Source organism: Anastrepha obliqua, chromosome 3 (assembly GCF_027943255.1).
Source record: "Anastrepha obliqua isolate idAnaObli1 chromosome 3, idAnaObli1_1.0, whole genome shotgun sequence".
Lineage (NCBI taxonomy): Eukaryota > Metazoa > Arthropoda > Insecta > Diptera > Tephritidae > Anastrepha > Anastrepha obliqua.
This window is the reverse complement of record NC_072894.1, coordinates 95,317,557-95,441,381: the sequence shown is the minus strand read 5'-3', so window position 1 is coordinate 95,441,381 and position 123,825 is coordinate 95,317,557. Positions and strand designations below refer to the sequence as shown.

Here is a 123,825-nt window from a genome sequence, read left to right as displayed (position 1 = left end):
CACACAATCATAGATATGAATGTCGAAATATTTTTTTTTTATTAGTTTTCGATTTCTTACTCAAGTAATTTTGTATGTACATTTATTATGTATGTGTGTATTTCCTTTCCTATATTGAACGGTTGTCAAAAACTGTAATGAAGATTGCTGAGGATCCGTACGAAACTAAGCCAAAAATCAAGCTGTAGACTTTACGCTTACATTATAAACTTCTAAGCATTTTTTGGTCTAACTTTGACAATTAAATTTATACAGAAAATATTATTTGGTTTAGTTTAAATATAGTGCTGTATGCTCCGATTCATTTGATAACTTTTGTCGATGTTAAAAGCAAACTCGAAATTTAACTTGACCAAGAAAAATTTTAAAATGTCTTTTTTTGTCCCTTTATTATTGTTTCTATTTACAATTACTTTGTTTGTAGCTGCCATAGCCTTTGCCTTTCGACTATATGGAATATTTTCGTTAAGGGTCGCATTTTTGCTGATTGGACTCATTTAGATTTATTATTATATTTATAGGAAAAAGTAGTCAAAAACTGGACTGATCGAACGAACGGAGTTACAGAGCCACGGCGGACCTATACTGGATATCAAATTCAAAAATAAATGCCAAGAAATTATCTACCAGGTTATAGTAAAAAAATTCATTCCAACAATATTTCTGTTCTATATTATCATTTAACGTTCTCAAGCTTTTTAAAAAATACCCTAAATATGTATACAATATACATACTATATACTCTATATACAAATGTGTGCTGGATAATGGTTATTTCAGCGTTCAAACAGAATTTAAAAATGAAAGAAAAAAGTGATCAAAAACATGCGAGCAGTCTAAACAGTCTCAGGTATTTGGTTTACTTGTGCTATTAAATTCGCTGCCAAATATTTGCCTGGTATTCAGTCGGCAATATCTGTCCACTTCCAGCACTGAGGTGCCTAGTGGCTTTTTCTATGCGTATATTTGATTGTTTGGTTACGTTCAATCTTCAACTGATGTTGTTTGTGATTCTTGTCTTAGTCGTTCTAAAAATAAACCACAGTAAGCCATCACCCAATCAGTTCCTACCGATGCGATCACTGCCTTCAGATATTTGATGTATTCTCATACACTCGGCTTGGCAAATACATATATACTATACATGCGTATGTTTAATGTACATATATACATATGTGTATGTATACAGAACATTGAAATGAATGTGCATAGTAGTTAAAGTTAGTTTCATGTATGAATGGAAAAGCGAAAGTAAATAAGACGATTTCGTGACCATGCGTGCTCTTATTGGGCGGAACTTCGACTAGAATGGTGTCAGTACCACGCATTATTTCAAAAGGGGATAAGAGGTTATCGGGTGGCAAACATTAGAACCACTGATAAGGGTTCATTGTACGGTCTTACGCATTAAAACATTTAAATATTAATATGCTTTTGGCGTCTACAATAGTTTTTCAGAAGCTCTAAAAACTAAAAGAAAAAAAAAAATATGTAAAACTAGGCGAATCTACTACTTACGGGTATTTATGTTTTATGTTATGCAGGAAATTTTTTTAAAGATGGAAACTTGAACAAAGCAGTGTTCTGCGATAGTCTTCGTATAAAAAAAAACCCTTTACAAGTATTAGATATGAGTTATGTTCACATAAGCATGGTAGCAATGGCCATTTTATTGTTGCTGTTTTGATGAGGAGGGACTTTGATCTCAAATATTAAATTTAGCAATCCACCATCTCATATATTTATTGAAAAAGTGAAGGTTTTCCTTGACCCAACGAGTTGCTAGAAACTACTGGCGCCCTTAGGGCCCGTTTACACATAACTCTGTCATTGCGTTGCCGTTGGCGCCACTTCGACAGCTGATTATCGATACGAGGATTTATATGAGAACGTTCACATAGCCAGAGTTGTGCAACGCTAATGCCAAAGCAAAACGCAAAGATGATGTAGAAAAATAATCAGATGTAGAAAATATATATAAAATTATTCCAAAAATTTGGAACCCGAATTACATAAATTTAAACTAATTTAGTAAATGCAGTTATTATTATGAATGATATATTTTATTATTATAAATAATAGTAAATAGTAATTTAAAAGGTGATGATGAGCATCACCCGACGATTGGCATAAGATGGGGTACGCAGAGCATAGAAAGTAAAAATTAAATCCCTCAATTCCTCTTTAAACCATTAAGGGCTGACCAAAATGAATCAAATATCTATTAGGTTGGGGAATAAGTTCGTAACGTTTTTACCGAAGATTTTTATTTGAACAAAAACAATAAACCTTTCGACCAATTTGATAATGCCGTTCTGCCAAAAATCACCTGGTCTGGTGTCAAAGAAGTTATTGAGCCAGTTTTTAAGGACCTCTTTTTTATTGAAGGTAACGCCCTTCATATGGTTTGACAGGGACCGAGGAATACGGCGGATGCTGAAGAACTTTCCATTCGAGCTCTTGGAGTGCGGATTTGCCGACTTGTGCAACATAAAGCCTGGCATTGTCGTGAAGGAGCATGGTTTAACCATGTCGATCAGGTCTTTTCAGGCCTCATTCACGCGGTGTAACTGGGCAATGTAGAACTCCTTGTTGACCGTGGCATTCTCTTCGAGCATTTCCCAGTGCACTATGCCCTTCCAGTCCCGCCAGACACATATTATGATCTTCTTTAGATGAAGATCCGGCTTGACTCCTGGTTTTGGCGTATCTCCTGGAGCCTCCCACTCCTTTCTTTGCTTCATATTGATGTACAGGTACCATTTCTCATCTCCCGTGACCATTTGGTACCAAAAGCGTTTTTAGGACCTCGTGATGCTCGTTTCCATGACAGTCGGTTCTACGTTACCGAAACGACCCGCATTTATATCCGGCCAAAGGTTTGTCACTTCAGTATGTAAGTATGGGGAATGTTCATGCTGTTACAACAACAACAACCTCGTGATGCTCGATGTCGGGCGAGGTGCTGAGAAACAATATGAAGGCTACTTTCTTTGCTTTTTTCGTTGAGCTCGTGAGACAAGCTTCCAATTTTTCGATAAATCCCATTGAGTAAAGATGATTGAGGGTCGTTTTATGATCGCTGTTCATTTTTTCCGCCAATTCACGACTGGTTTGGCGACCGTTCTTCTTCAAAAGCGATTTGAGACGTCATAGTTGCCATTTTTTAACTTTGCACACCATTTTCGTGCTGTAGACTCGCCTATGACACCTTCTCCAAATATAAATAACTCAAAAATATAATTAACATAGTTTTGTAGAGGACAGAGTTCTTTCGCATGAATACTTACCCTTTGCCAAACTGCCAACAAATCGTTGTAAAATAAAAAAAAAAAATTATATGAACTTATTCCCCAACCCAATACTTTGACTTATACTCGTAATTTTGAGACCTTCAAAATTGTCGAAGATTTGGCTACCAGAAGCAAAATTTTTTAGTAACTTTAGCGCTGCGTCATAGGGAGCTTGACAGCAACTTACGCTCTTCTATTCAGCCGTTGTTCCTACGGCAGTGAAGTAATACGCTTTGATTTTTTCGTACATCAGCAATACATTCTTCCGAATTCGCTGTGTATTCAGGCCTCAAGAATAAACAAACAAAAGTAAGGTTAACTACTTGTTTGTGAAGAGGAATAGCGTCTACTCAGCAAGAAGAGTCCCGGTCACGTAACCTAGTAACGTTACCGCCACGCGTGACAGTTATACGGTCACCGAACATTCCTCATTACAATCACTTTGTTAAGAGCGTTGGGAAAATCGAGAAAAAAAATTTTGTGTACGGGTGATTTTCTATCACCTTCATACATATGGATTCGCTTCAGTGCCAGTTACATATATCTGTCCTTACCACACTCATGGTTTTTAGACCTTTATAAATGTAGCGACAAACAAAAATAAATTTTAGTGCACCACCAGGGGCATAGCGCGATAGCCGAGCGGTCGAAATCGCGCAAAATAAAGCAACTGTTTCGGAAGACGCCATCGTCTCTATTCAATTCACCTTTCAGTTTTTGCTGACCAAACCGCTGTCATCTCATTTATTGCGTTAACGAATCACTCATTAATCACTCATGGTACTTAATTCATGCAGTGGCTAAATAAGGATGGCTTTTAATTTTGTGCATGAATTGTAAAAAAAATATTTGAATTTAGCGGAAGACTGTTAACATATGTATCATAATTGGCAAAAGCTGGTTTTATTAAAAATACTACTTTGAAAAACTTCTCACAAAATGGTAATTTTTTCTTCTAGTTTTCCTACCGAGGCACTTAGGTTGTTCACAATAGCTTAGTATGGATACAAACTTCAGCGGAAAGCAACCACGGAAATTTACCTCAGTTATCGTGACTGTCACAAAAAAGTGGATTGTGTCTTTGCAACGTTGTGGCACCCTGTGCTCTGGTGAAACGAAATGCAGGCCAAGCCCAAAAACACCAAGTTATATATTTAGCCTTGCTAACTAACAGCATTTTTCATGTGACCCTGACGTCATCCGTTTATTTTTTATATTATATTATGAAGTGTGAAGCTTTGTTATCAATTTTCAATTTTATTCCGACATTCTTTCTTCTTCCGTAGTTATACGAAATTACATTAAATCTGTATATCTATGACAGGCATGTAGACATACATTCCACCGTATGGCATTGCAATAATGTATGGCATTGAAGTAATCGAGCATGACGAAGGTACTTCTAGCGTAGGAAGGCACTTTGACATTTTCTATAGAAAGTATTCGTTTTTACAATTCTTCAATAATTTATTTGTTTTCAATGTTAATTTTAATGACTTTCACTTCTGGGTCGGAAGTTGGTGGTGCTGATTTTGTAACAGTCATAACCACGCTCTCTTTGAGAGGAGCGTCTGCTGTGACTGATGTAGCTGATGGTGGCAACTCCTTTTCGGGGTCTGTTTGAGCGATACACTCATCACTGCCTGTTGTACTGATTGTTATAGTTGGTATATTATCGGACCAAACGGAAGTTTGTGAGTCCTGACGTGTGGCTTGTGAACGCTCAATGGGCTTGCGGCGTTGTGTTACTTTGAGCGGAGGGTAACTTATGGGGCCGGGTTTATCCAGCTCTTCCGGATCGGCTGAAGTGATACATTTTGCAGTAGCTTGATCCTCTAATGGATAATTTGGTTCTGTATTTTTCGATAATACAGTGATTGTAGGGAATTGCGGTTCGGTTGATGTTTCAATCTCAGGTGATGGTGGTATCTCGATTGCGACTGCATCAACATTATTATTGTTTATTGGAGGAAGAATATTTGAAAATTCTGCCGTGGTGGGTATCGCACCTTCATCAGGCGATTGTTCGTCATCATTCCACTTCGTGTTTACTGTGTCGCGGACAAGTGCAAAGAGTGTACCGATTTTCTTGCGGCCTTGACGCGAGAGATTCAAAAGCTTTTCTGGATTAACAAATGTAGGAGTTGTTAGACCATCATATATCCGGTGGGAGGCTGGAGGCGTTGCACTTCGTGGAGGATCTGTAGTGTGTTTCCAGATTTTGCCATTATTCGTGGTCTCAACAGATTCCTCATCAAATTTGAAGATATGCGCTTCTGTTGGCGTCTTGGCTGTCTTTTGTTTTGGGCGACGGAATTTAAATGTACCACCGCGTAAGCTGAATGTGCGATGCTTTGGTGGTGGCAGATCGCGTTCAGTGTTAGTTTTCGGTTTCTTCTCATCTATTATTTCAAAGTTACTATTTTTCGCTTCATCGTTGGGTGATTGGTCTTGAGCCGTTGCTTGGCTACTTGAGATGGTGGCAGCGTAGGGAGTGTTTTGAACTTTCGCGGGCTGATTTTCTTCATGTCTTTTACGCAGCAAACTTTGTCTGCGTTCATTTACTACGCGAGAATTGGTATCCGGATCGTTGTCAGTATCTATCTGATGTCCTGGCATGTTATCACTTTTGGTTTGATCCTTTTGGTTTAGAGTGGTTTTGCTTTTGCTATCAGTATTGCATTTGTTTTTACCATTGCTCTTGTCGTTTGTATAGTCCGTTTGAAGTGTTGCATCCCCGTTTTTATCCTTATTGAAATATTTGCTTTTCATCCTTCCGCTACCTCTTTCTTTGCCTCTATCTTCTTTTTTCTCATGATCGCCTTCATTTTCTTTGGTCTTAACTGTCTCCAATTTTGCATCATTGATTTTTCCATTTTTTATATCACTACCTTTCGTTTTGTCCTCAATAGTTTCATGTCGACCTTCCTTTTCCTTGTTTTTCTCTTTTTCTTTATCCTTCTTGCCGTGTTTCTCACTTTTACTTCTTCCTTTCACCGAAAGAGAGGCACGTTGCTCCCGCTCTCTCTCGGTTTTGGCCATTTGTACTATGTCTACAAGCGAAGGTTTGCGTGTGCGCCTGATTTGTTGTAATTTCGTTAACCCCAAATTTTTGTCTCTTCCATCCTCGTCGTGTGGCAGTGAGTCGTGGTGTTCAGTGTCCGTATCGTCATCTTCGCGGCCATGCCGATTAACGGAATCATCATCTGATGTGGCAGATCCCTTGCGTAGGGCTTCCTTCATGATGCGAGAAATCAATTCTATAACAATCAGCGCATGAAAATATTAAAACTCTCATAAAGAACTATACAATTCAAATTTCAAGGACTTACCTTTCCTGGCTTGGTTTTTGTATTCCTCACTATCGAAATCTGGCGGAGGTGTTGTTGTGATTGGCGATGAAGCCTCAAGTACTTTACGCCATCGACTGCTTAATGCCGCTGCACTATTCTCAGACGGCTTTGTTTCAGGTACCTTAAATATTTTCTTGCGTTCTTCCTCGCGCTCTTTTTGCAGCTGTGTTCTCAAATCTTGGTTAGCCTCTCGTAACGCACCCGTCAATGATACCAGATAATAGATGATCAGTATTAGTAGCAGTAGCAGTGGTATCACAGTGCTCGCCGAAGTCAAATAACTCATAGGTCTATGTAGCTCCCTGTTTGGTAGGATAGATTCAAGCTTAAAGTGAGTACAAAATAAATAATGTTACTTTCACTCACTTGGGCAGTGCCTCCCTCGTCGCATTAGTAACGAATTCTGAGATTCGATTGTAGTTAGAGAATGGGCCACAGTGCCATGAAGGGCGCAACCACACAATTGCATAACTTACCGGTAGCACACAGAGAAAGAGCATCGTTAGCAGCAGTGCGAGATAGAAATTGTTGGACTTGGAAGCTCTGTTCGAAAAAGTAATAGCATTGGTTCGAAGTTCAATTATAGTTTTCTGCTTAACACTCACTTAAACACAACCTCATGTGGCACGTTGCACGTAAGGACTATCCACGAGCGAAAATACATCAATATCATCAATTTGACTAGGCTGACCAGTACCAAACCGGGTGAAAAAAATATACCCATCCATACTTGTCCTTGATTGATAATCAAATTTAAAATATTCTCGGCGATTTTGAAGTCGCCATACTGCATATTGTGGAAATGTGTTGATATAAAAGCAAAAAGTTTCATGTTTGTAATTGTGATTCGGTACATTGGTGGTCGGTGGTCGATGGTCGTTGGACTCTTACCTGAGGAAATGTTTTCTCCATATCCCAGCACCAGTGTTGATTGAGGTAACGCACAAACAGAGCGCGCAGAAAGTCAACACATAGAGGAGCAAAAAGCGACAATAGCTGTACAAAATATTATAAAAGTATTATTAAATTAATTTGTTAAGTGGGCTCTTTTCAGAAAATATTATAAAAACGTTTGAAATCGCTGAAAGGTTCGGAATGAAATCTGACAAGTTCTTTCGCCTGTGTGGCTGCTACGGGGCGTTACTAATACTATATGTCTACCATCCCCTACAGGCGGCGCATTTAAAAATGCCAGATTATTTTCTTATTTATCATGCCGGCAATTTGCAGTGCCGGCTTTTTGGAGGACGACATTGGAATTTGATTTAACAGGAACTCTATATGGGTTTAGGTGAGATAAATAAATAAATAAATAATTGGCGCGTATACTTCTGTTAGGTGTTTGGCCGAGCTCTGGCTCCAATTTGTGACGTCCGTCTTGATGTTGTTCCACCAATGGAGGGGCGTACAGTTTTAAGCCGACTCCGAACGGTAAATGGTTTCCTATGAGGAGCTTTTTCATGGCAGAAATACACTCGGATGCTTGCCATTGTTTGCCGAAGGGCGCCCGCTATTAGAAAAAATCTTTCTTCATTTTTGGTGTTTCATGTACGGTGATTCGAATCTACGTTCTTCGAATGGTCGCCACGGACTAAACCATTCGGCTATGGCGGCCGTTGAAAGGAGATTAGTTTAGTAAAAGGTGTACTACAACAGCCTAAGTGTACTACTGGATGCAGGACTTCCACTTCAATCTAATCTCAACTATCAACCGATTCAAAAGTTGACCGACTTCATTACGTTTCATCGAAATATAGCAAACTGTAATTCGGTTTAAAAGGTTATTTTGCGCTGATTTAGGTTGCAACAATACTTGGAGCTTTCTCTTGCGACCAGCCTTACGCAAATAGTTGGAAATGATTTTCCCGCTAGCCTCCAGTTTCTGTGCAATGGATCTCTCATGCCAGTTCGACTTCATGGTTTTCATTTACTTATACATATTTTAAAACCAACACCATGGGCAGGTATTCGTATATAAAAAACAAACCTTTTAGTTTGTGGCTTAGAACCCACAATTCCATTCATATTAAATTTTCGTATATTTTCAATTTTATTTTTACTTAACTTATTGTATAATAAAGAATTTAATTCCTCAACACTTACTGGTAGACCGCGTTTTGTAAAGTTCTGTAACACTTCACTTCTGAACAAGTCCTTAACTTTTTACCTTATAATCAGGACACGAGGAAAATTTAAGTAGCTAATTATGCGAAAAAGCTGCAATCCTCCTTGGTGTGTGCTCATATGCGTAAGCATATATAAGTGTGTATATGCACTTGAGTGAGCTGATGGATGGTATGTTTTAACAAAGTTTCAACTGCATACGAGTACTTATTTCACACCACAGTGCAGTTTCTTTCAACACAACGGGGACCTATGTAGGTATGCGTGAATCCATACTTGCAAACTCATATCTGTGTGCGTGAATAATTGCAGTCAAGCCAGCGGTGCGTAGCATAAATGTAGAGTAAGTACTTTTAAGAGTTCAGAACACGTAGCCTAACTACGAGTAGTTGTTCGAAATATGATAATACAAAGAGCAAAATTAATTCAATATTTACCCGGAATGAGACACTCACTTGCCTGGAAATATATTTTCTAGGTCTTTATGACAAAACTATTCTACTAAATATAATTTATTTTGAGATGATTTCATTGAAGGGTTACTCTGGCCTTACAAGTGGGATTCTATTTGACATTTCTGACAGGTGTAAAAAAAAAACAAGTTGAATCGATGTTTCCTCAGAGAAATCTAAGCAATAAATATTACAGAATTCAAATAAATTATGCAGAAATATAGTAAACTGGGCAACAAATTACTCGGCCGATGCCATTCACATTCTTATCAAATGTGAATAACTAATTTACGAGTACTTTATTTTATTTCATTTTATTTTAATTATTTAGATTTAAGTACGTTTCGAAGTGAAAAATTGTCTTTTTAATTTCTTAAAGTAAATTTTGTAAATACAAAAATGCATGAAATAAAGCTTCTGTCATTTTAAGAAACGCAAAGCGATTGCACTTTAAATATTGGAGCCCTCACTACTATCTAAAGATTTATGACGTAATTGAAAAACGTGAATGCGCATGGAAAATTTAAGTATTTATATTCCCTGAAATGCTTAATGACTATTTCACTAGCGCCTACAAATGCAACAAAAATACTGCAGTCTAAAATTTTTATTAGTAGGTACTTTTTGTTTAGAAGATGAGTTTAAATTTGATGAGGTATCGGAATCAGAAGTTTTGACATCTGTCATGGGTATCGAGTCGAATCTCATTGGACATTTCTGAAACTTGTGATGCCGCAAGGTGCTACAACTTCATGTTTTCCAACAGAGTGGAAAACGGCTATCATCATTCCTGTCCTCGCAAGGAGCAATGCTACGAGCTCTAGTGATTATAGACCTGTAAGCATTTTACCAGCCTTTTGAAAGGTGTGCGAGTCGCTGATGGTATGGTAAAATTTTATAATTTATTCAGGATAATAATTTATTGCCCCTCTGAAGTTTGGGCTTAGACCTTAACATTGCTGCTCTACGGCTACGATGAAAATACTTAACGACATAAGAATACAGATTGACAATAGCGACGACCTATCTCTTCTTTGCCTTCTGCATTATTCTAAGGCATTCGATTCGGTAAACCTTGAACTTTGTTGATAAGAGATTCTTTTATTTTTAAAAACACTTTTATGGATTTTCTGATAGCTTTGTCTAGCTACATTTCAGTAAGTACTCAAAAGGTATTGTGCCAGGTTTGCTCCTCCAGGTCTTGTTTTGTTGGCTCCGGTGTTTCGCAAGGTTCGGCCTATGTTCCGCTTTTCTTAAGCCTTTTTGTGATTTGATATATTCTCAATTGTATTTGTCCAACGTGATCACCATTTGGAATTCACTGAGAGGTCGTTGGTTCGAATCTCGGTGAAAGCAAAATGAATAAAAACATTTTTCTAATAGCGGTCGCGCCTCGGCAGGCAATGGCAAACCTCCGAGTGTATTTCTGCCATGAAAAAGCTCCTCATAAAAATATCTGCCGTTCAGAGTCGGCTTGAAACTGTAGGTCCCTCCATTTGTGGAACAACACCAAGACGCACACCACAAATAGGAGGAGGAGCTCGGCCACACACCTAACAGAAGTGTACGCGCCAATTATTTATTTTTTTTATTTTTATTTGTCCAACAGAACTGGACTAGTTGAGGATTTGTTTTTCAAAATTAATAGTGACCTATATGTAATTTCCCAATGGGCCGACAATAATTGTTTTAGCTTAAATGCTTTCAGTTCTTTTGTTGAACAATTCTCCCGTCTTATTTTTACAGCTACATATAATTTTTAATACGCATTATCTTCTGGAATGTTTATAGATGATTGGAGATTTTTCTGAATTAGCTCAAGCCATCCACAAGGGTGGACCTCAATTAAGAATGATGTTTGTAATTATATGTAGATAAAAAAAGTAAGAGAAACTGGGTTGCTTATTGACAAACCGACGCGTGACCGACCAAAAACCGTGCGTGCACCCGAAAATATTGTTGCTGTGGCCGAGAGTGTTCGTGAATTACCGTCACCGTCGTTCTCAACAATTGGACATTTCGGAGACATCATTGAGACGAATTTTGCGTAAAGACCTTGGTATGACGCCGTATGGGATGGTGTATGGCTAGCCGAGGCAGCCATGTGAATAAAGTTGTGTTCTATCATTAACCGGAAGGATTGTATTTCAAAATGAAAAAAAAAGTTTGGAAAAATATTAAGTAGTTTCTTTTTTATAGCAAATAAGAGTAGGATAGCGGAGGAGGAGGCTCCGAGATGATTCCACTTCATCCTACAGACAGCTTTTGCAGCAAGGACTCGAAGCAATACCAAGTCACACCACAGGGATACTCAAAGTTCCTTAAATTCTACTACAAAAGTCTGACGATAGAAATTATATTTCAAGTCGTTTCATATATAATATAATATTTTTGATAAATTATTTGCACTTAGCCCAAAGTTTGAAAATTTGAACAATCCGTAAAAAAATTGGGTCAATCCATTTGAGGAACTCGGCCAATTATATATATATATATATATATATATATAACCCGTGATCAGTAAAAAATGCCCACCAAACACTTTACACAATATGCAAGGAGCTTGTGTAGAGTGCGTACCCGTCATCAAGTACGCAAACAATTACTTTGTGGAAGATTTTGCGAAAGAAATTCGTTTACATCTCAACAATGTTTAATTGGAGTCATTGATGTCTAAAGTTAACCAATCATCATTTTCGGTCTCAATTCAATTACTGAACAATTGGCAATTGAATTTAAATGCTGATATTTGCATTTCATGAAATACCCTCAAAGAAATTATCTATGTGTTTATTAATGAAAGTGCTCGGTGTTACTAAGTCGTTGATTTGCGTGAAAAACCCGTGGAGCTTTACATCGAACTTGCCTCAGGTTGGATACCTCAGACCCTCCTGTGGTTATCCTAAGATCGAATCGTGGTAAATAAGATAAAACTATCTACAGTTGAAAAGCAATATTTTGCTGGCAAATTTTTGTTTGAAAATAAGAGCTTCATAATTCACGATATTCATAACACACATTTCATAAAAGCAGTAGCTATTGATAAAAGGAAGTAGCTCTTGGTTTATTGGATTGATGCATACCCAAATAATGGAACATTGGTAGCAGAGAAAAGTTGCTAAAATATACTAAATACTTAAAAAAATATTCTTCCACCTACTTACCCCATCTGAAACGATAACCTTTGCGAGCTCCTGACCCAGGGACGTTTCCCAGCACATGCTAGTCAAATTGCGCTGTACCTCCTGTATATCCGACTTCACCCTATTCAATTTCACTTCATAAGTCTCCATCGGTGTCAATGTGGTTGTGGTCGGTATAGTGGTTATATCTATCTCAGTGCTACTGTAATTTTCGTCCGGATATGGATCGCAAATGGTGCGAATACAAGTTTCGAAATTTTCATCATCGATTTCATTAGCGTCATAATTGACGGTGTCTGAGGATTCGTCGAGTATGTCATCTTCGGCTATGAAATACGGTGTGCTGCTATATGGAAGCTCTGTATTAGTTGTTGTTGTTGCTGTTGTTGTCGTTGCGTCTGTCATTTTGGTGGGTGGTAACCTTGTGGTCGGCGGCTCAACGGTTGATGTTGAACTTGTGAAATAAGCCAACACTTCATCCAGTAATTTTGTATTGACATGTAACGCCGGTAATGATTCATTTTGTGGTGACTGTAATACTTCATCTTGTTCTTGTGAATTAATTAAAATCGGGATTGCATTACCGAAGTCGTCGATTGGCGTAGATGTTGACGGTGCTGCTATAGTAGTCGTCGTTGCGCTGCTGTCGGTGTAGTCTTCATTTTCTCCGCTGCTTTGTCCGCGCTGTTCATTGCGTCGTCGACTGTATCTTCCTCGCACCGATCTTTGTGTCGTCTCATCCGCACTTGACAGTACAGCTTGTCTAGGTTTGCGGCTCAATGTTCTGGTACGGCGCACATTTTCAGTCGCTCCGCTTAAACTGCTACGCGTCGTCTCTGTGGCGCTAACCATCTCCTCCAACGAATCACTCAGCTCGAGTGGCATGCCCACAAAATAATCCATATAATCGAAGAAACTATCACTACCTGGCGCGGAGGTAGTAGTTGACGTGGACTGTGGCGTAGTAGATGATTCTGTAGTCTCCGTTTGTGCGTTGGTGTTTCCGCTTGTGTCAGTGTAATCCACTTTTGTGGACAATGTTGTTTCTGGTGGTTGAGTCGAAGCTGTTGTTGTATCGATTTCTGTTGTAGATGGTATTGTGCTGGCTAGAGTAGTTAACATGGGTGGCCAAGTGCTTGGCTCATTGGTTGTGTGTGGCATCATCGTGGAGGTGGTTAGATTGATAAGCAACAGTGTGGTTGCGGTTGCGAAATTTCGAATGTTGATACGTGTTGGTTTTGAGCATTTCACTGTGATATTACGGCATTTCAGACGTGTTGCCCAGCCGTAAAGTGTGGTTATGGCAGCTGTGGTGGTAGTTAGTAGACTGCTGCTAGTTGCATTGAAATTGGTGAGCGCCAGGCCCATCGCCGTGTTATTATTGCCGCTATTTTTTAGGCCCTCAATTAATTGAGTTAACTCATTCATTTCATTTGTTGAGTTGTCGTAACGCTCCTTGAGCATCTGCAAGGGTCCTTCCTTGCTGTTTATATTGTAGATGAAGGAGAACATCAGCGAATACAAGTTGAGCATGTTGAGTATCATAATGCTGACATGGGGAGAAAAAATTTGCGAAAAAATAATTTTATTGAAATTTATTTAATTTAAATCGTATTTGACCTCCAGTTGCTTTACTTTTCTGAACATTCAATTTGAAATAGAAACTTTCTAGCTAATTCACACATGCTAAAGGAAATATACCTACATTTTATATTAGATAATACACGTAGGTAATGTGGACCATTGTACCTAAGGCCAAGAGATAGGATTTAATGGGTGGGTAGTGCAGGTGGGGTAGGGATTCATTACTGCTCAGCAAACTTCCCACATTTTTTATGAATCTCGAGGGAAAAAGAATGTAGCTCGCCTTAATGTACATTGACAATGTACCACTGGAGTCGTAGAGAAAGAAGGACAGCAGTAGCGAAAATGTCCTGTACTATCTTCATTCTCCAAACAAGAGGTATACAGTGGCTCGTCGATGATGCCTATGGTGGACTATATGCCGTCCAATAATTAGTCGTATCAGAGCTCGTGGCTATCTCCTTCTCGGTCTGATAAGACCTTTTGACCTACCTTGAAAGCTTTGATGTGCCCGATATATATATATATATATATATATCGTTGCGGTCATATATAATTTGCGCTCATTTGCATGTTTGACCCAGCTCTTCCTCCTTTGGAGCTAAACTAACGACGCACTTTCTTCCAAAATAGATTCCGCTTATCCGTTGCATTAAGTGCAAAAACATAGGCCAGTGCTTTGACTACCTTTTAAACAACTGCCTGAGTCCTGGCTCTGATCGACGTACCATAATCCATAAACTTGACTGCATGTCAACACATCGCATGCGCTGCCTCCTCTTGAATCGCTAAATCCAGAGGTAGGAAATAAAACCAAGCATTAAGAGTCGATTGGGACGGGAGTCGAAAACCCCATTTAGCTCAGTTTCGCTTTGGATTTGACTAATCGCAATGTTGCTTTGATGTGGAATTAAAAAAATATTTTAAAACGAGTAAAGAAGTGCTAAATTCTGTACGGACCGAAATTTTTAATTAATCTTGATTTGGGCCAGCTCCTAGTTTTTGGAATCAAGCAAACTCACAGACAATGAAAGTTGGAGCTGGCAAAATCAGACAGATGGATGGAGAGCAATGACAATACGTGCACTAAGCTTGGACGGATTTTATTATATTAGTTGTTTATCGAGATGGTCTATTTTTTAAATTTTGTTTAAAATGTTTAGAAAATATAATTAGCATCAATACATTTTTGTAATAAATAAATGCAAAAAATGGATTTTCTATAATATAATAATAGGACTATGTTTAAGTTCGTGCGGTTTTACAACAGATGGCGTAACTTGATTATTATTCCATCGATCCACATTTCCAAACATTCATTGGAGAGCTACTGTCGTAAGGCACAAACGTCAGTATAAGTTTTTTATTTGAAGCGTAAACAACAATATTTTTACCACACTTGAAAATGTCGAATTTCGTGCCAAATAATGTGTTTTTGCGGGGAATTTTTTAATATGAAGAAAAAAGCAGCCGAAAGTCGTCGTATCTTGGTGGAAGTTTATGGTGAGCATGCTCTAGCTGAGCGAACGTGCCAGAAGTGGTTTGCACGCTTTAAAAGTGGTGATTTTGGCTTGGAAGACGAAGAACGCGAGGGTGCGCCGCCAAAGTTCATGGATACCGAATTGGAGGAATTGCTCGATCAAGATCCGGTTCAAACGCAAGAAGAGGTTGCAAAAACTTTGGGAGTTGATCAATCAACCATTTCCAAACGTTTAAAAGCCATGGGAATGTTCCGAAAGGTAGGCCATTGGGTGCCGTATGAATTGAAGCCAAGAGACGTTGAACGCCGTTTTATGGCATGCGAACAACTGCTTCAACGGCACAAAAGAAAGGGTTTTTTGCATCGAATTGTGACTGGCGATGAAAAGTGGGTCCATTACGACAATCCAAAACGTCGGGCAACGTATGGATACCCTGGCCATGCTTCAACATCGACGTCGGCGCAGAATATTCATGGCCTGAAGGTTATGCTGTGTATCTGGTGGGACCAGCTGGGTGTTGTGTATTATGAGCTACTGAAACCGAATGAAACGATTACGGGGGATGTCTACCGACGACAATTGATGCGTTTGAGCCGAGCACTGCGAGAAAAACGGCCGCAATACGCCGATAGACACGACAAAGTTATTTTGCAACATGACAATGCTCGGCCACATGTTGCACAAGTGGTCAAAACATACTTAGAAACGCTCAAATGGGATGTCCTACCCCACCCGCCGTATAGTCCAGACCTTGCGCCATCCGATTACTATCTCTTCCGATCGATGCAACATGGCCTGGCTGACCAGCACTTCCGTAATTACGATGAAGTCAAAAAATGGATCGATTCGTGGATTGCGGCAAAACCGACCGAATTTTTCACAAAGGGAATCCGTGAATTGCCAGAAAGATGGGAAAAAGTAGTAGTAAGCGATGGACAATACTTTGAATATTAAATTTGTAACCATTTTACGTCAATAAAGTTTCAAATTTCGAAAAAAAACCGCACGAACTTAAACATAGTCCTAGTTTTCCTATAAAGCGTGAGCATTCGATCCCGGACCATACCGAATGATAGCCTCACTCAAACCCATTTGGCCGAAGTTTGAGGATACTCTATATGATTTATATTTATTTATGGGATTGAGAAACAAGTTTGGAGTGAAAAATATGAGGATTTTTTTTATTTCTGTTTTATTAACGATTTTTATTAATTTTTGCGCCATCTTTTACGTCGGGATGTAAACGCTGAATAACTTTGTCATTTAACAACCGATCGACTTCAACATACATTTCAACAATGGATCGCTTTACAACGAAACAACGAGCTGAAATAGTGACGTTATACATCGAAAATAGTCGTTCTATTGTTCTAACTCAACGCGCATATCGCAAAAAGTATCGTGGCAAATAGGCACCGTCTGACAATACTATTCGTCATTTGGTGTCGAATTTTTTTGAATACGGGACAGTAGGAGATCGTCAACATGCCGTTTATCAACGACCAACACGTTCCAATGAACTTGTTGAAGCAGTGAGGGAAAACGTTGGCCAGGAGCCATCAGTGTCGTATCGTCGTCGCGCTCAGCATTTTGGCGTCAGCGAAACCACAATGCGACGCATTTTAAAGGATGATATAAATTTGTTTCCGTATAAAGTGCGATTGACACAAAGAATATTGCCGACAAACCATTGACGTCTCTTGGAATACACCCAAACAGTCGCTCGAATGGTTGCCACTAAACCCAAATTTTGAATTTTTGAATTTTTGAATAAAAAAATTGCCGCATTTGGGGAACTGAGAATCCACACGAGATCCATAAAACGCCATTGCATGATCGGAAAGTAACTGTTTGGGCCGGCATTTGCGCCAAAACCATCATTGGTCCAAATTTGTTACCGGGAAAACGTAACGGTCGATGGAAACCGATATCGATGGATGCTGGCTCATTATGTCTGCCCGTAAATGCATGAGAAAGGTTTAGACAGTTAGTGGTTTCAACAAGGCGGTGCGCTATGCCACACTGCGAAGGCAACAATTGAATTTCTGCAACGAAAATTCCCGGAACGTCCAGTGTCAAAAAGAGGCGATATCGACTGGCCCCCCAGATCACCTGACTTAACCCCCCCTGGACTTCATTTTGTGAGGTTCTCTGAAAAGTAAGGTTTACGCCAACGATCCCCAGACTATTGACTAGCTTAAGGCAAACATTCGTGCCGAAATCGACGCTATAAAACCCGAAATGCTTGATAAGGTGATGATAAACGCAGAAAAAAGATCGCAGCTTGTGTTTGTTAATTAAGGTGACCACTTGATTGATATTGTATTCAAAAAATAGTTTTAATAAATTGTAAATAATCAAACCAAATTAAAATACCTCACTTATACAAATCAGTTTTTTTTTCAAAGTTATTCAATGTTATTTATAATTATTTGGAATAAATTGCATTTTGTTTTAAATTTATTCATAATATGCGAGCTAGCAATACAAATGGCTTAACTTTGCCTCTGTTACATAAGTTCAATGGAAGTCAAATATCGAGAGCTTCTACTTATGAAATGTTTAGTCCGAAAAAATAAGGAGGAGCCTAATGTAAATATATGTGTGCATAAGAAGGAACAGTTATCTTACCGTGCCAATTGCAAGCGTAACTGTTGTCGCGGATGCCAATTTTCGAATAATCCCAGTGCGTCAAATATCATTGGCATAAAAAACGCCAAAAGCGTGATGGTGATGTTAACCGCATTGCGACTCAGCAAATTGCCATTACGCGCCAGTTGCTCCGAGCTGTGTGCGGAAAGCGTAAAAAAATTATTTTGGAGAATAATAAAAGCATAGCAAAGCATTGAAATTTTCAATTTGGAATAAATATCGAACGCATGATGCACAATAAAACGCATTGTGATAAAGTTCAGCGGTTAACTGTACTAACTTATTAACCAATTTCACAACAGTGTATGCCGAGGCAGCTAAAAGACCCATCACCACCACATTCACCAATATACGTTGCAGTATTATGCGCCAACTGAGGAATGAAAGCAGAGAGTTTCCATTAAGTGAAATAGAATAAAATGTTATAAATACCACATATTTTAAAATGCTATAAAATGCATTTGTCTCACTTGCGATTATCCTTCTTCTTTTCGGCCTCTTCGAGTAGTACCTCTTTGAAACCAACTACTACGGATGCGATTCTGTTGTGCGCGGTTTCTGCGTGGCCTATTTTTATAGTTGTTAGAAAATTTTGATAATATAAATTGTGAGTTTTTGAATAAGTTTATAAAGTCGATTTTTATGATTGAAAATGGAGAAGTTAAAACTGCATAAGATTTTCTTATCCTTCAACTTACCAATCATGAAATCCCAACCAGTGAAAAGTTTCCAAGTGAAAGTGCATTCATCGTCTTTTAAGGAGAGTTTGGAATTTCTTGAGTTCTCGGCCATTCTAAGAATTAAAAAATTTCGAGTTTTCAAAACATTTGTTACACTCGTGAAAATTAGATTAGTCAAAAGGAAGATGAAATCATTTCCACCAGTAGATACTTTTGTGTCTCGACACACATTTGATAGTTTTTTATTTCGTTATTTGGTTCGTACTGCATAAACTCTTCTGAAAATCTTTCCAAGATGAAAATGTGTCGGACATTTTTTAACAGTGTAAAGGATTCCATCAGGACAAATACATTTAGGACATTTTTAGGTTTTAGGATTGCATACTTGCAGCATAAGGCATTGAAGCAAGACATAGTTATCTGGACAACCAGGACATATGCATGTATATGTTTACTATATCCACCGGAGATAAAAATATACTATATTGGAAACAAATAAAAAAGTAGGATTTCGCAAGACTCCGTTGAACATTTATTGAAGAATTATGAGAGCATCGTATTTGATTAGGTTATCGCAGGACCGTTGTTTGGAATTCTGTATTTGGCAACGAACCTAAATCGGGTGTTTTTTACCTGCATTAGAACTTTCGATATCGATAACTATGGTTTGCCAGCTGAGAATGGCAAAGTGAGTTGACATATGCGGTTGGAGTAAACTTCTTAAGGACTGTACCGAAAACAAACTGCGCACATTGTTTAGGTAATAAAGTAACGAATTTTTTTTCCGTAAAAACTTTTTTGTTGATAGCAATAAGTAAATAATATAAATTTTTTAGATAATGAATTAAAAAAATATTCTATTAATTTCTGCTGAACCTTTTGCTTTATCCCTCTCATCACGTTCTGCAAACATCGGTTTGTGCCATACCGCAAAGATGAAGCCAGTTTTCTTTAAACTATTTCAGGTTACCAGCAGCTTGGCCTTATTTCTTATGATTTTGTTTCACAATAGCCCAATATCTCCCGATTGACCCAAATTATTTAGTATATGACGGGCTCTCCTCTTTTGCTACATAACTGAAGTTGTAATATTTCGAAAAAGTCAAAGTGGAATAGATGTACTGCACATTAGCTAAATCGGGCCAAAATATTGTTGACTGTTGCTGTCAACTGCGGCTTCTGTAGTTCTCGTGATGTAAAATGGGCAAGTTTTAAGATGTATTTAGAAATAGCTTGCCATTTTTCCCCTCGTTCACTTCACTCGCAAGCATAGGGTCTCGTCAAGGCCATCGTACACGGTTCTGGTTTGTTATTTTTGCGCCGTCCCATGAGATGTCGGCATCTGCCAGCTCACGCCTGATCGACCTTCTCCAAGTATTTTTTGGCCGACCGCGGCCCCTGCTCTTTTGCGGGTTTCGGGTTGCAGACCAGTGTCATTCTTGCGATGCTATCTAATGGTTTTTTAGCGTGTGACCTATCCATCACCGCTCTCTGCTTTTGATTTGCCATAGGTAGGGTTCCTAATGCGTTGATTTCCACAGCGCGTCGTTGCTGATGGTGTTCGGCTAGAATATTCTGAAGATGATGCGAAGACAAATAGCTTACTATAGGGATATATTTTTTCACTTTTATGCATGCTACTGATTCGTCCTCTGTATCACTTTTCTCTTTTATATAACACTATGGATCTGGTAATGTTCTAGAGTGCATTTTGACGTAAGTTCTATCATCAAACACAATGCACTCAAGGGATCTCGAGGTAATCAATCATAACATTTTCGCACTGACTTTTTAACGTTTGGCCTGTTGCCAGTAGGACTTTTTTTCTGTGCGTAAGTGTGCACAATTTTCCTTAATACTTTCATTTCGATTTGTGTTATTTTTATTTTTTTGCAAATTTTATTAATTTCAGCGGGAATAAGCAGTTAAAGTAAAGATAAGAAAATGTGCGCTCACGTATCTGCTTATTTGTTTTCTTGCATCGTGCTTTCTCGTTTTTTTGCCTTTGGCAATGCTATGCAATATTGCTTTTGTACCTCTATTCTTTTGATTATGTTTTGCTTCCCAACATTATTAGGACAACATTTTTTCAAAAAATTCCGACTGCTGATTTGTTTTTGTGTTGTTACAAGCTTGTACATTTCACCGCATTAAAAATCAGTAGGTAGGTAAGTAGGTAGAATTTGGCAGCGGGTTTTTAAACCGGCTCACTTAGATCATTGCTGATCCATTGTGATACCACAGTAGCAGTGCAACTGCTACTTCTCTTTAAACCAATTTGTTTTAAGAACAAACCCATTGATCTGGTCTCCAAGATTGTCAGTATAATTTAAGAACGATTAGTCAAAGTATCTAAACCTTTTGACATACCACCACATTAATGACTATAGTTTTAGTCTAACATACGCTACAATGTTTAGGAAGACGAGTCGAAAAGTTTACTTTTGGTTTCCTACAGTAGACGCCAAACTTTATCGTCAAGCTTTGAGCTTTCGCTGATAATTTGTTGAAAACAGGTGGTAGGCTTACAACGACAAGTGGGAAGAATAAGATGTCATCTAATATATGAGTTTGAATTTATTTTACCTGTCAAAATCAATACATCTAAAGGGTGTTTTTTTTAGAGGTTAGGTTTTCAAGTTGGCACTACTTTTTTCGTAGATGGTATTTTTGACAGCTGTCACTTGATTTATGCTCAGTTTGGTTTGCCATTTCATAATGAATAGACTTACACCTGAACAACGTATGCAAATCGTGCAAATTTATTACGAAAACAATGGTTCGGTTCGCGCAACGCATCGCGCGCTGCGTCCAATATTCGGTCGACATAATCGTCCATCAGAGTCACTAATTCGATTAACCATGGATCGGTTTCGCACCACGTTTGCTCTAGTGGATAATACGCATCCTCAGAGACGTCGTACAGTGCGCACCGAAGACGCTGGAGATGTGTCCATCCACTTTATGGAAGATTTTGCGGTAGGATCTTGGTTTACGGGCTTACAAAATCCAACTCGTGCAAGAATTGAAGCCGAACGACCATCAAGCGCGTCGCACGTTCGGTGAATGGGCCCAAGACGAGATGGCCACCGATCCCGATTTTCACAAGAAAATTTTGTTCAGCGATGAAGCTCACTTTTGGTTGAATGGGTATGTCAATAAGCAAAATTGTCGCATTTGGAGTGAACATAATCCACAAGCCATTGCTGAGACGCCGTTACATCCTCAAAAAGTCACTGTTTGGTGTACTCTATGGGCAGAGGGAATCATTGGTCCATATTTTTTAAAAAATGAAGCCGGCCATAATGTTACAGTCAATGGAGAGCGCTATAGAGCCATGATTAATGACTTTTTCGTGCCTGAATTGGACGATGTTGATGTGGACGACCTTTGGTTCCAACAAGACGGCGCTACGTGCCATACAGCCAACGCAACAATCGATTTATTGAAGGAAACTTTTGGTGAGCGCATTATCTCGCGCCGTGGACCTGTGGCGTGGCCTCCAAGATCGTGCGATATAACACCGCTGGACTATTTCTTGTGGGGCTATGTGAAGTCGCTTGTCTACGCAGATAAGCCCGAGACGATTGACGTCTTGGAAGAGAATATTCGGTGCGTTATTGCTGACATACGGCCCCAATTGCTGCAAAAAGTGATCGAAAATTGGGACTCTCGGCTGGAATTTATTCGAGCCAGCCGCGGAGGCCACTTGCCCGAAATCATTTTTAAAACATAATGGCAAACCCTTATCTTTATAATAAAGCTAAATTCTTGGCCATAACATTAAAAACATCTTGAAAACCTAACCTCTAAAAAAACACCCTTTACTTTGCAAAAAATAGGTCAAATGAATGCTTGATAGAAGAAGTTCTTTGCAGAATATGGGGTAATTCCAGTTTTTTTTGAAATTTTATTTTCTTTCTTTACCTTAAAATTTTTTGTTATAATAGGCGAAGAGGGCCACCAAATCTTTATTCTTAGATAATTACACCACTGCTAAATTAATTGGCCCATGAAGCTTAGCCAGAATCACTGTACAGATCCATAAGTAAAAAAAATTCTCAGCTGGTCGTCAAAAAATACCCACAGCTGAGATCACCTGATTCTAAAATGCTCTTTGTGCATAAATAATTAATAAATTTGATAGAAAATCGTTTAAAAAAGTCTAAGAAATATCGTACAAATTTAGATACTTCTCTGTAAAAAAATTTTAGTATAGCTAAGGAATATAATAGGACTATGAATAAGTTCGTGCGGTTTTACAACAGATGGCGTAACTTGATTATTATTCCATCGATCCACATTTCCAAACATTCATTGGAGAGCTACTGTCGTAAGGCACAAACGTCAGTATAAGTTTTTTATTTGAAGCGTAAACAACAATATTTTTACCACACTTGAAAATGTCGAGTTTCGTGCCAAATAATGTGTTTTTGCGGGGAATTTTTTAATATGAAGAAAAAAGCAGCCGAAAGTCATCGTATCTTGGTGGAAGTTTATGGTGAGCATGCTCTAGCTGAGCGAACGTGCCAGAAGTGGTTTGCACGCTTTAAAAGTGGTGATTTTGGCCGCGCCACCAAAGTTCATGGATACCGAATTGGAGGAATTGCTCGATCAAGATCCGACTCAAACGCAAGAAGAGGTTGCAAAAACTTTGGGAGTTGATCAATCAACCATTTCCAAACGTTTAAAAGCCATGGGAATGATCCGAAAGGTAGGCCATTGGGTGCCGTATGAATTGAAGCCAAGAGACGTTGAACGCCGTTTTATGGCATGCGAACAACTGCTTCAACGGCACAAAAGAAAGGGTTTTTTGCATCGAATTGTGACTGGCGATGAAAAGTGGGTCCATTACGACAATCCAAAACGTCGGGCAACGTATGGATACCCTGGCCATGCTTCAACATCGACGTCGGCGCAGAATATTCATGGCCTGAAGGTTATGCTGTGTATCTGGTGGGACCAGCTGGGTGTTGTGTATTATGAGCTACTGAAACCGAATGAAACGATTACGGGGGATGTCTACCGACGACAATTGATGCGTTTGAGCCGAGCACTGCGAGAAAACCGGCCGCAATACGCCGATAGACACGACAAAGTTATTTTGCAACATGACAATGCTCGGCCACATGTTGCACAAGTGGTCAAAACATACTTAGAAACGCTCAAATGGGATGTCTTACCCCACCCGCCGTATAGTCCAGACCTTGCGCCATCCGATTACTATCTCTTCCGATCGATGCAACATGGCCTGGCTGACCAGCACTTCCGTAATTACGATGAAGTCAAAAAATGGATCGATTCGTGGATTGCGGCAAAACCGACCGAATTTTTCACAAAGGGAATCCGTGAATTGCCAGAAAGATGGGAAAAAGTAGTAGCAAGCGATGGACAATACTATGAATATTAAATTTGTAACCATTTTACGTCAATAAAGTTTCAAATTTCGAAAAAAACCGCACGAACTTATTCATAGTCCTATTAAAGGCTGATCAATTTAGAGGAATCGGATTTTAAATCGAAATAAAATAGCGAAAATTCAAATTGATTGGGCAATCTTTATTGTTTTTGTGTAGAACCATTAATGACATTTATTTTTTAATGATATTCCCTTTCAAATGTTGGCCGCAACTGCGCTGTAATTCGGTCATCCGTAAACACCAATTTTGAATGACTCTCTGGAGGAATTTGTTCGGTATCTCGTGAATAACTTTAGTATTTTTGAAGCTGGTTTATCTACAATTTTTCAATGAAACTGGTTCATCCACAAATCATAAGACTTGTCATACCCCTACAAATAAAAATCCAAAGGCGTGATATTACACGATTTTGGTGGCCAATCGGCTGCTCCGAGACGAGAGAAAAATTTTCTCACCGAAACGACGGGGCAGTAAATCAATTGTTTCAGGGGCTGTATGGCAAGTAGCGCCATCTTGTTGAAATCAAATGTTGTGAAGCTCACGGCCTTCAATTTCCGGTATCATATAGTCGTTTACCTTGGTGCGATAGCGTAGATAGTACACTAAGTACACTTAGTGTACTTTTTTTAATAATCCGTGAAATAAATTTAATAATTTATTTTGAAAGTTTCCTTTGAATTACAGATTGCGAAGAAGAAAATAATATTTAATTAAAATTAAAATATTTGTTTGGGGGAAAAAAACTACTATTTTTACGTACAATTTTTGTGCAAATAGTTGAACACTGTTTTATGGTCGATCTTTAGCTTCTGGGCGATGCTATGGCCACTAACGTGCCGGCCAACTTCGATTATTTCTGTGATTTTATCGACATTATCAACATTTTCTTTAACATCAAAAATGTTTGAATGGAATCGACGCAATCAAAATTGTACGTAATTATCAGCACCATAAACAGCATTTACAATTTTAGCGGCCTGGTTTGTATTTTCGTCTTTATCAAAGACAAACTGTAAAATCTATTGAATTTTCTCTTTGCTGACTTCCATTGTCAACATCCAGTAACTCAGAACGGAATAGAACAGACAAAAAACTGCAAAAGGCTTTCTTCACTGTGAAATGCCACCTTGACAACGAGCATAAGCTTTAAATTATTTGATCCATACTTTACGAGATATCGATCACTACAGCCATCTACCGAGAAAAAAAATGAATTGATTTTTTCCTAAATTTAATATTTAAGAAATATTTCGAAACTAGATTTTTAAATATTAAAATAGTTTTTATGATTCCAGATATGGTTTACACCAAAATATCTCAGAGCGCCTATAAAATGAGAACTGTAAACTTTGAGGGGCATAAAATTAAAGAAATTACAATAAAACATATGCCTTCTTATTTTTCATAATCTATAAAAATAATATTGGGTGTTTTTTTAAGAGTTTGACAACCTAAAATGATAGTTGAAAGCAGAAATAATATTTGAATGAATTTTTTTATTATAATCTAATGATATCCGGCATATGTCCGCCGCGGACTATGAGTTACTTGGCCAATTCGATCAGTCCAAGATTTCATTACTTTTTCTAATAAAGTTGGGGCGTCTTGTTGGAACCAAATGTCATCGTTGCTTAGCTGATTAATTTTTAGAAACAAAAATTCAGTCAGCATGGCTCGATAGCGCTCGCCATTCACAGTAACGGCAGCTCCTTCCTCTTTTCGAAAGAAATAAGGGCCGATGATGCCGCCAGTGCTGTACGATCTTCCCGAACAGATTTATTTTATTCAATTCGGGAGCGTTAAACGAACTCCACAAAATTTACTGAACAGAAATACCAACACAGTTTGTCATTCTCAGCTGTCAAACCATATATATCGACATCGTTAGTTCACCTCGGGAATTAAAAATTTTTTGCATATTGTTCCACTGTGTTTTTGCCATCCGGGTGCAATAAACCCAAGAGCAATTTACGCTGGTTACTAAATGTAGATGTAGCAAGATTTCCCAATCAATTGTGTTGATAATGTCATGAAGGACAAAATAACAAGAAAAGAACAAAATGATATACATATATTTTGAGGAAAATATATGCGAATCCACATACAACATGCCTGTGAATAAGCAGTACACCTATTTAGAGGCACTTAGTTATTCCTTTTGTATTATACTGCTAAATATATTCATAGGTACTGAATTTCCATACAGCTCACAAATGTTTAATAAATAAAATTTCTGGTAGCAAAATGGCAACGCACATACACACATATATACATAAGAGCAAGTTCTTCTGTTTCCCATCATGACCAACGACACTTAATGCCGAGCACGTAATATCTACCTAGCCGAAGGGAGCCCTTGTGTGATCTTGAAATGACATCAATTTATGTGCAAATTCTGAATGCGTTAGAGATGTAAGTCCGGAGTAGCTGTTGAAGGAGCTAGTAAATTGTTCAATAGTAAAAATTTTATTGTAGACCGCATGCAGTAAAATGTGCCTTGAGTGTTGCTGTCGTGGTACAAAATAAACACAATTCTAGTGGACGTTTAAAGTTCAGTTAATACGCAGCTATTTTATCGTTGGATTACAAGATTATCTGTGCATGGTGAGGCTATTCGAATATTTTATATACATATGTACGAGTACACGCTTGCATGCGGGTATAACCAGCTCTATTTATGTGCCAAATACATATTTAGATAGATATAGGGCCCTTCAAAAGACGATGCCTAAATTTATATTCTCTCAGATTTCAATGTTTTTTTTTTTTTCAAAATACGGTTCTTAAAAAATATATGTGAAAATTACGTTATTTCCGTTATGTCCGTCATGACCACGTCTACAAGTAAAATCCACTAAAAAGTCCATTCGTGATTGCCTAATTGTTGAGAGCGTTGAGATATCGATGTTGAAGGATATTCAGCAATAGTTTGCGCTACAGTAACAATATTCTCAACAGATGTCCAGTTCCTTTTTTTATCCAGTATCCGAAACCAGTTTCTTGAAACCTTTTCACCAAACTTTGAATTGTTGACTCATTCGGACGATTATTTCCACCAAATAAATCACGAATTTTGCAATATGTTGTTCTTAAAGATCGACTATTTTTCTAATAAGTTTCAGTAACTTTAATGCGTTGTTCTGTCGTGAAAGATTGCATAAGTACATCGCCTAGTTGACAAATGTCAGAGATGACATAAAAAAATGTACCGCCTAGGTATTAGTAACTTTTGAAAGATCCTTTATTATATACAACCTCTTATTGTGGTAATGTCTCACGCGTGACTATTTTTGTTCTTGTTCTCGTTCAGCTACTTAGCTGGTATATGGAGCAAATCTGAAAGTTTTGAGTACAAGTCGTAATCAGATAGCCTTAATCCCAAGGGTGGATTTTTTGTTTGTATGTCGAGAGCGATGATTGCAGCATTGAATGTGGCACAAATGTAACATAATTCAATTATGCGCCTTAATTGACATCTCCTGCGCTATTGCCTTATTATATTTAATAAATAAAGCTGGTTAAATTTGTCATAACTCTAATGTGAATACGTGTGTAGCCACATACTTAGGGAATACTTGTATGTACATATGTGCCCTTGGTGTTGCGTTTGTTTGTCCATGAACACATCATTATCCTCAAGTGGTCATCAGCAACCAAGACAAACCAGTTTTTTTAAGAATTTCTCATCCACTTGAGCGCCACCACAGGGCATTACAGCTTGGGTATGAAGGGAGACTGTTTCGTTTGGCGCTGTTGCTTCATCTAGTTGCCCCTGGACTTGTTTTATTAACATTTCATTTCGTCTGCCATCATACTACTGTGGGCAAAAAGTAAGGTGAATTTATTTGTCAAACTTCGCGGGATTAAAATTTCGCTGTAGTTATTTTTTCATGAGTTGGCAGCACTGTTAATAACATCTGGGCCAACTTTTATGTGAATGTCAGTAATATATATCAGTAATATATTTACGCTTGTGTTTACCAAACGACCAAGAGTGCATTTTTCGATTTTTACAATGTCTGATTTGATTGAGCAGAGAAGTGCCATCAAATTTTGTTTTCGGAATGAAATTTCGGCTGCGGAAACGTTTAGCATGTTGCAGAAGGCATTTGGTGATTCGACAATGTCGCAGAAAAATGTTTATAAGTGGTACAAAGACTTCAAAGAGGGTCGAGAACGTGTTGATGACTTGGAGCGCTCCGGACGACTACCGACGTCAACAGATGACCAACACGTCAATAAAGTGAAGAAGTTAGTGCTGTTAACTGCTAAAGACCTTACTGATATGATCGGAATATCAGAAGGATCTGTGAAAACCATTTTGAAAGACCATTTGGGCCTACGAAAAGTCAAATCTCGTTTGGTACCGAAAACTCTCAATTTCTTGGAAAAAAGTCGTCGCGTTGATGTGTGTGAAACAATGCTTTCAGACTATCAGGACAAGCTCAAATGCATCATAACGGGAGATGAGACTTGGATTTATGCTTACGACCCTGAAACAACCGACCAATCAAGCGAATATCGTGCTAAAGGCGAGGCCAGACCGAAAAGAGCACGTCAAAGTCGTTCAAAAATAAAGGTCATGATGACAGTTTTTTTCGATTTTCGTGGTGTGGTGCACTATAAATTCCTTCCACCTGGCCAAACTGTTAATAAGGAATATTATTTGAGCGTTATGCGTCGTTTACGTGAAGCAATTCGTCTAAAAAAACCAGAATTGTGGGCCAACAACTCTTGGTTTTTGCATCACGATAATGCACCGTCTCACTCTGCACTCGTTCTTCGTGACCATTTCGTCAAAAACTCCACGCATATCGTTCCGCAACCACCGTATTCGCCTAATTTGACTCCGTGTGACTTCTGTCTATTCCCAAAACTCAAGAGACCACTCCGGGAACGCGTTTCGAGTCGATTGAGGAGATAAAAGCTGAATCGAAGAAGGTGCTGATGGCTATAGCGAAAATGGACTATTTGGATGGACTATTTCATCGAGAGGGGATTATTTTAAAGGGGATGAAATTGATTTACAAGAATAAATAAAGATTTTTCATTTTACAACCAAATTCACCTTACTTTTTGCCCACAGTGTATGTAGTGATCTGTAGTCTCTTGGTGTGAACATTTGAAATTATCCCATTCCTAAAGCAGTAAAGCAAGTGCGGGTATTGTGGTATACCTATCTGTTTATCGCCCATAGTACTGAGTAATTTTACACGATTTTAATCAAACCCAGTCGATAACCAGATGTGTTCATGAAATACCAAAATGTTTTTTTTTAATAGCTGTCGTCCTCCGGTAGACAATGGCAAACCTCCATAAAGCAAAGCTTCTCGTAAAAAAACATGAAATGGAACAAAATTAAGACGCACATCACAAATTGGAGAAATAGCTGGGCTAAAAAACCAACAGAACAATAACTATTTGGTGACACTATTGAATGCAGTTTTCTCAAGCTGCAGCACGTTGAGCAAAATCGAGCATAGAGGATTCAATGATTTACCACCCACCTCAGTTGGTACTTGAGTTGTCGTATATTTAGTACAATTCTGGATAACTCTGTCACCGAAGAGCAACCATTTCCCTTCGTGTACTGCCAGTGACCTTTAAAAAGCAAGCTTCAGTCTACTTTTAACGATACCCAAATCTCTTAATAGTTGAAATGAGGTTGGTGAAGTAGTCTCTTTCTTTGTTCAGCTACCCTAAGCCTAATATTGTTTTAGCCAATTCTTAATTGATTTATTGCCTCCAAAGTGGATCATTTCTATTTTTATGTTACAGGTAGCAGCGCGCAGAAAATGCCATACAAGTACTTTTACCTTTGGTTGTTTAGGAGCTTTATGTAATTGGCCACGTAATTAAACAATTTCAATATATACGAAATATTTTCTTACATTTCTCTTCCACTCTCTCCCTGAGTTGATTTACTTCATGAGAAAATGTATCATAGTTAGCAAGCAAGCTGTTTCTAAGGTAACACCAACAACTTTTAATTGGATTTAAATTCGGACTTTATGTTGGCCACATCGTTACTTCAAATAATTCATTACTGATCGATTGCTCCCGAAGATACTCCACCATATTTTCTATTACCATGGAAAGATTATGAAATCTTTACGGCTTATCTTAGCTATTTTAGTAAGGGGTATAACTCCGTTTGATGTGATATACTCAAAATCATTGAAGAACCACCAACATACTTTTCTGTACGTTGTACGTGGGATGAGCCATCGTCCATCGTATTGAAGTTGATTTATTTTGGTCCCTTTGAACCAAATTACCAGTTCTTGACAGTGAAGATAGCCACTGACTTTGGAATGTGGCCAAAATTATTCGGTGAAAAAAATATTTTCCAAACAGAAATTGTTGAACAGTGTAATCTTGAATTGTAATTGAAATTGTGGAACTTTGTACTCCATGTATTACTGAAAGAACTCCGAAAGTTTTCAATTAGTCTAATTTTAAATATTTCCATCTATGAGAGGAAGGTCTACACTCCGGTAATACTCGTAAGTATGGATGCTGCCTTTAGTTGTTTTGGACTAACTAAAAATGCCAAAAACAAACACGCACGTGACAATTCAGTGGCGCGTTGCGCCGTCTTTGTGACTTTTTTTGTATAAAGAATTCAATAATTTTCTGTACTTTAATATCGTAATAAAATATGGTCAAAGGACCGAAAATAATAAATATTTGTATCACCTAAACGAAATATAATAGTTGAGGGACGACCGTAAAGGTAAGCCTTCGAGTGCATTTCTGCCATGACAAATATTATAAAAAACCATCTGCCGTTCGGAGGCGGCATAAAGCTGTATGTCACTTCATTTGTGGGACAACATCAAGACAAGACGCACACCACAAAATACCTAGGAGGAGAAGCGTGGCCAAATACCCAATAAAGGGTGTAAGCGCCAATTATATATACTCGTATACAAATAAATTCATGTTTATTAGGGCGGGTCGATTTAAAAATCGCTCATTGCTCTGTGAAAATCGTATTCTAGGGATCAAAATAAGAAACTTTGCCGAAGGAACCTTACCTCTAAAACGAATTCTGATGCCCCCCAATTTGGGTCAAGCGAAAAATCCCACTTTGACCCATTTAGAGTGCTCCAATCGAGTCCAAATGTATGACCGACCCCCACTAACTTTGGACGGCCGATCCACCCGTACCAGTGACACACCCCCTGGAACTCCCCTGGGGGGTTCCCCATACAATCATTTCAAAATATCACCATTTTTGGCCTTTATATGAGAAAAGAAACTAAAAAGTTCGACCTAAATTGAGGGACATCAGAATTCGTTTTAGAGGTATGGTTCCTTCGGCAAAGTTTCTTATTTTGATCCCTAGAATATGATTTTCACAGAGCAATGGGCGATTTTTTTGCCTCTCCACAAATCGACCTGGCCTAATGTTTATATATATATTTACAAACAAAATCTTTAAAAATAAGTCCCCTTTGGCAAAGTTGTGGCAGTAAAAGGAAAATATGTTTGTTTTGTCACTGCCAAGCAAGGCATAGAAAAAAGTGTAAAATTTATGAATACGTCAAAACTATTTTGATTTCGATGGTTCCTTATTCTAAATGTTGGTAAGTAAAAATAATGTTGTAATTTGCATTTGACGAGTAATGCTTTGGTGGGCTTTGTTCTTACACGTCATATTTGTACTATTATAGCTAATTTATTTACTAGGTATAGATTTGATTTATATACTTACTTCCTTAAGGTTGCCACAAAGCTGTAAATATAAACGACAACAGCTGTTAGAAAGTATGCCATTGGTAATTTATAACCCAATGTACTGGCGCCAGAAATATTCGAGTAATAACTGAAAGGATACAGAACAAATTATGATAAATTCGGGAAAGAAAAAGTTTGATTTTCGAATAAACAGATGTATGTATAAGTAAATATGTAACTACTAGCACAAAGACATCTTACTTTACATGCAAAAATAAAGCTCAATCAGAAAATTTGGTATTTTTGAAGACTTTCACAAACATAAAAGGTCTTCTACTAAAGACGGGTCAATGATGACCGACTGTGGCAGTTTTGGCTGCCATGTTGTTTTAGCAACGTCTAAATTATATAGAAGTGTGTCGTGTAAATTATATAGAAGTAAGTTTATTACCATAAGTCTCAATACTAATTTCATTTACACGGTTTGGCTCTTCAAAGTCAACTCTCCAACGTTTGCCAGCTAAATAACGGTTCGGTAAACAGTCAGTTCTCATTTAAACCCTAAAACGGTTGAGAACATCCCAGCTGTTAGCGAAAGATAATTTCTCGCCATACAGAAGAACTTTGCTTTTCACAAACTTCAACGTGGCGAAGCTTTGTCGGGGCTTGAGTCTGTACCCATTCTAATTTTAAGGACCAAAATTGGCATATATAGGATGACTCCAGTTCACATGCGATCCATTAGGTGGAATTTCATAAGGAGCACTGCAACAATAACCTAGTAGCGAAAATGGCAGAAGTGGTGGTCAAACTTCACAGATAGAAGATGAAAATATCGAAAGATGGTTAAACTGAAGTTATGGCGAGGTTAACTTCCAGTTAATGCACATCCTGATAGGTCTGGGTTGCTACCTGAAGAATTTGCACCGCTTTTGCTCAGTAAGTCATGAAAGAGTTGATGCGAGGTAGGTATGTGTTTTTCTTATGTTACCGATTTGCAACGAGCAGACGCATTAAGCAGCTTTATTACATAGAAGATCTGATAAGCCAAGAAAACTTAACCGATATCAAGGTGACTCAAGGTATGTTAGGGGTAAGATTTACTCAACAATGAGCGATATGCAACATATATTAGAGCTCGCAGAGTTAAGTGTAGTATCCATTACGAGGTCAGTCCTAGTTAAGCAGATGATTATAGACTAAGAAACGAACCCGTGAAGTCGACATGGTGGGAGAAATAGAAGAAGCGGAAACAGTGAAGAAGCGGAAACAGTGGAAAAATTCAAGGGCATGCAAAGTTTAACAGACTTGACGGTAGTAACGGGAATTTGGATTAAGGGCCCGACCGACGGGATGAAGGCTTTCGATGCTTGGTCCTCTTAAAGAAATGACCATTGCATCTATAAAAAATGTGTGTTTTATGGTGATTTGAAGCCGGTGACTTAACTGGCATTTACTTCTTCGAAATCGACGTTGGTACGGTCGTCATTTCTGCAGAAGGATAGGTGAGTTGGAATCATCTCAGCACCTTCTTCTTAGTTGCCCTGCTCTCCTTGGGCAAAGATTCAGACATCTGGGCTCTCACTGCGAATTAAATATCAAACAACACACCCAGTGAATTTATAAGTAGCTTCAAGCGATTAATACAAATGTAATTAGTCACTAGTCGTAAACCTCCAATTAAGGCCCCTTCTTCTTTTTTTGCACCCGCGTGGTTCTTTTCCCACTGTTCTTCCTTTGTATGGAATCACAAGGGAAGAATTTTGATTCTGTGACCAAGTGGGCTCCTCGTGTGGGCAGCCATTTATACTATCCTGAGTGTGTGACGTCACAATTGTGCAACTGGTGATTGTGAGAATAGAAATTTATGCGAGTATTATTTGTGTAATTTCTTCTTCTTTAATTCCTTTTCGCGTCTTCGGATTGAAACTGTACGAGTGTAACATCATGCAAAATTACTATCATTCTACATCATGCTTGGCATACGTGGGCTTTTTAAATATAAAATAGTAATTTTGTTAAAACCTCATACACAGTTTGTTTCAACATCGAGCCAACCTTATTCGAAAACCCTTTACTTGGCTCAATACAAAGTTATTCCTGAGCTGAAAGGCCCCTGCATCTTTACAGTTTAAATAAAAACATTAATGTGGGGGAGGGAATTTTTGGTCCCACAGTCGGAAAATTCAGCCTGCACAACGAAACATCCGGTAACGGACAGAGGCTGATGGACTTCGCCGGGCCCGAAACATGGTAGTCTGCAGCACCAGATTCCAGCATAAAAAGATCCGCCAAGCTACCTGGCTGTCCCCTGATCGAATAACACGAAACCAGATCGATCATGTTCTGATAGATGGAAGACACGCTTCTAGTGTATTAGATGTACGTACGATCAGAGGACCCAACATCGACTCGGATCATTATCTTGTTGAAGGCAAACTGCGCACACGCCTCTGTGCAGCAACATTTCTCGTTCCCTAATACCGCCGCCGAAGAAGAAATCGGATTCCGGCGAGCTCGAAAGAAGAGTTGGTACGACGAGGAATGTCATGCTGTCGCAGAAAGAAAGGATTCCGCCTATAGAGCCTCGCTGCTATAGGGCGCAACGCGAGCCATGTGGGGCCGCTACAGAGAGTTAAAAAAGGAAGAGAGACGTATTATCCGAAAGATGAAACGAGAGGCCGAAATACGTGAGTGCCAGGAGCTTGAGATGCTGGCCAACAGGAACAACGCCCGAAAATTCGACCAGAAAGTTCGGCGGCTTACAGAAGGTTTTAAGGCCGGGACGATTTCCTGTAAGAACAAAGACGGCGAACTGCTGACTGATATCCAGAGCAATCATAAATTATGGAGCGAACACTTCTCGAACCTATCAAATAGTGACAGCTGCGCATGTCACAGAGAATATGAAGATCCCGATACCCCAATCGTTGACGACGGAATTGACTTTCCGCTACGCGACCATGACGAGGTGAGAATAGCGATGACGCGGGTAAAGAACAACAAAGCCGCGGTCGCCGACGGATTGCCGGCTGAGCCATTCAAAAATGGCTGCGACGAGCTGGTAAGGTGCATGCATCAGCTTCCATGCAAAATATGGTCGGATGAAAGCATGCTTGCCGATTGGAATTAAAGTGTGCTCTGCCCAATCCATAAGAAGGGCGATCCTGCAATCTGTGCCAATTACCTCGGGATTAGTCTTCTAAATATTGCCTATAAGGTTCTAGCGAGCATATTGTGTGAAAGGCTAAAGCCCTCGTAACCGACTGATTAGACCTTATCGGTGTGGCTTTAGACCCATCGACCAACTATTCACAATACGCCAAATCCTGGGAACGATCCATGAAAGGAGAATCGACACACACCATCTTTTCGTCGATTTCAAAGCTGCATTCGACAGTACGGAAAGGAGTTACTTGTATGCCGCGATGTCTAAATTTGGTACCGCCACAAAACTAATACGGCTATGCAAGATGACGTAGCTCAACACCAGCAGCGCCGTCAGAATTGGAAAGAACCTCTCCGAGCAGTTTGATACCAAACGAGGTTTCAGACAGGGTGACTCGCTGTCGTGTGACTTCTTTAACCTGATGTTGGAGAGGATCGTACGAGCCGCAGAACTTAATCCCTCAGGCACAAAAAAAACGAAGTACCTCCTCTCTTCAAACAAACAGTCGGCGCACTCGCGTATCGGCACCCACGTCACTGTTGGCAGTTATAATTTCGAGGTTGTAAAAGACTTCGTTTATTTAGGAACCAGCATTAACACCGAAAAAATGTCAGCCTAGAAATCCAACGTAGAATCTCTCTTGCCAACAAGTGCTACTTTGGACTAAGTAGGCAACTGAGCAGTAAAGTTCTCTCTCGACGAACAAAACTAACCCGTCCTAACGTATGACGCAGAAGCTTGGACGATGACAACATCCGATGAAGCGACGCTTGGAGTGTTCGAGAGAAAGATTCTGCGTAAGATTTTTGGACCTTTGCACATTGACAACGGCGAATATCGCAGACGATGGAACGATGAGCTGTATGGGCATTACGACGATATAGACATAGCGCAGCGAATAAAGATCCAGGGGCTACGTTGGCTGGGTCATGTCGTCCGAATGGATACAAACGCTCCGGCTTTGAAAGTATTCGATGCGGTACTAGCTGGTGGTAGCAGAGGAAGAAGAAGGCCTCCTCTGCGTTGGAAAGATCAGGTGGAGAAGGACTTGGCTTCACTTGGTGTGTCCAATTGGCGCCGGTTAGCACGAGAAAGAAACGACTGGCGCGCTTTGTTAAACTCGGCCAAAATCGCGTAAGCGGTTATCGCGCCAATTAAGAAGAAGAATGTTCCCGCATCGTCCAGGTAATGAATTATCCTGTAGAGACCCAAAATATTTCTGTGAAAGTCATAAAATATTCCAAATTTTATATTCGCATAAGAAATAGCAATTTTAATTTACTGGTGAACTCCCTTCAAGTTTATGTGCAGATATGTACATTCACATATTTATGTACACATTTTTGTGTATGTCTGTATATTTACCCGTAAAACATTGGCGAATATTTAATATAACCTTCAAACTCCCAAAACGTAAAGAAATTTCCAGCCACTTTATACTCATGCTCGGTCATACGTTTACGTGGATCCGTCTCATCCTTTTTCGTTGCAAAATACTGTGGAAATGCAACAAAAATATTTATGTTTATAAATGAGAACAATTTAAGAAGATTACGACGAGTGATGAGTGAATGATGAAAAGTAAGTAAGATTTGATAAACGAGAAGGTATGATGACGTGAAAACTCGACATTGACGAAATGATTGAAATCAGTCAGTTTAAACTCACCTCAGGCCCTATGACGAACGCCACCAACGGTATGGCAATCATGGTATTCACCCACATAAGCCAGCGGAGAAAAGTGAAATGGGATGCGACGCCGGAACCGAAATGCGACTCGATCTCCTTGATGCGTAGCTCCCAGGGAATTAAGACGGTAAGGAAGCTTACGGTTTCGCGCTTCCAATGCAACCAACGCTGAATACAATATGGCAGGAGTCAAAATTAATTCTGACAATTTTCTAGTCTACTTTGCTGGTATGAGTATTTATGTGCATGCGTGAAAGTATGTAACTTAAAAACACGATCTTACATAGTACGTTACCTGTGACAATTGCGTATATGAACATTCTTACATACTTACATATCAATTTATTTCTTTACATTCACCTCCATTAAAATTAAAATTTCCAGTGCTCGCGTAGAGCATAAAGTGTATTACTTATAAATATATGTCTTTTGTAGGTAAGCACATTAGGGCGGCCCCTTGTTGAAAACTATTCGCTATGAAGCATATTAGTCTAGTCATCTGGTAGTTTGACCTGGAAAGTTTTGCGGGAGTTTTGAAACTGGATAATTTTTATAGATTTTGGGATGCGCCTAAAAACAGGTTTTTACAATATCTCCATTCCGAGGCATTTTATGAGAAAAACATATACAAAAATAAACTAGAGATAATTTCCTACATTTTATGTTATAACGATTTTTTTGTAAAATCAATAGTTTTTGGCGTATGAGCGCCACAAAGTACATTTTAACAGAGTAAGCAGCGCGTTTTTTTTATCGTTATCCCCTGTAGGCCTAAACCACATGTGATGCACACTTTCGAAAATTTAGCGCAATCTCCTACGTTTTAGCATTCCTGATGGACCAGGCGTTGCGAGTTTGTCTTGGACACCGATCAAGACGTCGCAGACTGAAATCTCGTCCGCATCATCTGCGATACGATTATCAGACTCATCACAATCCTTTTCGTTGTCCGTTTCATCAAACGTTTGCTCTAAAATAGTCGCAGTTTCTTCTTCTTCATCGTAGTCCAATTGCACTTGCGAATTTTTACAAGCACCACTACAATTTGTGCATATAATGGATCATTTTAACCCAGCTTTTCTGCATCCACAGGCCATCTGACATCCCTTTTTACATTTACACGAAATAAGTTTTAACAAGGATTCTGGAGCTGGGGGCTCGAGTGTCGTAACAGGAACTAACCCATTTTTGTTACTGTTCCATCCCCATTGCTCTGCATTTTGTTCATTCCCGTACCACTGCTGAACCTGGTGATAGGTTCGGAATGAATGCTCTCGAGTTGCTGCCTCTGTTCATTCGCATATGAACCTTTTTTTTATATTTTCAGCTGGCGGTGCTTGATACATTTTTTCCATGGTACTGTGCATCGGCTGCGACCAAACCATTCACATGCTGAAGACGCTCAACAATTGCTCGACCCCAATCTCCATTACGAGCTCTAGCAAGTTCAGAAATACTATTTTTCATTGATAATTTTCGCACACTGTACACAACGCTTCGCTTGCACAACCGCTTCTGTTTTTGTTTTGCTATAAACTCTGCTGTTATTTCATAAGCACATAAAAAACAATAGTCTTTGAAAGAAAATGTTGGGTGCGAGGATCGCAGCGGTAGTTGAGGTGTCGTGACATCACTTTCTCTACGCAATGATGCAGCGATTAACTTTTCATTGTTGTATCGTTTTCGGCATACGTCATGAACCACTATCGATTTTATTCCCGCCAAAAGTTTAACTTTATTGACATTTCTTTTAACACTTTAAAGCGCGAAAGTCTCCAATCCTTTTTCCTTCACTTCAATTGTTTCATTTTCTAATAATGGATTATCACAAATAAAACAATTTCTTCCATCAGAAGCCATGACTCTAAAAACACAAACTACACTGTAAAACGATAGACGTATACGGATGACTCAGTCTAAACTAGATACTTCTCTTCAGTTCTACCGACAGATGTTTCGTTGAAGGTCGAGAGAGAAAGGGACCCTACAACAAAGTCGACACATTACTCTTATATCTGCTTTTCTAAAACCTACTATAGTAGAAGGTTATTCTAGAGAAATATACGAAAAAACGTGGTGGTGTAGGTTAATATTACTTTGTGGCGCTCGTACGCCAAAAACTATTGATTTTATAAAAAAATCGTAATGACATAAAATGTAGGAAATTACCTCTAGTTTAATTTTTTATACATATGTTTTTCTCTTAAAATGCGTCGGAATGGAGATATTGTAAATATCATTTTTTATGCGCCATTTTTTTGAATATGGCGGCGCTAGCGTCGCAGATACGAGGTGGCTAAGTTGAAATTCGAAAAGAGCATGCCAAAATCTATAAAAATTATCTAGTTTGAAAACTCCCGGAAAACTTTCCAGGTAACTCCCTTTTTTTACCAAATGACTGGACTGTATCATCAGTTGCAGTTGTTTACAGTAATCCAACCATGATGCCAAGCTACCAATTGAGGAAACTGGCTTACTTGTTTTCGTATTTCTCAAAGTATCATATCGGCCCCCTTATGGCAAAAGCATGAATGTGCAAATTTTCTAATTTTGAGTTATTGAGTTCATTTGTTTGACCTATAGATGCTCAATTTTATTCCAAAAAAAAGAGGTTGTCTGTAAAGTCGGTTTACTGACGATAGTTTAACGTGATAACGTCATAAGAAAATACTGATTGAATGGTTGCATTTTTCAAAAGAAAATTTTAATTTTATTTGTTTGATAGATATTTTGTATGGATATAGAGAATGAGTTAACATTAACATAACATAATATACTTTAACATAACATAACATAACACAACATAACACAACATAACATAACATAACATAACATAACATAACATAACATAACATAACATAACATAACATAACATAACATAACATAACATAACATAACATAACATAACATAACATAACATAACATAACATAACATAACATAACATAACATAACATAACATAACATAACATAACATAACATAACATAACATAACATAACATAACATAACATAACATAACATAACATAACATAACATAACATAACATAACATAACATAACATAACATAACATAACATAACATAACATAACATAACATAACATAACATAACATAACATAACATAACATAACATAACATAACATAACATAACATAACATAACATAACATAACATAACATAACATAACATAACATAACATAACATAACATAACATAACATAACATAACATAACATAACATAACATAACATAACATAACATAACATAACATAACATAACATAACATAACATAACATAACATAACATAACATAACATAACATAACATAACATAACATAACATAACATAACATAACATAACATAACATAACATAACATAACATAACATAACATAACATAACATAACATAACATAACATAACATAACATAACATAACATAACATAAGATAACATAACATAACAAAACATAACATAACATAACATAACATAACATAACATAACATAACATAACATAACATAGCATAACATAACATAACACAACACAACATAACAAATTACCCCGTATTAAAGCACTTATCAACAGCTTTCATTTGATACCCATATTGTACATACACAACCAAAGGTTACCCGGGTCCACGTTTTGACCTATATCTCGAGACCCCAGTCACGGAGCGGCATGAAAAATATTCTGTACTAAAGCATTCACCAACAGCTTTATTTGATACCCATATTGTACATACACGTCCGAAGGTTACCCGGGTCCACGTTTTGACCTATATCTTGAGACCCTATCTACCAATAGGTATTCAAACTATACGGAAGTCATCTTCAATACCTACTTAACAATGTGTGTAAGTTTGATTTAATTCGGTTCAAAGTCACGGTGGGTCCACGTTTTGGCATATAATTCGAGACCCTAGTCATCAATAGGTATGAAAATTACCCCGTATTAAAGCACTTATCAACAGCTTTCATTTGATATCCATATTGTACACACACATTCTAGGGTTCACGTTTTGGTCTCTATCTCGAGACCCTAGTCACGGAGCAGATGGAAATACTCTGAACTAAAGCATTCACCAACAGCTTCCATTTGATATCCATATCGTACATACACATCCGAAGGTTACCCGGGTCAACGTTTTGACCTATATCTCGAGACCATATCTACCAATAGGTATTCAAACTATACGGAAATCATCTTCAATACCTACTTAACAATGTGTGTAAGTTTGGTTTAATTCGGTTCAAAGACACGGCGGGTCCACGTTTTGGCATATATTTCGAGACCCTAGTCATCAATAGGTATGAAAATTACCCCGTATTAAAGCACTTATCAACAGCTTTCATTTGATATCCATATTGTACAAACACATTCTAGGGTCCACGTTTTGGTCTCTATCTCGAGACCCTAGTCACGGAGCAGATGGAAATACTCTGAACTAAAGCATTCACCAACAGCTTCCATTTGATACCCATATTGTACATACACATCCGAAGGTTACCCGGGTCAACGTTTTGACCTATATCTCGAGACCCTATCTACCAATAGGTATTCAAACTATACGGAAATCATCTTCAATACCTACTTAACAATGTGTGTAAGTTTGGTTTAATTCGGTTCAAAGACACGGCGGGTCCACGTTTTGGCATATATTTCGAGACCCTAGTCATCAATAGGTATGAAAATTACCCCGTATTAAAACACTTATCAACAGCTTTCATTTGATATCCATATTGTACAAACACATTCTAGGGTCCACGTTTTGGTCTCTATCTCGAGACCCTAGTCACGGAACGGATGGAAATACTCTGAACTAAAGCTTTCACCAACAGCTTCCATTTGATACCCATATTGTACATACACATCCGAAGGTTACCCGGGTCCACGTTTTGACCTATATCTCGAGACCATATCTACCAATATGTACCCAAACAATACGGAAACCATCTTCAATAACTTCTTAACAATGTGTGTAAGTTTGGCATATATTTCCAGACCCTAGTCATCAATAGGTATGAAAATTACCCCCTATTAAAGCACTTATCAACAGCTTTCATTTGATATCCATATTGTACAAACACATTCTAGGGTCCACGTTTTGGTCTCTATCTCGAGACCCTAGTCACGGAGCGGATGGAAATATTCTGAACTAAAGCATTCACCAACAGCTTCCATTTGATACCCATATTGTACATACACATCCGAAGGTTACCCGGGTCCACGTTTTGACCTATATCTCGAGCCCTATTTCCAAAATAAAATATAATCCATGTTACTCGTGATGTAGCTTTCGAATGGTGAAAGAATTTTTAAAATCGGTCCAGTAGTTTTTGAGCCTATTCATTACAACCAAACAAACAAAGTTTTCCTCTTTATAATATTAGTATAGATATGGTAAATATTACCATACATTTTTTCCTTCAGATATATATTAATAAAAAAATAATAATAATAACATTAAAACAACAGGTATTATTAACAAACTTGGTTTTATTTGAAATTCTTCAAGTAAATCAAAATAATAATAATCAATAAGAAGGCATATGCCAATACAAATACATACGTGAATTTATATATGTACATATGCGCATATACATACATACATATATACGCTCACTTAAGTAGGGGAGAGCAAGATGTCGAACGTTGCCGTTCGTTTGCTTTGTTTGCTTTGTCGTTCCTTCCGCTCTTTCGCTTGCAGTTCATTCAATGCAATGAGCAAGGTAACTACATATGAGCAAGGTAACACTAATATGAGCAAGGTAACACTAATATGAGCAAGGTAACTACATATGAGCAAGGTAACACTAATATGAGCAAGGTAACTACATATGAGCAAGGTAACTACATATGAGCAAGGTAACTACATATGAGCAAGGTAACGACACATTTTTTCGTGCGTGCAGCCTGTTAAATCGAATTATAAGACGTTATCACGTCAAAACCCAATCTATGATACATACCAGGAAACCACAAACAATAGTGAAGTTTACAAGAGAAATAAAGTTTCAAACTTGATTTCCCAACAATTTCATTTTTTTACATTCATGCTTCTGGCACAAGGGTGATGACATACTTGTAGATAGCGAAATAGCGGCTCATAAAAATGTCGAGTGCACAAAAATCCATGTGATGATATTTTTAACTGTATTTCGAATGGTCTAATTACGCTGTAGAACGGCCAGTTACAAAATATGGTTGGTTTGGGTTAATTAAATACACAACCGCAAAATAAGTTTTGTCCTTAACAATGCATTCAAATAGTTTAGAGATGATTTATAGCTTGAAAATCGGTCTATAATTACGAACATCATTTTTTCTTCCAGTTAAAAAAAAGGAGTGATGATTGTAAACTTGAGAAAACGCATCCCCTTGAAAATGTCATCAAATGAGATGTGCAGATTGCCAAAATTTAGAGATGAAGATATTTAGGATGATTCGGACAATTTGAGTGTAAAACTAATTAGCTTTTATTTTGAACAAAATTATATGAAATTTCACGAATTTTGTACACAATATTAACTTATTGTATTGTATATCTATAGAATTATGTAATATTATATAATATTCCGGAAAATATTGAATGCTCCTTGTTCATATTGACCATAACGGTATTAATAGCAGCCTTCAGAGTAAAAATGTTGTTATGCGGCTGCTTATTGGTTTTACTCTCAATTATGCCTCATACGTTGTAATCCAGGGTAATAAGGTATTGGGACTTAGGCGGCCATAAATTCGGTGGCATGTGCTCATGGAAATTTTCAGCCATCCAATCTTTTGTCGCCATTGCTTTGTGTGAGGGAGTACGAACGGTACTTACTATGTCTAGAACCTCGATATATGTAGCACAGTTCACTTGAAACTCTTGAGTGAAGAAGTGTGTTGGCACTACAGTACTTTTGTTGCGCACAACACCTAAAACGATAGCAGTGGCTGGAAATATCGTGCGTATGATAACAGGAGCCTCTGTAGGATTGAAACATAGTCGTTTGACATTCTGGTCATTTTTACGGATTTTTTTTTTCGTTAGAAAAAAATTACAATAGAACATCTCAGGTGCTTCAGGGTGCTTAATTTTGTTTAGAAGGCATTGTGATCGGATAACTCGCTGTTCTCGTGATTGCTCCGACATAGACTGTTTTCTTTTTAACGTAGGTCTTATACCGGAGATCTTCGTCGACAACTTGATGGATAAGACACTCAGAAACCAGAAGGTCCCTGGTAAGGGACTGATTTTAAAAGATACTCGTAAATGCCCGCCTGCACTTGTTCAATAGTTTCCGCATATCCAACAGTGTTTAAAGATTCGTGTTTTTTGTGGTTTGCAACAGATTCTGATGCTTCCAATTCACGGCGAAGCTTATGAACGGGCGCACTTAAGAAAATTAGAGATTTCTAAATCGGTGTGATTTGCACACATAGCGATGATTACTGCATGTGTCTTCATTTTTTGAGTTACGCTGTAGGCCTCCATGTCTTATCTCAATACGAGTTGAAAGAAGAATAATAGTTTCGGGAAGTTATAGCCATTCATATGCATGCCCTCAAATACCGTATGCTCCCTGTATATGCTTCAGCTGATGAAAAATTGGTTTTCACTTAATCGATTAATAAAACTTTTCCCTCATATTATGGAGAAAAGTAAAGTGAGAGATTTTTATTTAGATTTAATAAAAAATTCAAAACTCCAATAATTTCCAATAAATAATTGCAATGGTTTTATTTGAATGTGTGGAAAAACGTTTTGTTTTTTAAATCATGAAATCGAATGAATTTGCAAAGTTATGCTCTCTGGCGGAGGATTTTAAGCAAAATAAATATGAGAAATTATTTGATCGTACACAAAAACAACTATTTCTCTCAAATAAAATATAATAAAAGTTAAAAGAGAAAACACATTTAAATGGAGACTAATTACTCAAATTAAAAATAAGCAAGCTCGAAAACCAATTTTAGAGCTATGCTTTCTTGGCATTTTTTGTTCAGAATTGCCAAAGTCGGCTATATTTGTTTAAGGAACAAATTGACCACCCTAATGTAAATATCTATATTGGTGCAACAGTACTGAAAAGTTCGACTGGCGCAAATTGCAATGACGTTGATCGACACGCCAGGGTGCCGCACGCCAAAGCGCTTAACCTCACTTCAATCTTGCCAATGCGAAACATGCAACCAACCACGAAAGTGCAGATAATATAGTTTGTCAACAAAATCAAAAATTAAAAAAAAACGTACACATATTGTATATCCCATTAAGTACCGTTAAAATTTTGTGGAGCAAATTAAAGCGAAGTGCTTGCCAACGGAGTAACCGCAAACTGTTGACGCAACCATTCCAAAGGAGAGCCACATGTAGCCCACAATTTGGTTCAGCGCCATGTTTATTTTTTATGGCTGTGTGTGAAAATATTGACGTAAGCAGGCGCCTACGAGCTCATGAATGAAGTGGCAGAAATAAAAAAATGGACAGGTGGTACATTTGAATGGAAATGAATATCCAGTCGATTTAAGATTTAGCAGACAGTTCAGTGAATTCTTAAATTTGCAAAAATACAATACAAAATACAAGATTTTGAGGCCTTAGTTTAATAAACTGGTAAACTACATTTCATTCAAAGTATTTTCCGACAGAAACGTCTTCAAACGTTGCTGGTATTTTTGCCAGCCCTTTGTCGCTTATATCAATATCACCACTTTTGAACCGACTAAGCCAAAACTCTAAAGATAAAAGTGTTTTCCATAAACTTTCCATAAACTTTTTATTGCACTTTTCTTCAGATGAAAGCGAAAAGCAAAGCTTCCCTCGAATGAAGATTTATTGGCACAAAAGTCTCAAAAAATGTTTTATACTTCAAAAGAATGAAACATGCTGATTTCAATGAACACACTGAAATGACAACAATAAGATATTTGCCACATTCCTTTAAAATTTAAGAAAAAGAAAGAAGAATTGGTTATTTTTCCTCTTTTTCCAAGCTTTATCCTATTTCGGGTCGGTTCTCTTGTGCGATATCTACAGGTCATACGGTCCTGGGCCGTCTCTTCATTCATCTTTTCCATGTTTTTGGTGGTCTTTCTAGTCCCCTTTTTAACTCTTCCATCTGCAACTCTTGTCTCACTGCGAGACCCTCTGGCTTTTCTACAACATAACCGTACCAGCGAAAGCAAGTTTCTTGAAGTTTTGCGCTAATTAAAGCGACTTTGCCGCTACCAAGAATAAAGTGGCTCTGTATTTTGTCCAACAGTGTTACGCCGTTGGCCTACTTCAGCATTCGCACCTCTGCTCCGTGCAGTTTCTGCTCTAATTGTTGGTCTGACCATGCTTTTGTAGATTTAACCTTTTAGCTTTTGCGGTATGTTCTTGTCGTACAAGTCACCAGAAGCTGACCTCCAACATTGCCATCCGCAATGAAATTCTCGCTCGAAAGTACTATCTTCTCTAATATGCAAACTCAAGTTTTTAAAGCTATTCACCATTCTGATAGGGACGCTATCGCTTCGGTTTTTTTGCGGCTTAGTTTTGTGGCGTACGGGAAGGGCAACATCGTCGGCGCAGTACCTAAGGGATTGCCCTGGATTTCATGCGTAAGGAAGTCTATCACCAGGTTAAGATTTGAATTGGGAAGCCTACTTATGAAATACTTTGAATGATTATAAAATAGCAGCTCCCGTACTGTTATACCAAACAGCTTCTGAATTGATAAAGAACAAATAAGTTGATTGTATTAAACATTTTCTATGAAATTTTAGCCTGGTAAATAATTTTCTTGTAATTACTCTTTTTTAAATATTTAGATTCTATTATTTTGTTTCAGCATAATATTTAGTAAGAATAAATTAAATCAAGTAATGCTTCAGGATCTGGGTCACCATATACAACTATCCTAATTAAGTGTATACATGGCCTTCGACTCTTGATGGTTCAAGCCCATTCATTAAATTTTTTCTACTTTCTCTATTAATTAAAGAAAATCATCACAGTTAATTGAGACAAGAAAACTAAAGGGTGATTTTTTAGCTATTATCTTTTTAAACAGTTGGTTTAAAAAGCTGACGCACGTTTCGTGTGCTGTTTCACTGTCAAACATCTTCAGTTTGGTCTATAATTAAACCATGAATCGTCTTACAAACGAACAACGCTTGCAAATCATTGAATTTTATTATAAAAATGCGTGTTCTGTTAAGAAACTTTATCGCGCGCTTCTTCCATTTTATGATCAGTTTAATCGACCCACTGAAGCGGCTATTCGAGCTATTGTGACTAAATTTAGAACCACATTTACATTATTGGACATCAAACCACCAACAGGCTTACGTAGAGTGCGAACTGAAGAAAATGTCGCAGCTGTATCGGCTAGTGTTAAAGATGACCATCAATTATCGATTCGTCGCCGTTCGCAGCAATTGGGCGTCTGTTACTCAACAACGTGGACAATTTTGCGAAAGGATTTAGGTATGAAGCCTTTCAAAATACAGCTGGTGCAAGAATTGAAGCCGAACGACCTACCGCAACGCAGAGTTTTTGGTGAATGGGCTCTTGGAAAGTTGGCCGAAGATACACTTTTTTACCGAAAAATTGTGTTCAGCGACGAAGCTCATTTTTGGATCAATGGGTACGTAAATAAGCAGAATTGTCGATTTTGGAGTGAAGATCAGCCAGAAGAATTGCAAGAGCTGCCAATGTATCCAGAAAAGGTCACAGTTTGGTGCGGTTTATTGGCTGGAGGTATCATTGGACCGTACTTCTTCAAAGATGCTGCGAATCGTAACGTAACTGTGAATGGCTACCGTGAAGTGATATCCAACTTTTTTTTGCCCAAAATGCAAGAGCTTGACTTGCATGGCATGTGGTTTCAGCAAGACGGTGCCACATGCCACACAGCACGCCTAACAATGGACTTGTTGAGAGACGAGTTGGATGAACATTTTATTTCACGTCGGGACCTGTCAATTGGCCACCCAGATCGTGCGATATAACGCCTTTAGATTATTTTTTGTGGAGCTATGTTAAAGCTCATGTCTATTCAGACAAGTCTGCTTCAATTAACGCATTGGAAGACAACATTAAAGCATTTATATGTGAGATACCGACCGAAACATTGGAAAGAGTATGCCGAAATTGGACTAAGCGGATGGACCATTTGAAGCGCAGTCGCGGTTAACATTTGCATGAAATAATCTTCAAACATTAAATCATATGGACTGTACTATCGATTTAAATAAAAATTGCATGCATTTTTCTGAATTTTACGTGTGCTTTTTTGAACAACTATTGCTCTTTAGTTCACTAATATTCAGAGCAAAATGGTGTAGGTAGGTAACTAATAACACTACTTCACAAGTTTCCAATTTTTGATTTTATCTGCGGTTGCACCATGTTATTATATTCCTTGGCTCTAATTTATATAATAGAATCAAATCTTGAAAAGTTGAAAAGCCAAGTCTAAAATCACGATTTTTTTATAAACTGAAACGTTCTCTTTGACTTTAGAAACTTCGAAATGGAATTTTTTTATGCCACTGACTTTCAGGGGCATCTCAACATCAGCTAAGTACGCAATAACTGAGCTATGTATTTTTCGATGAAATGTTATCTTCACTTTCGGTTCCATTGCTGTAATTTGAACTTGGTAATTTCGATTTATCCATGAATAAATTCAAAACTCTTATAAAGCGATAGAGCTTAGTTTGGTTGATAAAAAGTAGCTTCGACACATTTTCTGGCTGAAAATTCTGATCCATTTGTCACAGTCTGTCGAACTACAGCTACTTTCTGGTTTCCTTTATACTATACATTGAGCTGTGCGTTCAGGAAAAGATAATTCTCGGCAAGTGGGGAAACGTAAATAGAGGCATCCGCTGTGTATACTTTATTTGGTGGGAGGAAAGATAAACCATTTTTCTTTTACATTTTTATAGAACAGAAAAAAAAAATAAAGTTCTGGTATGTTTTACTACAGATTTGCACATTAGACCGCACCACCTTATAAGGAAAAACAGTTCTCGTAACCCCCTGAATCTGAAGTGGTTTTGCAAGGCAATTTCGCAAAAGTTTTTTTTACCGAAAGTATGTGATAGGAACTGAGATATGAAGAGTATGTATTAACACGGGCTACTTGAGGCCAATGAATTTGAAAAAAAAAAATCTAAGTTTCGAATTATGACGAAAAATATATTAAGGCGTCCCCTTCGTTTGGCAAAATGCCTTCGAATTGAAAAACTTTCTTAGCAAAACTTTAATAATTTTTCCGGGCTTTAATTAACTGGCTTAAGTTGGTACTTTGGTACTTGAGGCCAATAAGCTAAGGAACAAAGTAAATGGTCTCCTCGAGGCAAAAACATCGATACACCAAACTTTAAGATTTGACGGTAAATGTCGAATGTGTAAGGAAAAATATTAAAAAGCGACATCTATTTATGTTCAGCTGAAACATAAACCAAGTTTTTTTGAAATTGTTTTTCAAAATGACTTCAGACACAAGAGTGTACGGCGAACCTTTTTTTCGGTACGGTCTATTGTATCTTTAACGTATATTTTTTCGAAATGATGCATTAGGAATTTTTAAGGATATATTTTTCATAGGACACTATTGTGTCTTATTTTAACGGACAAAAAATAAATGCAATTTTTCTTTCATAGTTGGATAAATTCTTTTTAGTTTGATATCCATAGTAATATCATAGAAGGGATATAAGTATTTAAAAACGTTTTTGAAAAGTTAGCCTTTGAAACTTCAAGTCGGTTTAAAAAATTAATTTGATATGAAATTAGAAACTGAGTATGCAGCATTACTATATAAAATTGTTTCATGTGCATACGAAATTTTCCCTAGCTTTACTGCATATAGGTAGATTAGTATAATATTTTAAATTGTGCATAATAAAGTAACTTCGGGTATATCGAAAAAAGTTCGATGCAAAACAATTTAAAAATTTGATAAAGTCAGAAAATGATTTTACTATTTATATACATACATGAAATGGATGACCGTTTCATATTACTTTAATATTACTGTTTAGAGTTAGAATGGAGCACAAAACACCCAGCTGATGTCTAACATAAAACAAACAAAAAGTGGTTTTTAATGCTGTTTTTTCTTTTGCTATCTTCATCGAGGGTTGTCACCTTGTCGTGATGACAGTAAGTGCAATGATCACGAGTGCGATGTGTACCACGCCGGCAAGGTCGAGGATGATTACTGAAACTAATAACAATTCGCATAACAACCCACAACACACAATTCTAACGCAAGACAGAATGTAGTGTCTGTCTCCAGCTTAGTGGCGGTCACAGCGCACCTGGCTTGTATCAAGCGGCTCGATATACTTAGTCTTGCCGGAAGTTCTGTGACAAATTTTACAATGCAAATGCGAAAACAAATTCGCAGAAAAAAGTTTCATTATTTTGCCTTTTTTCCGTAATGGTTTGGTGGGGAGTGTCTTGTGAAGGCGTTACATCTCTTCATTTCTGCGAAAAAGGGGATAAGACCGAGTGTACCAGGATGATGTCTTAGAAGGCGTGCAGAGCAGTTGAGCAGTATTACCTTCAATGGAGAGCGTTGTATCTTCCAGCAAGATTCCGCTCCAGCCCATAAGGCAAATCCACCCAGCAGTGGTGGAGAAACAATATTCGTATTCATATCTGCAGAAGATTGTCCGTCTGGAAGTCCAGATCTGAATCTATTGGACTACAGTTTGTAATCGGAATTGGAGAGCATGACATGTCAAATCTTCTTCTTCTTCTTAATTGGCGCGATAACCGCTTACGCGATTTTGGCCGAGATTAACAAAGCGCGCCAGTCGTTTCTTTCTCGTGCTAACAGTTTGGAGAAGGCAGAACTAACAGCGCGGTTGTTAAGGCCGATGATGTCAATATCATCGGCATACGCCAGCAATTGTACGCTCTTATAAAAAATTGTGCCTGAGGGATTAAGTTCTGCGGCTCGTACGATGCTCTCCAACATCAGGTTAAAGAAGTCATACGACAGCGAGTCACCCTGTTTGAAACCTCGTTTGGTATCAAACGGCTCGGAGAGGTCCTTCCCAATTCTGACGGCGCTGCTGGTGTTGAGCAACGCCATCTTGCATAGCCGTATTAGTTTTGCGGGGATACCAAATTCAGACATAGCGGCATACAGGTAACTCCTTTCCGTACTGTCGAATGCAGCTTTGAAGTCGCGGAAAAGATGGTGTGTGTCGATTCTCCTTTCATGGGTCTTTTCCAAGATTTGGCGTATTGTGAATATTTGGTCGATGGTAGACTTTCCAGGTCTGAAGCCACACTGATAAGGTCCAATCAGTTGGTTGACGGTGGGCTTCAGCCTTTCACACAATACGCTCGCTAGAACTTTATAGGCGATATTTAGAAGACTAATCCCGCGGTAATTGGCACAAATTGCAGGATCGCCCTTCTTATGGATTGGGCAGAGCACACTTAAATTCCAATCGGCAGGCATGCTTTCATCCGACCATATTTTGCATAGAAGTTGATGCATGCACCTTACCAGCTCCTCGCCGCCATGTTTGAATAGCTCAGCTGGCAGCCCGTCGGCGCCCGCGGCTTTGTTGTTCTTTAGCCGTGATATTGCTATTCTCACCTCGTCATGGTCGGGTAGCGGAACGACAATTCCGTCGTCAACGATTGGGTTATCGGGATCTTCACATTCTCTATGACATGCGCAGCTGTCACCGTTTAACAGGTTCGAAAAGTGTTCCCTCCATAAATCCATGTCAAATACCTCACTGAAATTTGGAGAGTCTCAAACAATCTTTGGTTGGAGCAACGACATCAATATCCATGGAAATAGCTAAATGGCCTAATCGTTTGAAGGCTTGTATAAAAATAAATGGTAACCATTTCGAATGAAGACTTACATTTTTTGTTTAATATTTACATGATTAAATAAAACTAACTTCATTAAAAAAAGTATTATAATTTCATATCTATAACGTACTTACCTTGTAACAGAACTTATGGCAGGACTAAGTATAAACGTGCATCAATGGCATGCCCATAGGCCAAGTCGTAGCTATATGCCCTCAAAGCAAACAGCCCTACCATGGGACCAGAAAACTTGGGCTAAGCCCTCATATTTTCGAAATAAAGGTATTATTGAAACCAATCTGGGTCCTACGCTCTCACCGGAGTTAAAGGAAGTTATATATACGCACTTTTGTTTTTGCTATAAAAGAGTATTTGCTATCTTCATTCTTCGAAAGAAATCACAAATTCCGCAAATACCGAGATTGATGGCAAATAAATTCCAGATCCCGAAGTTGATGGATTTGCTATTCAAAATAGTTTTTATTGTAATTGAAATAATTGTTGTACTTTTTGTTTTTATACCGCCGGCCATGTTATGTCAATTCCATTACATTTATGATGACTTAAAAGCTTAAGCGTTTTTGTGGCTTGATTTTGCTAGTAAGTAAAAGTTGCAATTTGACGCAGTCGGAAGTCTGTGACAGCAACACCATCAACTGTGGTTCACAGCAAAAACATTGACTACGATGAGGTTGGGTGGCACTTGGCGTGTGCACTAGCATCATGTGTGGGGGTGTGTACGTTTCTTAACATTCAAAGTTTTAGTATTGTAAGCGAAATTCGCAGCAGCTTGAAGCAAATTGCTACATTGTAGCAGCATAAAGGAATTCAGTCATAATTTCCGGCGAAAGTGGCAAGTAAAGCGGTGCTGGCTGCTTTCTAACCACAACGTGCCACATGTGGCACGTGACACACTTAAAGCGTCAGTGAGAGCACATTAAGCAGCCACCCGCTTACTACCGAACTGCTGACAAGTTTGCGTATATCCATACTCATGCACTCATCCCTGCATATACGAGTGCATATATTCACTTGAAGTAAAAGCGTGTATGTAGAAATTTAAGGATGCAAATTCTATATCTAAAGCAGATAAATCACAAAAAAAAAAACCAAACTAAATAAAAATTTAAAAGTAGTGGAAATTGTAGCATAACCTCAATAACTTTAAATGCTACAGCATTGTTAGCTCAAAGTGCCGGATGTGTTGATGGTGTGTGCTTGTGTGCATGTCGGTGTGGTAGAAGAAAGCACTTACCGCTGCCATTAAAATTGTAAACCTCGCCCACAAATCTTTTGTGCTGCGCGACATGGCGAATCTCTCTTGTAAAGCTCCTTCGTGTCGGGCCACATATGTCTTGGCCTGAACGCAAACCACACGTTCCACCGATTTCCATTTCGTGTAAGATGGGTTAGGGGGTACATGAAAAGTGAAAAAGTTAAAAGTATCAAGTTAAGTCTTCATTCTCTCCTTTGTGTTATTTGCTTGGAATTTATAATAAGTAAGTACATGTGAGCGTTAATCATTTGAGCCGGAAACGAGCTGACGTTTTTCGAGGACACAGCTGTTATTGGTGTTGAGTGGCAATCTAATGTATTTGGTTCGTTATGCATAAAATTACACTGTATGACTAAATTAAACTTTTTCCAAAATAATAAAACTCCGGCACTGGATTCTGGTAGAGGAAAAACAAAAAATATATCTTTTGCATATTCTCATGATCAATCGGTATAAGAAACTATGGGACTCTTGCTTTTGGAGCATTTTTGTGGAAAATTTTTGCCTTCTGATGCACCTTTTTTGTCTCGTTCGAAAAGGCAAAGATTACACTTAGTTGAAGGATACAGCGTAGCTCAAAATTCAACTTAAACACCGTAAAGTACACGAAGTTAATAAAAATTACTCGAACACTTCTAAAAACTATATGAGTGTTGGATTTTTTATATGTTGTATTAAGCTTAGCATTGTTGTATGCGAATGTAGGCTGAACCTGTCCTGCAGCCGAAAGATGTGGAGATAAAGAAATGCAGAAAATTTGTTAACATGCACGCCCGCTCTCTCTTTTTTATTACATTTGTTGGATGCTTAAAAGGAAACGGAACGCAGCAAACTAACAAAGTCAACTGCACTGCGCTGTGTCTGTTCTATCCGGAAGGTAGTTTTTCATTTTGCTTTGAGTCCTTTTCATTTTCATAGGTAAGTTGAAGCTTTTTCGTTTTGGTGCGGTAAAGCAAAGGTGGCAGATAAGTTTGAGATGGTAACTTGCGCCTAGTGGTAATTACGGTCTCACTTAGTTCATATCCCGAACATATATCAGGTGCGGTTTTAGCTGAATAAGAACTATCGATATCGATGACTATGGGATAACAGCTGACAGTAATACTTCCTAATTTATTGCGGAAATTTATTTTGAAAAAAAGTCTGTTTGCGAAGTTCATAGATTTATTAGCCACATTCATTGGAAAAAGTAGTCCGAAATTGGACTGATCGAATGGACCATCTAACTCGTAGCCGCGGCGGACATACCCTATGATCAGAAAGTACCAGGAACGTTTAAATAAAACAAAACAGAGTTAAATTTTCTGGTAAATTTATTTTATTCACTTCAAAATATGACCCGTCTGAAGCAACACACATGTGCCAACGTTTAATCCAGTCCTCCATGCACCCCTGGTAGGCTCCTTCGTCGCATTCTCTCTGATCTCCTCTATCGACTGAAATCTCCTTCCACGAAGTGGTAACTTCAACTTGGGAAACAAAAAGAAGTCGCACGGGGCCATACCAGGTGAATGCGGTGCTTGCACGATGGTAATGCAGCATAATTTGGGCTCGGTGCGATGGCGCGTTATCATCATGCAAAATCCAAGAATTGTTTGCCCACATTTCCGGCCGTTTGCGACATACATCATCTCTCAAACACTTCAAAATGGATAAATAATATTCCTTATTGACTGTCTGGCCCGATGGAAGGTACTCATGGTGCACTACGCCTTGGCAATCGAGGAAACCGGCAACCCTGTAATTTTTGATCATAGGGTATACCGGATATCATATTAGAAAAATAAATGCCATGAAATTATCTACCAGATAATAATAAAAAAATTTATTCCAACAATATATCTGTTTTGTATTATCATTTTAAGTTCTCAAGCTCTTAACAAAACATCCTTTACTTATCATACTAGCTACGTGAAATTGGATTAAAGGAGTAGATCAGGCACCCTGACGACTTCTGTGTAACAAACGTCAAAGAAGCAAATATCTATTACGACAACTAAGCGGTAAATAGGGCCCTAGTCTCGCTGATGGTACACTCGAAACTAAGCGGGGAATGGCCGACTTCTCGACCGCATCTGATACTTTAAAAATTTGGAAATCATATGAGAACTTAGTTATAGTTGACTACCTGTGGTCTGCTCGTGAAAAGATAGACTTAACGTCAACCTAGCGAGCGCTGGCATATTATGGGAATTAAAAATTCCAACAAATCTCAATATTTGCCAATCAAGCCCATTTTCTCTGCCAATGTCTTGAGTGAGCTATGTCGCACGATAAGTAAATTATAACGAGAGATGCTCTGTGGCAATTTAAAGTTGATATTATGTTTAAAAAAGATTTCTAACAGATTTATGTTTGATGAAGCCAGCTGTGTATTTCAGCGTTCCAATTAAAGATTGGATTAAAGAAAAACATCGGTGCATTATTCAGTACCACTGCTACCGAGCTCAAAATTCAGAGTAGGCGGCCAAAAAAATGTATGCTAAATATTTATAGGCACAATACTCCGTATCGAATGCAGCAGCAGGATTGTAATACATACTAGAGTTTAATGTAATGGTAATATGGGCATTGAAGATGAGGTACTTTCTGCTGGGTCACTATTTCAAAAATATTGGTGAAATCATCGATATCGCCGAGTCGAACCGACATATAAGAACTTAGACCATTGTCCACTAATTGAAGATTAATTCGAAGAATAATTTTAGAGCGTTGAGATTTTTTTGTTATATGAACGACATTGTGCAATAATACCACTATTCACTCCTTAGTTGCCTTGCTTTCATGAGACTAAGATTCAGCGAATCTGAATCTAATTTTACAAACACTCTTAAAGAACTATCTGCAGTGGGTATCAGCCATCAGTGGATCCTATCAACTTTGTTTTATCTTCTTGTCAACAAGAACCATTTTTCACTTTCTCCGCATACTTTCTCTAATACAATACTTATATACCGTTGATACAGTGGTATTTTAATATGTTCATTCTCATTCATGTGGAAGTGTCTTCCCTTTTGGGACAGCCACCTTCTCATATGCAAACATAATTGGAATCGAAATTTATTGTTACAAATAAAAAAAAATGATTTACAGCATTTTTGGCTTATCTGCGTATACTTTAGCTTAAAAATAAATTTCGATAAGTTTTTATTTGCTTCCACTATCATAATACCTCTTTGGTGATTTTCGTTCACTTATTTTATTTTTATTTTGATTTTTACATTTATTTTTATTTTGCCTTTGAGTACCATAGGTAAGAGCTTTTATTAGCATCCCTTACCGGCTCATTGATTCAATAAACAAGCACCAATATAATAACTCACCTGTCGAACTAGTTTTAGCTTTTTTCTCATAGGCCATGGCTGTAGTTTTACTGATTGTATAACCTCTTTATGTAGACGAATGTTTTCGAAAATTTGCTCTTGTGTTGACTCCTGATTTGTGCCCTCATCTGAATTGTTTTGTTACATATTTCATGTTTTGATGGATTGTTTGGGTTTTGTTGACAAAATAGAGGAAAATAGAAAATAAGAAAGTCTTAACATACACACAAGTACAAATACATGTTTAGCTGAATTGGTTTTGAAACACGTGCAGAACATATGAGGAAAGAAATCAAAAAAGAAACATCGGATTTTTATGTCGCAATCCAATGAAATCGGTTAGCGCAAAAAAAGGAAAACAAAAACAAATTAGCAAAAGTCACGTACTGCTAACGAAATTCGTTTGTCGGCTATGATTAGTTACTCTCTGGCATCGTCAAAGACGTACATATGGTATGTATGTATTGCATGAAAATGGGACATGCATGCCACATACATGATGGAAAGAATAATCTTTCTATCATTCTTGTAGCACATTTTTACATACTCACACGCACGCCTTTATGAGATTTGAATATTTGACATCAACTGGCATAAAAACGGATCAGATTGAAAGATTTTGTTTGTATGTTGAGCTAATTTTCGTCTTGAATTTTGACTTTGCTGAGTTCACTACTACAAATAAACTTGTAATTCACTTGCGATTTTTACACAGCTAATGCATATTTAATGCGGCCACCGTAGCTGAATGGGTTGGTGCGTGACCACCATTCGGAATTGGTTCGAATTTCGGTGAAACACCAAAATTAAGAAAAACATTTTTGTAATAGCGGTCACCCCTCGGCAGGCAATGGCAAACCTCCGAGTGTATTTCTGCCATGAAAAAGCTCCTCATAAAAGTATTTGCCGTTCGGAGTCGGCTTGAAACTGTAGGTCCCTCCATTTGTGAAACAACATCAAGACGCACGCCACAAATAGGAGGAGAAGCTCGACTAAGCACCCAAAAAGGGTGTACTACTGTGAGCAAAAAGTAAGGTGAATTTATTTGTCAAACTTCGCGGGATTAAAATTTCGCTCTAGTTATTTTTTTCATGAGTTGGCAGCACTGTTAATAAGATCTGGGCCTATTTTCATGTGAATGTCATTATCAGTAATATATTTACGCTTGTGTTTACCAAACGACCAAGAGTGCATTTTTCGATTTTTACAATGTCTGATTTGATTGAGCAGAGAAGTGCCATCAAATTTTGTTTGCGGAATGAAATTTCGGCTGCGGAAACGTTTAGCATGTTGCAGAAGGCATTTGGTGATTCGACCATGTCGCAGAAAACTATTTATAAGTGGTACGAAGACTTCAAAGAGGGTCGAGAACGTGTTGATGACTTGGAGCGCTCCGGACGACCATCGACGTCAACAGATGACCAACACGTCAATAAAGTGAAGGAGTTAGTGCTCAAAAATCATCGGTTGACTGTTAAAGACCTCACTGATATGATCGGAATATCAGAAGGATCTGTAAAACCATTTTGAAAGACCATTTGGGCCTACGAAAAGTCAAATCTCGTTTGGTACCGAAAACTCTCAATTTCTTGGAAAAAAGTCGTCGCGTTGATGTGTGTGAAACAATGCTTTCAGACTATCAGGACAAGCTCAAATGCAGCATTATGGGAGATGAGACTTGGATTTATGCTTACGACCCTGAAACAACCGACCAATCAAGCGAATATCGTGCAAAAGGCGAGGCCAGACCGAAAAGAGCACGTCAAAGTCGTTCAAAAATAAAGGTCATGATGACAGTTTTTTTCGATTTTCGTGGTGTGGTGCACTATGAATTCCTTCCACCTGGCCAAACTGTTAATAAGGAATATTATTTGAGCGTTATGCGTCGTTTACGTGAAGCAATTCGTCTAAAAAGACCAGAATTATGGGCCAACAACTCTTGGGTTTTGCATCACGATAATGCACCGTCTCACACTGCACTCGTTCTTCCTACCCATTTCGCCAAAAACTCCACGCATATCGTTCCGCAACCACCGTATTCGCCTGATTTGGCTCCGTGTGACTTCTGACTATTCCCAAAACTCAAGAGACCACTCCGGGAACGCGTTTCGAGTCGATTGAGGAGATAAAAGCTGAATTGAAGAAGGTGCTGATGGCTATACCGGAAATGGACTATTTGGCATGTTTCGGGGATTGGAAAAATCGTTGGCATAAGAGTATTTCATCGAGAGGGGATTATTTTGAAGGGGATGAAATCGATTTACAAGAATAAATAAAGATTTTTCATTTTACAACCAAATTCACCTTACTTTTTGCCCACAGTATTACGGGCCAATTATATATATGTACACTCTGCTGCCATCGTATGAATAAATTTATCTTCCCTAAACGGTGTTATGTCCCATACAGCCAAACTCACAAATAGGTTCCAGAAAAGCAATATTGATATCTTGGGCTGACCCTTAGCCTTGTCCCGGTCTTAACCCCATCGAATGTTTATCAGCCCTCGAGTACTGTTTGGAAATTAAATGTTAAAATTTAGGCAATTTGGAGCTCGATTGCAACAGAAGAGTACGGGGAGCTAGTATTTCCCATGAAAAACAAATGCAAAGTAGTGATTGATACTAATAATGACGTCACTAAGTACCTACTATTTAAGTTTATATCAGCCGCACGAATTAATAATGGCCAATTCTCTTTCGAGTTTTTTAAGTAGTAGCAAATAAAAATTGAAACTCACCATCAACCAGTGGACAGGACCATATCAGACTTTTTACTTTAGACCTGAAAAATCCACAATTAGCCATATACACTCCTCACAAAAATTAAGGGAGCAAGAAAAAAATTCAAATTTTTTCAGGTTTTTTGACGGACTGTATCTATGTGAAAAATGATCGTACCAGAAATTTAAAAAAAGCATTTTGAAGCTCCAGGGCTCTACTTTTCGAATCCGTGGAGCAAAAATTTTGCCAGGCCACGGTTTCAACGCAATCTGAAAAAGTATGACGAAAAAAAAATTTTCCAAATTTTTATCTTTCTTTCTTGGGCTCCACGGGCTCGAAAAAAAATTTTTCGATAAAGCGATCATATGGACCAGAAAGCCTGATTATTCAGCTTCATTTTCCTTTTTTTAAATTCTTCCTACGTCCATGTGTCACGGAGATATCCGGAATTGAACAAGAAAGGACCCTTTTGTCCTCAAGCAGCGATATCTCGACAACGAATGGTCGCATCGGAAATTGGAGGACGGTTTTGGAATCTGCAATAAATTCCCCATAAAATTCCGTGTAGACGTTTCACGGCGAAATTTTTTTTTTCTTTCAGTACTTCCCTGCAAAAAGTGGAAAAAATTGAATTTTTCTCTTGATTTGGAAAATCGGCTGTATCACCGCAAATATTGAGCATTGAGCAACGGTTTTCAGGGTTTTTTTCACCTTAATGTATCCCTAATAACCCTGTAAATTTTTAAATTGATCCACTGAACCGTTTTTCCGGGCCGATCAATCAAAATTTTTAAAAAAATTAAAGGAACAAGATGTTTACCCTTAAACATTTTGTAATTTTTTTGAAATGGAAAAATCTTTTTTTCTCTCACTTTTTTTCTCAATTCTGCACCAGATACTGCATTAGTTCAAAAAAAGAAACACAAAAAAAAATTTCGAAAATTTTCGAAAAAAAAAAATTGATTTTTTGAAAAAATTTTTTTTTTAAATTTGAGTCAAATACTGAAATTATTCCACATAAAAGTGGATTGGAACATCCACCGCCGGCATTTGCGTTACCCAAAGCGCACCACGTGGAGGTTGCTCGGTCGGATTCACGCTTCTTTTGTGCTTACGCACGTGTATGTGTGTAAAAAATTTTCGAAATTTTTTTTTGTGTTTCTTTTTTTGAACTAATGCAGTATCTGGTGCAGAATTGAGAAAAAAAGTGAGAGAAAAAAAGATTTTTCCATTTCAAAAAAATTACAAAATGTTTAAGGGTAAACATCTTGTTCCTTTAATTTTTTTAAAAATTTTGATTGATCGGCCCGGATAAACGGTTCAGTGGATCAATCTAAAAATTTACAGGGTTATTAGGGATACATTAAGGTGAAAAAAACCCTGAAAACCGTTGCTCAATGCTCAATATTTGCGGTGATACAGCCGATTTTCCAAATCAAGAGAAAAATTCAATTTTTTCCACTTTTTGCAGGGAAGTACTGAAAGAAAAAAAAAATTTCGCCGTGAAACGTCTACACGGAATTTTATGGGGAATTTATTGCAGATTCCAAAACCGTCCTCCAATTTCCGATGCGACCATTCGTTGTCGAGATATCGCTGCTTGAGGACAAAAGGGTCCTTTCTTGTTCAATTCCGGATATCTCCGTGACACATGGACGTAGGAAGAATTTAAAAAAAGGAAAATGAAGCTGAATAATCAGGCTTTCTGGTCCATATGATCGCTTTATCGAAAAAATTTTTTTCGAGCCCGTGGAGCCCAAGAAAGAAAGATAAAAATTTGGAAAATTTTTTTTTCGTCATACTTTTTCAGATTGCGTTGAAACCGTGGCCTGGCAAAATTTTTGCTCCACGGATTCGAAAAGTAGAGCCCTGGAGCTTCAAAATGCTTTTTTTAAATTTCTGGTACGATCATTTTTCACATAGATACAGTCCGTCAAAAAACCTGAAAAAATTTGAATTTTTTTCTTGCTCCCTTAATTTTTGTGAGGAGTGTATTTATTCACAATACGCCAAGTCTAGGAATATATCCATGAAAGTCTAGGAATATATGCATCTTTTTGTCGATTTCAAAGCCGCATTCGACAGTACGAAAAGGAGTTGCCTATATGCCACGATGTCTGAATTTTGTATCCCCGTAAAACTAATACGACTTTGCAAGATGACGTTGCTCAACACCGGCAGCGCCGTCAGAATTGGGAATGAGCTCTCTGAGCCACTTAATACCAAACAAGGTTTCAGAGAGGGTGACTTTTGGTCGCGTGACTTCGTCAACCTGTTGCTGGAGCCGCAGAACGTAATCGCTCAGGCACCATTTTTTGTAATAGCATACAACTGCTGGCATATGCCTATGATATTGACATTAACGTCTGTAAGTCTCTCATAATGCCCGTTTTATTATATGACGCAGAAACTTGCATGATGGCAGCATGCGATAAACTGCCCCTTTGAGAGTTTGAGAGAAAGATTCTACGGAAGATTTTTAGATCTTTGCACGTAAGCGACGGCGAATATCGCAGGCGATGGAACTATGAGCTGTATGAGCTTTATGACGACATAATCATAACACAGCGAATAAAGATCCAGCGGCTACGTTGACTGGGTCGTGTCGTCCGAATGGATAGAAACGCTCCGGCTCTGAAAATATTCGATGAGGTACCAGCTGGTAGTATCAGAGGAAGAAGCAGGCCTCCTCTGCATTGGAAAGATCAGGTGGAGAAGGACTTGGTTTCACTTGGTGTGCCCAACTGGTACCGGTTAGCACGAAAAAGAAACGATTGTCGCGATTTGTTAAACTCGACCAAAATCGCTTTAGCGGTTAAAGCGGCAATCACGAAGAAGACCATATAAAAATTAATAACAAAATATCAATAACCTGAATAAAGTAAGATTGTATTTTTGTTTAATGTAAACTGTTCCACGTTTAAAACAAGTGCATTTTCTATGGAATATATTTAGAAAGAAGAGGTTTACAATGACCTTGGAATATGATTATGAGTGAAAATCGTAGACGTACGAATTAATAGTGGTTAGGGCAAGTATACCTAAATTAGAACAAGAAGCACGTGAGACTAGCTGAATTGCGCATAACACTCGCGGTCTTTGTTGTCGTGGTGGCTGATTTGAAAAACTCACAGTTTATCGCACCTGGTTAGTGCGAATTTCATACAAAAATCTCAAATTATGCGCCTAGAAGGTCCAAACGGCTCGGCCTTAGAGCAGCTTAAACCATATACCGAATTCGGCTGAAATTTATTCACTTTCTAAAAGGCACATTTTCGTTTTTCTTCTGGAAGCGCCATTTTGGTTAATTTTGATTGCAGTAGAGCGATTTGATGTCAAGTGATTTAAGCACTCGTATTTTGGACATTATCCATCCCTGTACGGATTTAGATGCAGTACGTTAAATAACTATAGCATAGTGGCCTATTGCCTAGTTTTGAAAATTTATTTGTTTTTCATTTGATTTTCATATTTTTCTTATGTCAAAATAATTCAATCTCCTGCAAAATCTATACGAATCCACGCTTAAAATGTTGTGCAATTAAAAAAAAATTCAACTTCAATTTTCATCAAATTTTCATAAATTTCGAGTATGCAGTTTTGTAGACCGTTGAAGTTTTTTCATAACAAAGTCGATATTGAAATCGAAAATTCCGTTGTTTTTGTATTTTTACTTCCTTGTTAACGGTGTTGCGTGGTTTCTGATATAGAAAAAAAGCTAAAAGTTAGTAAAATTAAATAAAAAGAAAATGAATTGTAAAATTTTGACTGGAATTGTAAATATTTTGCTACTATAAAAAAATAAAAATAAAAATTAGAGAATCAAAAATTACCAAAATATTTCAAGCTCTTCTCCAAAAACTTTTAAAAATTAGTATAAATAAAATTGTTTCTCAAAAAAGGAAAGAAGGACATTTTTACTTGAAAAATTAAAATATATATATATATATATGGGTACCAATATTTTAAATATTCAATAATTCAGAGTATTCAATTTTATGTCAAAACTGTGCGCCATTATTGTGCGCTAAAATTTATTAAATATAGGCTTGGACGAACTTTGGTTTCGGTAGAATGACTCTCCATACCATATTTCCCAAAAATTAATCGTGCTTCAGCGCGCCAACTATGTTCCATAATTGTGTTGTGTTGTAGGGGAAACAATCTAGCTAACTTCCCACTGCATCGACTTCAATTTGCCTATCAACAGGGAAAATCCACTGAGACTGCAATACACAGCCTGGTAACAGTTATTGAAAGGGCTATTGAGTCCAAACAGATAGCTCTATGTGCATTTATTGACATATCAGGAGCTTTTTATAACACTTCCTATGAGGCAATCTATAATGCCCTATATCTAAAGGAGGTACCTGAACCAATCACTAGATGTATAATATTCATGCTGAAATCTAGGACGATCAGCACCGAACTAGGAGGAACAATCAAATCTATTAAAGCCACAAGAGGTTGCCCTCAAGGTGGCGTACTTTCTCCTCTTTTGTGGACTCTAGTCATAGATGAACTTCTCCACAAACTGAATAACCTAGGATTTCACACTCAGGGTGACGCTGATGACCTAGTAGTTTATGTATGGCATGAGGAAACCATTTCGGATCGCATGCAGCAAGCCCTTACAATAATAAACAAATGGTGCACGGAAAAAGGGCTCTCCATCAACCTATCCAAAACAACACATGTACCGTTTACTAGAAGGAACATAAATCTCAAATGTCCGACCCTTAATGGAACAACACTTCAACTCTCGACAGAAGTGAACTATCTTGGCGTCAGTCTTGACAAAACACTTACGTGGAATTCCCATATTGAGAGAGTTACTTTAAAAGCCACAAGGGCATTCTTTGACACTTATGCATCCTTAGCATGGTGGCCCAAGGTCAAGCAAAGAAAGGCAGCAAACGAATTAAGCAAACTGCATCGCCTGATATGTGTTGGTATTACAGGGGCTATGAAAACATGCCCCACGGATGCATTGGGTGTGCTCCTGAACATACCACTCGCTCGAGTGCCTTAAGATTAAAAGGTATATCTGAACTTAAAAGTGGGGATATGAAAGGACATTTAAAGATCTTGGAAGACTTCCTACATAGTCCCATTCTTCATAGGGATGATATACTATCACCTAAACCAATACTCTTCAGGAACTTCCAAGTTATAATTAACGAACGAACAGACTGGAGAACTAACTCTATCACTTTCAAACCTGGCTCCCAGCTATGGTTTACTGATAGGTCCAAATTGGAAAATGGTGGAACAGGGGCAGGAATCAATGGGCCTAAATTCAAAAAATCGATTCCGATGGGACTCTACCCAACAATATTCCAGGCAGAAATACATGCCATTGAAATATGTGTGAGAGAATGCCTTAGCAGGAAAATGAGAGGTACTAACATCTAAATATTTTCAGATAGCCAAGCGGCTCTAAAAGCCCATCTATCAACAACTATCACCTCTAAATTGGTAAATGATTGCCTAAACCTTCTCAACACGTTAGGAAACCTCAACGTAGTAACACTATGCTGGATTCCGGGACATGAAGGACATGAGGGAAATGAAATGGCTGATGACCTTGCAAAACAAGGAGCAAATATGCAACTTACTGGTCCTGAGCCTTTCTGTTTACTGACAAAAGGCCACATTAATGAATTCCTTAGGAAATGGGAAGAAAGAAAACTTGCCGCACACTGGCTAAACTGTGCCGGTCAGCGTCAAGCCAAACTATTCCTAAGTCCCAACAAAGGAATATCTGACAAACTTATCTCACTAAACAGAGTAGATCTGCGTCTTTTAACAGGATACCTTACAGGTCACTGCAGCCTCAGGTACCATCTAAATAATATTGGTCTATCTGAGTCCAATGTCTGCCGCTTTTGCGAAATGGACATAGAAAGCTCAGAACATGTGGTTTGTGAATGTCCTGCGTTGGGCAGACAGAGGCTTCACCACCTTGGTGGTATCGTAGTATCTCCATGCAATCTTTGGAACAACAAACCCAAAATTGTGCTAAAACTTTTAAAAAGCCTAAAACTCTAGTGTTACAAAATAGGCCTTTCACAATAGATCAGCTCTGGTCGCAGTGCGTAATGGTCTTCTAATAATAATAATATAAATTGTGTTGTCAGTGCGGCGATTAGAGAAGCTTGGGCTGTTTATGTGATATGGAATATCTAAAAACTACCACCACCATCACGTTCAGGAAAAATGGATTAATAAGTTGTGCTATTGCGAGGCGAACTGAGACCATTGTCCGAATGAAATTCCATGTGTGCTTTAATATAGCAAAGGGAAATTTATCTTTGTTCATTTTGTTTTATTTCCTAAAACGAAGCTTGCCTTTGAACCGCCCTCTGTATATATAAAATTGTTCACAAAATGATTGAGAAAAAAAAGTTAACCGGAAATAAAGTGCAGAGAAAAACGCATTCGCTTTAATGCTGACTTGCCTGAACTTGATGTATAAATACTGGAACGCCGCCGCTCCACCGTGTCCATTAGATGATCCATCGGACTGGAAGCCCTGCGCGAGTAACGACTGCCACGTTTACTCCTGTAGCCACGTACACTGGCGCGTCGTTGAATTATCGCCGACACGGACACAGAATAGTCCTCTTCATCGTCTTCGTTGTCGCTATGCTTGTTGTTATTGCTATCGTTTGCACTAGTACCACCACTATAACCTTCATTCAATTGACCTTGGTGTGCTGAATCTGCAAAAACAGCAAAAAAAAAAAACCGAATAAAATAAGTTCATTGAGATCATCGCAGCATGCAATTGCCAGCAAAATGTACATACATAGTTGGCAGCTGTTAAAAAAAAAATAAAAATATTCACATACATGTACATATATACATACATTTCTCCATTTCAGTGGTGTCGGTGAAGAATGTTAGAGCGAAAAGCGTAAAAGTGGAAAAGCTTCATTCGTCACGGAGACCTGGCTTGGAAAAACATAAAAATAAATAAAAAGAGAATACACTCGAGAAAGGGCCAGTCACTATCTTTATAAAGCATTTTTACTTTTACGCTTTTCTATCATTTTTCGCCTGCGGAGTGAGTACATTGAAGCGCATCGCTTCGGCTCGATTAAATTTCAACTTACCAATACCATCAATCGGGCTTGATGAAGTGCACGAAAAATCGTAGGGTTTCTCTTCCTGTGAGCTGAGTCTGTACGAATACCGTTGACCAAAAATTTCCCATATTTGTACGTATGTGCATGAAAGTAGTTAGAAACGAGATGGAAAGAATGGAAAATGGAGAAATAAGTTTTGAAATGTGAGCTGGTAGATTTGGCATCACGTTTAGCAGTGAAATTGGATTACTTTTTTCTTTATGAAATCAATTGATTGTAAAGAGGTTACATTAATCAGACACGCCGCCGTAGCCGTAAGGGTTGGTGCGTGATTACCATTCGAAATTCACAGAGAGAACGTTGGTTCGAATCTCGGTGAAACCAAAATTAAGAAAAACATTTTTCTAATAGCGGTCGCCCCCCGGCAGGCAATGGCGAACCTCCGAGTGTATTTCTGCCATGAAAAAGCTCCTCATAAAAATATTTGCCGTTCGGAGTCGGCTTGAAAGTGTAGGCCCCTCCATTTGTGGAACAACATAAAGACGCACACCACAAATAGGAGGAGGAGCTCGGCCAAACACCTAAAAAGGGTGGTTAAATTTCAAAGGCGGATGTTGAATATAAACCACACCTAAACATCAAGTTTTTTCTGCATTTTATTTTACATTTTCCAATTTCAGACTAATTCAATTTGAACCAAGGAAAGGTACACAATCGAGAAACGCGTTAAAGTTATTCAGGCTTATTATGAAAACGGGTGTTCAAATCAAAATGCATATCGCGCACTTCGTAAATAAAAATGAGGCACATTTTCATCTCACTGTATTCGTCAATAAGCAAAATTGCCGCATTTGGGCGAATGATAGTCCAAGAGTGATTGCCAAAAAACCAGTGCATCCACAAAGAGTGACTGTTTGGTGCGGTTTATGGGCCGACGGCATCATTGGGCCGTATTTTTTCCAAAATGAGGCCCGTCGGGCAGTTACTGTGAATAGTGCTAAAGGATAAGATAATTCGGAACATTAACGGCATAGAACCTCAATTATGCCTCAGAGTCATCGAAAATTTGGACCATCGGATGGAGATGTGTCGCCGAGACCGCGGCGGTTATTTGGCCGATATTTTATTCCATGCAGTGAATGCTTAAACTATGGAACGAACAATTTCCAAACTTGCTAAATGGTAGTAGCAGCGGAAGCCACAGTGAAGGTGATAATTTCTATTGCCTAATCGTTAACACGCAATTTGCGAGATTAAATCATGACAAAGTTGAAGGATAGCTGGCTGAGCTACTCAAATATGGTAGAGTGAAGCTGGTAAACTGCATGTATGCTGCCCAGGTCATCACGAAATTGGACTTCTTCATGTGGCATATAAAGTCTCAATGTCCATGAATAAACTCATTGAACCCTATTAGCGTGACTTTAAACCTGTGTGACCTATTAAAACTGTCATCGAGTAGATATTTACAATACGCCAAGTCTTGTGAAATACTCATGAAAAAAGAACTGAAAATCACTAACTCCTTGACCAATTTAAAGCCATCTTCGATAAGAGGAAAAGGAGGAATCTTACTTATACGTAGTATAAGAAGCTGGTTCCCTCGAAAAACTTATTTGGCTATACAAAATTACGTTGAGCAATACTAGCAGCTCCAGTAGATCTGAGAAAAATGTCTCCCAGCCATTTTATACCAAACGAGCTGTAACTATCATTTGACTTATTTAACCTGATGCTAGAAAAACATGTTCAAGCGGCAGAACTGATATCAACGGCGTTATGACTGCACGCTGGAACATTCGATGAACGTCCGAGAGAAAAATTCTGCTGAATATTTGTGAATATTTTCACGTTGGCGGTGATGACAGCGATAAAAACCATAATTTTCTTTGTCTAGATGATGATGTACGAATGGATATAAATGCTGAGAGTATTCGATGCGATACCAGCTGGAGGGGCACATGAAGAGGAAGGCACCTTTGCATTGAAAAATCCAAGTGGAGGAGGATTTTACTTAATTTGATGTTTCTAACTGGCATGCGGTTTGGTTGAACTCCGCTAAAATCACTTATTAGGTTACTCGGACAAGCCCCAAAAAAATTGGTCTTATTTAAGGAAAATTCTAGCAATTTCAATAACTCTGAGCTATACAGGTGCCATGGTAGCCGAATGGGTTGGAGTGTGACTAGGTACTGACTGGTGCTAGGTTATTCCTGCCATGAGAAAGCTTCTCACAAAACCATTTGCCGTTCGGAGTCGGCTTAAAACAGTAGGAGGAGGAGCTCCTCCTCCTATTTGTGGTGTGCGTCTTGATGTTGTGCCACAAATGGGGGGGACCTACAATTTCAAGCAGAGTCTGAATGCCAGATATTTTTTATGAAGAGCTTTTTCATGGCAGAAATGCACTCGGAGGTTTGCCATTGCCTTTATCTTCCTTTTGGTGTTGCACCGATATTCGAACCTACGTTCTCTCTGAACTCCAAATGGTAGTTACGCACCAACCCATTCGGCTACGGCGGCCATCTTATATATATATATATATATATATATATTTATATACCAAACTGAGGAATAAAATGAGAGATTATGCCGTCGTCAAAAGACTATTACTAACATATTTACGGCTCATTGGTATGGTGCTTTGATGGCATACGGATTGTCTACTTATATATATATATATATAGGTCGAAGCACCACACTCTGTATCGTCCCTTCAGACAATCACTTTCAGACAATCCGTATGCCATCAAAGCACCATACCAATGAGCCGTAAATATGTTAGTAATAGTCTTTTGACGACGGCATAATCTCTCATTTTATTCCTCAGTTTGGTATCTAATTAAAGTGCCATTCTATTGAGAAAAGTAACTAAGTACACATTTTGACTCGAGCTGTGTAGAAAAGGAGTTCCCGCTAAGATAATCCGCCTTTTCGCCATCGTCCCTGAAGATGTCATGAGCCAATTGACTCAGCACAAAAGAGGTATTGTATGGAGTTTTACCAGAGATCTTGCGAACCTGGAATTCGTTGATAGAATATGTCTTCTCTCTCACACACTCCTTGACATGCAAGCGAAGGTGGACAGACTAGTCACTCTGCCACGCACTGTCGGACTGGAGGTCAACATCGCCCAGTCCAAAGCTATGATAGTTAACCACAATAAAGCAAGGCATATAATCAGTGCCCCGTGGAATTTGTCGTAAGCTCCTGCTAACTCAGCTGAACTATCACGGCATACGGCGAAGCAGATGAAGATGTCAACTGCAGGCTAAACAAATCAAGTGCGAGTTCGGAAATTTTCAGACGCTCTTAACTGCGAATATTAATCACATTTCTGAAATCAGTATTGTTGTACGGATGTAAAATATGGCTGGTTTCAAACACCGTCACATAGAGCCTACAATTTTTCGTCAACAAATGCCTTCGCATCATCTGTAGGGTATTCCTGCCGAACACCATCACAGCACACATGCAGCGCTGTAGAGACGAACGAATGGGGAACACATCCTATGGCAAATCAAGCGCAGAATGTGGCGATGGGAGGTTACACGCTTAGAAAACCACCAGATATCAACAGCCCAGCACCATGTAAGATGGGAGAATCTTTTTGAGGGCCTATGCTTCTGAGCGAAGTGGACGGGAAAAATAATGCATTTTGGAATTCACTGTTTATTAAGGTTTCAATTTTACAATGTATTGATAAGTAAAAGTTTAATATTAATCAGACATGAAGAAATTAGCACACATCATTTTGAATTAATTTATAAATATACTTTTAAATGAAAATAACAATATGTCAAGCCAGATTCTGGCAAATTATTCTAATAGAATAAAATAAAACAAAATAAATTAAATTGATAAATAAAACTTATTATTAATTAATTACTAGAAATATTGTATACTCTTTTAAATAAATGAAAATAAATAAATATATATATAATTCTAAATTATATTTAAGCTTAATATTAAGTTATTTTCTATATAGGTATATACATTACTATTTCTCGCTTTCGATACCTTCTTTACCTTTTTCTATTTACTTTCGATCATTGACTCTATTTCTACAGCTATACTTTCCGTTCTTCTAATTTCTATTTACCTAACTACTTACTCTCTCTAACTCTCCACGTACTGTTCTTCCATTTCCGCTATTTCTTTAATCTTAGTTTTAATCTAGTTATAAGGACAGAACGTAATAAAGAACTCCACTTTTGAATTGTTGATCGGACGTGTGTGGTGTTATTTTTAAAGTACGCAAACAGGCAAAAATAAAATTAATTTCGCTCTTCCCCCTAAGTAAAGTGTTTTAAACAATTTAAATAGCTTCACAAAACAGTGAAGATTTGTCACTATACTTGTACACATATTCTTGTCAATATGCACTTTGTTTTATACTCACCTTCTTATTGTTCCGCCGAAAATATTGCTACCCGCCGCATCAACACTTGGTTGGGTTGGTTTTTGTCTCCGGTCTGGTACGCTGGTGTCATACGGTGGAGTAGCCCAAGTCACCGATAATTGATGGGGTGAATTAATGCCACTGGTTGGTGATGTGATGTCCTAGTAAAGTAATGCAATATATTATTTAACGGCTGGAAAGGATTAAATTCCTTGTTAAAAAGTAAGCACGCCGAAACAAAGCTTAACCACGTCATCGGTGCTTAAGGATTCTTCTTTTTTAAACATTCCTTATATGGAAGCAAATGGATAACACAGCGTATAATTATCAAAAATCAACATTAATTTTTACCGACATTAAACTTAAAGATTATTAGACTAAAATTGAATGGACTATAAAACTAACCATTCTTACTAAAAAGTTTGAAGTTTTGATGAAAATTTGTGGAATTTTTAATAATTTTGTACCGAGTGTGAAACTTTGAGTAATATGGTTTTTGTGGCAATATATGTAAAAATGGACTCATATATACCTTCTACTCAAATATGAATGAGACGTTATCAATAAAACGGTCCGCGGATGACATATGGCAAAAATAAATTTTTTGTTTTTTGGTAGGACTGTTATAAACTTACATGGCAAATTTCAGCGTGATATGTCACATAGTTTGTTTTCTGTGCTACTGTAAACAAGTCAAGCTCGAGTGTGTTCTTCGAATTCTCTTTTATGACTTCAATTGTCTCAAAATGTTTTCCACGGAGCGGCAACTTGAGCTTGGGAAACAGGAAAAAGTCACATGGAGCCATATCAGGCGAATACGGTGCTTGCGGAACGATACGGTGCTTGTGGAACGATATTATGACTTGTTGTTCCCCAATTCCTTCCTTTTAAGACGAATGTTCTCGCGCAAACGCTTTAAAACGTCTAAATAATATTCAGCGTTAACCGATTTTGCGATTTGTGCGACTTTCAAGCACAATTTCCTTTACTTTTCCGATGTTTTCGTCGTTTACTGATGTTGCTGGACGACGTTCATGAGGCAAGTTTTCAACCGATGTACGGCCCTCTTTGAACAATTTTTACCACTGGAAAACACGTGCACGCGATAGAGCAGAGTCCCCATAGGTTGTCTGCAGCGTTTTTAAGGCGTCTGAAGCCGAAATTTTGTTGTAATAACAAAATTTCAAACAAATTCTTTGTTCAACTTGAATTTCCATCGTTAAATTCGAAGAACACACTCGAGCTTGACTTGTTTACACTAGCACAGAAAACAAACTATGTGACATATCACGCTGAAATTTGCCATGTAAGCTTATAACAGTCCTACCAAAAAACAAAAAATTTATTTTTGCCATATGTCATCCGCGGACCGTTTCATTGATAACGTCTCGTTCATATTTGAGCAGAAGTATATATATAGTAGTAGAGATGTGAGAGAGGCTAGTAGAGTATTTATGACATGTAAATCGGCGGCCGCCGTAGCCGAATGGGTTGGTGCGTGATTACCATTCGGAACTCACAGAGAGAACTTTGGCTCGAATTTCGGTGAAACACCTAAATTAAGAAAAACATTTATCTAATAGCGGTCGCCACTCGGCAGGCAATGACAAACCTCCGTGTGTATTTCTGCCATGAAAAAGCTCCTCATAAAAATATTTGCCGTTCGCAGTCGGCTTGAAACTGTAGGTCCCTCCATTTGTGGAACAACATCAAGACGCACTCTATAAATAGGAGGAGGAGCTCGGCCAAACACCCAAAAAGGGTATACGCCCCAATTATATATATATATATAAATTGATTGATAGGAAAAGTTGCAGATGTCAACCAAATTTTCTGCAATGTATCTAAGCGGCAATAGTCAGATCCAAGATTTCTTACAGGGCAGCAGTCTGAGAAATAAACAGTAACAAACATACTAACACATTTATAAAGGCTTACGTGTGTATACATAACACCTTATATTCAATTAGTGGCGAGGAAGGCTGTCCTACGTAGAACCAAAGCTCCTCGTGACTCAAGCGTTCACCTGAGTTGTAGCAAGTTCGAAATTCTTGAGATCTCATGATGCTACCGATGTTCAGTATTGGCAAACGCTTCGAGATGAAATTGGGCAATAGAAATACTTGGGAAGGGCTTTTTAAAACAAGCAAAACCAGAACATGATAACATCTTGCCTGGACGGATCCTTTACGAAGATGCATAGGCAAATGTCTGCGCATCTTGGAAAAGATATTCGGGAGCGCTAGGCATGAATACAAATTTATTTCATGCAGAAGTCTACGTATTAGTAAGAAGCGCTCAATTTAACCTCGAATGCAACAATAACACAAAGACGCGTAGCTTTCTGTGTGGTAGAAATCAAGGTTCTCAACACTTTCCAGGTTACATCAAAACTGGTGCTGGTATGTCTTGATAATCTTAGACCAGAACAACCAAGTACGTATCCTATGGTTCCAGGGCACAAAGGAATTAGGGAGAACGAAATGGCAGATAAATTAGCCGGAAAAGGGACGGCCTCTCCATTTGTGGACCCAGAGCCATTTTGTAGTCGAAGAAAGAGTAACGTCTCCGCTCTTATTCGTAATGAAGTAAGTGCTTCATATGATTCATTTGTTTCTATAATATTTTATCATAAATAGCAAATGTTCTGCCAAGACATCATGCGATTGAATCTTAAATTGGATATTTCGGCTGTGTTCTTCAGTATTAAAAGATATGTATGTTACCATGACACATGTTCATGGCACATAATATAATATCATGTATCATATTGTGAACATATCACAAAGTTGCGTCTCACGGGTAAACGACACCACACGCGCAAGACTAAAGCGCTGACCGCGCATTTCCCAAACTTACGAATTTTCCCAGCACATGCTGATGCAACGTGACCTGGCAAAATTCTAGTTGTAATATAGAAGTAAGAATATTTTGTAAATTAAGTTTTTAAGTGAACAATAAACTGTAAAGACGTGGACTCCTGTCCACGCAAGTTTTTTAAAAAACTCAAATTAACAAATGAAAAATTAACTGGCGCCCGAGCAGGGACCGCGCGCGAAAAGTAATAAAAGCCCGAAAAATAAAAAGTACGGCTACGCGAAACGTCGTGATTAAGCTAGAAAAAATAAAGTGAAGTAAAAGCGACAATTCGCAAGAGACAAGTGGGACAACAAGTGACGCCGAAGGACCCGAGTACCACAGGAAAAAGGAGAATACTGAAGCATCCAACAAACATCCACATGCAGCGCTGGACCCTAACGTGAGATTACTTTTAAGATATATTATTTCTTAATTATAAAAAAAATATTGTGAAAAAAAAATTAGTGAAAATTTGAAAAAGAATTAAAGAGTGAAAAAAATTTTTAAACTTTGAGGAAATTAAAAAAATTAACATTTGTAAGAGTGAAAAAATATTTCCATAAAATTTGAGGAAAAACTGATATTTTTGGAAAAATTATATATTTGTAAAATTTGCGGAAAGTAAGAAAATTAATATTTTTGAAAAAGAATATTTCGTAAAAATCCTGGGAAAAGGAAAATATTTTTTATAAAATTTAAGAAAAACTGATATTTTTTAAAAAAAAAGAAAAAAGTGGAAAAATTATATATTTGTAAAATTTGCGGAAAGTAAGAAAATTAATATTTTTGAAAAGAATATTTCGTAAAAATCCTGAGAAAAGGAAAAAATAGATTTTTTTATTAGTGAAAAATTTCGTAGGTGATCAATTTTACTTGGAGCTAAAGAGAACAAAAAAAAAAAAAAATGACAGAATCTGCTGAACAGTTAGTAGAGCAACTGAGCCAGCTCCGGCTTGATTACGGTAGCAATCAGACAAAACCATCCTCTTCCATTAACACTACTGTTGTCGAAACAATAGTGCGAGAAGTGCTCGACAGATTAAATACACCAAACATTACTGAGTTTAGTGGACAGGACTGTAATATAGCTTTAAATGTAGGAAATATGCACGAAATAGACAGGATTCCCGACATGGTCAAATGTCTACGGGAATTTTCAGGTAAACCAGGGGAATTTAGCTCCTGGCGGAAAAGTGTGGACAGGATCTTAAGAGCATACGAAACTTTGAAAGACACTCCTAAATATTTTTCCATCCTACACATTATACGTCATAAAATCGTCGGCGATGCTGACACCGCTTTGGAGTCCTACAATACTCCGTTAGACTGGGCTCAAATCCGCAAATGCTTAATGATGCATTATTCGGATAAGAGAGATATTGGTACACTTGAGTACGAATTGACCACCTTGGCTCAACGACAAGATGACATTGCAACTTTTTACCAAAAAGTCTACCAACACCTTTCGCTTATTTTAGACAAGATCTCATGCTTGGATCTTGGCGACGAGTCCATAAGGACGATGACGAACTCATATCGGGAGAAAGCTCTCGATACATTCATCAGGGGACTAAATGGCGACTTACCGCGACTCCTTAGCATCCGTGAACCTACAACCTTGCCTCAAGCCCTTCATCTCTGTCAAAAATTAGACAACATGTCCTTTCGTATGAACCATGCACATAACGTGCATAGATCATTAAATCAACCGCCGCCGCGACCTCCACGGCAAAATATGTCAAACAACCGCCCTTTTTATCCTGAACTTACATATGCGGTATCCCCGCAACGGTATAACTATCCTCCGAGACAAGTAAACAATTACAACAATAGGCCATTTAACACGACACCCCGGACGCAACCGAACCAGGGTAATCCAACGTATTATAATAGTAGACCAAATTATAATTATCAGTCTAACAACAACTTTGGAATACGCCCCCAACAACAATTAAATCAAGGATTCAACAATCGCTTCAACTTACCCCCAAAACCACCAGTCGCAATGGATGTAGATTCTTCTCTACACTCTAGACAGATTAACTACCAAAATAGGCCAAGTCCTAATCGAAACACTCAACCGCAGAAACGTCCACTATCTTCTCAATATATTCGCCCTCTGAATAAAATGCAACGTACTTTTCACGCAAATGCAGTGTCACAAAATGTAACCAATTATCCTACAGAGCCAAACCCAAATCAGAGTTATTACGGTAATTCACATGACGACTACTACGAAGCAATGCAGCATGTAATCGGAGCTCCAGAAGGGCAAAGCAATTTGAATACTAGCGAACAAGACCACTCCGAAGTAGACCTAATTAATTTTTTAGACTAACGCCGTCCTCACTTCCGTACTATGAATTTACAACAAGGCGTGGGGACCAATTGGATTTTCTTATTGACACAGGATCCAATAAGAACTATATTCAATCAACTAGGATAAGAAATCCACTACCAAATAAGCCATTTAAAGTAGAATCAGTTGCGGGTAATATTGAAATAACACATCATACATTTATAGATATTTTCGGACCAAATATAGAAAAAATTAAGTTCTTTATTCTGCCACCCCTGAATTCTTTTCATGGGATCATCGGCAACGACACCCTCAGAAAACTAAAAGCTATCATAGATACCGAAAAAGGCACAATGACCATTTTTCCAGGGATTGTTATCCCACTCAAGCAGCGAATATCCCAGCAAGTTAATAATGTCAAATTAGAAATTCCACATCTCCCTGAAGAGCATCAACGGAAAATAAATAATATTATTGCAAAATGCCCAAATTTGTTTTCTGATCCTGACGAAAAATTAACATACACCACTCTAGTTAAAGGCGAAATCAGAACTATTAATGATAATCCTGTGTATTCCAAGCCTTACCCCTATCCCATGGCTTTGAAGGCAGAAATAGAAAAGCAAGTGGAAGAACTCCTTGACAACGGAATTATAAGAAAATCTAAATCTCCATATAACTCTCCTGTGTGGATAGTTAACAAAAAACCAGATGCATCCGGCGAGAGGAAATACCGTATGGTTATTGATTATCGAAAGCTCAACTCAGTAACCATCCCAGATAAATACCCCATTCCCGAAATTAACGAGGTCCTAGCAAACCTCGGTAACAACAAATTGTTTACAGTAATTGACCTCAAAAGCGGGTTTCATCAAATTCCGCTACGGAAGTCAGATATAGAAAGGACTGCCTTTTCCGTTAATAATGGAAAGTATGAATTCCTCCGCCTACCCTTCGGGCTGAAGAATGCCCCCGCAACCTTCCAAAGAGCACTAGATGATATCCTTCGTCAACATATAGGAGTCAGATGTTACGTCTACATTGACGACGTTATAATTTTCGGCAGGAACGAGGAAGAGCATTTGGAAAATCTTGAAATGGTATTTAAAACATTAGAAAGTGCGAATATGAAAGTACAATTAAGCAAATGCGAATTCGCCAAACAGGAAGTAGAATTCCTAGGATATGTCATCAGTTCAGAAGGAATAAAAACAAACCCCAAAAAGGTTGAAGCCGTTGCAAAATTCCCAATTCCCCGTACTCTGAAGGAGTTGAGATCTTTCCTAGGAATGTCAGGCTATTACAGGAGATTTATTAGGGATTACTCCAAAATTGCCAAGCCCTTGACGACGCTACTTCGCGGAGAAGCTGGAAATACTTCAAAAAGAAACTCAAGGAAGTTAGAAATAAACCTTAATAAGGAAGCTATCGAATCATTCAATAAGATTAAAAATGCTCTAATATCAAGGGATATTATCCTGGCACATCCCAACTTTGAAAAAGACTTCGAACTTACAACGGATGCATCCGACTTTGCTATAGGAGCCGTCCTATCGCAAGAAAATCGCCCAATAACCTTCATCTCGAGGACTCTTAATAAAACGGAAGAAAGTTATGCAACTAACGAGAAAGAGATGCTCTCTATAATCTGGTCTTTAAACAACCTAAGAAGCTATCTGTACGGTTCGAAGAAAGTAAAAATAATTACCGACCACCAACCATTGACCTATGCACTCAGCCACAAAAACGCAAATAGCAAAATGAAGAGATGGAAAGCGATATTAGAGGAGTATAATCATGAATTATTATATAAACCGGGAAAATCAAACGTAGTAGCAGATGCACTTTCGAGGATACTAAACCAAGTCAACTCGCTTACGCCTACTACCCATAGTGACGAAAGTTCAGGCCATGACCTTATACCCTGTACAGAAGCGCCGGTGAATGCCTTCAAGAACCAAATTTTCCTTGAGGAAGCGGACACAGCTTCGTACCAGTTTAAGATAGTTTTTCCAACGATGCATCGTCACGTAATCAAGGAGCCACAGTTCAATGAGCAAAATATTTTGGCGCTCCTCAAAAGATATCTGAATCCATCGGTTATAAACGGAATTCATACAAATGAGAGAACGATGGGTTTAATCCAAAACATCTATCCACTACATTTTAGAAACTTCAAATGCCGATATACACAAAAAATAGTTGAGGACATTGTTAACGAACAAGAACAGGAAGAAATTATCCTGAGGGAGCACTTAAGAGCCCACAGAAACGATAAAGAGAATAAAATTAAAATTCTTGAAAAAAGTTATTTTCCCGGTATGACGAACAAGATTAAGCGGCTTGTAGCCAATTGCACGGTATGCAAAGAAAGTAAGTACGAAAGACATCCCAACCAACCAAAACTGGCAGCAACTCCACTACCAACTTTCCCTGGTCACACAATACACATAGACATATTCCTGACAGAGGGTAAAAGAGTTATGACCGCTTTAGATAAGTTTACGAAATACGCGGTAACAAAAATGTTAAATAGCAGATCTATAGAAGACGTTAGAAGACCCTTAAGAGAAATTCTGTTCTCCTTTGGTAATACCGTTACCGAAAAGAGACCTGTAGATCTATTTTTTTGCAGAAACGTGACCTTCACACCAGAAGACATTGAAAGGACACGTCAAAGCAACTTAGAAAAGATAGCACAAAAACAAAGAAAGGACATCGACTACCACAATAAAAACAAACAAGAAAATAAAATATATTTACCGGGACAGGTAATTTTTGTTAAGAAAAATAGAAGATTAGGTACTAAGCTAAGTAAACCTTATAGCAAAGAAATAGTTAAGGAAGATAGGAATAGCACGTTAGTGACTGAAAGAGGACAAATCATTCACAAGAGCAGAATACGGAACTAACTACAACATTTTTTTTTCAGGTTTTTTTTACCACTGTGCCTCGCAGAGGTGCAGATACTAGACTACTCGAACTCCCAATTAATCACAATAGAAAAAGGAACAGCAAAACTACAGACAGGACAATTTAGGATAATACACGAAATAGATATTGACAAATACACAGAAATCCTGGAACATATAGAAGCAACGGCAAAAACAGAAACATTCTACAGAAACCCGAACTACCCCTTCATATCACTCTTAATAACTCAAATAAAGGCCCATATTAATAACCTAAGAACAGATAGGAAATCTAAAAGATCACTAAATTTTTTGGGCAGTGCATGGAAATGGATTGCAGGAAGTCCAGACCATGAAGACCATGAAATAGTTGTAAACAAATTAAATAACCTTCTAGAAAATAACAATAATCAAGTTCTTATTAATAAGCTTACGATAGAAAAAGTTAATGAAATCACAAATATCACAAACCATATTATGAAAGATATGCAAAACAACGAAGGTAAAGAAATAGAATCATTTTTGAAATTAAAATACAAATTAGAAATTATGAAAGAGGAAATCGTAAATATCGCTTATGCGATACATTGGGCAAAAGCCAATATAATAAATTCATACATAATGTCAACCAAAGAAATCGATATTGCAAAAAAAATTTTTGATAAAGATAACATCCCGTTTGTAAATTTGGACGAAGCTCTGGAATTTTCTGAAATTAAAATAGCGACTAATGGCAAGACAATCATTTATATTATAAGTTTACCAACTGTAGAAAATCAAATTTGTCAAACTATTGATATCAGAGCGGTAAAGAAAAACAACAATATTAACAAAATCAGTTTCAATTCAATTCTTAACTGCGAAAAAATTATTTATGGAATAAAAAGCAATTGTAAAAAATACAACTCATTACAAATATGTTTAAGGGATAATTTGCTAGATTTAAGTAATGATTATTGTATTAGTAACCTTTTAACAAGTCGTTTGCCAAACTGCACGGTCACAAATAGCCAGCACATCCCAGACTTCGAGGAGCTGTCACCTGGAGTTATATTCCTAAACGATTTCAGGGGCGGTGTCCTAATAAATGAAGACTATACAACTCTTAACGGTACTTTTGTGATTCACTTCAATAACGCCACAATTCAAATCAACGGAAAGAAATTTTTCAATGGGCAAAAATCAACGAACAAACCCCTACCTGCTATTCTCCAACCAATATCGATATCAAACAGAAGTGAAGAAATTCTTTCTTTAGAAATGCTAAAACAATTAAACTTCAATAATACAAAAGAAATTAGACTAACAGGATCGTCATATCGGCTCAAGTATGCTGCAAGCATCAGCGTTATGATAATACTTATAATCATTGCCATATTTTCAAACAAATTAATCCTGTCACCTAGAAAAAACAAAGAAACACGGTCCATCGATTTAACGGAGGCTGCAATAAAAGGACTTAACCAAATTTTCAACAAGACTTCAAACGAGGACGTTTGAATCTTAGGGGGGGGTTTGTTACCATGACACATGTTCATGGCACATAATATAATATCATGTATCATATTGTGAACATATCACAAAGTTGCGTCTCACGGGTAAACGACACCACACGCGCAAGACTAAAGCGCTGACCGCGCATTTCCCAAACTTACGAATTTTCCCAGCACATGCTGATGCAACGTGACCTGGCAAAATTCTAGTTGTAATATAGAAGTAAGAATATTTTGTAAATTAAGTTTTTAAGTGAACAATAAACTGTAAAGACGTGAACTCCTGTCCACGCAAGTTTTTTAAAAAACTCAAATTAACAAATGAAAAATTAACTTGTATACTTTTGGATATGTAATACTTAAATGACCCCGCATAAGAATTTACTACTACATTTACTACATGTTTGAGATGTAAAAGAGAACTTTTAAAAGTGCATATTTCTTAATTGCGGATCATTACGAAAAGCTACGAGAAAAGCTAAATAGTATAAATAAAAAAAATGATTTTAGTACATTCTTATAACGAAATTTTGCTCCATCTATATTTAACTTATGAGAACTTTGAATAACTTTGATAATTATTTCTCGACTAGTTTTCCATAACCGTTTGGAAGCATCTATGCAGTACAATTTTAGCCATAGAAACGCAGATATCGTAATTTTTTTTTTTAATTACTCTTCGAACTTGTAACTCAGCGCGCGTAGGGGCGCAAATACCGCACTCGTTCAACGCTTTCAGTGAACACAATAAAATCTTTCGGCTCGGTAACTCGAATCTTGCGGGAATGTTTCAATTATGTACCAAGCTCTGCGAATGCGTACATCGCGGTGTTCTGAGGACATGCAGACAGTTCTTTACGGAGAATTTTGATGAAATGTCTACCTTAGTTTCCTCATGCAAATGCAAATGGTTCAGCAATTGCTGTCTCTGGATAAGCCGCGTCGATATGGCAAAAGGATGCTCGAACTGACCCAAAATGATCAAGAGCTTTGGAATCAACTCATCCTGAGTGATGAGTCACATTTCGCTCTCAGCGTGTTAATATATAAGTATAAATAAAATTGGCGATTTTGTGATACTATAAATCCTCGAATAGTGCATGTACAACTATTTGCATGATACTAAAATCACTGTTTCGGTGGTGTGTCCAGCTATTATCGGATTATTCTTTGTCGAGTATAATGAAGGCCGTACCGCATTTGTCAATAGTGACCGATATAAGTTCGTGAACATTAGATTTTTGCACTCATTCTTCAAAGAAAATCAGTTGGACGATTATTGGTTCCAACAGGAGGGCACGATGTATCGTAAGGTGTATCAGATGATAAATTTACTCACTAAATGAAATACCGCATATCTTCACGGGTTGAGTCATTCGAGTCACTAAGATCGGCCTCACTTTAATCGACACGCAAAGTGGACACTTTTTATCTAATTTGTACTTGGCTTTGTGATGCCAGCACAGATTTATTTAGAGTGGCACCGTGCTAACGCAACTCCATTACATACAAAAAAAGAGTGGCTCTTTGGTTTACAAGTTAGAAGCATCACGTGGCCATACATTTTTAAAAGCGAATTCTGAGCCAATAAATGGAGAAAGGTGCAAGGAAATGGCTGGCGGCGTGAACACAAACAGTCTTAGTGGTACGAGTAAATGGTTCCAGCAAGGCGAATGTTGTTAAGGGCATAAATTGTCCCCCATTGGAACAAAATTGGAACAAAAAAACAAAACGCTAAAAAACCGTAAAATTTAACTTTTTTAATTTGAATGGTCAAACTGTGCAATAAATATACTGTTCTAATCACTGGTTCTATCTAAGTACATACACATATACGTTACTTGTGTTAATTGTGTGGCTTATTACAGCTGCTTGCACATTTCAATTCACCCGACAATAAAATAGTGCGTTCGCAACGCTCTGAGTGCCTTTTTCTCATTAATGTTACCACACGTTTGAAATATGGATGAAATGAGAGCTTCACCAAATTCAAGATTTTTATATAATTCAGAAGTTGGGATAAACAGTTCGATTATCTGCTGCATGTTCTCCTTCGCCGAAATGATGCTCACATTTCCGCGTACTTAATTTTTAATAAATGATCCAATGGTTTAATTGGTTATCGTTTTTGCATTAGTCGAATTTACGTAAAGTGAGGCGGCAACATCATATAAGAATATTATTTGGCTAAAGTTTGCTTCTTTATTTTGCACACATCTGATATCTGCATTTTAATATTTAATTTAATTTTGTATTTATTTGAAAATTTTCCATTAAAAGTGAGTTGGCAACGCCATTAAAAATATTTTCGAAATATATAACTTATTTTATATCCTTCCCAAATAACTCTATTTGATACCAACAATTTAATATTTATCTCTTTGCTGCAATTAATTTAAATTTCTACTTTGAAAGTTTAATAGGCAACACCACACAAAAATATTTACTGATTAATTTCTTTTATACCTTTATGAAAAACCTACTACTTAATACCAATTTTATAGTATTTTATTTCGTTGTGTATCTAATTTCTATTTGAGCATTCGAAGTTATGAGGCAACGCTGCCAAAAAAATGTTGACTAAAGTCGTATTAAATATTTTTGCTTTGCCACCCATTATGCCACAAGTAAATAGTATTTTTCAATGAAGTACTGTTTTTGAATAATAAATAGGGGCTACACTCTGCTTAAACCAGTAATCTTTAAAATTAAGTGAAATGTATTAAAACCTGATTAAAAGTTTTGGAAATACGCCCTATCGAAGTCATTTATAAAAACAAACAGAGAGGGATTTTCAATATTAATAAAGCCAAGAGCTGCGCCAACTTCACTAAATTTATAAAATGCGATTTTTGCCATGAAAAAGCTCCGCTTAAAAAAAAATTATTTGCTATTTGGAGTCAGCTTAAAACTGTAGGTCTCTACATTTGTGGTACAACAACCAGACGCGCACTACAAGGAGCTCGGCTAAACACCCAAAAACAGTATAAGCGCCAATTATACCTATCAAAAAATAGTAAAATAATTTTATTAGTATGAAATGCCACCTTGACAACGAGAAAATATTGGATTCCCTTCGAACAGAGAATTTTATCCAGGATGGCGGCTGCCCAAATTTGAGCTAAGCGATCTCCAAAACAAGTTCCTTGATGAGGTTTGTAATTGTGGTTCGTGTAACGAAGATATTAACATGTTATTAAAATATCTATCGCAAATCCTTCTGTCATTAAGCAGAGGGGAGTGCAGTCGGCTGGTTGGGCTGATGACGGGCCACTTTCTGTGGGCGAAGCACATGGAAAGGTTGGGCATTTTAGACAGTGTATTCTGCCCAGATTGTGAAGAGGAGGATGAGACGGCGGACCACTTCCTGTGCGTGTGCCCCGCTTTCGCTCGAATCAGGTTTCAGGTCTTTGGCACTGATGTGTTACGAAGCGACCACCTTGGCTCCTTGGCACCACAAGGTCTACTCAGATTTCTTCGGAGATCGGGTAGATTTAAAGAAAATTAAAAGGGAATCCATGTATAGTACAATGGACTTAATTAATGTCTGAGTGCTGCACTTGCTAGTTGTCCCGACAACAACAATATCTATAAATCTCGAATTTCTAAAACTGCAATTTTATTTGCTTTGCTTTTATTTGCATGCAATTTCCACTGCACCCCGAAAATGGGAAGTTCGAAATGATACGAAAATTAGCTTTGATTAATCCGCCTTTGGGCGCATGTAGTACCCAATGCGTGTAAAGAGAACTGAGCCATTCGCGCTCATCACCGTAATTCGAGTTCGCAATAATAAAATTTTTTAAGCATGAGAAGTTTCTATTTTGCAGCCCATAAAAGTCGAACCATAATGCGCAACTGAGATATTTTGCTACATTTTTTTACAACAAAAAAAAAACATAAATAAATCAACCCAAAAACCAAATCATCTAATTTATATGAGAAATCGTTCGCTGAGTCCGAAAATCCGCATTTAGAGTTTTGAGTGAAGTGATGCTGATAGTTGTAAAACCATTTCGGAAACTTGTTTAGTTGGGTCATAATACCTTTCATCACCGATCTTTTTTTATGTCGCACAGTGTTATTGAAAATCTGTTAACAAAATGTTTTGAAATATTGTGTATCTGCAGTAAAACAGTGGGTAAATGTTATAGAAGTTCTAAGATAGAACTTTACATTAACTTGAATTATGAAATGGCGCACTAGATTACCCAGGCTTACTACATGGGAATAAAAACATTTAAAATTTCTAAGTTAAAAATTCTAGAAATACGAAGAATTCTTCGCGAATTATTACCTATTGTATTGTATGGCTTTGTTGTTTTTCTTGTAAAATGCAAGTTTTATTTCACTTCCATTCCCTTTTAAGGTTTAATAGTAAATTCTCAATTTGTTGTTATTATTGGTTTCTTTAGTTTCACTTAAATATACGCTGCACGAGTTTAGGAAGTTATCGTTTCAAAATTCACAACTTTTTGTATATTTTTAAAGTAAATTTTATATGTAACACTGCATCGTCATAACTTCTTAAATTTATTTAATATTTGTTCTTATTTTTTTTAATCACTTTTTTATTTATTATTTTTTTATATAATATTTTTATATTATATTTTTTTATATATTTTTTATTTTACAATTATTAATTAATTTATCAATTTTAACACTTTATTAATATCTAGTAACACTTTGAAATGCTTTGTGTTAAACGTTTTTAGAATAATTTTCTCCGTATCATTACTTTGATTTAAACAAGTACAAAATTTCTTCGTATTAACCTTATTGGTAACATGTAAAAAAGCGGTTATAAAAACTCCAATGTCTTTAAATTCAATTGCCGTTTCCGATTGCTTTTCAGTTCGAATTATTTTAGTAGCGGTCACCAGCAGCTGATTACGAAGACTAAATGCTAAAGTCCAGCGGATACACTGAACACTCCACACCAGATTGGCGGGCACTCCACAAAATACCAATCGTTGCTGCGAACAGGGCAGCGCTGCGATTCAATTTTATTTTTTTTTAACTGTGCCAACATTGAATTAAATTTTTCTAATAACGAATACAAATGTAAATGTGAATGAATATGAATAAAACTATCCCATCTGAAATGCCACACACACCCAACTACGAGCATATGGTGAGAGTCAACAACCGCAAATCAAATGTGCCATCCACCGCCATTCCAACCGTTCCACTCCTCCACTCTGCTACGCTACTCAACTCTACTACTCTACTCCGATAATCTCTAAGGCGCAACGAGCCCAATTGGAATGTAGGTGTAAGGTGCAAGGTAGGATTCAAAAGCATGCTCGCCCAGATAAAGGATAATCAACATACACGCTCAGATAGTTACAAAACGAATACAATAACAATAACAAACCAAAAGTATAACGACAATAACAAAGTTCTAATTTTTTAATTTCATTTTATTTTATTTTTTTTGTGGTAAGAAAGAAGACGAATGAGCATAAAAATCGTAAAAGACTTTTGGAGTGACGTCGACCGCGCTGTCTGCGTTAGCCGCAACGTCAACTCAAATACAAAACTGTGATACCTCAATGTCTAATGGGGTTGGTGGTTGATGGTGTTGAAATTGCTTTGAATTTAAATCCGGTTAAAGGTGTTTGGTTTGGTTTGTGGCTTGTCGTGGGTTAAAAACAATACTTTATTGAAACGTCATGTATGTGCACATATTTGTATGTTTATTCGGTGGTTTCTCGTTTTTATCGACCATTCGGTTAGCACGCGAATGCTTCGTCGCGTACGACATGGCGTATGAGTGTTGGGCCAAATGTATATGAGTATTTATGCGTGTATTTGTGTTTATAGGTAATTAATGCTCTTACAAGCCGCACATCGAACACACCATAAGCGATAGATACCGTCTTAAATCAAGATACTCGTACATATATATAATATACATATCTAATGGGTTTTCGCATTTGCACAGCTGGAAGCGAGAGCCACCAAACCGCCATGGCAGTTTGAATGGCTGGCTGTTAGAGCAACTAACATTTTATGGTAGTCATCGGTCGCATGTAAATGAAAATCAAACATGCAAGGGTTGATGAAGAAAATCGCGAATTAATGCTTGTGTGTGTGTGTGTGTGGGGGTTATTATGTTATGGTGTGACTTGAAAAGACTATCTGTTTCCCGAACACCCGCCACAGGCCACGTAACCTTTTTCAATTCATTTCGCAAGCATCAGCCTTTCTAATGACTTTCATGAGACACACAGCGGCGGTGGCATTCACAGGATTACACATACCTACACATATCTACACATACTTATACTTACACAGTAGCGCATGTACAGGCAAAGTTACAGACAAATTAAAAACGCAAATAATTATCTACAAAGCAACAGAAAACTCAATTGCAAAGACAAATTCCTCTGATGTTTTTAATTTGCCGGCTTAATTAAAACAGAATTTATACTATCATATGGAGGGCATTAAATATTTCAAAGGTGCGTATGAATGTGCGTGTGCGCTCAGCATGTGCTCATCATTATCGCATGCACGTGGCTATGACGCACACTACATGAGGCTATACACAATTCGAGTTGACAAAAAAAATACCGTTACAAAAGTGAGTTACAGTCCTTTGGGCATATTTGCTGCGATTTTAGTTAAAGATTTCGTTTTTGGCCTTAAAGTAATTCACAAATTCACAACAGAGTAAAAATTTAGTGCGTATGCAAATATGCCTACAAATGCTAGGGTGTGCACTTTTTTCAATAATCTACAGGGTTATCGAGAAAATCGTCTTAGATACTTAAAGGTATTATTATTTAGATAATTTCTGAATAATCTGGTCATACTCGTATGACATGATTGATGACTGTTATAAAAGTAATCAATATTATTATATTTTCGTGAACACCTTAATCTTTAAAATTTTTTGAAATAAACTTTTGAATTCAAAGCGAATAAACGTTTTGAGAAAATAGAACTTTTTGTATTCTTAAAAAGAACGAAATAGAATTATGGCTAAGAAATTTAACTCTTCCTTTTTTGCATGTCAGATAGACTTAGGATTAGCTGTCATTCACAGTTTTATTTAACCGAGAGAGTAAGGGGCTTCCCCACAGTGGGAATTAGAGAGGAAGTGAAGTGAGGTTCGTCCCCGCTACTCCTGCCTATAAGTTTTCGACAGGTGCCAATGGACTTAACGGCTGCTTTTTAATAATATTTGCGGTGTGGGTTCTTTGAGTGATTAACCGATTAATTTAGGATCATTGGTAGAAACGTGGAAGCTCGTCGTTCGGAAGCGGTTCGTTTATCATCGTTAGATCGGTTTTAATTTCTGCTGCCGTAACCTAACCTAACCTATAGTTTAAGAAACTAAAATCACGTATTTCTGATAATGTGAGCTCAGAAGTAACTATTTGAGAGTAATGCGTCAATTAAACCAATGTATTGATGAAATGGCTAGGTTAAGAGGCACGCAAGATGGCAAAACTCGGGTTTCTCTATAGCTTTAAATTTATTTCAAAAGCACAAACACACACAGCCATTCAAACAATCATGAGTTACGTTGTTACAAGTCAAGTTAATAAAAGCGTGGTAAAATTACAATTTTCAAATTTACCCAAACATTTTACTTTTCATTGGAGTTGATAGTTTAATAGCATTGGCTTCCAGCAAAAATGAAAGGCAGATGTCGCTATTCAATTATGTTGAATCTCTCGCTGATTTCGAAAATTTAGTTAATTTTTTTACGCATGCAGTTTTTCCATAAAAGGGATACGCATGAATTTTCGTCACGCATGAGCTTTAATAAGGAAAATATTTAAGAAATAATACATCTTTTCTTTTATTAACATAAAGCATTTTTTTTGGAATAAATCGACCTACTAATGAAGAAAGCCGATGAATAAATACGAAGATCCACGGGAAGCTCCTGCTGCTAGCGCTGCATTTACTCCAGTTTACCTAATAATTGTATAATCATGTAAGCTTTTTAAGGTAAAAAATTAAAATACAAATAAAATAAAAATCAATAAATAAGAAGATTGTGAATGATAAAATGAAAATACCCAAGTCGCGAAATTTCAATGTGCAAGTGCGTGGGCAAATTGTATGCTTTTCTTTCAAACCTATGAGTTGTTTTCTTTGAAAATGGTTTAAGTTCATTTTCAGAAAAGAATTAGTTAATGGTAGAAATGAATATAACTTATTGTGAACTTTTTCCAAAAAAATCTGCCAAATTTTCATTATTTTTATCACTTCAAATTTTCTTAGTTAAGGGGTTAGGGGTAATCAGGGGTAATTGCTAGTCAATTGCTTAATTTTACAAAAATTCGACTTACAAAGTTTCGACTTGACTTTGGCAAAATTAAAAAAAAAAAAAAAATTAATAATTGTAAAAGTTATCGCAGTTTGTGTGGAGCCCGTTTCTCCAGAAATCCCTTGCGCTGATCATCCCCAACTCCTTGGAGATTCATGTAAAATCAATCGGATAAGAGAAATTAGTTTTATTAATAGATAATCTTATGCCTCATCGAAGCTTTGTTTCAAAAGTAACAATATGACGGATTCAGGAAATATTATTCAGATTTTCGAGAAAAACCGACAATTAATTATTTAAAAAAAATTTAAATTAAAAAAAAAAATTCTTCGATCAGGCACGAGTTTTTTATATTTTTCAAAAGCAGTATAAATTTTATCTATCAAAATCTACCAAGCGGTTTTTGAGTTACAACGATCACCAGTCCAAAAACCACAGTTTTGATTTATATAGAGTTACGCGAATTATTTAATTATCTGATGATGATGACACAGCGATCTATTCCTGGGCCATATAATAATTCTTCAGCCGTCATAGCAGATTCCAAAACATTGATTTGCTGTTGCCTACGTAGCATTCTACCCTCTCGAGTGTTCTCTAGAGAAGTCGGTTGCTTGCAGCTGCTGCTAGCTACTTGCTCTCGGACGTTCGTCCGAGCGTCCTTTGTTAATTGTTGAATAACTCGAAAAGTACTTGTCGGATTCACTTCAAATTTTCACACAATATTTTTAAGATATTATACTTAAAAAAATGCGAAAAAATCCATTTTTGACTACCCTTAACCCCAACTATGAATACTCTGAAAATGGTGCAAATCCTCTTGCCTCAAAGACATACTATTTAGTTCAAAACTGTACTGCATAACTTCTTTAGTGCATTTTTATATGTACGATAACATAAACGTTTTTATGGTCTGCCGAAATTTCGGTTCTTTCTCTTTTATTATAGAGTATAAAGTATTCAGGGGTTCCCAATAAATTGCTTCTTGTTGCTTGAAGCATTTAGAAAAATAGCGATATGTGCATAGGACAAAATAGAATTTTGAAATTGGCTTTGATTTGGCTTAAAATAATTCAGTCGTCGAAGAACGGCGTTATTGACCATACGAGGTGTGCTCAAAAAATGAGCTGAATTTGCAGTTTTCTCAAAAAATACTTATTTATTTTCCCTTCAGATATAACACACTTCTGCGTTTTTTCCAATCCACGAAGCAGTTCTGATATGCATTTTTTGGTATGTCCTCGAGCTCTCTCAGCGATTCGGTTTTTATCTTCTCAATCGTCGCAAAACGCCATCCTTTCATGGGTCTCTTCAATCTTGGGAACAGGAAAAACTCGTAGGGGGACAAATCTGGTGCATACTGTGGCTGAAGCACGATAATGGTGTTCTTTTTGGCCAAATAATCTTTCACAAGCAAAGAGGAGTGAGCAAGTGCATTATCGTGATGCAAAATCCATGCATTTTTTTTCCACAATTCCAGGCATCTTTCGTTTTGCGTCACGCAAACGGCGCATAACTTCAAGGTAATACTTCTTACTCACCGTACGACCTTGTGCTAAGAACTCCTGATGAACTACGCCATGGTAATTGAAGAAAACAGTGAGCACAACCTTGACATGTGATCAAATTTGGCGTGTTTTTTTGGTCTTGCCTCTCCTGGACTCTCCCATTGGGACGATTGGGCTTTGGTTTCGATGTCATAACCATATATCCATGATTGGTCACCGGTTAAGGGATTTTAAGTAAGCAATCTAGTTTATTATATCTAGATAATAACGTATATCTAACGCCATCTAATATCAATAGTCCTACTGAATCTTATTTTATTGATAATTTACTGGGCATGGGTCTAACTCAGATAAATGGATTAACTAAGAGTATAAGCCGTTTATTAGATTTGATTTTTATGTGCAACAACATTAGTTTTGTTGTATCGCAGTCTGCTTCTTCAATATCGCCGATTAATGTTCACCATATTCCCTTAAAGCTAGACTTGGAATTTTTAGAATTTTTTGAAATCAGTCCTGATAGCGCTCATCCTTTCTTTAATTTTGGCGGGTGTGATTTCCAAACTCTTGATAACGCTTTACGTGAAATTAATTGAGAGGTGTCTTCAGGCAATTTTGAAGTTGCAGAATGCTTTAAGATATTTAAGACTTTAGTCCTAGATCTATGGTATAAACATGTTCTAATTTTTAAGCGTGTAAATTATAAGATTCCTTGGTGCACGAAAGAACTCAAACATCAAGTTCAAGTTAACAAAAGAAACCCGCTTTTATGATTTTTTTATCTTCCACAAAAGTTTCGTACTTTAAATAAGTCTTTGTATAAAGAATACATTCACAAATTTGAGCGTAATATAAAAGGTAATCCGAAGAATTTTTGCCGATATATTAAATCGATTAAAAAGGCCTCTTGTATTCCTAATTCTGTTTTTTATAGGGACGTAACTGCCTGTGTCAGTGATGCAGCGAATTTATTTGCCAATTTCTTTTCATCTAATTTCGTGTCTGATGAAGAACATTTGGCAGCCACTCGCCATAATTTCTTGAGTAAATGTCTTCTTCCGTTGACTTCGCTTCATTTGTTCTATCAGATGATGATTTCATTGAGGCATTGTTAAAGATTAAAAACCCGTATCATTCTTTGTGTAACTTTGTTTAAAAATTGTCGCTCTTTGGTGCAACCTCTTAAACTAATTTTTAACAAATCTTTGGCTGAAGGAATATTTGTCGATGATTGGAAGTTGTCATTACAGGCCAATTTCCAAATTATCTGCTGTATCTAAACTTTTTGAATGTGTTGTCAAAGACAAGTTATATTTTAGCGTTAAAGATCTATTTAGTCCTAGACAGCATGGTTTTGCAAAATCTACGTTATTTAACTTATCCTTTATTTCTGAAGATTGCCACGCAGGCTTCCAGAATGGTTTCCAAACTGGCGGGATATACACGGATTTCTCTGAAGCCTGTGATAAAATCTCTCATACGATTTTAGTAACTAAATTGTCATGTATCGGCTTTCATTCAACTTTTCTTGATTGGACTCGATCCTATTTAATAAGGAGATGCAGTACTGTAGTGATTGATGAAGTTTCTTCGAAACACCTTTGGTGTCCTCAGGGTAGTATTTTAGAACCTTTGTTATTGGATTTGTTTATTAATGATATTTGTTCGTGTTTTTCCTTTGTTAATTGTCTTCTCTATGCAGATGTTCTAAAAGTGTATGCTGAAATAAGAAATTCTAGTGATTCAGCCGTCTTGCAGTCCAAGTTGAAAAATTATTTTCCTGGTGCATTATGAATCGTCTATTTTTTAATATTGAAAAATGTTATAAAATCACATTTTCTAAGCTTAAAAACCCCCTTAATACCTCTTATCATATTAATTATACATATTTTTTTTCGTCCGATGTGATAAAAGATTTAGGGGTTTTCTTTGATACAAAGCATAATTTTATCACGCATTTAAATTATGCCGTTTCCAATTCACTTGCTATGCTCGCTTTTGTTAGACGTCACTCAGCGCACTTCACTGACCCATATACTCTTAAGATATTATACATACTCTTTGTTTGTTCGGTTCAAATTAGATTATGCCTCTTTTATTTGGAGACCTTATCATGCAGTCCATATAAATCGAGAGGAGAGGGTTAAACAAATTTTTGTGCGTTTCGCACTACATTCACTCAATTTCTCAGAATTTCAATTTCCCAAATCTACCATACGAATCCCGCTGTTGTTTGGTTAGTCTCTTTCCATTAAGTGACAGAGGTACTTTTCAGGCAGTATCAATTATCTTTGCTCTCATTAATGGCAAAATTGTCTGCCCGGTCCTTCTAGAAAGAATATAGTTTCCTTGCAGAAATTTTCGCCGTTGCAAGATTTTTCGCGTAGGTTGTAGTAGGACATTATATAGTGCCATTGCGCCACTCGTTAGATCGTTGTCCGACCTTAATTATCTTTCAACCTATTTGGATTTGGACCTCTCTAGGGCCGAACAAGTATTTCAAATGCAATTAAAAAATTACTTTCCATGTAAGAAATTAAAGTAATATAATATATATATATACACGTACACCCGCGTACACCCTTTTCGGGTGTTTGGCCGAGCTCCTCCTCCTATTTGTGGTGTGCGTCTTGATGTTGTTCCACAAATGGAGGGAACTACAGTTTCAAGCCGACTCCGAACGGCAGATATTTTTATGAGGAGCTTTTTCATGGCAAAAATACACTCGGAGGTTTGTCATTGCCTGCCGAGGGGCGACCGCTATCAGAAAAATGTTTTTCTTAATTTTGGTGTTTCACCGAGATTCGAACCAACGTTCCATCTGTGAATTCCGTATGGCTACGGCGGCCTAATACCTAATATATATTTCTTATTTTAGTTTTATAATTATTAATTTCGCTAAATTCAATTCAAACTTGTATATATTTTTAGCAATTTATTGGTTTCCTATGTTGGTAATCTAAATTTACTACACTTTTTATTATTAAATATTGTAAATTTGTATTTTAGTTCTGAATTTATATTTATATTTAAATGTCTGTTCTGAGTTTTGTTAGACATTCATGCATTAATAAATAAATAAATTTCTAAACTTGTATCTTAACGATAGACATTTTTTGTCAAACAAGGCGACGAAGTAACCAATCTTAACAAAATAAATTCTGGTATGCTCAAGGTCCTAGGTCCTATATTAGACCTGTTATTCTCGCATGATCTGCCTGCCCGAACAGGTGCCCCATTCGGAGCATTTGTTGTATCATCGACTGCTGCTTTAGCTGTAGATCAAGACGCGAACACAGCATCCCAAAAATTGTATGCATATTTTTATGACATTACCCAATGGTTGCGAAATTGGAGAATTAAAACGAGTGAGAACACTGTTCTCTAGTAAGGTTCAATGACATCGAGCTCCCATAATCCAACAAAACTGAGTATTGAGGCATTCATATGAACTCAAAACTCAATTGGAAAACTCATATCCTCACCAAAGGAAAGACTTGGGGTTTAAAACTTACTTCTCTCTCCTGGTTACTAAACCAAAACACCTAATCGTTGCTATATAACAAAATTCTCTTCAACAAAGCCATTCTCAAAACCATTTGGACATACGGTATGCAGCTATGGGGTACTGCAGCCCACACAAATACTATAGAGATTTCAGTTTAAAGTACTCAGGATCATAATAAATTGCTGGTGATGATATGAAAGGCCGAACTCACAACACTATTTCTATAATCTTTATATATAAAAATGAATGTTTGTCTGTATGTCCTCGATGAACTCAAAAACTACTAGACCGATTATTATAAAAATTGGTACATATATGGAGGTATTTTTACACGGAGACGGTTTGTAGAATATGCTCATTGCTGCCACTTGACACCAGGTGGCGCTGCAGGGTAGCAACTTCAACCGATTTTTTCGAAATAAACAAAACCAATAAAATGGTTTAGAATGAATTGAATATTTGTGTACTGATTTTTCTTTAAAGTTATTTTTCTTAAATTTATTTAAGTTGTTGGCGTAGGAACGCGCGCCGGGTACAGCTAGTAATAAATATTATATAAAATATGGAGCGCTGATATTTTCTAAGTGTATTAAAATATGAACTATGTACAAATAATAGAACACGTGCGATTTTTCAAATATTCGTGGATTAACAATTATTCGAATACCGCTTTTCGAATTTTACTACTCGAATACTGCCTTATTCAACTAATCCGAATATTTGAGCCTTAGTAACTACCAAAAACTTATTTTTATTTTCTTTTTTTTCTATGAGAAATAACAACACTGGTTTTCTGATAGCAAAATTTGGTATTCATAAAAATATTTAGAAAAAAATATTGTATTATATTGTATTTTTGCATTTTTATTTGAATTTTAAATTCTGAGTACGTAATAGTAGAACAATCAACTCATGATTTAATCATTGAAGCGGAAAATGCCGAAAAGCAAAGAACATTAATATAAACATAAGTAGATGTATACTCGTATATATGTATATACACATATGCAAGTACGGTTATGCAGATAAAAATAATGCTCATCGATTTATTTGTTGTCAACGATGAGCATCTTGTTGTCTACACCATTTCACCTATTAAACGATTTACTGCATAAATTGTTGTTATGCAAATGAAGTGAAAAATCAATTTTTGAAACGGAAATTTGCAACTTTTCTCAATTGAAATTCAACGAAGTGTGATATCCTTTCTGTCGCAAGTTCTCTTTTATGCTTGCGTAATTGGTGGACGAGTATGATAAATGAAATATCAGGCGACACCCATGCAAGTACAGGATTGGCAGTCAGAATAAATGCTGCTGTAGGTATTTTCATACGAAAATGTAATTATTTATGGCAAAATGTTTTAAAATTTTAAAATTGAAAGCAAAGATATGCGATAATTCTTAACGCTTTGATTGGCCGGAGGCTGTGAGGTTTTCTCCATGAATTTGTGAAATGCTTTTAGTTTACAAAAATGCTTCTTTCCAGAATGTTGTTGTTAAACGGCATTGAAAACACATAAATGTGTGCTTACTTTTGGTGTGTTAAGATCCCTTGAAAGCTAAATACGCGGATTTGGAATCATTACACAGCCATTTGAGATAGCTGGAGGCATTCAGAAAATCTATCCCACTGACTTTCTCAAAAAGTCGCTCAAAAGCATAATGCTGTATTTAGGTTTCTGAGTCCACCATAGTTTGAAAAAAAATAATCAATGACTTCGCGGTTGTAGAAGTTGTTTAAGTTGAATCCTTACTACCCAGAAGGTACTCATATTTAGGGATGGTGATTGGTAGTTTTATTTATATGGCGCATATATCTTAAATAAGTGTTAAAGCTGATCTGCAAATGGATGTACCAAATTTATATTGTCTCCGAATATTTGTCAAGCCAATGAAAGGTTGTCACTTTTTCTGTGGTGTTTAGATATTCATGATCTCCTAATAAAACTTCAGGAGACAAGTTTTGATGACATTGAATATGTTGACGATCTTACAGTCATTGTGTCAGCTAATTTGAAGGTTTAATTTCCCACATCATGAACCAAACGCTGATGTCATTCTGAAGAATTATTTACTAATCCTCGCACTCACGTATTTCGACCTCTCTTCCTTTCTTAGCTCTCTGTAGCGATCCCACATGGCTCGCGTTGCGCCTGATCGCAGCGAGGCTCTATAGACGCCATCCTTTCTTTCAGCGGCATCTTGACATTCCTCGTCGTACCAATTGTTCTTTCGGGTTCGCCGGAATCCGATTTCTTCTTCGGCGGCGGTACGTAGGGAACGAGAAATGTTGCTGCACAGAGACGTGTGCGCAATTTGTCTGCAACAAAATAATGATCCGAGTCGATGTTGGGTCCTCGGATCCTACGTACATCTAAAACACTAGAAGCGTGTCTTCCGTCTATCACAACATGATAGATTTGGTTTCGCGTTGTACGATCAAGGGACAGCCAGGTAGCTTGGTGGATCTTTTGATGCTGGAATCTGGTGCTGCAGACTACCATGTTTCGGGCCTCGGCGAAGTCGATCAGCCTCTGTCCGTTACCGGATGTTTCGTTGTGCAGGCTGAATTTTTCGACTGTGGGACCAAAAATTCCCTCCTTGCCAACCTTGGCGTTGAAGTCGTCAAGCACGATTTTTATGTCGTGGCGGGGGCAGCGCTTATAGGAACGTTCCAAGCGCTCATAGAAGGAATATTTGGTCGCATCTCTTCCGTCGGGGCGTGGGCGCAAATTAGCGAGATGTTAAAAAAACGGACTTTGATGCGGATTGTTGCGAGACGCTCGTCCACTGGAATGAACGACAGGACTTGCGATGAAGTCTCTCTCCCAGAACAAATCCGACACCAAATTTGCGCTCCTTTACATGGCAGCTATAGTAGTCGTCGCAATGTACTATGGTTTTCTTGCCTTGCCCCGTCCATCGCATCTCTTGGATGACAGTGATGTCAGCCTTTACTCTCACGAGGATCAACCAGCCGGGCAGAGGCACCTTCCCCATTAAGGGACCGGACATTCCAGGTGCATGCCCTCAAATCATAGTCCTTAGTTCGTTTGCAGGGGTCGTCATCAGTGTTGGAAGTTCTCGTCCGAGGCTTTGTGTATGTTTTCATTGGGGGAATTTTTAAGTGGCGGGTCTCAAACTCAGCGCACAACCAGCTATCCTGGAATGTTTCGCCTTCTCACTTTAGCTCACTCCCGAACGGGTGTTCGAAAGCTAGCCAGAGGCTACTTGGGCTAATCCCGGGAGTTTTGAGCTGCTTGAACCAGATGCAGAAGAATCGTCCTGGCCACTCCCAAGTGAATGGCGATCAGTAACTTTCCCCACTTGCTTGGACTTTTACATATGGAACCATCCTTCCATATACCATTTAAAAATTGTCGAAAATTAGTTATACGGCTATGAAACTACGTACTTGAAATTTTTTTATTTGCACAAAGTTTTAAACTTGATTTTAAAGGGTAAGAGAATGAACTCTATTTTTATAACAAAAAATATTTAAAATTAATTAAGAAACAGACAAATTATCAAAATTTTCCAATAACTCTCAGTGCTATAGTTATTTCGTACAGTGTGTATAGATATGAGTATATAAATATGTATGTATGTATAAAGAAAATGTTGAAGATTGCCTCCAAATGTTCTCAATTTCCTTTTTTCTAAATCGATATATTTGAATTGTTCCAATTTCCTGGAGGAACAAACAAACAATTTTAATAAATCACATATGTAGAAGCCTCCACATCCCAAGTGCATATACACACATGCACATTTTACTTTATTACCGTACAATTTCCTGTTTCGTTTGAGCACAAATACCTACCAAAAAAAGGCGTTCATAATTTTGTCACTGCCAGCAGGCGGAAGAGGAGTGAGTGTGTGACGGACGCCTTTGAAATATAATATATTTGTGTCCGCAAAACTTGACCTAGACATAAGTTGATAGGTCTACGCACACAGCTGAGGGTTCATGAACATACTTACATATGTATGAATGTATATTGACATTATGAGAGGAAGATAGTTATACGTAGAAAAGGAAAGCTACAGGGCAAGTGATGCATATAAATATTTTATTGCCATTCGAAAGCTTGACATCACCATTGAATTGGACATATTGTTTCATACTTATGTATCAATACGAAAAAAGTCGTATTGTAGCATTTGAAGGGCGTGAAGCATCTGGTCTATGGATCTAGATAGCGTGCAAGTTGCAGATTTGAATGACCAGCCCGAATCTAAACATAATTTATGTGATTTGGTTTTAAGGCAGAATTGCATAGGTATCTAGGAAAACATTTAACGTAGTGAGTAATTAACCCAATTTGTTTTGTGTCTTTTGAGGTCATCAAATGTGTGCCATTTCCAAAAACTGGGTCAACCAATAAGACATGCAAAATAGACGAAGACATATGTGAGGCACAAATATTGCTTCAAATTTGATTTCGGATTCTACTTTCCATATCCTTTTATTTCAACCAACTCTTCTATATTTCATGGAAACCAACAACACTGAAAATGTATTTATGCACACACATGTAGCGATATTTATCGTATACGCATCTAATAACTATTTTATGGTGTAATCGTTCGTTGCGATGTGCATGTATTGTAATTGGGGTAGCCATAGATTTATGAGGCATTCAAGCTGACAAGAAAATATGTGTTGACCAACACCTCGAAGTGCCGCCGGCAGCAACGCCAAAATGTCAGCCAACAAATATTTTTCCTTCTTTCTTGTTGGTATGAAATAACTTGTTGGCCACAGCTGTCAACAGGAAATATTCCCATTTAAGTATTTGTGCGTCACATTCTTATTTACAAGTGTGCGTTGAGTGCTCCTTCCCTGCAGGGAAAAAACAAGATGTGAACTATAATACTACCAGTTCCCTTTTTCAGCTCAACCAGTTCGGGTTCTATCTATTTTCCATGTTGGCCAGAGGTATTTTTCACACGGCAATGTCCGGCCAAATATTAATTGTCATGCATCAGAAAAACCCTTGTTGAAAAAGCTGATCATACTAACTATCAAAAAAAAGTTTAGTTTCATGTTTCTAAAGTACCTAGTTTTAGACTAGTTAAAATATATATATATATATAATTGGCGCGTACACCCTTTTTGGGTGTTTTGCCGAGCTCCTCCTCCTATTTGTGGTGTGCGTCTTGATGTTGTTCCACAAATGGAGGGACCTACAGTTTCAAGCCGACTCCGAACGGTAAATATTTTTATGAGGAGACTGCTAGCGCAGCTGATTCACGGGCATCAGCTGTCTGTTAGTTGGTTAAATGACAGTCCAGAGTATTGTTTACAAGCGCGCGGAAGCATTTTGGTGAGAATAAACGCGGAAAAAGAAAATTAGTAATGGATTTCAAACGTAATAGTGTAGTTATATTATTTCTGGCTAGAAAATCACAACCACCGATTCGTGGGCTCGAGCACCTTAAAGTAAATAAGGTTTGGGTTTATCGCCCCATTACTCGTTACTCTTGATACTGATAGCATCGCGAAGCGTCATGGAGGTGGTCATAAAAAGACTGCAACGTCTCGTGAAATGGTACAAAAAGTGAAGAAGCGACTTGAGCGAAATACCCGACGAAGTGCCAATCAAATTGCAAAAGAACTGAAAATATCTAACCATAGCATTTGCCGCATACCGAAAGATGATCTCAAAGTCAAGCTTTACAAGATCCAAAAGGCGCATGATCTCATACCAAAGCAGCAACATGTCAGACTTGCGAGAGCAAAGGAGTTGCTTCGCTTGGCCGAAAGCGGTCAACTTCCGAACATTGTGTTTTCTGACGAGAAAATATTTCAAGTTGAGCAATTCGTTAGCTCCCAAAACGATAGGATTTATTTAACTGACCATTTATACGAGAATTTGAGTCATCGATTGGACACCAGGAGGCAGCACCCGTCACAGGTAATGGTTTGGGCAGCTGTAACCGCAGATGGACGCTCTCCAATCGTTTGCATCGAGCCTGGCGTCAAGGTAAATGCGAAATCCTATCGGGAAAGTATTCTGGAGGTTGCTTTGAAGCCGTGGGCAGACAAACATTTCGGTGGTAGACCATGGACGTTTCAAAAGGACGTTTCATGGACGTCTCACAAAGTTCGAGTGCACCATTACGTCCACACAATGGCTCTCAAATTGACCAGACGCGAGTCCGATGGATTGTTATCTTTGGTCCATTTTGGAGAGCAAGGTCTGAACTAAAAAATTCACAAGTCTTGAAAAAAGCCAATGTCCGCGAGTGGGAGAAAATACCTGCAAGTCACATTCGGGTAGCTTGTGATTCGTTTGTGGACCGTCTCGGTAATGTTCGCACAAAGAGTTGTTTATACGCATACCATTCCTTGTCGATTAGTATTCCATTTCTATCAGTGCTCCACATTTCGATTAGAGGCGGTTAATGCTTACATAAGTACTTTTTTCCGACCAAACGAGCAGTTGGGGTCTTCTTTTGTTTGATATAGACGTTTTTTCTACGACTATGTAAAAACCAGCGATATTGAAAAAAACAATAATTTATGTTATGCGAAAATCGCCATCGACGTTGAGCTTTTGACATCACCCTAAGTAGTTTGATTAATGACTTTTTTCTTCAACATATCGCACATCCTAGCCACAGTATTATATTGACGCCTGTTTTTGGCAAAATGCCAGCAGTAAGGGGTAGAGGCTAAGAAAGGCTAGCGTCGCTTTGTATAGTAATCTTTAAAACAGAACCAACCTCGCTCGTCACATCATTATTTGGTGTTTCAAGGGCCTCTGCAACATTGACGAATTGTGTCATATACTTGTATGCTTTTTTGTGTCATATAGTTGAGAAAAGAAAAACAAATGCTGAACGTTGACCTCTCCCTTACACAAAAAAAAAAGACAAAAAAAAAGACAAAAAAAAGACAAAAAAAAAAAATCGTTCATCACCATGCCATGCGTACACACTGCCCGCACACACCTACTAATGCAATGCGACCTGCTTTCATATTTCATTTCGTGACTTTATAATGAATGTTTCGGGCACAAATATGTAGCTTGAAAAGTTAATTTAACAAGGAGTGGCCAGAAACTTTGTAGTATCGTGTTCTCGATTTTCCCTCTTATCGCAAAGGAATGTCATATGACTTTCCCAACATTAAGAAGTGTCTTGCTATAAAAACAAAATTATAACAGCGTATGTACATAAATACATAGTTACTTAACACAGGCCTAACACCAAACAACAATAAAAAATATATGTAAATGCATTAAGTGAGTGGACTACAAGTGAATCGAAGTTCACATCTAACACGAATAAATATATATACTTATATGTATGTACAATTTATAAGCACATGAAGTAGTAGTTAAAGAACATTTTTCGCCAATCATATTTGAAGAGACTGGTTATCTAGACTGAACATCCAACTTTGCCCTTTGCAGATTAGTTGGGTTTCCCTACAATAGATATGTATGCGAAGATGTGTGAAGATACCAATAACAGCAACATCGGTTTAAGATTAATGATTATTTATTTGTCAGGATTAGTTAATGTAATTCAATGTACGCTCGCCACGCTGTTGCTTTTCTACCAGGCTAGCATAGTTAGCTGACAGTCGCGCCTAGATGTTGCTTTTAAGGCCGGCGGGCCAATTAAAAGGTAAAAAAAATCGATTTTTTTTTCCTGAAATCAATAGCTTAGATATTCAAGAACATGAGACACAAATTTTCAGAGTTAAATTCTAAGTATTTGCAGAGCTACAGAGCCGAGCGTAGTGCGGCGTCGAGCAACCGTGCGCTTATTGTTGTAGTGCTCCGCCCATTGACCGTTGACTTTGAAGCGCGTTTTCTCGGCTTTTCATTTTCACGATTTTACCTAATTTATGTACACGATTGCAAAAAAACTAAACGAGCTATCAATTTCATTCAAAATGCGTTATCTTCAGTATTGTTTTCTCTTCTATGTGAACTAAAAAAACATCCAAAAACTTTTTTTAAGCGACTTTTTTACCCAGTTGAAGAGTTTTTTTTTCCTTGAAAAACCATTTTTTTTCTACCTTCCCCAAAAATTTGAATTTTACGTGTTTCTCCCAAATTTCTAAGTTCACATCGAAGATAATTAATATACATCAAAATTAATAATCTTTTTTTTTTCAGATGAAAATTGCAAGTTGTATCTTGTACAGAAGTTGGATACTTCAGTGGCAAGGCGCTCTGGGAATCTATTGATAACTCGGCTTACAATATATTGTTGGAGATTGTACACACGACTCTTAACAGTTATATGCGAAAAATGACATCATTTAAATATCCACCACTAGCACGTCTAAAAATTGTAAAATCCGCCAGCATTTGATTCATGAATGCCTAATTGTAGAAAACATCCAGATATCGATGTTGAAGGTTGTTCAGCAACACTTTGCGCTACAGCAATAATATTTTCAACCGAACGTTTTGTTTCTAAAAATCGCTCATTTTCATAATAAGTTTGAATAGTTTTAAAGTCTTGTTCTATTGTGTAAAATTGTATGTCTGTCTACTTGACTAATGTCACAGATAACATTAAAAACAGATACCAGCTAGGAATTATTCATAGTTCGTCGTCAAAAATAAAGCGAAAGAGCATTGCGAAATTTTTACATCAAAATGAAGAAAACGCTTTTTCTAATAGCGGTCGCACGGCAGGAAATGGCAAGGTCCTTCCATTTGTACGTATTTCTGCCGTGAAAAACCTTCTCATAAAAAATCATTTGCCGCTCGGAGTCGGCTTAAAACTGTAGGTCCCTCCATTTGTGGAACAACATCAAGACGCATACCACAAATAGGAGAGGGAGCACCTAACAGAAGTGTAGGCGCAAAACTTTACAATTGTTGGGCGTTCTACAACTGTAGGCTAGGTTAGGTTAGGTTAAATGGCTGCCCTTGGACAAATACTGAAAATTCGTCCGTTGTGGTGCCATACATGAGAGAAGAGAAAGGAGAAGGGAAGGAAGAAGGAGCCTTGTGATTTGAGACGATGATGACCATACATTTTACGGCGACGCCGACGGTGGCTAATTTGCGTTCGTAGTTAGCCGCAACAAGCTACTGATGAACTTCAACAAATTTGTGATATTTACACCGGCTATATCCGCAGACGTAGCGAAAAAGTGAGAGCCCAGATGTCTAAGTCTTTGCCAGACGAGAGCAGGACAGCTGAGAAGAAGGTGTTGAGATGATTCCACCTCGTCCTCCAAACAGTTTCTGCAGAACGGACTTGAGGCAATCCCAAGTCTCACGGCTTGAACACCTAACGGACAATGTCCGGTAAGGATACCCATCAAATTCGAGAGCTGGGGCTTTGTTAGCCTTAGGAGTTCCCTTGAGCGTCACCGATCTACCCGTGGCCGGAAGGATCTCGCGACCTTGCACGTTTGCGCACTAGCCCAGCGCTCGCTGAGTTGACTCCAGGTCCATCTTTCCAGGAGCAGACCACAGGTTCTTGGGGGAACCCCAATTCTCTCATTTCGCGACGAAACCGTCTCCAAAGTTCCCTGTCTAGCCAGTTCATCAGCCCACCAGTTTCCTTCTATGCCTGTGTGAGCGGGAACCCAAATGAGCCTGATGATGAAGTATTCGGATGCAATCGAGAGAGAAGCCAGACATTCCCCCACCAATCTCGAACTCACAAACAGCGAGCCCAAGGCCCTAATTGCCGATTGGCTATCGGAGTAAATATTTACTTCCTTAACGGTAATTACCGATGTAAGCAACCAGTCCACCGCTTCCTTAACTGCGGATACCTCCGCTTGGAAAGCAGTAGGCTAATGAAAATGGGTTTCAATTCGTATTGGGGTTTCAAGCAGAGACGGATCGACGTTGAGTGGCTGTAGCGACCTTATTGGTTTCACTATGACTATGCACTAAAAATTTAAATGACTGAGATGCCCCTGTTTAATAACATTGTTACTTTTGGCTACTTTTCTACATTAACAATGTAATATATTGTAATATTTTTTTCATTATATATTTTGAGTTATTGCCCTTCTCCATCTTTCTGGCAGCGTAGAAATTCCTTAGCGAAAGAACGTTTTGCTTTTTGTGGAGATCCACTAATTGGCAGAGTTTTTCACTTTTTCATAAGAGTGGAAATGCTTATCAGCCAGATAATTTGCTACCGTGCTAACCAAATTATATTTAGTTGGAAGGAGCCAAAAATTATATTATAGATTACAACATTGCGACAGCAGTGATAGTAACATATTTCTAGCTGTGGCGTAACGGGTGGGCAGACATGAAAGGCGAATAGTAAGCATGAAAAACAATGTAACAATACAACAATAAAATAAATAAAAATTACCACGTATTAAGCCAGATTAATAGTTGTTTTTTTCACATTCACTGAGAGCGAGATATCGTTTGGTGGAGGACTGCACCTTCTGCTCGCTTTCCCTTGTGTGGGGGAGCAATATTTGGAAAGTACTACTAGTGAGGTAAGATCTCCCATTTTTGCGTTTAAACCTACATATTTTGTTTTCATAAAAACTTAGAATTTGCTACTTAGCACGTCATCACGATTATAACAGCGATATTTTTCATCGCCCATGTTTACCATGTTTTATTTTGTTTATTTGTTTGCTTTGTCTCTATTTTCGATTTGACGCATTTCCATATGTTTCACATACGAAAAATCTATTTTGAAGGGCATATTTGGAGGAATTTTATTCAAAACAGGTAAAAAAAGATATGGCAACATGGTTCTTTCACGACTCTCAATTTATGTAAAATACATAATTTAGGAATCTAAAACCTATAGTTCTCTCTATGTTTTCGAAGTTGAGTTTAAGCTAACCAGAAGCACGAATTGCTGATTTGGTAGGTTTGTCAATGTTATGTAAAATGATGTCCAAATATTGGCTAACAGAGTAGTTATCATGTTGGAGGATAATTCTGTCGTGTCTGTTTTGATAATGTCGTCATTTTTAGTTTCATTCAGTTGCAAATATTCATGATAGGCATATCACACCAAGTCGATCCTTGACATAAACATCGGCTTCAACAACAACGTTCATACTCGTACTACCCATGATTCGATTCGTTCTTTCACAAATTACCGTAAGTATTTCAGAGCACTCAATGAGTATCTGGCGCAGCTTTCTGAGCTTACTGTAAAATATTTAAAATCTATCTATCTCGATTGCCGCTCACCATTGCAGATGTCTATCGAAAAACGAAGGAAGTAAAGTCATACACCTAAGTTCGAAACTAAAACTGAAATGTGTGCTTCAAAACATGTAGTTCCATTTCTTCTTTAAATACTACTTTATAAGTAACACAATAACTTTTTATGTTCATGCAAGTGAAACATGCCACACTCAAACTTCAATCGGACACGTGTATCTTGTTTGAATGGCTGGCTGTTGGAGTCGTTAGCATGCGTGATTTTTCGCAACGAATTTTTTCGCCAAACTTTTATTATCCTTTTATTTTGTGTTTGTTTCTGTTTTTATTTTAATGGATAAATAGTTAGTGGGCTGAGAAGAAGTAGGTATCTCTTGTGCGAAACCGACACACTAACTACATAATTCACTCAAAAAAGTTTACACGTGTCGGCTCTCGATGGAAAAGCGGGCATTGTGGGAGTGAATAGTAGAGGGAGGAAAAGAAATGCAAAGAGAAAAATATGCAATACGACGGAAGTGAACCTGAGTTTTATTGGCCTTAAAAATCCTAATATTATCAGAAACTGGCATAGGGTGCCGCATTCAGATTGCCTGTTTTTAAGTTGGTAAAAATGCGAGATATATTTGGAAAAAAAAAAAAACGAATGTCTGTATTGTTCTAAAGTGTATAGGTATAGCATTGGTCTAATGTATGATTGTATCGTCACAGATTTCTATGAAGGGCATTTGTGATTTTGAAATCCTAAAAAGGTTAAATGCCTCACAACTAAACAACATCGCTAAAAATCGTTTTTAATCTGAGATAAATTTGTTAATTCTTTTTTTTTTTGTTTTTTTTTTTTCGTCGGGTCAACTAGCAAGTACATCACTCAGACACAATAAAGTCCATTATACTGCACTCCGATTCCCTTTTAATTTGCTTTAAATATACCCGACCTCCGAAGAAATCTGAGTAGATCTTGTTGTGCCAAGGAGCCAAGGTGGTCGCTTCTTAACACATCAGTGCCAAGGCCTCAAACCTGATTCGGGTGAAGGCGGGGCAAACGCATAGGAAGTGGTCCGCCGTCTCATCCTCCTCTTCCCAAGCTGCACAGAGTACACTGTCTGAGATGCCAACCTCTTCCATGTGCTTCTACCCGTCATCAGTCCAACCAGCTGCCTACAGTACCTTCTGCTTAATAACAGGACGACCTGCGACACCCGGTCGGACATGAGATCATACATCAATTTTGTCCTTCTGCCGCCTCTCTCAGCCTGCCAAGCTCGCTTGCTAACCGTGGCTTTGATGGCTGCAGAAGGGAGTGGCAGAACGGGTTTCGGGCCAAAGAAGTTGGCCTCAGAGCACGTCGTAGTTAAGGAGTAAGAGGTCTCGATACCCACGTGTCCCGGCACCTATGTTAGCATCCGGCTATTATGCCTATCGACTACCCCTGATGTGGTTGGGGGCTGTCTAAGGCCATAAGCGCAGCTTGGCTGTCGCTGCAGACACATATAGATCTGCCCCTCCATCTGTTTTCCTCAACAAAGTTCATCGCTTCTAGAACAGCATAAACCTCCGCTTGAAACACCGATGCATGCTTCTTTACATTTAGTGGCCACCAAACCTTTTCAACAGTACAGTGAACACACGCCAACACATTTCGAAACTCCTCTGGCCAACCCTGGATACAAAAGAAAAAAGAAAATCAATAAACAAAAAAAATATGATTTTCTTTCTCGTACCTAAAGTAGGGGAACGTGATAAAACACAACCAAATTTATATCCACAAAATATCAAAATATTCGGGCGGCAGCCATAGGCGAATGGATTGGTGCCTGACTACCAATCGGCCAAAAGATAGGAAAAGCTGTTTTCCAAAGCAGTCACTCTTCGGTAATAAAATTTTTTATGACATCATTCATTAAAACTATTATAAGAATATAGGAAGAGGTTTGCAGAGGTTATGCAGTATTTTCTGAAATAGGGAGCTCTCAAATTTTGCATAAAAAATCAAACAGTTTTGAGCTCGTAGAAATAATTATATTGGTAAAACTATCACATTATAGCAACAACAAAAAATATTAATTTCCCTATTATTTACTAACAATATTTTTTTTTTATTTTTCTTAACGTGTTTTCAAGTCGTTGTATCATTAAACAATTTCATTTAAGATGTTGTTATACCCCTGCATAAGGGGATCGAGCTAGATATAGACACATCTCAGCAAAATTTGACAAAAATTAATATATTTCTGAAATATATATTTCAATGAAATTTGTCCAAGGAAAGCTTTTATTGAAAATGGACAAAATCGGTCAGTAACTATATCCATAATCCCCATAGCATCACAGTTCGGGGCGAGCCATTGCTTCTGTTACAATTTGCCTCCATGTCACTCGGTCTTCAGCTTTTCTTTTGACATCAGATATGCTCAGTGTTCTTGTACATACGTCATCCCTTCATCTTTTTCTCCGCCGACCTCTTCTTCTATCGCCTTGTGGAGTTATTTCGAAGTGTGTCCAACTCGTCATTATACCGAATGCGTCATTATACCATATATCATTCTGAGAATTTTCCTTTCGAAGCGACTTCCTTTGATTTCAGTAGGCAGACTTGGCAACCGTTGTGAGTGTAAATCTTTGGACGGTTTTGTATATATATTCGAAGCTTCAGGTTTCTGGAAAGTAGTTTCGACTGCATCAGATTTGTATGCGCGAAATAAGACTTATTTACAGCTTGTATCGCAATCAGCATAACTCCAAAGTACTTAAACTCATTGACTTGTCTACCCACCTCCCTTATAAATAATGCTAACACAAGAAATTATTAACACAAATGATAACCCAAAAGAAGAAGTACAACGCAAGTAAAATTTGGCGAAATTATTGGCACAGCTTTGGGTAAATGTGTGTATTTCGATAGGTCTTAAGCCTGGCACACATATTTCTCTTCAACTCATTTTGATTCATAATAATTATTATTGACATCGTATAGAAACCGCATCCACTCTTTATATGTTGAAACTAAATGCCCGCCCTTTCATCCTTCTGATGTTACAAGTTTTAACACTCATTGCTTTTTCCAAAAATTAGCCGATAGTTCAACTTAAATTTTACTAATATGAGCGTGGACTGAATTTAGCATTTCCTTGATTGCTTTTAGTAATATTGAATACATTTGCAAAAAAACATACCATATACAAATAACCGTATTTACTCGAATGCAAGTAATTTGAAGTCAACATTTACGATCACTTTTTTTTATAAATTGAATTTACTTAAGGCAAAAAAATAACATATCTTCCAAACTTGCTACATTTAATTTTAAATTCTACTCTTCCGATTAACTCACCTATCCAAAAATGTATTTTTTTACTCCGTACACAAAAAAAAAAAATATAAAAAAAGAAACAAAAAAAAAAAAATTTGGAAAAAATAATATTTATTAAGTTAATTTTTACCATTTCTCTGCAGCGGTGTGTTATTGTTTTCGCAATAAAAATGTCACAGTTCACAAAGGCTAAAAACTAGTTTTGAAATCTTTTGAAAATCGACACGCAACATTGCCAATTCGATCTATACTTATAATTTCACAAATTCTCATTAACACATCCGTGGCAATAGTTGCCACGGCCATGCGAATTCCAACTGCACTGTTTAGGAATATCAATACAAATACTGCCGACGTTGCAATGAACTGTTATTGGAAATGCAATAGTCTGAATGCCTTCCAGTCTCATGCAATGTACGTGCCTTCAATTGAAATTCCTTGCTCATAAAGATAAACATACATACATACATTCACACATACATACATGTACACAGGCATATGAAAATGCATAAAATAAGGGATTTTATAGCGTTTAATAAGGGCGCTACCACGCAGCATTAACAAGAGTTGCATTTGGGTGTGTTAGTATTACTTTTTTCTGCTTTGCATACCCACCGGCAACTTAAATCGTTCTAGCGTATACAACTACATAAATGTTTCAATTTTATATTGTACCACTCATAGGATATGCGGGCAAAGTTTTAAATTCACTAAATTATGTGAATTTCGAAATCACATCGAAACCTGTATGTGTGTGTACATGTGCATCTCTAGCGAGAAATTTAACTGAACAAACTAACGACATATTCATGTAGAGAAAATCAGGCGATTGTGAAAATTGACCGGGAATGATCAATTGGATATATATAGTTCAATGAATAATTGGATATAGTTTAAGCGATCATCCCTTGGGTAGCCAGCAGACACCGTATTTAGAGCAAGGTAATTATGAGATTGCGGTTGCCGGTGGATGCACTTACGCACTTGAATTTCCTGCGTCTGTTATCTAGAAGCTTAGGCTAAAAAATAACCCTCCACACTAACATTCCGTCATCGGATGCGACTACTATGAATATTTTAATGGCAACCGCAGCAAATTAACTAACTATGATCTAAGTCAATGATATGAGGGGCTCACTTGCAATGCTCATAACATCATAGAAATTAGCACAAATTGCCAAACTTGCGCTGGGGAAATTATTGCGCGCTACTGTCACACAATCATTTGTTTGCCAAGTATCAGTAGGTAAATAACCCACCACTATCCGTATCGATGAGATATTATTTATCGCACATTGGCACCTCATTTGTGACCCTGAGGAAGAAGAGAAACACTTCAAGCAAACGTAGGGGCTGCCATTATCATGCTTGACTTGACTACTCCAACATTGGAAAGGGAAAATAAGGCACTTTTTTAACACACATATAGGTACATTATTATTTAAATGACGGGGTAGACATCCGCAAAATAATGTTTTTTAATGTTTTCCTCATCCAACTGTACTCATCTGTTTCGTTATTCCGGCAGCTTCTTCTAACCGTACTCGTCGGTCTGTTAGTACGACAGCTTCTTCTAACTGTACTCGTCTGTTCGTTGTTACGGCAGCTTCTTCGTACACTTATATATCTTCTTCGTATACTTATATATCAGCACCGGTTTTGACAAACATTTTCAGGATAAGATTGGAATTAGGCATAGTGCCTAAAAATTGGAGTAAAGCCAGGGCGGTTTTCATTAAGAAAGCCGGCAAAAAGGCGGAATACATACCAAAAGCCTTTCGACCCATAAGCTTCACTTTTTTCCTGCTCAAAGCTATGGAAAAAGTAATTAATCAATATGTTAGAGACGCTTATTTCAGGTATTAGCCTCTCCATATTGAACAATATGCTCACCAGTTAGGCAAGTCGACAGAAACTGCCATACATAGCCTTACGACCAAGATCGAAAAGACGTTGGTTGCTAAGGAGATTGCCCCCTTTACATCAGTTGACATTATGGGGGCATTCGACAATGCTTCTTTCACCTCTATTAAGGAAGGTATGGTGAGGAAAGAAATAGATAGACTAATCATAACGTGGGTTCTCAACATGCTGAGGAATAGAACAACAATCTTTGAAACTGGGCCAAAAAGATTATGTGTTAAGTCAAACATCATGGTTAGAGGCAAATTTGACTCTGCCATAACTGGTCGCATGCACCTAGCTCTCGACATTACTCAAAACTGGTGTTGGGAGAAGGACTGTCGTCAAATCCGAATAAAACATGTATGGTACCCTTCGTCCGAAGAAGGAAACTAAGTCTAGGGACCCCTAAATTAGGGGACCCCGAAATGAAGTATCTGGGTGCAATCCTTATAAAACTTTGACCTGGAAAAATCACGTATCGTACATCACAAATAAAGTCTTGAGAACAATATACACATGCCAGAGGCTCTACGGTAAAACATGGGGTGTGCGACCAAAGATGATGGCTTGGTCTGATAAGACAATAATGATCACCTATTCCTCTCTGGTATGGTGGCCAAAAGTAGACCAAACTAAGACTTTGATACACTTAATAAGGTATACAGAATAGCCTGTCTAAGTGTAACGGGAGCAATGTGAACCTGCCCCACAGCGGCTTTAGGAATGACCACTGGAGTCATTTCACTCTATCTTGTAGCCAAAGGGTCGCTTTCAGTGCAGCTCTAATACTTCCTAATCTAGTCCATCTCAAAGAAGGCAATCTTACAGGACATGTAAGCATTTTGAGTTCAATTCTGGACTCTCCGTGTCTGACAGTCCACGACAAGATGGAAAGGAAACTAGAATTCTCCAAGATATTCAAAGTGGTCATAAGTGACCGCTCAGCGTGAAGAAACAATGAAATAACCATAAAACAGGGCGCACAGGTGTGATTTACTGATGGGTCCAAAATAGAGGATGATGCCAGAGATTGTCTACGGAGAGGCAAGAATTGTCAACACCCTTTAACTCAGAACACAATGGAACAAACAAAAAGCAGCAGAAGAATTTCTTTAGTGAGACAACGAGCATACATTTTAAATTATTTGATCGATACTTTACGAGATATCGATCACTGCAACCATTTACCGAGAAAATAATGAATTGCTTTTTCCCCAAACTAATATACCCTTTTAGGGAGATGATGTTTTTACACAATTGGAGGGACTTACAGTTTTAAGCCGAGTCCGAACGGAAAATGGTTTTTTATGAGGAGCTTTTTCATGGAAGAAATATACACGGAGGTTTGCCACGCACTACACCAACCCATTCAGCTACGGTGGCCGCACTTTACTGCACTAAAATGTGATAAGCTAGAAAATTGCATATCAAAAGTTATTCTAGAAATTCCAATTAAAACCGAGAAACGTTGATGCAAAGTGTGTCAAAATTTTTTAGGTTTTACATGAAGTTTGAACCTTGGAGATATGTGGTTTCTGTTTTTAAGCTATACTTTTATTTAAAAAAATATTGATCATTAAAAAAAATACTGATAACTGGTGGAAATGTTGGTGAACTGTATTTTATCGCGTACTCTACTTAGCATTTCTTAACATGTTTTTACTAAAGCTTCACCATCACCATATTCAGTTTAGAAGATATTATCATTCACTTCTTTAGTCAAAGTGCAATTCAACTGACAGTTTAAAGTTGAGATTCAAATAAATTTCTTACAATTTGCATTCAAATTAATTAAAATATGCAAAGATAAACTGTTTTTGCAACTTACCTCGCCAAGCAGTTGTGGTTGTGCGCGAAACTCGACGGAGCCACCTGATGAACGCCTTGGCTTATTCATATCCAATCGCAATATGCCGGGAGGCCGGTTGCGACGGTGCTCCCCCATTGTCTGTTTAGGTGGTAGCGGAAGCGGCGGTGGATATGATGATGACCTCGGGATTTGTTCGGGTGAAAGTGCTGCTGCTGCATATGCCCTGCCTTCAGCTTCATTCTCTGTGCCTATAGTTGTGCTCAAGTGTGGTGAAAGTGATTGTTCTGTTGATTGTGCTGATGGTTGTGTACACAATATGGAAACGGCAGTGGTGGCAGCATTTTCAGTGGCTGCTGCTATGTTGGAGTCCATGCTCATCTTCATTGTAGTGCTGGAAGCTGCAGCTGTCTCTGTATGAGTGCGTAATGTTGAAGCAACATCATCGGTCTTTTCTTCAGCCTGTTGCCTTCTCATGGGAATTGTGTTGAATTTTTTGGAAGTTCTCTGTAACTAACTGCTCTTTAAAAAATTTTACTATTCCTTTGTGCGCTGTACGTCGGTAAATGCCATGCTTCGAACCGTCTCGTTACGCAAATGAGCTGGACAAAGAGCACTCTGAACAGGACACGTCTGCAGTGCACCGTATTCACGACAGAACTATGCTCCTGCTAAAAATTATCAGGCCGCAGTCAACTGGAAAATAAGCTAGTGTCACCACTGACATACTGCCCACTCCTCCTTCATTCCTTGGTGTTTAAGTACATACTCGTAGATACGCGGCAACAAATTGTTGCTTCGCCTGCGCTACTGTGTCACACTGGCCTACCTATTGTTGCTTTTATTGTTTAAGAGGCGCAATAACATGTTTGCGCCATTTCACTTGTCTTTTTTATTTTTGCCACTTTTTACCGTTTTTTTTTTTTTTGCTCATATTTTTTGTGTTGACGCTTATCCCAGTCATTCATTGTCATTCACTTAGAAATGCAAACAATACTGAAACACCTGGGAGTGAGTGATGGGAAATGAGCTCTGCCCCAGATGGACGGTATGTACATAAGTGCGAAACCGAGTTGGATACACTTGGCTTGTACGCTCCGTGCAAGTAGAGTAGGTGTGTTTTAGGTCATAAATAGGCGTTAGCATGGCACAAATTCGTCGAACCCACTTACGTAGAACGTACTGACTTTAGAGCAGCGACGACAGCAAACAAATATTTTTGATGCAAATAAACATATGTGTTGGTTTTAAATGTATATATATATATATATATACAATATATAATTGGCGCGTACACCCCTTTTGGGTGTTTGGCCGAACTCCTCCTCCTATTTGTGGTATGCGCCTTTATGTTGTTCCACAAATGGAGCAACCTACAGTTTCAAGCCGACTCCGAACGGCAGATATTTTTTTATGAGGAGCTTTTTCATGGCAGAAATACACTCGGAGGTATTGCATGCCGAGGGGCGACCGGTATTAGAAAAATGTTTTTCTTAATTTTGGTGTTTTCACCGAGATTCGAACCGACGTTCTCTCTGTGAATTCTGAATGGTAGTCGCGCACCAACCCATTCGGCTACGGCGGCCGCCGTGTATGGGTAAATGCTTATATGAAATCGCGTGCAGGTATTAAGCATGCACTCCCCGTCGCAAGTGTATCCCTGCAGGACATAGAGCAAGTCCATGGTTTGTAAGATGATTCCAGTTTCTTTTCGTCTTATTTACGATTCGACAACTTCAAAATCCTGCCAAAAGTTTCATTCTTCACAGGCAAACTTACTGTAATTAGACACAAGGTAGGTCAAACCTTTCTCGGCGTGTTCCAATAGCCACCAAACTTGACCAACCATCGGGCAATGTATACAAGGTGTATCTAATAATTGCCTTGAATTCATACATTTCCACGTCCAATATGAATCCCTTCTCTATGCTTACAACACTGGTCGAAATATCGCTGTGAGTCTTCTGCCAGCTCTTTTAATTCGCGTAGCGCTTGCTCTTCCACGGACTAAATATTGGCATTTGAATTCTTGAATAGTCCTATTATTACTTTTATTTTATGAGAGTAATTACTCTACTTTTAACAAATTGAAACTTAAATACTCGTACAACGTTCTTTGATCTAGTAGATGGTGGTGACCCAATTTTCGCAACACCTATTTTGATTCAGATCCAGATAATGCAGAATGAGCCGGCGCATTTCTCCGCTGCATCATTTACGATGTTTAATGCAATATTTGACTAGACTTTTCGGTGTCTTTGTCACTTGAATTTTGCCATCGTCAAATCATATACTACACTTACCTTATTTCGGTGTTTTACTTTAGATTTTACGGATCCTTACACTTTGAAGCATCTATTTACTTAACTCGTACGATCCAAGCTTGGAGAATGCCGTCGTTTTTTGGAGACCACATCAATATACATACTTGAACACATTAAAAAGAAGTTTCTTCTTTTTGCACTCAGGTCTTTGAATATCACTATATATGATACTAGGAGCAATTGTACAACACTTCTAAAAATGTATAAGAATATATATATACATATATATATATGTATATATAATATTTTTCGGCTGTAGTTGATAAAGTCAGCTTTCAGCGCATTTAGCTTAGATGAAGGTCCATTTGTAAATCGAAAAGTCTACGGTTGCCGCTTTCGATCCTACTCTGACAAAATTTGTCTGACAAAATTTGTCAGTGAATGCAATAACAATTTAGCGATCTTAGCTCACAAGGGTCAGTGATTCCAAGTAAAAATAGGAATATTTGTTGTACACTTTCAGGCGGAATGCTTTGAAAGGCAATATAATTACAGAACACTTCGTCAAAACGGAAATAATGTAGTGCTGCCAAATCATATGCTATTTCCTGGTGGTAGGTGGCTTCCAAATTTCTGAATGGGTCAGAAATTTGTGGGCGTGTGAAAATGTATTGCTGTCAAAAAATTCCTGAAAAAATGCTTTAAAAAAATATAAATAAACGGAAAAAATAAATACATTATTTTCCAGCCATATATTGTGCTCACTAAAAGCGCAACAACGACATGTCCTTTTCACGTTTCATTTGTCAACCTCACTGCTACTCCGCTCTCGCAAGCAAGTGAACATACGCACGAGTATTTATTTATGTGTATTTATAGCTGGTGGTGACTTTATAAATGACCTTACACAATCGTTTCGGCATAAAATGTCGCATGTTACTTATGTACAATACTTCCATTGTTGTTGTTGGTGAGTAGAAGAAAAAACATTACATTTTCAGACCATTTATATGTTGCTCATAGCAGCAAGCGTGAGCCATAGGCATTTGGCGAATGCCCACGCTCCTTCTTTTTTATTCCACCGCCCGTTGACATGTTCTTACTTAGGCTTGCAAAATTTTTCTCTTATCTGGTTGCTGCTATTGCAGTACCTCAAATAAAAAAATAAAAAACAAAGGAAACGCTAAATTCGGTTCGGACCAAACTTTTCATAACCCGCGCATATTCTAGTAAAATAAAATTTGGGCTGGATGTAAATTTTTAGAACCAAACAAACTCATAGACTATAGAGAGTTATAGCTTCTAACATCAGACGGATGGGCGAAAATTTAGTATTGACATATTAAGAGTGCGTGTGGTTTTTTCATGTACTAAGTTTCATTGGAATATATTAATTTTTGCTCTGGTTATCGTATGGGCAAGCGGACGGACAGACGGACAGATATTTGGTACACATATACAGGGTTGCCCATATTCGACGGACCCATCTGGCAACCTTGTATCTTTTGACAGAGGCGTCAGATCGCTTAATGACATACCGCGTTGGAAGCAGATTTTTACTATGGAACAGTACACGCCACGCGAGCGCTCCCAGATTGTTGAAATTCACATTCAACAAAAGAAGTCAATTATGAAAAAAGAAGAAGAAGGAGAAAAGAAGAAAATTGTGATGCCAATTATTCGTCGAATGCGTATGAGGCAGTTCTGGTTTCAACAAGACGGCGCTTCACCACACACAGCTGGCACCACAATCGATTTTTTGAAGAAATTGTTTCCTCGTCGTTTGATGTCGAAAAATGGCGATTTTGACTGGCCACCGCGTTCGCCCGATTTAACGCCACCTGACTTGTTCTTGTAGGGATATTTAAAATCAAAGGTTTATATTAATAAGCCAAAAATCATAGAAGAGCTCAAGAACAACTTCCGTGAGGAAATAGCCGCTATTTCAGCCGAAATGTTAGCTAAAACTATGAAAAATGCTGCAAAACGGGCACAATACGCCGTATAGGCTCAATACGGCCATTTGAGAGATATCATACTCAAAAAGTGATGTCAACAAATCTACTTGAACCAAATAAAATGACTATTATCGTCAACATCAAAAAAATTGTGTTTTTCTTTGATTAAAAAAAAAACACATGGGTCCGTCGAACATTGGCAACCCATTATATGTCTATATCTATCTCGATTCCTTTATATATTCAGCCGTTATATGAAAAACATACCCACGTGCATAAATGGTATAAAAAACAAACACTTTATTAAATTCCATATGCAAAGTTGACGCTTCGTAATTATACCATTTCCAATGTTGTTTCTCAGAAAAACGGGTAAGGATATAACAACATAGATTAATGATGCCGTGTTAGGTGATGGATTACCTGTTTTTCGTTCTGCGCTAGATCTTGTTTTTTTAGAATAAAACATATTTTATTCGAATTTTCAACTACTTTATTACTGCATTTCCATCGGTTGTGTTGACAACACATTTTGTGTACTAGCGTATGAACTCTTGAAATCTGTTTAATTCAAGCTTCACTCCGATATACGATTTTGCATTTTGATATCGGTGCCAGAAAAAAACAACTTTTTTCTTTATTAACATCTTTTTGTTTCACAGTGAGGTTTGAATGCGAAGGCTACTCTCGAAGTGCAACTGAAGCATACTATTAATTTATATGCTCACACAAGAAATAGTATTTAGTTCACACGAGCACCCTTAGTTCATTGTGTAGAGAAGGCATATTTGAGGTGAGACTTCCGCAAGACCGGCGGGGCTTCACGAAAATAATGGTCAATATGAAAATAAAAGAAAAAATACAAAAACTCCAACATAGAGTTAAAAAAAGTCTAACTACATATGTGTTAAGAGTGCGAACGACATTTTAGCGAAGAACTTTTTCTCTTGCTCTCTTTCTTATTAATCAGTCACACGTTTTACTTAAAATTTACCACACCATTGCTCCATACAGAAGTGAGGTGGTAGGTAGGTAGGTGAAATTGCTGAAGCACCACTCTGCCACTCCCCAAGTAGCACTAAAGCGCCGTTCTGATACCATCATGAGATCCCCAACAGGCAGATATCTACAGTCAGTCAGAGCTGTTAATGTAATGTAGAAGGTTGACGCGATTTAGGTGGGAGCACTGCCATAGGCTGTCGAAGAAAAAAGTAACCCGTAATCTTAATTGTCCGGCTGCCAAACTTGGACATTTACAAGGAAAGTGCTCAACAGTATCTTTCTCTGAAACGTCCCCAGCTTCTACAATCGAGATTAAATAGTAAACCCAGCTTTTCTGCATATGTGTCGATTGTCCAATGACCGATAAACACATTAAAGAGTTTAGAAATTGAACTGCGTGGAGTCCCCAGAGCTTTCTGCGTGCTGCGTCCATTGTAGAGAGAACATAGAATTTTCGAAATAGCAGAAAAAAGAAGGTTCTGATTTGTGCTTTTCAGAGAAACAAGTTGTGCAATTCCCCTTTAACAACAGGTCAGGAGGAGATCTCTGAAACCTATTCAGTCGACCCCTTCCTTTCAAGCTCACCAGAAATTTCATTTCCATTTATGTTCCCATGAAGAAGAGCGATTTGATCTCCTGCTTGCACGAGTTAACCAGTTTGGATCTGCATCATGGCGTCGTCAGTGCCTTGCTCGCACCTTGACTATCGGAAAAAATAGTGGTGGTTGTTGGTGAGTTGATTATCTCGGGAAAAACTTTAACTTTAACTTAAGACTATTTGAACTTAAGAATGAGTTACGAACTTTTATTTAATAATATTTCTTTTAATTTGAAAGGCTTTTTTCAATATTTATTTTTATTTATAAAGTGCACTACACTCGGAGTACTATTTATATCTTATGCTACTGACAAAAATTAAGAACTCGAATTTTTTTTCTCAATATATTACTTATACTACACACAGTAGTATATGCAAGGTGTCCGGTAGCAGAATAAGGGATTAGAAGCCAAATTGCTAAAGAATTATCAATAAGATTATTTCAATAACTACTGCAGAGAGGACAAGTGCGGTCTCTATTTTTTATAAATTATTTTCTCTAAATGTTGTCCGTTACGCCCAATACACTTTTGGAATCTTGCCTCCATACTCCCAGCCACTCGCTGCAGAAGCAATGTCGGGATGCCATTAACCTCGCGAACGGTTTTTTCTTTTAGTACTGTGATGGTCTCTGGGTTTGCTTCATAGACATCACCTTTGATGTACCCCCACAGAAAAAGATTCATATGAGTAAAAAGGGGTGGCCACGATATGACAACTTGAGTGATATTCACTCATTATTGGCAGAAAATATTCGTTGAGCATGCGCCAATATTTCAAAAAAATATAGCCCAATATAACCTGTTGATGCCAATGATGGCAATTTTGATTATTTACACTCACATTTAAATATAAATGGGCTTCATCATTACAAAATATAATATTTATCGTACGAAATTGCTCCAATAATGTCTCGCAGAAACGTTTATGTAAATTGTAATTACTATTCTTAAGCGCTTGCACGATTTGAATTCGGAAGTGGTGAAGTCTAATATCTTCTGCACAATCGTTTCTGGACTTCACAATAGGGCTCCAGGACCAAGAGGACTCCAGGCCTAAGGGGGCTCACTCTACATCCTCATGGAGAGTGTCAATGGCCGTAATCTAACCTAACTTTATTCGTCAATATAAGTTAAACAAACAGCGATATTCAAAGCAAGTTAACCGCAATAACCAAGCAGAAAACTTTCCATTCCTCAGTGAGTTCCTTGGCGCAGCAACACGGAGCAAACCTAAATCATTAACTATAATGTCCTGAACCGATCCATAAGCAATGCTCGGGTCCTCTTTTAGCTCTCTGACGGTTAATTTGCGGTTATTGATCAACGTTTCTTTAGCTTTACTGATTTTTTCGTTAGTTTTCGATGTCGACGGCCTACCACTACGCAGGTCGTACATCCTCCTCGATCGAATGGAAAATGTTACATCTTTACGAAAAATATTCAATCTGAATGATATTAATTGTTTTTTACCACTTATATAATATGATTTGAAGGGTCCCAAGTGTTTTTATACCGAGCGAAAATTTGGAGGTGGTGCCTTGATGGCTTTGGCTGGTTTAAGCTATCACAGCAGAACACCCATGTGTAACACTTCCGGACATATGAACTCAGATGGCTACATAAATTTGTTTAGCAAGGTGCCGCTTAACTTTATGAAGGACCTAGTCCCATATTTCAGCAAAATAAAGGGCAACACTGCATTTGATTAGTGGTTATATACCATAAATCCGTAACCATAACCATAATTACAGAAATACAAATTTTGGTTTTGGTACCACTAATGGAAGACAGGGACGTTATGATATGGAGGGTCGTCAGTATTCGGACTTAAATTCGATGAACAACTTGCAGCGTTATGAAAGAAGGCCCCACTTTTGACCTGAAAAATAAGTTTGCTGGTTTTACTCGCTAATACTTCTATATTACATATCGATGGTTTTCGAGTAAAGCGACACAACTCAAAATTAACTCAAATTCGGAGTTTTGCCGTTAAAAGCAAAAATCAACTACAGAGTTTATATATTTTTATCTGGAAAAGCGTCATAAGCGAATCTTGAAGCAATTCTAAGAGATGGCGTTAGTGTCGTTTTGTCAGGAGATCGAATTGGCGCGTCAATTATCTAGAAAACTGACCCACCTCAGTATTTTGTATTTTTGAATTGTGTCACTTTTCTCGAAAACCATCGATATATTGTTATGAATATTGTTGTTTCAAATTTGTGTTGCCCTCAAATGAAGAACTTTTTATTTTTCAGACCTCTGGTAAATATTATTGCACAATGTAAAAAAATCTGTGTGCCTTAAAGTTTATATGCAAAAGTTCTTAAGGTAAAACAAGGTGCCTTTACAAATTTCTGCTCGCAAACCATTTTTTATAAACTTTCAGTACTTAAATTTATATTCTTTAAACTTTCTCTTACACCTAATTCTACTTTCTCTTTTATATATTATAATATATTTTACTTTTGAATACTAACCATTATCTAGGTGTATCACGGATATCATTGCCCTGACAATCAATTGTTGATAGTGGTTTTAAGTGGCAATGCGCATGGAAATCCCGCTGGGGCGGTCAGTCAAGTCGAGTCAAGAGTCGATGTTGAATAGTTTGCATGCACATTGTGCTGCTGCATACAGTTACTTACACATATGTAGGTATGTACATATATGTTACATCAACAAGTACATATAACACAACTCTTGGCTCTAAGTGGGCATGTGCGAACCCAGCAAATTACAAACTAATTCCTCTCATTCATCTTCAATGCTGGTGCTACAACCTTTCACATTTACGTATGTATGCACAGTTGATCGAAAAAGTGTTTTTCTTCTCTTCTTGAACTCTTTTCTTATAACACTATGTTATATTATCTATATATTCGTGGACAAATTTTTGTATTATGTACTGAATTGTGTAGGTGTTTAAGTTCACATTCTTAGCAATTTTTGTCTGAAAATTGCCATTTTTAAAGAGCTGGATCACGCCTGATCTATAGCAATATCAAATTCACTCCAAGAACTAAAATCAAACAAAATGTTCGTACTTTGTAGTAAGTTCGCGCTCGAACAAGCTGGGAGAAATTTTCTTCTTAAACTAAAGTTACTTCGTATTTATTTGGTGTTGTTCATAATTGAAATATTTATAAGGGTATTGGTATGTACATTTAAGTATTTTGAAAATGTCACTTAAATAAAATATTTCATATACATTCTTTTGAATAAAAGATCACACAAAATAATCTGTGAGCCACTGTATATCATTATCCGGGACCAATGGTTTAATGGAGACAAATAGACCCTTTGTCAACATTGTTTCTGCTAATTATTCGATTTGGGAAAATTTTCTAACGCTTTTAATATTACCCATCTCTTTTTAAGCTAAAAGCGACCTATCTAGAGAAACCACCCTGCATAAATCTATGGTACATGGTTATAATACGATTTTGTTTTATATCATATTTATAAAAAATTTATCGGGCCATCAAAACTCAGACGCGTTCACATGAGAGTCGATTCTACGTTACCGGAACGACTCGGATTTATATCCAATCAGTGACTGTCACTACAGCGGCATTCCCCAACGTACTAATATAGAGGGTTTATGCTGCTAAAACAACAATAACCACAAAACTTAGATTTCAGCTGAAGAGAAAATGTGTGAACCTACTCGAAGAAATTGTGTTAAAAAGATTACTAAAAATGGAGTAGAGTTAAAAATTGCAATTTTACGTAAGCACCACATAGACAGTTTTATTCGCTCCATGATTGGTAGCTGTGTCGGTTGCCAAGACATTAAAAAATATTACAAACGTTTTCTCTGTTTTCTTTCTATATTATTATCTTGGTAGAAAACATTGTAAAATCTCTTTATTGATGCGCTCAAATGAGAGTCCTTTTCGTTTTGGTAATTTTAGAATAGTTTTGCACGCTAATAGATTTTATTTTTTTCAGCCAACCGGTATTCTAAATATGTATATAATTGGCGCGTACACCCTTTTTGGGTGTTTGGCCGAGCTCCTCCTCCTATTTGTGGTGTGCGTCTTGATGTTGTTCCACAAATGGAGGGACCTACAATTACAAGCCAAACCCGAACGGCAAATATTTTTAGGAGGAGCTTTTTCACGGTAGAAATACACTCGGAGGTTTGCCATTGCCTACCGAGGGGCGACCGCTATTAGAAAAAAACTTTTTCTTAATTTTTAATCTTTCACCGAGATTCGAACCGACGTTCGCTCTCTGAATTCCGAATGGTAGTCACGCACCAACCCATTCAGCCACGGCGGCCATACGTAATAATAAGACATAAAAAAAAAAAATTACAGTAGCAAAAATTTATTTACAAAGAAAATGTGAACAACGATTCTTCCCTTTTAAGAATCCTAATTACTTGATGATGTGCTGGATGATACTCCGCACATTAAGTCGACTACGCAAACCGATGTTGATGGTCTTTCATCGTTCTTATTAAAAATTGTTCAGCCTTTGTTTCTCTATCCTCATTACTTCTTAACAGATTACTGGAAATAGGTGTGTTTATTTGTGCTTCAAAAGCTACCTTCATTACCTCTATTTTCAAGAAAGGTATTAAGAATGGCATAGCTAACTACAGATCTACTTCTAAATTGTCAACTGTTTCTAAACTATTTGAATACATACTCAAGCAGAAGGTGTATTTTTCTGTCAAGTACTTAACATGGTTTCGTGACCATAGTCACTAATTTTGCAGTTTTTTCTGAGTGTTGCATGTCTGTCTTTAGTGATAATCTATTAGTTGACGCTATCTGTACCGACTTTTCTAAGGCATTTGACAAAGTTAGTCACTCATACTTGGTGGCAAAACTACAATAGCTAATCTGTGTAGTCGTTGTGGATAATATTTCCTCTTATTCTTTTCTACATTTGGAGTTGTAGCTTCGACAGGGTAATATTTTGGGCCTCTTACCCTTTGCGAAATCCATTAATGACATTTGCGAATGCTTTACATAATCAAATTACCTTTTATATGCATACGACTTAAAAATGCGAATGGTAGCTAATACTATAAAGTTACTGCGTGATTCCAACGAAATTTTCTACAATTTAATATGAGTAAAAACCTCTTCTACTATCCTTTCTTCTTACTCTATAGGCAGCTCTCGTTACTCTACTTTGAGTGAGATCCGCGACCAGGGTTTTATTTTTGACTCAACGGATTTCTTCCTGAGATACGTTAATTTTACCATTGTCAAATGCCACGCTATGCTAGCTTTCATTCGCCATTTTAACTCTGAATTTTATGATCCGTATTGCCTGAAGCTGTTTTGCGGTCTTCTTGGAGACCTTATTTTGTTTATCGCATTAAAAGGTATGATCGTTTCCAAAGATCTGATCGTATCCTAAATGCTCCAATTTATAGAGTCTTAAGAGAACTGAATTCCTTCTCAAATTCTTTAGACTTAAATTTATATTTGTCTAAGTCTTATTGTATAATTTTATTTTACAATTAGTTTGAACCAGATGCACCCAATCTGTAAAAATATTTCTACTTCTAAATTATGGAAGAATAATTTTAGTATTCTTGTAGTTTAAGCACAGAATTTGGCAACAGTCTGTAAGTGAACTATGTACTTATATAAGACTCAAGTAAATAAATAAGTAAGTAAAATACTTTCTTGACAATCCGTATGTGGTTACTGTCATACACGAGTACTCTTTTCCCATATGAATGCTTGGCTGACATTTCGAGCCATAGTCATCGTGCATTTTAACCTGTGAAGGCTATTTCCTTCTCCTCCTCCGAGAATGGTGTTGTTGCTGTTGTTGCACGACCTGCTGCTATCGAACATGAATTTAACATTAAATTAATTCGAATTCTTAGATGGGCGTTGGGAAAAATAACGCTTTTCAAGATAAAATAAGAGCAGAGGTTTGTCTTTTATTTGAACTTTGAACCCCACACTTCACATATGCACATACGTCACTCACGAATTAATAACATGTTGCGGCAATGCAAGTTTTTGCTTTGTTTCTGGTGTAAGTACTTGTATTTGTTCAGATCCATAAGCATTCACGCAACAAATTCTTTGACATCGAAAGAATAAAAAAATTAAAAAAACAGTAATTTCTTTAAGCCCATAAGTAAATACATTGCCGCCTTCGCTTATGTTTGGCAGGACCAAAAATGTATAAAGGGTGAAATGTGGATGATGAATGAAACTTGAGACACATCGATAATGCAGTTTTGAAGTATGTCGAATGTTTTACGGGAGTCTTGTGTATTTACCCGTCAACAAAAAAAAATAATTGTGAAAAATTTACCTGATCTTTGAGTTCAATCAGTTGGTACTTTTCTATACCAAAATTTGATAAGTTGTAATCCCGCGTACTCGAAGTTTTATAAAAAATTCTGATTAAAAAGCTTGAAATATTGATGTTAATTGGTTTTATAGCCTTTTTGTTATTTACACAATGGTTGAGACTTGAGTTGATATTGTTTTTGTCAAAGAATGAACCATTTTTTGATGGACAATTTTTGAAACTAAATAAGAAATAAATTAGTTGCTGCATCTTGTCAATAAGTCCCTATGCAATAATTAATTAACGCAGTCTCTATATAAAAAATATAAAACA

General features: G+C 37.6%; 1 protein-coding gene across 1 annotated transcript; it reads right to left on the bottom strand.

Annotated features, from left to right (window-relative positions):
* Window positions 1-4,721: 4,721 nt before the first annotated feature.
* LOC129242125 (transmembrane channel-like protein) lies at window positions 4,722-111,869 on the bottom strand. The gene is made up of 19 exons (XM_054878683.1): window positions 111,414-111,869; window positions 70,356-70,516; window positions 65,984-66,051; window positions 65,327-65,590; window positions 56,143-56,270; window positions 52,799-52,903; window positions 36,703-36,891; window positions 36,400-36,530; window positions 31,903-32,013; window positions 18,781-18,875; window positions 18,553-18,649; window positions 18,363-18,455; window positions 18,062-18,217; window positions 12,387-13,914; window positions 7,538-7,642; window positions 7,252-7,433; window positions 7,013-7,189; window positions 6,626-6,948; window positions 4,722-6,553 (listed from the first exon to the last, which is right to left on the bottom strand). Exons 1-19 carry the CDS (start codon window positions 111,867-111,869, stop codon window positions 4,761-4,763), a joined length of 6,162 nt encoding a protein of 2,053 aa, XP_054734658.1. The 3' UTR covers window positions 4,722-4,760.
* Between the last annotated feature and the right edge of the window lie 11,956 nt (window positions 111,870-123,825).

Bases quoted from the DNA above. Each gene is read 5' to 3' on its own strand.
- LOC129242125 (XM_054878683.1), bottom strand. From the start codon at position 111,869: ATGAGAAGGCAACAGGCTGAAGAAAAGACCGATGATGTTGCTTCAACA. The intron at 65,591-65,983 runs GTAAGTTGAAAT...CTGTTTTTGCAG, and splicing joins AAGCCCGATTGATGGTATTG to ATTCAGCACACCAAGGTCAA. The intron at 52,904-56,142 runs GTGAGTTATTAT...GTTTGCGTTCAG, and splicing joins AGCTAAAACTAGTTCGACAG to GCCAAGACATATGTGGCCCG.